The sequence below is a fragment of the Mercenaria mercenaria genome, chromosome 18 (genome assembly GCF_021730395.1).
Source record: "Mercenaria mercenaria strain notata chromosome 18, MADL_Memer_1, whole genome shotgun sequence".
Classification (NCBI taxonomy): Eukaryota; Metazoa; Mollusca; class Bivalvia; order Venerida; family Veneridae; genus Mercenaria; species Mercenaria mercenaria.
This window is the reverse complement of record NC_069378.1, coordinates 63570974-63693218: the sequence shown is the minus strand read 5'-3', so window position 1 is coordinate 63693218 and position 122245 is coordinate 63570974. Positions and strand designations below refer to the sequence as shown.

Sequence of the window (122245 nt, the reverse complement as noted above, 5' to 3'; positions counted from 1 at the left end):
AACTCATTTAAACAGAAACCCGTTTAAGTTTATCATATTTTTTATCCAAACCAAAACCTAAAACCCAAACCGGATTTTTGCAAACAAAAGCGCCCTTAGTGTTGTCCTATGACTTTTCTTTTTAACAATTCTAAACTGATAATTATCACAAGCAAACAACTGATTCATAATGAACAGTATATTAAAACAATGTCAGGTGATCATATATATTTATATCTATTGTTCATCTCTATTAGTAAAGTCGTATGCTTTACTGAAATCAGTAAAGGCTGTAAAGATTCTTCTTAGTGCTAATAAGACCATTCATATCCATCAGATTTTATTTATTTTGTTGAGATTAAAACGTCACACTGACACATTTATAGGTCAAATTGCGACTTTCCAGCTTTGATTGTGGAGGAAGACCCCCAGGTGCCTCTCCGTGTTTCATCACGAGCGGGCACCTGGGTAGAACCACCGACCTTCCGTTAGCTAGCTGGATGGCTTCATCACATAAAAAAATCAACGCCCCGAGTGAGGCTTGAACCCACACCGATGAGGCGCATGTGATTTGAAGTCATAAGGCTTTTGTTTAAAACATGACTGCCACATTTTTCGTTATGAACATGAAATATATTAATTTATTAGTAAATCCTATTTCCAATTCTTGTTTTCTCGGATATTTATCAAAAGTTTGAATATCAGTTAACATTGTAGAAAGTTTTATTGAAACCATTGTTTATATTATCTCCCTTCATATTTCTATCTGTAAAAGTTCATGTACAGTATAAAGAGCAGTGATTTTCAACTCTTGTAATTGATGCATACGTCTATTTGGACAGCTTTTCCATCAGTTCAAACATAAACCTTAAGGAACTTTGAAAGAATTTCCCATTTTTGTTTAAATGTCAAATGAAAATGATCTTTACATTGACGCATGCCCCATGACATTCTTGGTGAAATAATATTATAAAGTACGACGGGGCTAATTACATTATTATATTATTGTAATACGTTTCTTATTATATGTTACGGTTATCTAGCTTATTGCATAAACGTGTACAGTTTTAGTTTCATTTTCTGTTCTAAAAATAAAACACAGTCATTTTGTTCCGAAAGCGAAAGAGGGTTTAATAATTTTTAAAACAAATTTCACTGTGTTTTAGTTATTCAAGTTATTCAGCGATGCCGAGTAAGTCATTCATTTACTTTTCTAGCTTACTATGTGTTTTTGTTATACTATTTAATTTCTGTTTTGTTAGAAATTGAGTTTACTGTTACGATTAATCTAGACCAGGTTACAGCAGAAGATCCATGTACATCTGTTGTAACATCTTTAGTTTCCACACCTCAAAGTTTTTCGTTCAGTACAAGTAGGACAAGCATTCTTGAGAGACTGCTGTGTTTGAAAGTGAATACGAAAAAAAAGCCAAAGCAATATTTGTTACATAATTATTATAAAACTATAATGTACATGTACCAGATGATGCTGTTGTTCTCTGTATTAATCATTATATGAGCCGCGCCATGAGAAAATCAACATAGTGGGTTTGCGACCAGCATGCGCAGGCTGGTCTGGATCCATGCTGTTCGCTGACGATTTCTGTAATTTCAATAGGCTTTGAAAGCGAACAGCATGGATCCTGACCAGACTGCGCGGATGCGCAGGCTGGTCTTGATCTATGCTGGTCGCAAACCCACTATGTTGGTTTTCTCATTGCACAGCTCATATGGTTTTAAAGATGGAAAATCCGTTTGAATCCGACATACCATTGCTACAGTTTCGTTGTTCAAATTCTTAGCACACGTTTTAGGTACCCCCTGTCCAGTAAAACAATGAATAGTTTATACTTTAGTTTCTACTTTTCTTTTCCATTTTTTTATACAAAATCACCAAATTGACCATTTGCGGGCGACAATGCATTTTAGAGTTATTTTGCTACTACTGAAGAATATAATTTTCTCTTACAATTGATCATATTATGACAGCAAACTGGGAAAATAAATAAAATCAAAGTTCATCCTGACACTATTTTTCATTTCCTGTGCAAGTTTCCCCAACGTGACGGGTTAACATCCTCTCTAAACATGACAACATGACAACATTTTGTAGGGTTTTTTTTTCTGAAAGGAAGTTCTTGTTTGTTTATGACCAATCTTAATTACCACATTATTTTATAGATGATACTTTCATTTTCTATTCCAGTCCAGAAGTAATTAAAGTCTGTTCCATTCCAAAGGTTTACCCCAACTTTGGTGTCATATGACAAAACTACGACACTTACCGGCAAAGTAAACATGGTTTGATAAACTAAAAAAAAGTCACCCTCGAGAAATTTAACGATTTTTTTCTGCTTTGCCAATATCCAAATAAATGACAAATTTAGTTTTCAACGGCAGTCTCCCATTGTAATTTCTTGTCGCATGGAGTTTGCTCTCTAAATTTAAGTATAACGGGAAAATTCACGTGAATTTTCGGGAGCGACTCAAAACTCATTTGTTTACAATTCCCCACATGTAAATGCATTGAGCGAACTGAAAGTTGTTGGTTTAAAAATATGTTATTTAGATTTAACAAAAATGTAAATTGACTCACTTTTAACCTTTTAAAAGTGTAAACCTCCAAAAAAACTTCCAAGTCTTCAATACCTCTATCCAAACCAAATGAATCAGTTGTAAACAAAAAAGTCTTTTACACTCGATGAAATTCAGGGATCAATCGCACCATGGGCCCTTGAAACGATGACTTGTTCAATTTAACATCATTTCCAAAGCATGGTTTTAAAGATAACTGTATTTAGCATCCTTACTGAAGTAATTTACAGTCGCCACATATCCAATTTCTTCACAAATTTTCCCGTTTTCAAAACACAATATTCGCCATATCGAGTCCCCGGGTTTTGTAATGCTTCTTTTTTCCCAAAGAAAACTTATGACGTTATAAAATAAATGACGTAGTATTGCTGGCAAATGCAGATTTATTCGAGCGCATAGGGAAGAATTACACAGGGTAGATACACAATCAGCCGATAGAAGTAGAATCTTGCGTAAAATTACGCTAGAATTAAACTTTACTTTTGAAATATATGTTTAAAATGCTTAATTGCTTATCATTTCATCAACCTATCTGTTTTTTTTAATTATAATTTTTTCTGTTTAGGCCTATATGAAAGCATCTCTTTTAAACCTGTGACTTACTCTTGATCCCAAGGGTGCTAATTTAGATTTCTTTAAAAGCGAAATCGGATTTGCGAAACACATTCTCTTCGTTTATTAAATTATTATTACATCTTATTTTATAATTATTATGTTTAGATTTTTATTTGAATCAGAGAGAAGTCATAGAGCGTAGAATATTGTTATTTTAACCGCCGATTTCAATTATGAAATATATCCCCGAATATCATTTTATCAACTTTATTGGGCCACCGGAGCTACGATGTCCGAAACAGATCTAAACATTCAATTTCTATTTTCAGATCATTCATGAATAATTAACGGTAATGTGAGCTGAAAACTTTTTTCCGTTAAAGTTTACTTTAGTTCACATTATTCTTAAAAACTGCCCCGTCAGGGTTTTTAACAAAGGGTTTTATATTTTCTTTTTGTTCCCGTTCATTTTTTTATATATCGTACATTTCTGTCGTCGCAAGTGTTACGTCACTTCAGTTTTCTGCTGGATTTTAAACGGCACAGATTAATTATTGTCTCTGGCACAAAGTCTTGTTGATAAAGTCCCGGAGACCGATTAATAATTCTTTTTTTGTCGGCCTTGTGCTCACCGTGTATCATAAATTTGGGACGTGACGAGGCCGCGATCGAAGAAAAATAAAAGAATGTCCAAAATGATAAGCAGAAAGTGTAACATAGGCGTAGGAGAAGCGGGACCTGAAGGACACCTACAAAATGGTGACAGCAAGTATTTTGTTTGTCCCCCCCCCCCCCCCCCCTCCACCACTCCCGTCGTTCCCGCACTTTTAATTAAACAAGAGGTTTTCCCCCTGAAGTAACAGAAAAGTCCATTTGAGAGAGCATTTACATAAGAATTTTATGCAACGCAATAGTCCAAAGATTATAGCAACATACTGTTCTAATGTAATGAATTTTGAGAGAGAGGGGAATTAAAAATAACTATGCATACCAAACCTGAACCTGAAAAAAAAATAGAATGCTTTATAGCTGACGAGATTTCATATATACGCGAAACCTAAACCGAAATAAAAGCATGCACGTCGGGGGCCTAAATCGGGCTGAAGATGATTAAAAAGGACAGTTTTGGGTCATGCAAAATGTATGTCAAAAATCATACAGGCTTTTTGCGTGCAGTTCCGGGAATTAATATCTCTATGTATATGTACTTGTTATGTGTTTTATGTTATCCGTTCCTAATTTTGGGGGGAAAAGTGCACGTGTTTTTATTGCGCTTCCCCCGGTTCATTAGCAAAAGTTTCATGTTGCCGTCATTTGGGTTTTTTTTTTCAACAGAAACGATTCTGATTTTATTATAGAACGTTATCTTTAATTATTCTGTAAGTTTACCAAATGAAAATGTGCGATTCTGAGCGTGAATGAATTTCGTTTCTGTACGACGGTGACTATAGTTTTTGAAAATTTTCTTGTGGAAATATTAATATTTTGATTATGCGTTAAACTTCAAAAAGGACGACAATTGAATCACAAAAAGACTTTTCACTTTTTCTGGCGGACAAAATATTATTTGCCGCTGAACAATGTTTAATATATCCCTGTACATCTCGTAGTCTTACAAGCTCATATACTCTCCGTTTTTGAGGGCAAACATGTGCAAGATACGGATCGAAAAGGATATGATTATCCAATGTTGCTATTAAATGTTATTTAATAATAACAATACAAAACGTTAAATTGTTCCTTTGAAAAAGGGCTATTGTCCCTTCTCTTTTTTTATCCACAGTGGTGACTAAAGGATTTTACATGCAACATAATTATGGAGCTTAAAAAAAAAAAATCTTTTTAAGTTATTTTTTTTTCGCATGTTTCCCAATACTCACTGGTCAGAGTTTAAAAATTTGGTGTTTTCAGTGGAACATTTACATAAAACTGATATTTCTTTGTTAGATCTGGGTCCCAAATATAACTTAAAAATACAGAAATATTAACAAAATTATTTAGGAAAACCCAATATTTGTAATTCTAAACGGTCACGATGGTTTTTGTATGTATGAATTTATTTTAAACGCAAATATTTCGAGTTGTAGACATCTAACCCTTTTATGTTTAAAATAGTTTTTTTCTTGACCTGTTCCGTTCAAATTCAGTAATGCTAGTTTTTGAAAGGGAAATCTGACGGACTCCGAAGTTTAGTTCTCACTTTATTAATTAAATCCATAAAGATACTTCCGAGAGGTAATATCTATTTAGGTCACATCCACTGAAGGTCAAGTTATAATAATTTTTTTTCAACGACAGAAAAAAATGACATAAAGGAAAATGCCATGTGTTTTCTAAAATATCGAGACGTTCGCACGCACATTTTTTTTCTTTTTAGAATGGGCCTTGTTCTTTTGTATTTGTTTCTTTCTATTTTCTTATTTATTTATTTTTTTTCATGTTGAGGTGGCCTGAATTTCCCCAAGAATTAACATATTATGATAACAAAAACAGTCTTTTCAAATATTAACTCGGGCGTTTTAATTTTGAGTTAACCCCCAGTTTATTGCGTACGGGCGCCGCCATATTGGAAAGTCGGCGTAACGTCATATAGCATTACGGTCTATGGGAAAAAAGAAAAAACAAGATTATATCTTTAAAATACACTTTATTGAAAAATGAAAAAAAAGGTCTAGAGATATTGATGTATGGTATATAAATATGGTTTTTGGACGATTTTACCGATACTGATAATTCAGAAACGAGGTAAACGCAATAGGTGGAACAGACTTTAGTAAATGTTTTTGTTCTGAAAACGAAAGAAGAGTTAAATAAAATTGAACGTTCTTAGTGTATATCTACTATGTCCAATAAATAGTTTTTCTAGTATTTCATCATTGTGCTCTGTGCATGTCTTATTGTTATATAATATGCAGTACTGTGCTTCTATAAGCTGTATAGTGTTATCGTCAAATTTTGCACAAAAATACATAATGGCGCATTTGGCACAGACGTCAGGTGTTTACACGTGATAGAATTCTCCTAAGATATAGCCTTTTTTTTTAAACATTTGTTTGTCAGTCATTAATCAAATGTTTACATAAAGCGACTGAAAAAAAAACACTAGAAAATTAGACTAGTTCCTAGACTGATATACCTTTGTTTACATTTTCATGCGTCAATGTAGTAAACTGAGCCAGTCTTTATCCTATGTCAACTATTATGATAATTCTAACATCATTCCTCTACGACAATCTCTTAAATAGACTAGCTTTTGACTCCACGAAATGAAAGAGACCTCATAGGGCAAAACTTATTTTCATTTCATTTCATTATTAATTTACCGCTGGACTTAACGCAAATAAGGTTACAGTTTAGGATTCGTGATCTATATAGTTACCTCATTGCAGGTGATTTTCGCCTCACAGATCATTGTAAAATATTGAGGACAGTTTACAATGTTTTTGTCTATCTAGTGACATAATTATTATGAAATTTTAATGTACCAGATACCGCTACTGTTCTTTGCATCAATCATTATGTGGTTTAAAGTGGTGTAAAGTTAGGAAGTCAGTCTGCAACGGACCTACTATTGCTATTGTGTGGTTGCGATCCTGGTAAACGTTTTACCTACCACTTGTCTAGTAAGGTTTCTATACGGTGTTCCGTTTGGACAATCGTGACTTTTTATTTAATACTAAACCGCGATGCACGATGGTACGATAACAAAAACGCGATGGCGCGATGGCACGGTGATGAAACAACGATGGTACGATAATGAAAACGTGATGGCACGATAATGAAATCGCGATGGTGCGATGGTACGATGGTGAAATGCCGATGTAATATGGCGTTTTCACCATCGTATCATTGTACTATCGCGTTTTCATCATCGTACCATTGAGTTTTCACCATCGTGTCATCGTGTTTTCATCATCGTACCATCGCGTTATCACCATCGTACCATAGCATTTTCACCATCGTACCATCGCCTTCCGGTGGTCATGCGCATTGGTACAGTATATGTGTCAGTAAAATAGGCTTGATACAATCTCATTTTTACATTGCACTATGTACCTTTTATATCCTAACAAGAATAAGCTGAGTTTGAATAATACCATTTGACTATTACACCCAGCGTTTTATTTACTTCCATGCATACATAAAATACAAAGGACGTGGCCTTGAAGATTTTACAGTTTTAATGAACTGAGCACTGAACATTTTGTAAAACATTTTGCAAAACAACAGAATCTAAATGGTAAATTTCGTCTTACAAAATACATTGAGATACATTCATCTATTGTTGACAAAAATACAAGTGCACGGGGTTACGCATTTCTAACGGGAAGGCGATGGTACGATGGTGAAAACGCGATGGTACGATGGTGAAAACGCGATGGTACGATGGTGAAACCATGATGGTACGATGATGATAACGCGATGGCACGATGGTGAAAACGCGATGGTACGATGGTGAAAACGCAATGTTACGATGATGAAACCACGATGGTACGATGATGATAACGCGATGGCGCGATGGTACGATGGTGAAAACGCGATGGCACGATGGTACGATGATGAAAACGCGATGGTACGATGGTGCGATGGTGAAAACGCGATGGTACGATGATGAAAACGCGATATTACATCGACATTTCACCATCGTACCATCTCACCATCGCGTTTTCATCATCGTGCCATCGCGTTTTCACCATCGTACCATCGTTGTTTCATCATCGTGCCATCGCGCCATCGCGTTTTCGCCATCGTACCATCGTGCATCGCGGTTTAGTATTAAACAAAAATTCACGATTGTCCAAACGGAACACCGTTTTTCTATTAAGCTTATCTTTTTGTTTGTTTAATTTACAAACATCACCTAATTGCCCATTTTGAGGGCGAAAACCAAACATTTTGTGTTATTTCTGCCGCTGTGGGAACACATGTTTCCATTAAAGCCGTATTCTTGTAAATGATCAAATTATGACTGATGTTTGTTCTGTAATGCATGTAATACAAAATCCATAGTATTCATTTACAAACATCAGATGTTTATAAATGTTGAAGCCGAATAAAATTCTTGATTTTGATATGTCTTCAAGATTGCTTGACATTTCTAAATATTAGGGCATACTTATCAAAAAAATTTATTTGCGTCAAAAAGACGTTTCTCAAAAATCTTTCATTGAAACGTTAATACGCCAGAAGACCAGTTACCACCCAGTTATTTCGGAACGGCGGAGTAACCAAAAGTAAACAGGCCAGACTGCGGAATAGGAAACCTCGTGTGACATCAACACGCTAACGTTTTTCAGCCATGTCTATGACGTAAGTCTGAAATCGCTCGAGCGACATCAAAACAAACATTAAGCGGGTAAATATACGAAGTAAAAGGGAGTACTTTTATACCGACAGAGATACGCAGTAAGTGTGTAAATTTACACGCCTAGTGTGCATATTTACACGCTAAGCGTGTATTAGGGTATCGCTTGAGCGATGTAAGACTTTTGACCCAAATGGTACGTCCTACTACACATCAGCGTGATATATATTTTGCAAGAAAATGGACTCAAACGTTTTTTATTTAATAATTGATCATACTGGTCATAAATCATTTAACGGTGTCACGACCTTTACGGATATTCTTTATTCCTTATCGAGGATTGAATTTCTGTATATCCGAATAAAACCAATCCATGTATGAGTTTCATGGACGGTAGTCACACTTCGAGTAGTACAGGAAAAAATGGCATTGATACATGTATTTATTTTGAAAAGATGATAAATGTACATATTAGGAAATCTTTCTCTAACAATTTCTTGCAATGATTAATTGTGGCGTGATCAATTTTTTTTTTTTTGTGTAATATTGATAACGTGTCATGTGTTGTCTATCTGAGTCAGAAAATATTCATTAATTACTAATGGCTAATTTTGAGGGATGTATAAAATACAGGATGTGTAAAACAACGTTAACAGTTTGCGAAACAGAAATAACACACCATTGCCTATATTGAGCTCCTTACTTTTATGAACATACATTTCCTGTACGTGTATTAGTAAAACGACTACCTAAAGATACGGTAAAAAGTTTGATATAGCCTCGTATATTCGACCAGATGCTGCAAATGTATCAGTCTAGCAAAGTTTTAGATAAAATTCAAATATGGTACCTATTACATGTTGTACACTGTTCCTCAATACGATAAGCGAAATAAAAACTGTAAGGTGATAATCTAGAACAGTAGTAACGACCGTTTAATAAATATAAAATCGATTGCATTTCAATCCCTGTTGGATTATCAAATAAATAATCCTTATTGTCTTTGTAGCCCTTGTTGTACATATTTGGAGACCTGACAAGGATCATATCGGACACAGCGCTTTGGAACTGAGTGATGGTACCTACATAAGCTGGTGGCCGGAGACCGAATGTGATGCCAGCCACCCTAGAGTGAAAGCTGCTCCTAACACTTCACTCAGTCAAGATATTGAAGAAGAAGGTAACAGACATCCGATTTCCTACACTATCCAAGTTTCATGTGAGGAACTGAATGCCATTAAACGTTGGTGGGCTGGATTCAAGGGTAAGGCGGATTACCAATTTGTTTCAAACAACTGCTCTACTGTTGCTTACTATGCACAAGAAGCTGCATTTCCCTTTCTGACAGCCCTCAATGACGCAGTACCAGTTTGGGTACCACAGGCGGTAGAAATGGTAGCTCTGGACCTGGCGGCTGGGAAAAGGAGCATGGATAAAAAGAGAATCAATGAAATTAAACAGGCTGCTGAAGATGAGGTTAAACGAATAGCAGGTGCCCATGGATACGGGGCAAAGAAAGTAAACAGACTGAAGATCGGCATACAAGGAAGACGCTAACCTTTCGACAGTGCTTTAAATCTATAAAGCAAGAGGGACCTTTCTAATTTTTCAACTATATTTTGTCTTTGGGTGAAGGTATTGGATCAGATTTTGTTACCATTCTGTACATTTTATGGAATTTGATCATGCTTTATCTTTGCTTTATACACTTAAAAGCACTCCTTGTATACATTTTATACCATCTTTAGCAATTATATCATACTAGTACAAAGCAGTTGTGCTGTCCGAAGGCAGATCTTCGCAACATTGTATTTTCTTTATGAAATAAATGTGTTTTTCCTGCGCAAATGAAACTGTGTTTCTGTTGAATTACTAACTAAATTTTTCACGAAAAAAGATAACTCTTCAGTTTTTTAAGCTAACAATGTCTTTCAATTAAATTTGAGTTAGATTTGTTTTAGAAAATGCCTAGGTGTTAATTTTATACCAAATATCTAACCTTGGGGGTATATGTATACCTATATATGACCATTTCAGAGACTGACCATTTCAATCAGTGTTTTCGCAAAGTACAATTTTTGTAGCTGTCTATTTTATCATTTTTTTCCCTTTTGTGAATCAAAAGAAACATTGAATAAAATCAAACAAGTAAAATACTTTAAAACACAAAACTAGATGCCCATAAAATTTTAGCAAGTGCAATCTTCTTTATCTGGTTCTAGATCTTAGTTATATTTCTTCTATTACGTCAGAACCAGTACGATTTTCAAATGTCTATTAGGAATTGTGCATCCAAAAGTAGCATGTAAAACCGTCGTTTTTTCGCATTTGTCAAACTTGATGTTAATTAAGAAATGAGGTTCTGTTAAAACGAACGTTGACGAAATAAGAGTCATTACCGTTTCAATTAGGAAAGCACCCACCAGAATAGAAGCATGGAGATAAAAGAAAACTATTACAAAACTTCATTCAGTTGTTTGAATTGTACATGATTTACGAAATTGTCTACTGTTATTACGTAGAGAGGAATCGTATGAATTTAAATGAGTTTGACCATTCATCTGATGAGAAAAATAGTTTGACCATTCATCTGATGAGAAAAATAATCTGTATTTGATTCATTGCCATAAATACTGTGAAGTATACAGTTAAAGCCAGTTTTAATATCTTAAAACAAAACAAAACAAATCATTGCATCGTAAATAGTATGGATAATATTTCAACGCTATCCATTGAATGTTATTTGTATTGTTATTATTCTTGTTGCTGTTGTTTTTCGTTATTAGTACTCTGCTTTCAAATTACATGAGAGTGATTTTGGTACGGTAGGACTTTGATTGGTTGACTGGTTCAGTTTTTAAAACCGTATTTCGCGTACATTTTAAAACATTGTATTTTGATTATTACTGTGTTATTTTATCATTATTATCATTTTTGTCGCAAAATTTAGAAGAAATTTTCATGTTATAGGGAATCTTCAAGTTGGTACATACTGGGCGTTCATTTTTAATAAGTTACATACAACTTTATAAATAACCACTTTCTGTGGGTTGCAATTAACTGATATCTTGATGTTATTGTTTTGTATATATAAAATAGACTACCATATACATTTATGAGAAGGGTCGCACAAGGTTTTGTCGTGCATGTCATTTGAGGTCTTTGTTCTATCTTAAGGTATTAGGCCCCTAATAGTAATGTTTAAGAAATGGCATTTGCTTGGTATATTCTTACAGTTGACCGTGCTTTACATTGTGTTGCAAATTTTTAAAAACTTTTACCGTGCCGTTTTTTATAAATTTTGTATAATTAATGGTATTTCCTCAAGCTCAAGTGGGGACAAATTTCAAAGAGATGGCCTTTATCTAAAACGTTGACAGAGAATTTACCATTATTTTTTATGAAAGAAACATCAAACTATTGGTAAATATATAAAACTTAAAATAAAACTGTCAATATCATCTTTTTTAGGGTGCCTCAAGTAAATGGGTTTAATGTGACAGAATTCTAACTCCAACATTGAAAAATTAAGGTCGAATGCTGTGGGTCTGTTTTGAATTTTGCTCGCTTCATTCAAAAATAACCTTGGGGCAGAAGTAAAACCTACCTACATTTCTTCCACAATATGTAATCTAAAGATTGAAGACAAAATAAAGAACTTTTACCGTATGTAACTCAGTATTTTTAAAGATGTCTAACTCTATCCCTTCTGTTTCAGAGGTAAATTCACTTTGAACAGCAAGAAATTGCTTATCAAATGATTTTTTCCCTTTTTTATGCAATAAATCATTAACAGGTCTTGAAAGAAATGAAACCTTACTAGAAAAAAATGAAAAAAATAAGGAAAAAAAAATTTTAGTCCCAGTGGGGTTTGAACCTACGCCCTCCTGAAAATTGCAGTCAAAGTAGGTTTATGTTTGGAATTAAATACTCTTAAAAAAGAAGGTACTCTATTATGGGCCTAATACCTTAATTCCAATCATCCGGAATCCAGCATTGTTTCGTCTGCAGAAACTAGGACAAACTATCAGATTTTATCAATAGAATGCTATAGTAATCAGTTGTAGGTTGTTTATAAATATACACAGGTTACTTGGTTCAGTTTTCGGTCTATGTTTAGCCCTTTGCATTCAGATTAGAATGTTCAGGTTGCAGAAAGATATTCTTTTATCATTTTATATAGTTTCTTTATCATTTATAATTTTTGTTCTATGTAAAATGTTTAGGCCTTTGCATTCAGGGTAGAATGTTCAGGTGTCAGCAAATTATTCTTTTACCCAGTTATCATTTTACATAGTTTCTTTATCATTTATATTTTCTATGTAAAATTTATATTCTACTTGTTTATAATTCATAGTGTAAATGCACTAACTAGCATAAACCCAAGAACTTTCAGTTGTTTTACTAGTCAATATGCCTACTAGGTTTTTTTAAGTGCAGTTTACACACTGCCTAAACTGGGTCTCGGCGCAAAAATGTTTTGAATAAGAGAAGTCGAAGAAATCGAGGATATCAAAAACATGAACTGCAAGTTTCTTGTTTTGTATGATTCAGTTAATGTTTGATGTAAGTTTCACGTGACGAGCGTAAATAAAAAAAGGCCGTGCACTTTATTGCAAGATCTTTTTTCGACAGACTCAGTAAGATTACTGACTTAATGACAAACTATCTTATCCAAAACAGTTCGCCGGCATTATTTACATACTTTGTTAAATACATAATTTGTTAAAGCTTCATAGTTACATGTTGATAAATCAACTGCATTAAACGGAGTTAGCCTTATTGAATACTAATCGCTTTCGTATTTCATTATTTTATATTTCCATGCGGTACTGTTCTATGTACATAATTTTATTGGCATATGAGAACTGGTATTTAAAATCATAATCTGGAACATTTTCTGATAATAATGAAAGCATTGGAATGGATTTTTGAAAAATATTCTGTAACCTCCAATATTAACTTTGAATATCTGTTTGAGTTTTTTTTTCTTACCCAATATTTTTCATCTAAAAAGCCAGTAAAATTGTTCCAGACAGACAGATACTTTTATTTACAATCTGTGCCTACAGTAGGTATAGATGAGAACACACGATTTATTCTATAAACTTATGGATCTCTAGACCACTAATTAGCAATATATCAATTACACAAGCCCATATTTAGTAAATTTTGCCATTACGTGTAATCATTACCTCCCTTTAATTATGCACCTTATATATTTGCGGAGGCAGTTATAAATCATTTTCTGGTCACGAATGTGCTGGAAATATGTTTTCTCATTGAAAAATAGACAGATAATCTTAAACGTAGCCCTAAATAACTTTATTCGAGAAATTCAAATACATCAAAGACTAAATGACAGTAACTTTCATGCTGTTTTAATGCATTTAGGACTTTGAAGTTCATATTTTCATGTAACATCATCTAGGCAATTACATTGAATTTTGTATTGCGCTTAAATTTTGTGTAATATTTCAAATGTATTTTGATAGGGATATGTAATATAACACTTTAAAAATACCCTACCAAATATACTTATATACTAATTTTTGGATTATGTAAAAGGCAAACATAACAGCAAAAATAAAGTTTTGATGCACTGGTCCAAGTTTTAATAGAATAAATACAAATAACACATTCTGAGTAATGTCTGTGTACAAAGTGGTAAAGCATAGTTTGATAAAAAATTCAAATATTTCAGTCCCAGTTAACGAATGACATGACTTAAAATGACAATGTGCTGGTAGAAATGGCCATCCTTTTCTCGCTTCAGTAGGAAAATCAAAGTACTTTGTATTGATGAACGTTTTGTCCGAAATTGTTACATACCCATCCATATGCTCTTTACCTTCCGATTTCTCTGGATACCAGCAATACGCGCCATGTGTTGATATTGCATTATCATTTTTCATTTTCTGAAGACCGACAATGTTTTGGCAAGAAAATACACACGGCTTTAAATGGTAGTAAAATGAGGTGAAACCTTGAATGAAATACAGTAAGCATACAATGAGAACACTTGTAAATGTGCACAAATAATGTTGTACATAAGACATTTATCAAATGACAGCTTACATGTACATCTCACTCAATGCAGAAATATATATTGGAAGGTTTGTTAGAAAGAAGATCAACGTTGTCCGCTAATACCTCTGAACCAAACTGATATGATGAGTAACACTTACACGGCCACTAAACCCTAGTGCCACCACCAAAAAGTGGTGATAAGGAAAAGAGTTATCGACATTTCCGTGGTGCAGCTATCACCAAACTGTAAATGTTTACATTCTGTCTTGTATTTTTATTGATAAAATTTACTTCAAAATTCAGAGAAAGTAGTGCCGTGTTAGAATACGTTTACTACAGAATGTTTGTAATATTATAACAATATTATAAAAATTGTGGTGTCAAGAGTTTTTCTCCTGATTCGCTCAGTTGTATATTTTGATATCTGTCTGTATTCGATTTGTATTTTGATGCATAGACACACTATAAGAACATATCGCGCATACAAATGATCTAGATTTGTATGATACTTATACAGTCAAAAATAAGCAGTAATAAAATCTCACTTAAAAGAAATATGCTATTAAATTTTGAAAGTGATAACGCTACCACATTAGCGAAGGCGCTATACAGTAGCGGTGGCGCTGTGGCCATGGTATGCGTTTTCTTTTCAACTGCGGCTACCAGCTGACTTACACCTCTACCTTGTTTAAGATCTGAACAAATTGAACAGCTTGATTGTCGAGCCCGCTTGCGGAAGCGAAGACATAGTTGTCCAAATGGCTGTTTGGTGTTTGTGCGTGCGTCCATCCGGATTTATTTGTCCGGACCATAACATTGACATGCATAGAGCAATCTTCTTTATATTTGGCATGAATGTTGACCTCAGCGAAACGGAGTGTCTTGTGCAAATCCCAGGTTTCTATCTAAAAGTCAAGGTTATAGTTGAAGGTCAAAAGCCATGTCAGATCTTGTCCGGTGCATATCTTTGAATCTTGTTTATATTTGGCACGAATGTTAACCTCAGTAAGACGGAGTGTCATGCGCAAACCTAAGGTTCCTATCTCAAAGGTCAAGGTCACAGACGGAGGTCAAAGGTCATGTCAGATCTTGTCCGGCCAATAACTTTGACACGCATTTGGGATATCCTGTCTCTTTAACATGAATGATAACCTTAGTAAGACGGAGTGACATGCACAAACTCCAGGGTTCTATATCAAAGGTCAAGGTCACAGTTGGAGATCAAAGGTCATGTCAGACATGCATAGAGTACTCTTGTTTATATTGATTGAAAATAGTCGTTCAGTCATTATTCACACACATGCCTTTCTTCTAAAATAACTATGGGACATACATTAAATTTAAAAAAAGTAAATGACAATACCTGTCAACACTTTATTTCTCATGAATAAAACTACCTATTTTCAGTCAGACGTTCTAACGCTAACTGTCCGCCACAGCGCCATCCCTACTGTATAGCGCCATCACTGATGCGATAGCGCCACCACTTTTTAAGATGCTGGTGTATTTCTTTCACGGGAGATTTTATAATACTAATGTATGTCTGTGTGAGTATCATACACATTTTGACCATTTGCAAATGCGATGATATTCATAGAGTGTTCCTGTGCATCGAAATTTAGTTGGAATGCATACAGATGTCAAAATTTACAAACGTCGGAATGAGGAGAAAAGCAAAGTATCTTAACGAAATTACAGTCAACCTATAGTAAAAATGTTCATACGCGGAATTTTGAAATAAGTCATATCGACGAAAATGTAACGTAAATACAAACTTTACTCACTCAACTGTTTACATTTTTAAACCGGTGATAGCTGCATCACGAGAATATCGTTAGCTCGTTATTTTATTTATTTATTTATTATTTTTTTTTGGTGGTGGCGCTAGGGCTTAATTCAATTCAATTCATTTATTTGCATTATATGGCCTTCGGCCCAAATACAATATATACAACATGAGATAAACATAATGCATGAGGCTATGACATAAACAGCTAGACGACATAGTCAATGTTAAACCATGATGACGTATTATAGTTAACAATACATATCAAAAGTCATATTTAACTGAACATTTCTAAATATTTGTCCCCCTCTTTAAAAGAGTAGTAAAAATACATGGCAACTTTTCTAATTAAATTCACATTTTCGTCTGACATCAAAGCATAAAACTTTTCTAAGGTTGGATATTGACAATAATACATAGGTAGATATCTCGTACGAATATCAGCATATAAAGGGCATGATAACATGAAATGATATTCATCTTCCAGTACAGTTTCACAGTACAGACATTAACGATATTCTCTAGATATGTTATAATGTCTACCCTTTTCTATCATTAAACAATGTGAAGAGCTACGGAATCTTGCCATACAATTTCTAAATTTCTCAACATCTATAGCAATAATAAATTTTTCAACTCCAAAACAATATTTATAGTTACAATAGTATTGCAGTTTAATATTGTCTCTACACCTTGACTGACAGCTTTGTATGAACTGGTCTTTTAAAGTTTGAACATACTGAATTAAAAATAACCTTGGGTTTGCAACATTTTGTGTTTCCCATACATATCAAAACCAATTGATGCATAAGTTACGCTTAACACCAGTAACCAAGTTTTCATACCCTATATTGTCATAATACATAAGCATTTCATAATACAATCTTGTATATCTATCTTTGGGAAGATTAAGTAATCTTAACCAATATTTAATACATCGTTTTGAAGCATAAATGTGCATAGGATATCTCCCTGTATCCCCAAGTACAGCATCATTACATGCAGAGTTATAGACATTCAAAAATCGTTTGCAAGGATACACCTGTAGTGTTTCTATGCATTGTGGTTGTTTTAAACCCCAAAGTTCAGAACCATATAACATAATAGAATGCAATTTACGAATCAAACGCTTTAAAAACGTTTTATATGGCAAACAGGATAAATGTTGTAGAGAACTTAAAATGTACATAAGTACCTTCTTCGCTTTCACAGACAGGGCCTCTGCCATTTTATACATTGATAATCTATTTGAAAAGAATATACCGACATAAGTAAAACCATTGACAATGTCAAGCTGTTTGCCATTATATAACCATTTTTCTCTTCTCGCCACCCTTCCACCTCGTTTAAGTACAAGTACTTTTGATTTGGTGACGTTTACAATTAGTTTGCTCTTTAGACAAAACTGATATAAAACATTTAATTGTTTTTGTAAGCCAACAACAGTATCAGAAATCAAAGCAATATCATCAGCAAACATACGCCAAAAAAATTCAACAATATCTGGAAATAACTGAATCCCTCTGATGTTATTTTCACATAACATTGAATACAATTCATTTATGAACATTGCAAATAGAATGGGGCTTAGGCTACAGCCCTGACGTAAACCAACTGGACATGTAAATATGTCTGATACACCCTCATTGGTTCTTACACATGTTTTGACTGATGAATAAATGCCTTGTATTGACTTGTATAAGTAACCCTTTACACAATTTCGTTTAAATACATCATACAAAATCGACCGATCAACTGAATCAAAGGCTTTTTGAAAGTCTATGAAAGCTACATATACAGGTTTCTCTTTCATACATAATTATTTATTAACAATGGAATATAAAATAAAAGCAATATCAACTGTAGTATAGCTCGCTCTAAAACCTGCTTGGGATTCCGAGAGTTTGTTATAAGCCTCAACATAAAATGTAAGTCTTTTAGTAATTATTGATATATACACTTTACTAAAAACATCTAGTAATGCTATACCCCTGTAATTATCAGGTTTGCTATAACTGCCCTTTTTGTGTAGTGGTATAATTACTGATTTTGCTCAGTTATCTGGAAATTCACCTCCAGAAAACAATCTATTAAAAAGTTTACATATAAATGGTAACAATACATGTAAGCCGTACACTAACTGCTTGGGTACAAGACTACCTCCAGACGCTCTGTTTATATTCAACGCTTTTACACTATGTAATCTCTTCATTAGTAATCTCAGAGTTAAAAATCAGCTGTTTAATATCATCAAAATTTGTATCTATATCAAAAGTGACACATACATTGTCACATACATGGTTATTTTCTACAGTATTCGAAAATAAATTACTAAAGTTTTCATACCATTTGTCCAATGATACAATATTCTCTGATTTAGGTTTATTTAATACCCGTTTGATTTCACTCCAGTATTTCTGGAGTTATTTACAGAGGACTTGACTTTATTTAAGTATTTTCTGTTGAACAACATTCGTTTACGTCTACACACATTTTTATATCTATAAGCTTAAGTATATTAAAACATTTTTTTTTACGTTCTATGTACATAGCAATATCTCTGTGTCCTTATGTTTAGATTTTGTCCGGCCGATAGAGAGAAATAACAGAAAACCACAACGTATTTTTTTTTTTTTTTTGTGAAAAATGTAAATGTGGAAGTTTAACGTACTTATTCATATATTAAGACTTTTTTTCATGATCATATTTATACCATCCAACACAAGGCGAATATTTAAAACTTCAAACAATAAAATCATTTTACTAATCTTTGTGAAACATTTAGTTAAAGTTTGGGACAAAACATTTTTTCGGAGTTTATGCTCTTAAAGTCTTTGAAAACTATTATTATTTGGTCGCGTTTTTTCCGCCATATTTATCATAATATTTCTCTCATATAATGTAGTAGGGTAGATTATAAGGGTGCACTTATACTTCCTTGCTATTGAGCTAGCTTTTATAGCGACGTGGTAATGTGTCCGCCTTGGGTGTGAGAGGTCCCGGGTTCGATTCGTCAGGCCTAAGTATTTTCAGTCTGTTACATTGGCGCCCAACGTAAATAACTCATGAGTAGATTATGAATGGACACCTTGGAAGAGGTTCAAACTCCTGGAATTCGAGGACGAATTCTACAATGGAGGGGTGTATGTTGTAGGGGAAGAGTATAAGGGTACCCTTATACTTCATTGCTATTATAGCTTTTATAGCGACGTGGTAGAGTGTCCGCATTAGGTGTGAGAGGTCCCGGGTTCGATTCCCGGTCAGGCCTGAAGTATTTTCAGTCTGTTACATATAACAACAGCTCCCTGTTCATATTCAAATTCACATGCATCTGGTACTGTTACATGTATCCGAATGAAATAGAAATCTTCTTTGTCCGCCAAAATGACCATATTTGAAGAGAATAGTTCAGGCGTTTCGACATTTTATCTCGAGCGTACGACATCTTATCTCGTACGCACGGCATCTTATCTCGAGCGCTCGACATCTTAAAATTAATATACTGTTCTCATGTTCTGATATCATGAATTACCGTTCATATTTTTTACAAATGTTAGCACTTAAATTTTAACCTATTGATGGATGAGTGCACACGTATGCAAAATACCCTTATCATTGCAAATTAAGTTTTGTTTAGTGTGTTTATCATTATAAATTGTGTCCGTAAGTAATCATCAATCTTCGTCATATTTTACGCTGTATTTGTATTTTGAAAATATCTACATTAATAAAATTACCTACATAGTGGCACGGTGGCGTAGTGGTAAGCTTTCCTTCTTACACGCACGTTATCATGGGTTCGAATTCTGTTCAGACCATTTGTATGAAATTGATGTAATGTAATTTTATCGATACTACCTACATTGTTTACAAAAGGCACGGTGTTTTCCGGCTTCCACGCACTTTACCATATGTTCGTATTCAGTTCAGTCCATTTGTATGAAATCGATGTAATGTAATTTTATTGAAAGTGCTTTCACTGGCCGGGTTTTCGAAGAAAAAGCCGGCTTGTAGATTAAGTCTGTCCTGGCCGATTAACGGGCGGATGAATGGAAATAATGAGTCTCATGTTAACCCTATGACCATTCATTTTTCTCAACAATTACTCATCCAAACTTCATGAAACTTAACCAAAATGATTCCTTATAAGGCTAGTTGGTCCAAAGTGAGAATGAGGTCACTAGGCCAAAGGTCAAGGTCACAAGAACCTGAACATTGAAAATGGTTTCCGCTCAATATCTAGACAAGTATTTGAAATGTTGGTCTTGATGTGGATATAATCTCTATTGATTCTGAAGTCACTGGGTCAAAGGTCAAGGTCACAATGAGTCTCATGTAAACCTTTCTGTTCATTCATTTTTCTCAACAGTTACTTATCAAAACTTCAAGAAAACTGGCTATGATCCCCTATTATCCTAGTTGGTCCAAAGTGAGAATGGGGTCACTGTATCAAGGGTCAAGGTCACAGGGACCTGACATGGTTTCTGCTCAATATATGGACAAGTATTTCACATAGGACCTTGAAACCCCATAGGTATGTTGATCTTGATGTGTACATAAACTCTGTAGATTTCGGGTTCACTGGGTCAAAGGTCAAGGTCACAATGAATCTCATGGTTATTTTTTTGTGTTCATTCATTTTTCTCAACAACTACGTATCCAAACTTAAGGAAACTTGGTCAGAATGATCCTGTATTGGTCTTAATGTGTACATAACCCATATTGATTTAGGGGTCACTGAATCAAAGGTCACAACAAGTCCCATATTGACCTTTATGTTCATTCATTTTTCTCAACAGCTACCCATCCAAATGTGAAGAAACTTAGTCAGAATGATCCCCTATTACTATAGTTGGTCCAAAGTAAGAATGGGGTCACTGGGCCAAAGGTTAAGGTCACAGGGACCTAAAAATTGAAAATGGTTTCCACTCATTATCTGGACAAGTATTTCACCTAGGTATGTTTGTCTTGATGTTAACATGACCCCTATGCTTTCGGAATCACTGGGTCAAACGTCAAGGTCACAATGAGTCTCATGTTAACCTTTATGTTCATTCATTTTTCTCAACAGCTACTTATCCAAACTTCAAGAAACTTAGTCAGAATCATCCCCTTTTACCCTAGTTGGTCCAAAGTGAGAATGGGGTGACTGGGTCAAAGGTTAAGGTTACTGGCGTCACAGAAACCTGAACATTGAAAATTGTTTCCGCTCAATATCTGGACAGGTGTTTCACCTAGGACCTTGAAACCTCATAGGTATGTTTGTCTTGATGTGTACATGACCCCTTTTGATTTCTGAATCACTGGATCAAAGATCAAGGTCACAATGAGTCTCATGTTAACCTTTGTTTCATTCGTTTTTCTCAACAACTACTAACTCAAATATCAAGAAACTTGGTCAGAATAATCCCCTATTACCCTAGTTGGTCTAAAGTAAGAATAGGGTCACTGGGTCAAAGGTCAAGGTCACAGTCGTCACAGGGACCTGAACATTGAAAATGGTTTCCGCTCAATATCTGGACAAGTTTCTCACCTAGGACCTTGAAACTTCATAGGTTTTCTGGTCTTGATGTTTACATGACTCTTATTGATTTCGGGGTCAAAGATCAAGATCACAGAGATATTCATATAGAAAATGGTGTTTTTCTTACTTTGATATGTTCACACCAATTTATATCTTTAATTTCATTTTCTACTTGTCCATTTCTTGTTTTCGGTTTTTTCTTCAATAGTGTTTATTGATTTGGGGGTTATTTATTGTGTGCCTTTATTAAAACTGTAACTCACCTAATTCAGAAAACTTGGCCTAAACGCCGTCAGGCGTTAGCTAGCTGCTTGTATTTACGTTATTTTATGAAACATATTTCACATTTTGAAGTATTTATTTTACGATTTTATTTTTATCGTGTACTGACAGTTGCTTGAATTTACTGTTAAATATACGAACGCTTGATTTAAGTCGGGATTTTGAAGAACGGTTTACTTACATATACGTAGGAGAATGCTGAATACTTGTGTATTTCTTTCAAAAAAAAAGGAAGAAGTGTGGTATACGCCTTTTAAGTTTACTGATAAATGAAAGATGGTAGACAGAGATCTTGAACTCAAAACCGCAGGATTGAACGTTTAGTCTTCACAGCTTTATCTGCACATGTTACTTAAAGTGATAAAGAAAATGTGTACCTTGTATTTATATCGCTATGTAAGTGCGCCGAAAATTAATTTACGGAAATATACGGAATATTTGTGAGTTCCAGGTCAATACTTACGTATTGTCAGTATATGTATCAATTGTGCTATTGTTACTCTTATTGTTGTAGATACTGTGTATTTACCTTTACATAGAAGGTCCTATTGGAAATAAAATGAATGTGTACTATGTACTCTTACAGTCACTGACCTCTAGATTTTGGCTAAAAATGATGATTCTTAAAATTGAAAATTTGCCATATTATGAATTTTGAAAATGAGATTTTCCTTCCAAACTATCTTTTAAATGTCAAATAAATAAATAAAAACATGCCCGGGCCGCTTCAGCAATTAAGGCACTCCCGCGTTCTTGACAAATACACCGCGGAGGAATACGTACTTAACGATAGTTAAATATAAATATCTATAACTAAGGTAACCCCGTTATAGGCGCTTTTCAATTTTAAATGGAAAAATTAGTAAAAGCGATGTTAACACAATATGTCAGCAACTAAGTTGCAAAGCCTTCTTCGGGATATAGTATTAATTTCCTGGTATCTGAATTGTTTCATTTATTTTTGTTGTTGTACGATCTGGAGGTCAGTGCCTGAAATATGTCACCTTAAAATAAAGTGTTTTTTCCTCTATAATAAAGTTTTGTACTTTGTGTCGTATATTAGTTCAGAACAAGGAATATATCCTTGGCCATTGATGTTATTCTGTTCAAACAAAGTCAGTATAAATATGTCCGATTTAGAACTAACCTTCCTTCTTGCATAGATATAAACACCATTGAAAGTACACTGATTGCCTGGCCCATTAATGAAATGATACCTAGAAATATGAGGTAACTGACGGTGTTTATCACAGAAATCCTTGAGAATGTTTTCCTCCTTCCATAACAAAGAGTGTCATTGAATGCATGAATAAAAACCCCACTTATGTTTTGATACATAGAAACATGATATAACGATATTAGCTTCCAAGAAGAAGTTAAAAGTTTTCCTCATTTGACAAAAGATGAACGCCCTTGAAGATATCGCCTTACTTTTGCTAAGTATAGATAAACGGTTTACCGTCTACCCGATCCGAAGTCAAAACCGGGTTGAACAGTTTCTTAAACAAATTTAACTTTTTTGTCGGTATTCAAACCATTGAACAATGGAAAGGACAATAGAAACCCACAGTAAGTCATATTTCTTCATCTTTCTACTTTACTTTATGTTTTAACAGATAAATGTTTCCAAAGAAGTGCTTGGTGGTAATATATATATATATATATATAAGCATCGTTTATCAAAAGGATTACATATATGTTTACAGTCCGAGTTAATTTAGCCACGGTGACACGGTGAAAGTTTAAAAAGATTGACGTTCTGAAAATATCTGAAGCAAAATGTACAACTCTTGTATTGACATATTTTGGGGGGTTGGTGGGGTGGGGGGGGGGGGGGGGGGAGGGGGATTTCCCCAATTGTAGTCTATATCACAAGTCTCAACATCTCTATAAGTTCAATAGAGTAAAGTGTAAGTTTTTTCTACTATCAAAACTTTGAAGGAGCCAATACTGAACTTCTGTTTCTTTTCTTTTTTAGTAAATTCAAAATCAAAAACTAGCCAAGAGTCTTAGATACTTAAAAAACTGATTGAAATAGAATGAAATATTCTTTATTATAAGCTGGCCAAAACCCATACAAATATTGACCAGAAAAAAGCTTTTTTAAGACAAACCCTTTTTACCATCAATATTTTCCACTCTGAATGCACTAAATTCAGGTGATAATTGATGATATAATTGTAAATGAAAGGCCTCAGCAAAAATCGTTTTTCAAGTTGTAAAAACAATTAAGGTTGTAAATAATTGTGAATTTCTTACATACCTAAGTTACCCACTTACCATATTTACTACAAGAAAGAAAAAAAACTAATACTTCGTTTAAGTTAATGGAGTTCCGACCTGTAATCTAAAAAAAATAAATAATAACACGTATTCTCGATATGCTTTTCCAGCAGTTTTCGTTTTTCTTACGTCAATCAATGATCGTGTTAAGCTATAGTAACATAATATAGAGGACGGCATTGCTTACAAATACACGAGGACATTATAGACCGTCTATCTATTCTCTACCTTAAAAATGTTGAACTTACATTTGATGGCAGTAACTTTTAGTGTTACACCAGTTGCATCAATGTTAGAACTCTTAAACAGTCAGAGAAATGCTTCAAAATGTGTGAAGGATAAGAAACATTTTCAACATGATTATTTGAAATAATAACTATAACAAAAGTCTACCTATGTTGTTACACATATGTAATACCAACTTAACTCTTGTAATTTCTCATCGTTGGATCTAGTTACCACACCGTAGTAAATCTAGTTACATCGTTATAATGAACTTTTAATATACCAGAAAACTATACTGTTCTCTGCATCAATCATTATATGGTTTTTAAGTTAGGAAATCCCTCTGCAACGGACCTACTATTGCTATTGTTTTGTTGCTTTGATCCAGGTAAACGTTTTACCTACCACTTGTCTATTAAGTTTTCTATTAAGCTTATCTTTTTTGTTTGTTTGATCTTTGATTTACAACATCATGTAATTGCCCACTTTGCGGGTGAATATGAAACATTTAGTGTTATATCTGCTGCTGAGATACTCCACATATTTTATGCTTTCGTCAACGTTACAGAAAAAAAAACTTGCGTGAACTTCCCTAATGAACATCCGGTCTAGAGGTCACAGTAGTTTGCACATGTTAGGCAGAATGTAAACAAACAAAAACAGAATGCAAAATATTCACAGTTTTACCATAAAACGCCAAATGATGAATGAAATTCATCTTATATATGATTTTGAATTTGAAGTCATACATTGGTATACCTCTGTACTGTTTATTTAATTCATATTGCACATTTATGCTGCGTATACACATATTAGCGTACACGTGTAGTTAAACGACGACTGACATACATTTTCACATCAGCCAATCAGAAAATGGTTTTGTAATCTAGACCGGAACTTCATTAGGTAAGTTCAACGAAGTTTTTGTGTAACGTTGGAAAAACTATAAACAACGCGTTGTTTCTCTCAGGTGAAGAAATATTGAAGAAATGTGACCGGTACACAATGGAAGATAAATTACCACTTGTCCAATATCCATAGTACATATTTAATTAACGAACTGCGCGCTTTAGGTATGAAATGCGCGATTGAAATGGGTTAGTATATTTTCCCGTTCATGACCATGGTTCTTACAGAATACCTAGGGGTATGGTATAACATGTACAGGAGCATTTTCTTTCTGGTCTGGTGCCAGTGGGCATGACACTGTATTTGTTAATTTCGGTGTACTCCAGCGTGTGAGTGATCGATTAACTACCTCTCTTAATATAATAACTTTTTTTTTCTGAAAGCATGCATTGTTATTTTAATTCCTTCATTTAGTCACATTATGTAACGTTTACGGGAGTTCATTCATTTTCTATTCCAGTTGAGGAAGTAATAAACATTTTTGAAACAAATACTTACTAACCTTATTTGTTTTGTAGAAAAAAAGTTTTATAAATCTGAGCTATAAACCAATAAAACATATGTTTAAACGATGAACAAAGAGCCCATTTTTACATCAAATTTATTTTGGTGAGGTATGAACCCACGAATGCAATAAGAATAATTATTACTAAACCAGAGTCTTAAATACTAGACCACAGCATGATATACAAAAGCGTTTTGCAACGTAAAAATGAACTCAACCTTTTTTTTTTAATTGAACATACTGGTCATAAATCATTTAACGGTGTCACGACTTGTACGGATATTCTTTATTCCTGACCGAGGATCGAATTTCTGTATATCCGAATAAAACCCATCCAAATACGAGTTTTATGGACGGTAGTCACACTTTGAGTAGTACAGAAGAAAAATGTCATTGATACATGTATAGTTTGAAAGGATGATAAATATACGTATTAGGAAGAGCTTTTTTCTAACAATTTCTTGCAATGACTAAATGTGGCGTGTTCAAGTTTCTTTAGTGTATTATTGATAACGTGTCATGTGTTGTCTATCTGAGTCAGAAAATATTCATTACTAATTACTAATGACTAATTTGGAGCGATATATAAAAAACAGGATGTATAAAAATAACGTAAACAGTTTGTGAAACAGAAAGAACACACCATTGCCTACATTGAGCTCCTTACTTTTATGAACATACATTTCCTGTACGTGTATTAGTAAAACGTCTACCTAAATATACTGTAAAAAGTTTGATATAGCCTCGTATATTCGACCGGACGCTGCAAATGTATCAGTTTTGCAAAGTTTTAGATAAAATTCAAATAAGATACCTATTAGTTCAGACATAAACATGTTGTACCCTGTTCCTCAATTCGATATGCGAAATAGAAACAGTTAGGTGATAAACTAGAACAGTAGTAACGGCCATTTAATAAATATAAATCGAATGCATTTTAATCCCTGTTTTATTATCAGATGTATAATTATTATTGTCTTTGCAGCCGTTGTCGTACATATTTGGAGACCTGATAAGGATCATATCGGACACAGCGCTTTGGAACTGAGTGATGGTACCTACATAAGCTGGTGGCCGGAGACCGAATGTGATGCCAACCACCCTAGAGTCAAAGCTGCTCCTAACACCTCACTCAGTCAGGATATTGAAGAAGAAGGCAAAAGACATCCGATTTCATACACTATCCAAGTTTCTTGCGAGGAACTGAACGCCATTAAACGTTGGTGGGCTGGATTCAAGTGTAAGGCGGATTACCAATTTGTTTCAAACAACTGCTCTACTGTTGCTTTCTATGCACAAGAAGCTGCATTTCCCTTTCTGACAGCCCTCAATGGCGCAGTACCAGTTTGGGTACCACAAGCAGTAGAAATGGTAGCTCAGGACCTGGCAGCTGGGAAAAGGAGCATGGATAAAAAGAGAATCAATGAAATTAAGCAGGCTGCTAAAGATGAGGTTAAAAGAATAGCAGGTGCCCACGGATACGGGGCAAAGAAAGTCAATAGACTGAAGATCGGAATACAAGGAAGACGTTGACATTTCGACAGTGCAATGTATAAAGCAAGAGTTACTTTACTGATTTTTCACCTTTATTTTCTCTTTGGATCAGATTCATTTTATCATTCTGAACATTTTATAGAATTTGATAATGCTTTATCATCTTTGCTTTATACTCCTTGTATACAATACATATCATCTTTAGCAATTGTATCATATGGTACAAAGCGGTTTTGCCATCCGAAGGCAGATCTGCTCAACATTGTATTTTCTTTATGAAATAAATTTACCACAGAACTTCATTTTTAGTATTTTTCCCGCGCAAATGAAACTGTTTTCTGTTATTGAAATATACTAACTAAATTTTTCACGAAAAGGGATAACTCTTCTGTTTTTCAATCTAACAATGTCCTTCAAATGAATTTAAGTTAGATTTTTTTAGAAAATGCGTAGATGTTAACTTTATACCAAATATCTAACCTTGGGAGTATATGTATACCAGTTGTAACCAGTTCAGAGACTGACCATTTCAATCAGTGTTTTTACAGAATACTATTTTTGTAGCTGTCTTTTTTATTCTTTTATTTTCCTTTTGGGAATCAAGAGAAACATTGAAAAAAATCAAAGAAGTAAAATACTTTAAATCACAAAGCTAGGCACCCATAAAATTCAATATTGGCAGTCTCATCAAAATTTGTTTTTCTTTACATACCAACCAAGGTAATATATCATTAAAAGGAAATTTAGACCGAAATGTAGACACATGATTATGGACACATTTTGTTCCCTAAATCTTCAAAATACAATCTTACAAGTTAGGATCTTAAAGCGCCATTACCATTTTAATTAGGAATAGAATCATGGAGATAGAAGCAAGCTATTACAGGCCTTCATTCAATTGTTTTCGAAATTGTCTACTGTATTTATTTATTAGAGAGGAAGCGTATGAATTTTAATGATTTGACCATTCATCTGATGAGAAAAAAAAAACAGTATTTGATTCATTGCCATAAATACTGTGAAGCATACATCCAAAGCCAGTTTTAATATCTTAAAACAAAACAAAACAAAACAAATCATTGCATAGAAAGAAGTACGAATAATATTTCAACGTTATCCACTAAATGTTATTTATATTGTTATTATTCTTGTTGCTGTTGTTTTTCGTTATTAGTACTCTGTTGTTAAAGTGTGCGAGAATGACTTTGGTACGGTAGGACTTTGATTGGTTGACTGTTTCAGTTTTTAAAGCCGTTTTTCGCCTATATATTATTAAAGCTTAGAAATGGGATTAAAAGGATATTATTACACCAGATTTATAGAAGAGATGTTCAGATTTTGTTGATGTTATGGACTGCTGTTTGAATGATAAGATGTGATTTTAATATATAAAAATGTTGTGCTGCAAATTAAATAACTGCTTCTGCTACTATACACGGTGTTTCAGTTTTGCTTGACCAACAGGAAATTCATGTCTATTATTACACGAAACCAACCAGCTTGGCGAGATTCTCAATTTGGAAAGGAAACGGAAGTGCAGGTGCCCGAGAGCTACCGCTAAAAACCCGTATCCGGAACGGGATATACCGGATGCTAGACACGACTCTACCGATACACCGATTCATTTAAATGGGATTATCACATATTAAAAATGTCATAATCCTTATTAAATGAACAATTGTATCAAACGGACACCCGACGACCTGTATGAAAACCTGTGTCAAGCGGACACTCAGCAACCTAGGATTGTACCAGCTGTTCGAACCTGGTACTTCAGCTAGCGGGTATATGTTGGCTGGAAAACTTGACGCTCCCAAAGCTTACTTGCTGACCGATGAATGGCATGCTACTTAATAAACATAAATAACAACCGAAGACTTGATGATATTTATTTGTACCTAGGAAAACAGTATGTGGAGTAATTAACTGGCTGCAGAAATGTCTTAAATTAAAATATTTGTTGAAGCTCCGGGGAGACCCAGAATACCGTAACTAATGGAAATGGCAAACTGCGCCCTATGTTTAAACATAGTGACGTGACCCAGATGTTCGCACCAATGCGCAACTGTGGACAACAGCTCGAGTCTGGCCCGTATACCCAATCCTCCAAAACCAGTCCCGGGCGTTAACCACACCCTAGGCCTCCCCTTCATACATCAAGGTGAAGGGGGGGTTCCAACGTTACCCGAAGGTGAACCCCGTGGTAAAACTATTTACCACCACAGGTAAAACCATGAACTAAACTGTGCAGACCATAACTCTAAGCCAAACCATTTAGCATAACCATTAACTGCCAAAGCAGTACCTGTGGTATACATGCCCTGCATGTATTGAAACTATGTCAGGGTGGAAGAAAGAGCCAGGCCATTACCCCTAAAACTGCATTTTAGTCTCCCCGGGCCACCACAGATAATCCTTGACCCTTTTTAAGGATTATTCTTCCACAAACTATTTTTGCGTTTTCTATCTTTGTATGCATTTTTTTTTACTTTTAAACAAGCAGTCAGTCATGCCTAACTTTAGAATAAGGCGGAAACAGTTATCGTAGTGCTTGAAAAAACAAGCCAGAAATCCATATGGAAACAGTATAACATTATGGGCAGCCATAACCATGAACCATATAGTTCTACTTAGTTAAACGCGCATAATTACAAAAAACATATATATACATATATAACATATCAGCTAATCCAAGCTTGTCTTAAGGTTGTGATAGCGGAAACATGTTTGTATCCTCGTTAAGGAAGCTATAAATGGCCGCTTTCCAGTTATTTAACAACACTTTGTTACCTAAATCGGATAAATGTGTCCCATCTAATCTAAAAAGTGACACTTCTTTAGCTTTAATATCACTGTCATTGGATATAAATTTGGCATTGTTCTGCAGTGTGAATGACTTCATAAGAACATTCACGCGTTTTCTTTTTTTTTGTATTAATGGACCTGCGCCGATAGGGGCAAAATGCCAGTATCTGCGAGGCAACATGGCTGACCATATTACTGTAGTGTCTATATACAAAGCCTGATATCTGAGCAAAGAACACTGCATTTTTTCCGATAAAGTTTTACCACTAAGACCTTCTTCGGTTAGGTCGTTTGAGCCACAGTGGATCAATAACATATCTGCCTTGGGTGTCCTATGCCGGAGGTCATCAAGGAGTTTGTCCGTCTGATCTATGGTAAGGCCCCTTCTACCGAACCAATGAAGTGTGCATCTGTCCGAACCAAAGCCCAGATGAGTGCCAACTGTCTACCCCACCATCCAAATGTGTTTATGGTGACCTACAAAGTCTTTAGACTCATTAGAATTGAAAAAAAACACCTTTGACATGTAAATGAACAAATACTAAAATTTGAATACAATACCCCCCAGACTTATGTTGACAGCCGGATGTATTTGGTGTAGACCCCGGATTTCCATCTTCCCATGGTCATGATTTTACTGTCAGGAACCCCTTGTTGGGATAAATGAGTTGCCCGTCCAAATGCGAAAGCTTTGTGACCTGATGTGACCTTTTACGCCTGCAAAGTGCAAGGACTTTTTAAGAACTGAATTGAACTGAAACCGTGTGAGTGGCTTCAGGTTGGTATGAATGAAAAGGTGGTTAAACTCGGCCTGAGGCCTTTGTTGAAGGTATCTTTGCATGTTGCGAACTGGGCAGTAGCTGGCCGCGTGAAATGGAATGTGAAGCAAGACTGAGGTACCCTTCTGATCGGTTTTTGACCAACGAATCGTCACTTCCATAAATGTTGATTTAAAAGTGATATCTTTAAGTTGTAGGGCTGACATGGTTAGAGCTAGGACTTGTGAACTCAGAAAATCGCAAAAGACCAAAAAATGCTAGGGTGAAAGCAGCTGTAAATAAAAACTGCTCATAACTGTTAGTGCAGACATACTGCAAGCTACTTATAAGCTGTGTAAGAAGGTGTAACGAGATTGAGGCTCTGACATCAAGTAACTGACCGCCTTGAATGCGGGTTAGCCCTTCTTTGGCTTTTGTTACTAGAAAGGAGGTTGTGGGCTCGCCCATACCCTTAAGCTTATGGGTATAACCTAGACTGGCAACGTAGGTAGAAACGGTAGATGCCTTAAAACCTTGCCATGATAAGTAGGCAATATATCTTAAAAGATCAGCTGCTGGCACTGGCCATATATCTGGCAATTTATAGGTCGCCCTGAAATTTAAAAACTTATCTAAACCACAATTATAGGTACTCTTAGTGTTTATAGATGCCGATTTGTTTATCAGGCCTTCTGCAATGTAATTTAAATGTGCCAGACTTGGGGAGGGATTTTGGTGGGACACAGATTGGCCTCTGGTGCTGCTGTTCTGAACTTGCTCCACTGCGAACGAGAAAGAGAATCAGCTATTTTGTTAGATTTTGATGGAATGTATTGCGCTTTTATCGAAATGTTATGCTTCAAAGCAGTTAAAACCATATGGCGGACTAGATTCATCACTTTTTCAGACCTACATGTCTGCGTATTGATAACCTGAACAACAGCTTGATTATCGACACTGAACAAAACTCTTCTGTTTTGCAACTGAACATCCCAAGTCATAATTGCAGCCACAACAGGGAACAACTCAAGAAAAGTCATGTCCCGAGTTAAGCCGGAAACAAAGAAACTTTCTGGCCACTTTTAGGACCTCCCACGCTGTCAGTGTATATGTGTAAGCTTTCGCTCGATACAAAAATCTGTCAGAGATGACTGTAATCCTATTGTACTGGTCTAAGAATTGGATCCACAGAGAAAGATCAGCTTTCATGTTTTGCGTAACCCGTGTTTTGTGGTACGGTTTATTTAAACCGATGGTAGAATTGATAAGCCTTCTGCAGAAAGCCCTGCCAGGTGAGATCACTCTGCAGGCGAAATTTAAGAGACCAAGTAATGATTGCATTTCTCTTAGGGCAACCTTTTTCCTTTGACTAAGCTTAATAATCTCGTTTTTTAACTTAGCAAGTTTGTCTTGTTGGCAGCCTCATAATCATTTGGATAGTGTCAAACTCTACCCCGAGAAATACAAGACAGGTTGTAGGAAAAACTTTTTTTTTCTGCAGAAAGTGGTACATCAAAATGTTTGCAAATGTCTTGAAATATAGAGCGTGTGAGCCTAGGGGTTTGACCCCTGCTAAACTCCCCAAAAAGGAAATCATCAAGGTAATGTAGTATAGATTTATTCTTGGACTTTTTGTGTGCTGACCAATGCAAGAAACCTGCAAACTTCTCCCATGTTGCGCAACTAATTGAAGAGCCAAAGGGAAGCATTTTATCATAAAAATACAGAGACTGGTCTGAATCTTGGCTTTCTGGGAACTTGAAACCTAATTATTCAAAATCTGCTGGTGACACTGGAAATAATCTAAAAGCAAACTGAACATCTGTTTTGCTTAAAAGGGAACCTTGACCTAGGTTGAAGATCATTTGTGCTGCTTCATCTATGATAGAGTATGATACGGTGTATAAATTTCCATCTATAAAGTTATTAATTGACTTATTCTCTGGATATAAGAGATGATGTGTCATCCTATAATCCCCATCTTTTTTGGGACCAAACCTATTGGAGAAATTTGAAGGTAAGGAAAAGGCTTTTCCCTGAAAAGACCACCTATCCGGCCCTTATCAATTTATTTTTGAATTTTTTCGTAAACCACGACAGGGTCTTTCTTAGAACTAGCTAAATTGGGCGAATCCCTTGGCTGTCGTGGGCCTGAATAACAGAGAGGAAAGCCCTTGGTTAAGCCTTTAATTAATTCTGCTGCAGTTGACTGAGGGTAGGTGTAAAGAGCTTGGATGATGTTAACTGTATTTAGAGGAGTGTAACCCATTTTAAATAGAATTGTACGTTTAATGCTGGCTGGTTCTGCAGACAAGCTTCTTATGGCTGCCCCCGCAGGATTGGCATGTGTGGCTGAACCTGCAATTAGGGAAAAAAGGGCATTTAGAACTAGAGTTAAAATAATTGCATGTCAAATTGGACTGTCGGGATGCGGAACGAAAGCCGGCTGTGTTTGGCCTATTAACCTGTTTCAACGTATTTTGACCTTGCTTTAGTGAGACCACATTATTTGGACTGTTCACAAAAAGTAACCACAACTCCGTATTAATAACCCCCATGATGAATCTGGGTTGGCCTCTTTCAGCTGGCGGAATTGTTGGTCATATTGCCACCAGGTGTTGGAGCGAGAAGCGGCTATTCTAATGTCCCGGAAGTATTTAAGCATTTCCTGGGTACGAGAAGGGTGTCTCTCTAAGAATACGCTTAAAAAAGTGATGAAGGCGCATGACCACTGGTCGATGGGCAGCAAGCAATTTCCAATTTTGAAAAACCAACTCCCCAGGATTTCCATGCTCCGCAAATTCATTCATATCTTTTGTAGACTTCAACAAAACCGATAAATCCACGTATTTATTAGACCGGGGACGAGAGAGCCTACCGGGTCGAAGACGCTGGTTATTAAGCTAGGTGGGTCGATAATGTTGTTACATCCCGGCAAAAATAAATTAGAATAGTCAAAATTAGCAGGAGGGACATTGGGCAGCGGTGGAAAGCAAATTTATTGAATACCCTGGCAATCCGAAACGGACGGATTTGAAGTCTGTGGAGATAGTTCCTGCTGTTCCACGGCCCTCGCACGTTTTGAGCCCCTGCCCCTTGCCGACATCCTTCTCTTCGGTGGCATCCTTGTACTGTTAAAAGTTGATGTAAGACGATTCTTCGAAACCAACTAGCTTGGCGAGATTCTCAATTTGGAAAGGAAACGGAAGTGCAGGTGCCCGAGGGCTACCGCTAAAAACAACCTACCCGGAACGGGATATACCGGATGCTAGACACGACTCTACCGATACGCCGATTCATTTAAATGGGATTATCACATATTAAAATGTCATAATCCTTATTAAATGCATAAATCTGCTAAAATTGTTATTAATGACAATACCATCAAAAGGTTTCCATGTACATCAAAAGCACGAGGAAACTGTGAATCTGTCTGTGACAGGATAAAGATTAATATGTATTGCCCAGATAATGCTAAAAAACTATTTTAAGACATCAAACCGGTAATGTTTGCCGAATAATAATAACGATAATAATAATAATAATAATAATACGTGTAATAATAATAATAATGATCATAATAATGCATGTAGCAATACGTGTAATAATAATAATAATAGGTGTAATAATACGTGTAATCATAATACTTATAATGATGATAGTAGTATTAATAATGATGATGATTATAATACGTGCAATAATAATACGTGTAATAATTTGTGTAATAATAATAATAATAATATTGCGTAATTTCTTTTCCCATGTAACGTGAATTTTCCTGTTGGTAAAACAAAACTAAAACACCGTGTATAGTAGCAAAAGCAATTATTTAATTTGCAGCACAGCATTTGTATTTATACAAAATCACATTTAAAACAAACTTCTCAATATCATTCAAACAGCAGTCCATAACATCAACAAAATCAGAACATCTCTTCTATAAATCGGGTGTAATATTACCCTTTAATCCCACTTCTAAGCCTTTATACCATTACTCTTGTGCTTTAGGTTAGAATGCAAACATGTGAGAGGGTGGTGTGCAAACTATTTGCGCTGCCAACCTTTGCACGGCACGACTTCTGCGCGGCGCAACTTTTACAACATAACTATTGCGACCTTTGTGCAACCTTTGTTCTAAGTATATTTGCGCAAAGGGTTCGCGTCCGCGACCCGGTTTAGACAATGTCTAAATTGCACTTAAAAGACTGAGTTGGCATATCGACCAGTAAACAACTGAAAGATCTTGGGTTTATGCTAATAAGTGCATTTACACTATAAATTATAAACAAGTAGGTATACTTACTATATACTTAAATATAACTTTACATAGAACATATTAATGATAAAGAAATTGATAATGGGGTAAAATTAGCTTTCGGACACTTGAACATTCTACTCTGGATGCAAACCCAAAACTGAGCCAAGTAACCTGTGTATATTTATAAACAACCTACAAATGTTTACTATGGCATTCCATTCATGAAATCTGATAGTTTGTCCTAGTTTTTGCAGACCAAGCAATGCTGGATGCTGGGAATAAAAATAGAACGAAGACCTCAAATGACCTGCACGACTCAGTGTTAATGTAAGTGAAGCATGGTGTAATTTCAAAAACATTTTTCTGTCTGTTATGGACATGCGTGCCCCTGTAAAGGAAGTTCGCATTAAACAGCGAACAGAGCAATGGATCAATGATGACATTCTACAAAGTATCAATGCTAGAGACAAAGCTTTTAATTTGTACTAAAAGAATAAAACAACTGAACATTATGAAAGTTTTAAACAACATAGAAACAGTACTCAAACTCTTATTCATAATGCAAAGAAAAATTATTTCAAAGAGAGTGTAGAAGCAATAAATCAGACTCTAAATCTCTCTGGAAATGTTTAAAACAGCTTGGTTTGCCATCTTAGAAAGGTGTTAGTTCTTCTAGCATTGGTTTGAAAATTGATTGAGAAGTCAACTTTGATTTTTTAGAAGTTGCTAAAAAATTTAACTTAATTTTATTTATCTAAAGGTATTTTTCCAAATAGTGTTTCATTTTCAATTGTTTCTGAAAACAAGGCTATGAAGTATCGTAACAGACTCAGTGCTAATAAGGGAACTGGTTTAGATGGCATCCCCTGTAGGTTTTTAAGGGACAGTGCTTCAGTTATAGCCAGTCCTTTGACTCGTATTATCAGTCTTTCAGTTATCCAGGGTTCTGTTCCCGATATCTTAAGAATGCACGGGATATCTCTCTTTAAAAGAAGAACGATAAAACCGATGTTGGTAACTATCGTCCTGTACCTATTTTATGTATACTTTCCAAGATTTTTGAAAGGGTCATGTATGATCAAATGGAAGGTTACTTGAATGAGAAAAAAAATTATACAGTTTTCAGTCGGAGTTCAGACGTGGATTTTCCACTGATACCTGTCTTATTCATCTTTCATTGTTTGTCAAGTTTCAAATGGATAAAGGTAACATGATTGGAATGGTTCTGTTGGATTTACAGAAGGCGTTCGATACAGTTAATCATTGTATTTTGTTAATGAAACTGAATGCAATTGGCCTTAGTTCAGATGCTTTCTCTTGTTCCAATCATATCTTTCTGATAGACACCAGCTAGTTGCTGTTTCATGTGTCCATTCCAATCGTGCCCCTGTAACCTGCGGGGTTCCCCAATGTTCAATCCTTGGTCCCCTTTTATTTTTAATCTATGTCAATGATATGTCAGCTGTTGTCAAAAATAAGTTATTACTGTATGCTGATGACTCTGGAATTCTTGTATATGGTAAAAATATAGCTGATATTGAGTTTATTTTATCTATGGAAATGGAAAAATTAATGCTTTAAATGTTTCTTGTAATGGTACAAACATTCAAGCAACAAGTTCAGTGAAGTATCTGGGTGCTACATTAGACCAAAATCTTTCCGGTGATAAAATTGCACGTTCAGTGGTCACAAAGTCTAATACTCGGTTAAAATTCCTTCATAGAAAGAATCAGGTCTTGAATATTCATACTAAGAAGCTTTTAGTAATGTCTCTGATACAGTGCCATTTTGATTATGTATGCTCTAGTTGGTATCCAAGTTTGACCAAGTATTGGAAAAATAGGCTTCAAACTACTCAAAACAAAATGATCAGATTTGTTTTGAACATGGGTAGTAGGTCTCATGTTGGGTCAGAGCAATTAAAGTCTCTAAATTGGTTACTGTCTCAAAGAGAGTAGATCAGATAACTCTCTGTCATGTCCATAGAATTAAGTCAGGCACTGCACCGGAATATCTTAGGGAGCATTTTACATCCCATTTTCCAGCCCATGACCATTTTACCAGTTCTAGAGTATCTGCACTTCCATCATCAAATTCTTTTGATTCTAATTATTCCTTTGTTGATACTGGTCGGTTCTTTCTTTGCCAGAGAGGATGGGTAGCTTTAGTAGAAAGTCTTTTGCTTACAATGGGATTGTTTTGTGGAACGGTCTCTTTCAACATCTTAGGGATATTGAATCTTCCCATTCATTTAAGCATGCCATCAAATCCTATTTAATGCCTAACTGATTTTAATAGTCTTTCAGTGTAGTATATTAAAACTTTTTAATTGATTTAAACAGACAAGTCTTAGAAATATAAATCTTATCTCAGTCATTTATATTTTTTAATTTTTGCTGCTGTACTGATTTCATTTAAATGTAGCTATACTTATATTTTTAAAGTATAAATATTTTTATTTTCGTCAGAAGTTTTCTATTTTGGCTGACAACTTTGTGATCATTTTATTATTCATTTATCATTGCTCATGAAATATTATGTGATAAATCTTTTACTGATATATATATGTGATCTCAATTAGCTTACATAAATTATTTAGTATTTAAGATTATGTATCTTGCTTAAGTACTCAAAATATAATTGTTAAACATGACTTTCTGTGTCATGCCGCCAATAACAGGGACCACAATGGAAATAAGAAGAATCATTTCATTTTTTTTTTGTGTTATCCCTGGTATTGGTGAGTATTACATGGCTTTGCTGAGTAATATGATATAACTGTATAATGATTTGTTGGTTTGTCACTAAGTACTATTTATTATGCATTGATTTGTCATTTGTTTTATCGCTATATAGCCATATCATGTACACTTGTGCCAAATAAAACTTACTTACTTACCCTTCCCATATATGATAGTCTCTTTCGTATATACAAACTATAACAACAAGATATCAGTTAATTTCAACACAGAGACAATGGTTATTTATAAAATTGTATGTAACTTAGCAAAAATGATAGCCCAGTATATACCAACTTGAAAATACCCTATAACATGAACATTTCCTCGGACATTTTGCACTGTAATAATCATAATACAATGTTTTAAATATACGCGGAAAAACGGTTTAAAAAAACTGAACCAGTCAACCAGTTAAAGTCTTAAGAATATTTGGCTGCCGTACCAAAGTCTTCCTCATGTAATTTGAAAGCAGAGTACTAATAACGAAAAATAACAGCAACAATGATAATAAAACAATACAAACAGCATTCAATGGAAAACGTTGAAATAGTATTCAAACTATTTACAATGCAATGATTTGTTTTGTTTTAGCTGTATACTTCACAGTATGTATGACAATGAATCAAATACAGATTTTTTTGTCATCAGATGAATGGTCAAGCTCATTTAAATTCATACGCTTCCTCTCTAATAAATAAATACAGTAGACAATTTCGTAAAGCATATTGAATAAAGTTCTGTAATTGTTTTCTTCTATCTCTATGCTTCTATTCTGGTGGGCGCTTCCCGAATTGAAATGGTAATGGCTCTTTAAGATCCTAATTTGTAATTAACCTTTTCTATTACCGAAACTTCCTTCTTACTGATTGTTTCCATTTATCCATTTATCAATTTTAATCTTTTATTTTGTCAACGTACGTTTTGACACAACCCTTTTTGGATGCTATATGTATACGTATATGTGACAAAAAATTCCTTACAGACATTTGGAAATCATATTCCAAATATCGTACTAATTCAGACGTAATAGAAGAAATATAACTAAATTGGATGTATTTTGTTATAGAACCAAATAAAGATAATTGTACTTGCTAAAATTTCAGTAAAATAATAATCATTCATTTGTTTTGAAGATTTAGGGAACATAGTGTGTCCAAAATCATGTAACCACATTTCGGTCTAAATTTCCTTTTAATGATATATTATCCTGGTTGAGTTTAGCTTTGTGATTTGAATTTTTTTACTTATTTGATTTTTTTCAATGTTTCCCTTGATTCTTAAAAGAAAAATAATGATAAAATAGACAGCTACAAAAATAGTATTCTGTGAAAACACTGATTGAAATAGTCAGTCTCTGAACTGGTCATACCAGGTATACATATACCCCCAAGATTTGATATTTGGTATATAGTTAACATCTAGACATTTTCTAAATAATTTTAACTCAAATTTACTTGAAGGAAATTGTTAGCTTAAAAAACTAAAGAGTTATCTTTTTTTCGTGAAAAATTTAGTTAGTAATTCAGTAACAGAAATACAGTTTCATTAGCGCGGGAAAAACACTAGAAATGAAGTTCTGTGGTACATTCATTTCATAAAGAAAATACAAGTTGAGCAGATCTGCTTTCGGATAGCGCATCTGCTTTGTATCAGTATGATATAATTGCTAAAGGTGATATAAAATGTATACAAGGAGTGTCTTTAAGCGTATAAAGCAAATTCCATAAAATGTTCAGAATGATAAAAAAATGTGAACCAATACCTTTACCCAAAAAGAAAATATAGCTGAACAATCAGAAAAGTCCCTCTTGCTTTATAAATTGCACTGTCGCAATGTCAACGTCTTCCTTGTATGCCGATCTTCAGGCTGTTTACTTTCTTTGCCCCGTATCCGTGGGCACCTGCTATTCTTTTAATCTCAGTTTCATCGACCTGTTTAATTTCATTGATTCTCTTTTTATCCATGCTCCTTTTTCCAGCTGCCAGGTCTTGAGCTACCATTTCTATCGCCTGTGGTACCCAAACTGGCACTGCATCATTGAGGGCTGTCAGGAAGGGAAATGCCGCCTCTTGTGCGTAGTAGGCAACAGTAGAGCAGTTGTTTGAAACAAATTTGTAATCCGCATTACCATTGAAGCCAGCCCACCAAGTTGAACGTTTAATGGCGTTCAGTTCCTCACATGAAACTTGGATAGAGTAGGAAGACGGATTTCTGTTACTTTTTCTTCAATATCCTGACTGAGTGAAGTGTTAGGAGCAGCTTTGAGTCTAGGGTAGCTGGCATCACATTCGGTCTCCGGCCACCAGCTTACGTAGGTACCATCACTCAGTTCCAAAGCGCTGTGTCCGATATGGTCCTTGTATGGTCTCCAAATATGTACGACAACAGCTACAAAGAAAATTATACATTTGATAATCCAACAGGGTTTAAAATGCATTCAAGTTTATATTTAAACGTTCGTTGCTACTGGTTCTAGATAATCATCTAACAGTTTCTATTTCGCATATCGTATTGAGGAACAGTGTACATCATGTTTATGTCTGAACTAGTAGGTATCATATTTGAATTTTATCTAAATATTTGCAAAACTGATATATTTGCAAACGTTTTAACGTATCTTTAGGTAGACATTTAACTAATACATGTACAGGAAACGTATGCTCAATATATAGCCAATGGTGTGTTCTTTCTGTTTCACGAACTGTTTACATTGTTTTTATACATTCTGTATTTTATTGGGGCCACCGTGGCCAGTGGTTACGGTCGCTGACTTTAAATCACTTGCCCCTCATCGATGTGGGTTCGAGTCTCACTCGGGGCGTTGAATTCTTCATGTGAGGAAGCCATCCAGCTGGTTTACGGAAAGTCGGTGGTTCTACCCAGGTGCCCGCCCGTGATGAAATAATGCAATGAGGGGCACCTGGGGTCTTCCTCCACCATCAAAGCTGGAAAGTCGCCATATGACTTATAATTGTGTCAGTGCGACGTTAAACCCAACAAAATAAATATGTATGTTATATATCGCTCAAAATTAGTCATTAGGAATTAATAATGAATATTTTCTGACCCAGATAGACAAACCATGACACGTTATCAATAATACACTCAAAAAACTTGAACACGCCACATTTAGTCATTGCAAGAAATTGTTAGAGAAAGTTTTCCTAATATGCCTATTAATCATCTTTTCAAAATAGATACATGTACATGTATCAATGACATTTTTTCTGTACTACTCAAAGTGTGACTACGGTCCATGAAACTCATTTATGGATGAGTTTTATTCGGATAAACAGAAATTCGATCCTCGGTAAGGAATAAAGAATATCCGTTAAAGTTGTGACACCGTTGAAAGATTTATGACCATATTGTTCAATTAAAAGACAGTGTGAGTTGATTTTTACGTTGCAAAACGCTTTCGTATATCAAGTTGATGTGGCTGAAAAACGTTAGCGTGTTGATGTCACACGAGGTTTCCTGTTCCGCAGTCTGGCCTGTTTACTTTCGATTACTCCGTCGTTCCGAAATAACTGGATGGTAATTGGTTATCTGGCGTATTAACGTTTCAATAAAAGATTTTTGAGAAACGTCTTTTTTACGCGAATAAAATAAATAGAAATTTTGATAAGTATGTCCTAATATTTAGAAACGTCGAGCAATTTTAAAGAAATGTAGCATCAAGAATTTTAATCGGCTTCAACATTTATTAACATTTGATTTTCATAAATGAATGCTGAGGAATTTGTATTACATGAATTACAGAACAAACAACACGTTCACATGTAACACGCATCGAGTATCACAAAACACCATAACAGATTTAATGATAAATCTATTAAGTTGAAAACGATAAATGGATGTTGCGTTTTTACTTTTTTTGAGTGCAGTATAATATCAAATTATGTGCTACCTAAACGGCAGAGCTCCCTTGAAAACTTACCCGTGAGTGCCCTATAAAAAATATAAAAAGTGGTGTTATGGCAGTGGCTGCAACTATCTGGAATTACGGATCCGTTTAAAGAAGTTTATGTTCTATTATTAGAATTATTTGTATTAATGATAAAGTCCATAACTTCTGAATTCAATACATGATGTATAAACTTGTCATGTCTTAGACTTTCTTGAGTGTAGTATATCACGCACGTATAATTATAAGCAGCAAAATTAGAAATACGACTTACTGGACATAGTCGAGAAATGGCTAGAACAAAATTAAAGACACTTCTTTCGTATTCAAACAAAAACCGGTTCTGTTCACTACTTCCTTGATTGGAGTTGAAAAAGAAATGATAAATGTATGTTTAATGAAATATTACCCAATATAACAATTGTGGTCTAGTGTTTAAGACTCCGGTTCAGTAATTCTCATAGCTAAATGTCAATAACGAATATTATTTTGCGAACAAGGGTTGTTATCTAGACGGGCATAGCTGGTTCGCGGAAGGCATGTAGATTGATTTTCTCCCCTTGACCATAACCGTAAGATCGTTTTACGGAAAATGCCAAGTCTAGCGAATATGACGTCTGCATTGTGACTTTATCGTCTTTTTCGATAGGTTTGTATAACTGTCAGCCAACTACAATTTTTCATGCCACCCACCACACCCAGTATAATAGACCAATAATGGTCGTCTCACTATCACACTATTCCTGTTATCCCCTGGAGGGGCATAGGGCGGCCTCCGCAACAGTCCTCCATCTATCTCTATCCTGCCCGGGCTGATCTCATTGGCTCTCACCATATTATATGGCATGCACTCAACTTATCATCATCTAGAGTTCGTCTCCGGGTGGTTGTCGGTCGTCCCCTTTTCCTCTTGCCTTGCGGATTCTAGTCCATTGCTTCTTTTGTGATGTTTTAGATAGTCGTAGACCGCCATTTTCGCTGATGGTGTCAGTTATTGCAGTCTAATTGGTACGCTCCCATAGTTCTATGTTTGTGACTTTTTGCTGGCCATCTGATATGAAGAATCTGACGTAGGCATTTGTTAAGACCTGTAGATCGTGTTCTGTTTTCTTTGTCTGTTTCTATGTCTCTGGTCCATAAAGAAGGACTGATTTTACATTGGTTTTTAATATTCTAAGTTCGGTTTTAAGGCTGATGTTTCTACTCCTCCAAATAGGTCTTAGTGTTACAAAGGCGTGCCTTGCCTTCCCTAATCCCGCCTTGATATCTTCATCAGCGCCCGCGCTCTTAGGAACAATACTTCACAAGTCGGTGAAGCTACTGACGTCTTCGATGGATTTGCCATCAAGGATTATGTCAGAGTTGTTCTGTGCATTGAGTCTGAGTGAACTGATTTTGCCGGTGTTGGTTTCAAGGCCAGTTGAATTTGCTGTCTCGTGTAAAGCTACCGTTTTCTGTTTCATGTGCTGGAACTGGTGAGATAGTAGGCACACATCATCTGCAAAGTCAAGGCCTTCTAGCTTAGCAGTGAGTGTCTACTGAATACCTCTAGGTGAGGTCACCGAGGTAGTAATAATCCAGTCGATAACAGCTGAGAAAACTACAGGAGACAACAGACAAGCTTGACGCACCCCTGTATGCACACTGAAAGATGGTGAAAGTGTAGAATTGTGGATGGCCTGGCATTTGGTGTTCTTGTAGAGCCATTGCATGAGCTTCTCTATCTTGTTAGGAATGTCTCTCTGTCAACGATATCAAATGCCTTCTTAAAATCGACAAAGTTTATGTAAAGAGGTGACTGCCACTCTATTGATAATCAATAGAATAGCCATTTGGTCTGTGAATGATCGGCCACATCGGAATCCTGCTTGCTTATCTCAATAACCCACAATTGACCGACCCCTCTGGTACAGTATCAAGACGCAGAATCTAACTATACATAGAGCGCCTAATTCACCCGATTTACATTCGGAACATTTTCACGCGTTTCGGGCTTTATCGTATGTTTAACATGGGATTTTTGAACCGTCCAAAGATGCTGGAAATGTTTGTCTCATTGTTTATTTTTTAATAAAAATGTTACTGCTTTCATTGTCTACCACTTTTTTTCCACCCTTGCCTGAAAAAACGGTAATGAGTTTCTACACTGTTCAGACAATTGTGCTCTGTTGAAATTTAAACAAACACACGTTTACCTGCATAAACAGAAAGCATGATATCTTAAACGTATGTCACTATACCTGTCCAGTCCAGTACTGGACATTATGGTAAACGCTTCTTTCCTGCACAAATGACAATTTCGCAACTTCTGTCCGGTTTGTACAAATTTCTGGTCGCGATAAACCATTTGACTTGTTATTATATTACTTCGTTATTGCTGATTTTAACCTATTTGGTTATGTATCCGGTTGCACATTTTCATTTAAACGTTATAAAGAGTCATTTCATTTCCTATTCTTATTCAGGAAGTAAATAATATCGCGAGGGCTTTGTTCCGAAAACGAAAGAGGGTTGAAATATTTTTAAAACAGATTTGACTTGGTTTTCGTTATTCAAGCTCTTTCACGGTGTGAAGTAAGTCGGATTTCTATTACATTACTACTTTAATTTATATGTTAACCAATAAATCAGACTTTCTTTTCAAAGATATCGTGTGGTTCGGTATTATAATTAAAACAACGTGTCATAACGTGCCCAAAGTTTAATGCAGTAATTTTTTTTCTATTTGTTTTTCTTTTTTTTTTATTTATTTGAAGTAGACATTGTTTACAGTTCCTGTTATTCAGGGATGGGGGAATTTTCAGCAGTATTTAAATTATGTTCGCTTTCTATTAAAACATTTTATGGTGGTCATAGCTTAAGACTCATGAACATATTTTGCTTTAACTTACCTGGCTGCAGATGAACTTTTCTGCTTTTTGTGTTTGCGCCTCATAGTATTACTAGGCATTGTAACTGAAAATACAAACTTCAAGTAGGAGCTATCTGTATTAAATGTATGTGAAGTTAACTGCATCATAATACAAGGACTGAAAAAATTATCAAAATATCATTATTACTGAAAAGGAGTTATTTGAGCTGAAAAAAATGATCCCGATTGAAATATTTGGAAAAAATGGAGACAACTCAGAAAAGAAAAAAGTCGCCCCGACTTCATCTCAGTGTTATTATATTTTCTGGTCCTTCGGGATCATTGATTTCAACTCATTTAGATTTGAAGATTGAATACTGCTTAAGCCGGTGCTGGGGTGGGGGGGGCGTGGGGGCGTGGACAGTGTTGCATTTTCCATTACTGCTCATGAACAGACTCAATCAATACTATTTGTATTGTTCTCGGTGCTTCGGAGGGATCTACTTTTCAGACTATATTAGGGTAAGTATATACCAATTAATTTAAAACAAGAAGGATAACCTTTCTAGTGATTTTTTATTATCATTAACATGTACGACTACCAGCATTTGATTTTATTACAAAGGATTGATAATTTTGAATTCTGTTGTTCTTAAATATAGCAGGGGTTTTGTAATTTTTGGTATTTACCTGGTACTTTTTACTACGGTTGGTAAAGTTAGAACCTCAAATTTATTACTGAAAGTATACTGGATAGACGGATAGTCGATATCTAACTTTATAACTATATGCCAAATATTAACTGAATTATATCTGTTAGTTATGAATCACTATAGATATTTAGTAGGCAGTGGAACCAAAAATACAAACTTCAAGTAGGGACTATCTATTTTAGATACTTAACTGCATCAAAGTATAAAGCCTGAAAAATATTTATATATCATTTTCTGAAGAAAGTTATTTGAGCTGAAAAAGAAGATCCCGGCTGAAATGTACATGTAAATAATAGAGACAACACCGCTAGGACCTTATGGTAGGCTTAGGTGACTATTGACCTTGTACCTCAAGCAAACCATGCACTTTTATCCACTATGCAGAAAAAGGCATGCATAATTACTGCAAGGATTTTCAATCTGAATATAAAAAACTATGTAACTATTAAATCAGTTAATGCCCTGGGGAAAGTGTGACTTTTTCTGTGGTGATTTTTTTTGTCAACAAGCAGACGATTTTTTTTGAAAAAGTCGAAACCCACAGAATTTCACAAGTTAAATATGTTGAAAAGGCTACTGCTGGAACGAGAACAATCTCTGTTACAAATATATAGGTGTGAAAGTATGGGAAAATATCTAGAAATATCAGAAAATCAAAGAAAGCAATTTCAGGACTGTTAGATGCATGACTGTATTATCCTGCATAACATTTAACATAGATAGGTTATTTTTCCATTGCACTGATATAACAAGGATGGGATTAACAAACGGTGTTCACTCAACAATTGAAGTATATAAACAGATTGTTTCCCTTGTGTAAAGAGGGCTAAGGGTAAGCCTCTATATTTAGCGGTTGCAATTTTCTATTGTGATACATTGTTATAAGTGGACAAGCTAAGCGGAAAAGGAAGCAACCTTAACTACACATACGTTTTTAAAATTGTTGAAACTTCCATAACTCATAAACTAGAATATTGAAACAGCCGAAACATTTAGTTTATTAACCTTTTATTGATTACATTTATTTTTTCTTATCTTTGTAGCTATTGTCGTCCATGTCTGGAGACCAGATGCAAGTCATGTTGGTCACTGTGCCTTAGAATTAAGTGATGGAACCTACATAAGCTGGTGGCCTAAGTCTCAATGTGATGCTAAAAATCTAAGAGCTAGAGCATTTGCAAATACTTCGCACAGTTTTGATATTGAGCAAGAAGGAGATAGGCAGCCAAAATCTTATAGGATTCGTGTCTCGGATGGAGAACTGAATGCCATTAAGCGTTGGTGGGCAGGCTTCAAGGACAAAACAGACTACCAACTTGTCTCAAACAATTGCTCGACTGTAGCTTACTACGCCCAGGAGGCGGCTTTTCCATTTCTGGAAGTCCTAAATGATGAAGTTCCTGTTTGGGTGCCCACAGCAATAGAAATGGTTGCGGTAGACCTGGCATCCGGAAAAAGGAATTTCGATCAGAAAAGAATTAAAGAAATTAAGGAAGTGGCGCATGCTGAAGCTAAAAACGCCGTAGGGTCTTTTAAAGGGATGTTTGTGAAAGGTAAAACAACCGGAAAAGCTGGAGGAAAATGACTATTTATTCCGATGCTAGGTTAAAAGCATGGTTATATAAATGTATGTAGCTTTTAACCTTCAAAATTAAAGCATGCATGTGCTTTTTACATTTTTCGGACAATTCTGTGAGGCAATGATATTTTATATTTTGAATTAAACTCAACTGATACATTTCATTAATGAAATACTAGTAAATGCTACCAAAAGTAGTTTTCATCTTTTGAATTATTTTACTACCATTATGGTCGACATAATTATAGTGCATTGGGTTTCACATACCATAGTACCTGTTCACAGCATCTTTGCATACACACATTGTACGTTTTAACCAGCTAATTACGTTCTTGGTAAACGCATATAGCCAAAAAGCATAACCTCCTTTTATAAATCGCCTTTCAATAGTTTGTGTTTAAGGGCCCGGTCGTATTTCAAAACGGGACAATTTTTATGGGAGAAAAAAAAAAAAGGGTTTGTGAACATTTATAAATTGCTTTCATGCAAAAGTTCCCCCCGGGTTTCTCTTGAAGCTTTCCGTTTTTTTTTAAAGAAGTTAAAAAGAAAAGGGATTTTTAAACCAAATTTTTAAAACCTGTACTGGTTATCCCCTGGTTGCATATTTATTTTTGGTTCATATTTTTTTTAAAGTTAACCCAAAAGGGAATTGTTTCTTTTACTTTTTAAAATTGGGGGGAAGTAATAAATAAACTTTTGGGGGTTTTGGTTCCAAAAACCCAAAACAGATTTAAAATTTAATTTTAGAAAAGTTTTGACTTTGTTTTCGTTATTAAAAACCACTTCACGATGTCAAAGTACGTAAAATTTCCCTTAATTTATTTTTGGACTTTTTTTTTTCAAAAAGGTGTTTTTGGAAAGTAGTTATTTATAGGGGGTTTGCGAGCCCGATTTTGACCCAAATTTAAATTTGTAACCCCTTGCCCAAAACCCGCCCAATGCTGCCAATTTCAAAAAATTTTAAAATACAAATTTTTTAAAAAATTTTTTTTAAAACCCTATATTTAAAATATAAATTTAAAACACTTCTGTCAAATTTTTGCCAAAACCCCTGCCAAGTCCAACAATGTGGCAGTCGCGGGCCAACTTGACAAATTTTGGGAAAAAAACTTTGGCAAACAAAATTCAACCAATCAAAACCCTCCCCATTTTTCGGGCCTGTGGCAGCAAATGTGAAAATTGTTTTCCCAACCCTTGGAAAAATTTTGGGGGAGATTATTTTTATTGATAAAATTTTTAAAGGAATTTGTTTTTTATTTTCAATTGTAAGTATATTTTAAAGGGGAAACCCCTTGTAATTAAAATTTAAATTAAAAAACTTTTAACCCAAAAGGTCTTTTTTCCTTCAAAAGATACGGGGTTTATCCGATATGTAGAATCTAATGAAAAACCCCCATAAAAAGCATAAATGTTATTCGGGAGATGCTAAACCCTCTAAGGATGAATATAAAACATTGTTCCTTGTTTTAAAAAAACTTTAATTTTTTTTCTTATACATAGTTTATTAACTTATCAGTGTCAAAAGTCCTCAGCTGCCCAGCGTTTTTTTTTACTTTTAAAATTTATCAAAAAATAAAACTTTCATTGGGGGCTATAATTCCGCCACCTAAATATAAAATGTGTTTATTGGGCTTTTAGTGGGTTTTTTCCGGGTTTCACCTAAGAGCTCTTCCCCTTTAAAAAACTTAATTTTTTATTTTAAATTCCCGGGTTTTTTTTCTGTTTTATAAAACACCCCCCCCCCCCCCCCCCCCCCCCCCCCCCCCCCCCCCCCCCCCACTAAAAAAGCATATCTAGTACATCTTTTTTAAATATTTTTGGGTTTGTGTTTAAAAAATCTTTTTTTTTTCGAAATTCCGGGGCTTATTTAAAAATATTTTTAAAATTGTTCAGATCGGCCAAAATTTTTTTTGTTGAATTTTTCCGGCCCGCGGGGGTTTCAAAATACTTTTTTTTGAAAGTAATCAAAAGAGGGTTTAAAATTTAGAAAATTCAAAGGAAAAACACTTATTTTCTCATTCCCTTTTCCCCTTTTTTTCTTTTTTCCTGTCTTTTTTTTTAAAGGGTTTAAAAATTTATTTCAGTTTAAATTTTTTTTAAACCCTCGTTTTGTTGAGCAACTTCAAAAAGCAGAAAAAATTGTCAACAACACCTTTTTTTTTTTAAGCAAAATTGGGGTGTTTCTTTTTTTAAAGGGAAAACATTTTTTACTATTGAAATTTTTCTTGGGTATTAGTGGAAAATTTTTTCGACTTTAAAGCGGTTTTTGGGCTTTAGTTTAGCAGAAATTTTCTTGGGTTTTAGCAGTAAAATTTGGATTCCCCTTGTTTAGCTGAAAATTTCAAACTACAGAGTCCAAATCATTTATTTTTTTTTTTAATTTTATCTTTAAATTTTGTTTATTAAATTTTTTAATATCTTCTTGTAAAAAAACCTTTAAGTTTTTTTAAACTCTTTTTTTTATTTTATTGGATTTGGCTTTCAACATTTTTAAATTTGGTCTACAATTTGTTTTTTCCCAAATTTTCTATCTGATTTTTAAACGGTTAATTGCCCCAGTTTTTGCAGAAATTTTAAAACTCTCCTTTTTTTTAACTGATTTTTCAAATAAAAAGTCCAGTTCTTTTTTATTTTCTTAAAACCTTTGCATTAAGCTGGGGCATTTTTTCTTGTAATTTTTTTGTAATATTACTTAAGCCCGGCATTTTTTAATTTTATGCGGTTGTCAAAATACTAACCCAAAATTTCGAATTTTTTTTTTTAAAGTCTCTATTTTGAATTAATTTTTTTTTTTAAAAGTCATCAATGCTGGGGTCATGATCATCACCTTTTTGTGAAAGCTGCCTTTTCCAATCAGATTTATATTCTGCATTTTTTTTTTGGGAAAATTAATTTAAAAAAATCTTTATGCTTATTTTCAGTTTTTGTTTTTTTGTTTTTTTATTTCTTTTTCTGATTTTAACTGATAATATTTTGTAACTTTTTTTCAGCTTCAAAAATCTTGTTTTTAGTTTTTCTTTGTTTTTTTCATACTACCCTTTTAATTCTTGAATTTGGGTGAAAAAATTTGTTTAAATTAACTCGAAATATTTCCCTTTTTATTTATCATCGGTCAAATCAGAATTTTTTTTCAATTTCTTTAATAGAACAACCATGCTTTCTTTTTCTTTTTAAATTTTTACCTTTTTAATTCAACTATTTTTTAATTTTTTTTCTTTTTAAAATCTTTTTTTTAATTCTTAAATTATTCTTTACTTCTGCTTTTGTGTTTTTTTAACTTTTAATATCTTCAAGATTATTGTCATTTTTTACCCTTTAAAATTTTTTTTAAAAACATAAATGGGTTTTAAAACTACATCGGTGGATTTTTTGGGAAATTTCCTAGGTTAATTTTTTTTAATTACCTCCCATTTCTAATGCTTTTTGTTCATTGTGTTATCAAATTCCCCTTTTTTTGTGAAGATATGTTCCCTGTCCTTTTTAAGTTTTGTATTGTTTTCAGTCAAAACACTTAAATCAATATCAAATTTAACTTTATTTTCCTTTCCGTTTCACTTTTTTGTTTTGTATCATTTAAAAAAAACCCATCATATATTTTCCAGTAAAGTTTTTTTTTTAAAAAAATTCCTTGGTTTTGTCCAAAATATAAGAAATCATTTTTTGATTTGTTTGGGATTTTGCAAAAAAATTTTCACCCATCTATTTTTTTTGTTCTTTTCAAAAACATATCATTTTCTCGTTTACCTGGCTTTCAAAAAAAATATAATTTGAAACAGGGTTTAATTTTGAATATCTTTTGGTGTTTTTTAGTTTTGACTTTACTTAAATAATTTAAACAACAGTTTTTGTGACGTCCTTGAATAAAGTATTTTTTATTTCATTTTGAATTTTTTTTTCTTCACATAAAAAAACATAAAAAATTACTTTCTTTTTTTTTTTTTCTGATTCAAGTTTTTTTTAAAGGGTTAATTTTGGGGGGTTAAAAATCGTGGGAAAATTCAAGTATTTCATTTGGGGTCTTTCTTTAATTTTTTTTGCAATTTGAATTAAGTGGGTTTAATTTTTAAAACCTGTTTTTTAGGGTTGTTCTAGGTTTTTAGCCTACAAGTATAAAATTTTTCATAATATAGAAGAGGTTTTCGAAAGGGTTTTGATTAATTTTATTGTTTTTTTCCCGAAAAAAAGATCCACATATTAACATTCTAAAACATGGGGAAACGGGATAAAAGGATTTTAAAAATTGGGTTTTAAAATTATTGGAAATTTTTCACTTTTTTTTATCATTAAAATTTTGGGAAATTTTCCTTTTTATAATTAAAAAACTAAAGTTTTTTAAAATTTAAAAATTAAATATCTTTTCATTTTTTTACATTATTTTTTTTTTTTTTCAAATTTTTTATATAAATGAATCAAAACTTAATGAAAAAGATTTAAAAAGAAAAAATTTTGTCGGGCAAAATTTAGAGATCTTTTTGAGAAGAAAAAAATGGGGGGAAAAAAATAAGAAAAAACTACAAAACGGGATTTTTTTACTGAAAATTTAAAAAAACCCAAATTTCTGAAAAAAAAATAGAAAATCAAAAAGAAAAATTATCAAGTAAATTAAAAAAATTACCCGGAAAAAAAGGAGCAATTTTGCTTTATAGGTGATGAAATGAAAGAAATTTTCAAACATATCAAAAGGGTTTTCCGCAGCTATTTCAAGAATTTACCCCCATTATTCCATCAAAAAACCGGGTCCCCTTTACTTTAATTGATTGGGGGATGAAACCCGTCGGAAAGGGGTTTCCCCAAGTTTAACTTTAAAAAATTTTAAAAAAATTTTGGAAGAGAAAAGATGGAAATTTCCCGAAAAAATTTTGATGTTCATCTGGAAAAAAAACAGAAGAAAGGGGGGAAAACCCCAAAAAAAAATTAAATTTAAGTTGATTTTAAAAAAGGAATTAATTTTTAAAACTTTTAGATGAAGAATTTTTAACACACCCCCAAGAAGTGTTTAAATTTTTTCACCCGTTTTAAAACTGGAAAAAACTGATAAAAAAAATTTATTTGGGAAGAATTAGTAAATTTTCAAAAAAAGTTTTGGGGGATTTTTAAAAAAAAAATAACATCAAAAATACAGAATTTTAAAAAAAAGGAAAAAAAAATTAACCCGAAGATGAAAAAAAGAAAATAAAATTTCAATTCCCAAATTTAAATAAAAAAGACAATATAGTAATTACTTAGGTGTAATTAAAGGGTATTCGTTAAAAAGGTAAAATTTTTTTTTTAAGGGGGGAAAAAAGGGAAAAAGGGTATCCAATCCCAAAAAAAGTTTCACCAAATGGACAATATGGTTTAAATTTTAAATTTTTTAACTTTTAAAAAAATTTATGGTTTAAAAAAAAATTGGTTGGGTAAGGATAGAATTTAAATGGAAAAGAAGTCCTTAACCCTAAAGTAGATGATGTTTGATTGATTTGATTTAATTTAAAAAAAAATTTAAAATAAAAAAATATTCAATTCATTCAAGAAAATATTCAAAGAAAAAATAACGGGAAAAAACGGTTTTCCCATCAAAAAAAGATCATGAAATTTAAAAAAAAAAATTAGAGGACAAGGTTATGACGCTTGTCCATGTAAACCCGAAGAATTGGGGTTTAATTTAGTTGGGGGTTAATTTGTGGTTCAATTGATGCTGGAAATAATTTTGAAAAAACCCAAAAAAAAAAGGAAAAAGGGATTAGAATAATTGATGAACTATTAAAAATTTTAATTCACCTTTTTTCCCGAAAAACTGAAATGTTATATAAAAATTATTTTTTTTGAATTTTTAAAATTTTTTTTTATATTTTAAATTTGGAACAAAAATTTGTTTTAAGTTCTGAAACAGTTAAAAAATAAATTTAAAAAAAAAAAACCCCATGATTTTACAATTAGATTTAGTCGTTCTTTAAATTTTAGATTTTAAAAATTTTAAAAATTTTGTTGTTGGTTTGGGGTTTTTTTAAAACTATGACTTACTCTTGGCATAATTTTTGTGTGAATATGACAATAAAAGATTTTGTTACCAAAAAATGGTAAAGAAAAGGAAAAATATTAAATTTTCCAAAAGGTTCTTTCATTTTCCAAAAATTAATAATTATATTAGGGAAAAAAAATTTAATAAGTAATGATGATTTTGAATTTAATAAATCAGAAATTGCTCCAATAAGTTTGGAATTTGATTTAAGTAGTTTTAAGATTTTGATTTCAATTACAGATAAATTTTAAGTTGGATTTGGAAATATCAAATTTTCATACATTGCTTGGATTTGAGAAAAAAAAATTAGACAAAAACTGAATGGGGAACTAAACACCGGAATATAACTAACTCTGTTGATACAATTTACATCATTGTGATCTTATTGATAATTCACTTGTTGATGGTAATTTCAGTGATATTATCTATGCTTTAAGTACTGCAGATTTAACCTAAGAGCTTATCCATTTACAAAAGACCACAAAGAGTTGGATATTCTGAAATTAATAAATATATTATAAATTCAATTAGAATATATATTACAGATTGTATTTGGTAGAATAATTAATTTTAATGAGGGTTGAAACAAGTTTTACACTAATTTTAAAAGAATTAATTAAAACTAAAGTTTTAAAACTTTAATTATGAAATTATAAATTTTTAGTTTTATATAATGTACAAGAAAGTTTATGACAAAAATAAGGAATATTCATTTATGTTGATGCTCACACAGGAAAAGAAATCATACATGGAACAGGTATCTTTGACACTTTAACGAAATTGTTTTCAAGCGGAGTTGCATCTTCAATTGGCACAGCTGGAAAAAAAGCTTTGGAAACAGCAGGAAAAGCAGCACTTGAAAGTGGAACAAAAAAGGTTGGAACAGAAGTTGGAAATTTAGCTGCTGATAAAATTGTTGAAAAACTTAAAAAGAAACCTGCTCCAGCAGTTGGTAATTTAATTGCCAAGGAATTACAAGAAAAGAATAACAGTAAAAATAATAATAAAAATAATAAAAATAATAATGATAAAGAGGAGAATATTCATATAAGATTAAATAGATTATTGTCAGGATCTGGAACTTCAGCTCGACAAAAACGTATTAAACAGATTAATTTATAAAACTAAATTTTTTAAACTTTAATAAAAAAATAAATAAAAATAGAATAAAAACTAAAATAAAAAATAAAATAATATATAATATATACATGTTTAGAACAAAACAATATTGCAAAAAGATATAAATTTAAAACTCCTATTCAATTAGATACAGCTTTAATATCTGTCCTGGGAAATAATGTTAAGCAACAAAAAAAACGGTATCACTTTACAATTAATGATGAAGTATTTTTTGATTGGTTTAATGGTTATTTTAAAGTAAGTTTTAAAATAAATAAGCTTGCTGATGGTAATAATTATGTGATGATAAAATTGCTCTAATTAATAATGCGCTTCATTAATTGATCAGTTAGTGGTTAAAACAAATGGAAAAATTGTTTATGATTGTAAATAATTTATACAAGTAATAAATGTAAAAAAATTTAGTTGAATTTTTCTGAGGATTATGCAAAATCAACTGGAACAAATGAATATATTTATTAGATACTACTGATACTGTGTACTGCCAATAATTGGGTTTTTAAAAATTAGAAAAGAATTACTCCAAGGTGGTTAAAGAAGTAAATGCTAAAATTCCATTAAATAATTTTATTCTTTTTTTACAGGGTTGAAAACTAATATTTTCCCTCCAAGTCAAATTCAAATAACACTGCAGCGGGACAGTATGATGAATTAATTTTTAGAGCTGATGCTGGCTGCTGCTGGTAGAGTAATTGTAACAAAATTAATTCTAGGGGTTCCACGTTTGGTTTTTAATGAATTTTGGGTTTGAACTAATTGTACTGAAAGATTTAAAAAAGCAAGATGGTATACCTTAGGGAAATGAGGGACGCAATCAACTGTTTACACGACAGACGGACATAACTTTTAGAAAAAACAGTGGTGTAATAAAACACAACATGTATTTGTTTTTTTTACAACGACCTAAAAAAAGTAATGCACAAAAACAGAATCACTTTTATTAGATACATTTAAAGATGATGCAGCAGCTGATAATACTTGTATTTTGAGCTCTTGTCGTCTTGAAGTTGGTTAAGGGGGTTTTTTTTATCCAGAAATAGAATACACAAGTATATCAAGAATATATGATGATGAAATTTTAAATTTATTATTTATAAACAAAATAACAAAACTACTGGAAGTCTCTTAAATAGATTAAATTTTTCAAAGTTTGTTTGGATTTGTTCATTTTAACTTGGAATAAAAAAAGGGGAAGCAATAACAGAAGATCCTAAGCGATAACATTACAGCTAAATTAAATGCTCGGCCGGCAGCACATGTCCGTGTTTACGCAATTGTATTATATGAGGAAACAGTTGAAATAAATACTATTGGAAATGAACTTATTATTGTTTAAATTAAAACTTGTTATTGTTTAATAAAAATAAATATAAATTAAAATAAATAAAAATTTATAATGTCATCAAATATATTGAATATAAAATTAACCTTACAGATGGACAAAAAAAAAAATTTAGCCCGAGCCTACAACAACAAAATTCACATACTTTTAGATTAAAACATGAACAATTACATGGAAACTTCCCCTTTACTATTAACAAAACACAAATTAATCAAATTAAAAAAGCTGTTGCAAATAATAAGGGATTAAAAATTACAAATTTCAAAAAGCCAAATGCCCAGTCAAGGCCCAAAATGGTGGATTTTTAGGAGCTTTGGCTGGTTTTTTAGGAAAAACAATTTTCCAAGGGGCAGCAAAAATAGCTCCAAAAATATTAGCCCTCTAGGATTGGAGCCTTTCTGGACTGGCCAGTACTGGTGTTAGTAAAATATTTGGGAAAATGGTATGTTTCAGTAGCAAATGATAAGAGAAATATGATATCACCATATCTTACACCTAATCAAAAAAAGCAAACTAGTAGGATCTGGAGTGATTTAAATTAACACAAAAACCAAAACAAGACGGTGGGTTTTTAGGTATGTTGGTGCTAGTTAGGAATACTTTGATTACATCTTTGTTAAGTGGAAAAGGACTCAGATTGTTTCACAACGGAGACCTTACGGGACGAATTCCTCTATAGTAAAAAAAAAATAAATTTTAGTAAAAAGAAAATAAAATTTAATAAAAAGAAAAAAAATTTATAAACAAACCTATTTCTAACTTTGAAATAGAACAATGGGTTAAAAATTAAAAATTAAAAACTTTGGGGGTGTGTTTAGTAAAAATAATTTCCCAAAAATTAAAAGAAAAGGCGAGTGTGGAATTATAAATGGGAGACTTTGGTCCTGGAACACATTGGGTTTGTTACTTTAATACTTTGTATTTCGCCCCTTTTGGGAAACTTCCTCCACCAAAAGAAGTAATTAAGTATATACCAAATGTAAAATACAACAATGTTCATATAAAGGGACAAAACAAGTATGCTTTGTGGATATTATTGTTTATTTTTCATTAAAATGTTACAAGAAAAAAGTACATTGTATGATTTATTGTTTTAAAATACTAAAAATTCATAATCAAGAGTAAATGAACAAAACTATTTTAAATTTTTTTACTAATAGGACATTTATTTAACTATTAAACGGTTTTATTTAACTGGAATAATTATAAAGGGGGAATATTCAATAATATAAATGAGAAAGTAAAATAAAATAGAAAGGACAATTAATAAGAAAACCTCCATTGTTTTTAACATGTTATACCAAGATACTGATGGTGGATTTTTCAATGGAAAACTGTAAATGCTAGTCCGGGTTTGGGTTCAAAAGGGTTTAAATAATGTAACCAATTAATTTTAATTGCATTTTAATTATTCTTGTTGATGCAATTAAATTAGATAAAGGAGAAGTAAATTACAAATAAAAAATAAAGAAAATGTAATTCTTCAAAGTTACAAGGGAAAAAAATAACGGAAAAAATGAATCATTTCTATTTAATTATGCAAATGAATTTAAATAAATGATGTTATTTATTTAATTCTTTAAACGTTAAAAATATTCAGTTAACAATTTATGGTTCTATAATTTAAAAAACTTTAATAAAAATTTTAAATTTAAAAACTTTAATTAATTTAAGAATAAGCTAATGTATCAATACCATTATAAAGAATATACTTTTATCATCATAACATGTAAAGATGTTTTATTTATAAACATAACTGGAAAGATTGTGTTTATTAGAACGAATAACTTTAAAGGTGTGATTACTTTGGGTTGAATTAAACAAAGTATCTTTGAAATTTTTTATGAACTATTGTTTTCTTAACAACAAGTTTTTTAATTCTTTACATTTTTTAACATTAACTTCGTTTTCTAATAAATATAAATACATTTTACTTCTTATCCGACAAATTCAACAATTACTACCCAGCAGCTTCATCTTTAAATTTTCCAATTACTTTTTTATTATTATCAAAATAAAATTTGAATTACTTTTCATAATCACTATTATCAAATAAATCTTTGTCCTTAAAAAAGTCTTATATGCATCTTTAGTTTTTATTTCTAACATTAATGAATCAGTGTCAGGGGAATAGTAATTTTCAATTATCCTGTACTTTCTTAATGTAATTATAATGAAAATCATACATTAATATTTTGATAAATCTAGAATGCACATTCACATAAAAAGGTTGTTTAATAACAAACTTTCTTTTTTCTATAAATACCAAAAAGGTTAGAGTTAAACATCGTTGAACTAACAAATGAAGGTTTGGCTATGTATTTTAATAAAATATTTTCATCATGTGTTAATTATATTAACCCTCTTGCGTAAATTCTCCATCGTCTTACCGAATACAGAATTGTTCATTAACTTAAAAAAGTCCTTTTCAAATGAATTTTTTGCTTTAGATCTTTTTTGAGTATTAAAATCAATATACTTTTTTAACCAAGGACTTTCATAAAAAAGTTAATTTTTATGTATTTTTGTTTTTTACCCTAATTGTTTAAATAGTTCAAGATTTTTATAATGAAACTACAAAAATTTTGTTTTTTCATTAAAGTTGGAATTAATTTTTTACATTACTTTTTCCTATTTCAATTCTGTTTTAATATTTTACTATATCAGAAAGCCATTGATTGGTATAATAATTTTTTTCAGGAGCTAAAGGATAATCATTGTGGGTTTTATGTAATTCTTTGGATATTCAAGATCACATTCAACTAAAGTTAGTTTTACCTTTGCAATTAATTTTTTTAAATTGTTTTTCGGATATAAATTTAAAGTTCCAGAGGGTAAAGGGTTGACACATGGGCCCAACCGTAAAGGTTTTGGCGTCGAGGTACATAATGTATTTGCTTTCTTTTTTTGAATTATAATCTTTCATATATTTATTGTTTGCTTTACTGTACTGTTTGAAATATAACTTTTTCCCTCCTCTCAGTCCCTTTTCAATAAAAAAGATACAATCAATATAGATATTAAATCTAACTTAATTCCAGTTTTTTTAACATTGCATCCCAAGTTTAAACCAGGACTACTAAAATAAATGACAAGGATCTAATTTGTAGTACTCCAAAATAGTTTTCTAAAATTTTAAAATTACATCAGCTAAAGTAATACGTCAGTTTTTAAATATAGATCATGATATTCTCCCATTGTTTTTATTTTAAATTTTTCCAGATATTTTTAGCATGTTCATATTCGTTGTCAGATATATGTGTTTCATTTAAAATTGAAAATAAAAATCTTCTTTAGAAGGTTAATTCGGTTTCTTTAAATTTTTTAAATGAATCCATGTAATCATATGGATAAACCCCTTTTGTCTTTAATAATTCTATATTTTTATCAAATTCTTGAGATAAGTTTTTAAATTCTGGAATATTTTTACTAATTTATCCAATGATTGAGACTTTAAATTGGAATGAATCAATAAAGACCAAGTCAGAACCATTAAATGCCATATATCTTTCCTATTGTTAGGAATAACATTAATTTCTTTTTTAATTTCCCTATTGTTGCATAATAAAAGGGACCGTCATAACCTCTTAAATTATGAAAAATAACAGGAATTTTATGTGTTAGTTTAAATTATATTACATTTGAGTGAGCCCCTTCCTCTGAATTTTTCCCGTTATATGACAGTGATCACGTACTTTGATTGAATCTTCTATATATTCTTTTTTACAAATATGGGCAAAACTTTGTTTTTTAAAATTCGGGGTTTAATCATTTTTAGACTTCTTAGTTCTTTGTTGAAAAGGTTCTTTAAATATTTCTTTACAATATTCCTCTTCCTCAAGCATTTTTTCAATAAATTATAAACTGCATTAGGACCTCTATAAATCTGGGTTGGTTTAGTATATTTATCGTCATAAAAAAAAACAATTTATAGCCGTAACCACAATCTATATGATTTTTTATATGGTTCAGTAAATGAAGATTTTGTTGATGGTAAAGCAGTTAAAACTTTTTAGTTATTGATTCAAAATCAGCATAAATTTTCAAAAGGTACTGCTAAACCTTTATGATAATTTTTTAAATTGTACTTTATTCCTCTTTTGGCATTTTTAAAGCCTTGGATACCTTTAATAGCTAAACAATTTGGAATATGTTCATTTAATATTCTTTCTTGTGAAAAATTCTGTAGACATGATTTACAAAAATGTTTTTTTCTTTATGTTTTGTTTTGTTAAACATTAATCTATTAAAGTCTTTTATCCAAACATAAGTTGGGCTACAGTTTTTGGGGGTTTACAGTCATCATCAGTTATTTTATCATTTTTTATCATTTATTTTATCATTAGTAATTAGCAACATGTCACAGTGTTCTTCGTATTGATATTTTGATATGTACAATGGATAAATTACTATTTTCTTATAACCAAATATATTAAATGATATTTCATTTAAAACTTCCATTTTTGGGTATTTGATTTAAAGTAACAGGAAATTTAATTTTCCCGTATAATCAAGATTTGTTTATATGTTTTTTTTTATTTTGAAATATTGGAGGAAATTTTTTTCAACAGGAAATTTGGGAAGCTAAATGACACCATCTAAAACATTCATTATCATCATTCTTTATATTTATTAATCCTTTCATTGAATTTTGTAATGGTTTTGGTAATTCTAAAAAAACTTGAAGCAGCCAAAGGACTATACTTATATCTGTTTTTTTAATGAGCATCAAAATGTCTCTATTCTCCAGCCACTTCCTTCAGAAATCCCCAAATTTCCAATTCTATTTTTTATTTCATCAAAAGCTTGATGTAAAGTTTTTTTTATTTCGTTTTGTGTTAATAATTTCTAAAGCCTTTGATTGAAAATAAGCTGATTTATTTTTTGTATCAGTTTTATCCATTTTTGCAAAAGTTATTTTTAAAACAAACGTTTTTTTTATACCTTTAAGTTTTAAGTTCAGATTTAAGTATTTCATAAGAGTCGTTTATAGTTAAAAATAATTGATTCTTTGGATCTTTCTATATGTAATTTTAATTTCAAATTTCTTATAATATTGTTTTGTGGATCTCTCAATTTCCATCTATATATTTTATTTAGAAAAAATCTTCAAGCAAAAAAAGGATTAAAAAATAATAAATAAATAAGTTTTAAATTATCTTTAAGAAGAAATAAAATATTTAATTTATATCTTTTTCCATTAACTTTTGATATTCACAAATTTTTCTCGGTTTGTCCCCTTTAAAAAACACATTTTTATTAACCAGCATTAAAACCAAATTCTTTAGATGCTTTGTAAGTGCTTTTATTGTTTTTTCTTCATTAGTATCACAGTCGGTTCAATTCTTTTTTAGGATTTTTCGATAATTATTTGGTCTGGGACAATCACATATCTTTCATCATTTTCTTCTTCAGTTAATAGACAAAACCCCAGTCCCCTTCAAATAAATTATTCTTTAAAAGATAAGGAAACTATAAAAATTTTGTAATTTATCAATAACATGATTTTATATTTATCGCTAACTATTTGATCAAGTTTTGATTTAATAACATATCTTCTTTTTAAAAACTTTCTTATATGAATTTTTGTTGGATTCATTATTTCTCTAAAGTGCTAGATAATTTTGACATAATCATTCTATCTACCTTTCTATTAACCATCTATAATAATATACTTTAGAAAAAAATCTCTAAAAACACACGTAAAATTAATACAGCTCTTCTTTTTTTTTACTTTTATATCCTTAAGTTTTAAATTCCTTATATACGTTCAAAAAGGAAATTTAATATTTTTTTTCTTTCTGCATTTCTAATAGTATTGTAAAAATATCCCGAATAAAATTGTTTCTCTTCTTCTTTATTTACTTTTCAATCGTGCTTTTGTTATTAGTTGTTTTTTTAGGGTGATGTGGGTTTTAAAATAAATTTCTTGTCGGCAAATTTTAGTCTGTTAGTAAATATGGTAATTATGATGGGAACAGCGCCAGCAACTGCTATAAATATAGGAATAGCTGGAAAAAAGTGCTAATGCAGCCCGAACAAACCCAAAGACACCTGCTGTAATATATAATCCGGTACTTACTCTCCCACAAAATTTATAAAATTTTTCTGTAAACCGCAGCTAGTTTTGTTAAGTGAATAATTAATTGATCTATTGTTTCTATTCCATTATTATTAGAAATAAGATTTTTTTACTCATTTTTATAATTAAACTTTTTATTTTCTAAATTAAATTTGTTCAAGATCGCTAAAAGGTACCCAAAATATTAAATTTTTTATTGTAACCTTTCCTTTTTACTAAAGCTTGTTTTTTCTTATAGTCTCGTCTAATAACTTTTTCTATTCTAAAAACTTTTGTGTAGTAGGTAAAAATTCTTGTTCATAAAATTAACCTTGAATTATTTCATTTTTAAATCTTTAATAGTGTATGTTCTGGGATTTGTATTATTAATTCCATAAATTATAAATATTTCCTCTGTCCGTTTGGTGTATATCCTTTTTCAAAATGTCTTTTAAGTTTGCTTAAACGAACTCGATCACCAATTTAATTTTGTTTTTTTCTTTGGTATCTTTAAATCACCATAAATTAAAGTAAACAGTACCTTTATTTAAGTTTTTACTAGCTTCGGTTGGTGTCATTTTTATACTAGAAGTTTTGTTTTGTTATATTTTCAACCATATCCTGCAAATTATCTAAATAAGTTTTAAGTATTATTTGCTGTAAAAAATTTCCAAATTATTCTTTTTAAACTTCTATTTTAAATCTTTCTATTACTACAGCCTTTCCTTCATTAAATGTATGGTACATATTAATCTTATTTTTTTTAAAAATGATTCAAACTTTTATTATAAAATTTTTTCCTTCATCTACCCCTAAATTTACCGGTAACCGTCCTTCTAATATTATTTTTTCAAATGCTTCAGTAACAGATTCTCCAGTTTTATTCTTTAATGGAATAACCAAGCATATTTACTAAATATATCAATAACGGTTAACAAGTACTTTACTCCTTTATTGTATTTGAAAAAGCTTGCATGTTTAACTAAATCAGATGACCAAGTATCATCATGTCATTAACTATCACTCTTCGTTTCCTAAATTTTCTTTTAATCGGTTTGTGTAATTCTTTGTAATTCATCGCTCCATGTGATTCCCGGGGGTATACTCTACCCCTTTTCCGTTTTTTGATTTTTGTCCAAGACCAAGTGGTATTTGTTTTGATAGTGGTTTTACAACTAAATGTTTTGAATCTTTTCTCCAATTGTTTTTTTATTTAGTTTTATTTAAATTGGAAAGCATTTGCTATCACATTGTACTCTTTTTTACACCACTGTCATAACCAAAAATCATGGTCCATACTACTGCATCCAGTTCATTTACAGGGGGTCCATTATCTAGGGGGTTTCTGGCCCACAATAATTATATCCTAGAAGTGTTAAACCTTTCTTTGGTAATAAAGGTAACATTGGGTTTGTGAATATCTAAATTACCCCCTGTACTTTTAACAAACTTTGATTTCATTTTTCCCCAAAAGAACAAGTAGCCTTTATCATTTTTCTCCCGTTTTTGTTATAACATAAAGAGGATTTATATTATCAGTTAATCTTCTTTCTTTCAAACAATATATTTTATTTTGTAAACTCATTATATCAATGTATTTAAAATTATTTAAAGACTAAAATGTTGTTATTAATTCAAATAAGTTTTAAAAAAGTTACATTTTATCAATAAAAAATAAACTGCCAAAGTTTGCCAAAAGTTTGCCAAGTTGGCAGACATTGTACATTGCTGCCACTTGGCAGGGAAAAAAGGCAGGCTTTTGATTGGTTGAATTTGTGTTTGCCAACGTTCTGCCAAAAGTTTGTCAAGTTGGCGCGGGCTGCCACATTGTTGCCACTTGGCAGGATTTTGGCAAAAATTTGACCCGAAGTGTTTAATCATATTTTACTATAGGTTTTTAAAAATAATTTGTTAAAATTTGTTTTAAATTTGTTGAAATTGGTCAGCATTGGGTCGGGGTTTTGGTCAAGGGTTAAAATTAAGTTGGGTCAAAATCGGGCTCGCTACCCCATATATATAACTACTTTGGTATTAAAGGTAAAATATTGTCTCAAAACCTGCCAAAAGTCTCATAGGGTCAATAATAATTTCATTTTGTATTTGATAAGAAGCTGGCATTTATGGTTTTGTTTCTCAAAAGTATACTGTTTTGAGTTACCTTAGCCGTAAAAATAAGGTTCCTTGAGTAACCAAGCATAAGGTGACTTTTTTACGTTTTCTGCACTTTATTAATCATGATTGTTCAAAATCACATAATTGAGAACAAGCAGAAAAGGTTATCTATAAAGGTTTCGGCATTAGGACTATACATTTCGATACATATTTTTAAATATCCTTGGGCAGTTTATTTTCTATTTAGTACTGATGAATTTTTTAGATAAAGCAGTGTTTTGAAATTTTGATATTCTACTTTCAAACTTTCAGTGATCACGTTTGGCAATGTTTTAAATATACATGTCTGCATGGTAATTCCTGTTTGTCGGACTAACAAAACCATTATAAAGCTTCTCTCAAACGAGTTACACGTTCGGTAGATATACAACATAGACAATAGAAATTTATGGTAAACAGGGCAACATATTCTTTTAAAATATTATTATAAACTCGCAAGTATTTCCTACTTAATTTCATTTTGATGACAAATTTATGTAAAGAAGAACGCCAAAATGTCCACAACAAACAATGAAACGGATGTATGATTCTATTAGGTAAAAAGGGGGAAAAATTATTTTCTATCAGATTGTGTTATATGGTATCTTTAAACAATTATTTTATCTACTGATAATAAATGCTATAAGAAATAGATAACGTGTCTTGTCTCTTGTTGCTGATTTTAAAATGAAGATAACATCTAACTTAAATATTATGATAAACATAAATACTTCTAACACAAACTAAACAATATATTCAAAAGTATGCCTAGGCTGTATTCAATCTATCCATGTAAAAATTCAAAAGTTTTCAAAGAATCAGATTTAAGATTTACCTTATGAGATTGTCCATTCAAGGTCTAATATTAAAGATGTTCACTAAACTTACTAGTTCGGAAGAAAATTTAATGTTTTTGAAATTTTAGCAACAAACCAATCAAGAAAAACAAAGATTATTAAAGTTGCTGTGGTCGGGAATGAACCGATAACTGGTACTAATTCAGAGACTTAAACTAGACCATGGAGAATAATGGCTCATATTTATGCAAATAGAAGACATGTTGGTCACTGTGCCTTGGAATTAAGTAGTGGTACCTACATCTGCTGGTGGCCTGAAAAAACATGTGATGCTAGAAATCCAAGATCTAAAGCAATTACAAAAACTTCGCTCAATGATGATATTATTGCAGAAGGTAGAAGACAGCAGAACATTTACAGATTGCATGCCTCGGATGAGAACTGAATGCCGTTATGCATTGATGGGCAGGCTTCAAGGATAAGGCACCCTACCAAATTGTCTGCAACAACTGCTCGACTGTAGTTTACTACACAGTAGAGAAGCCTTTCCATTTCTGAATGTTCTTAACGATCAAGTTGATGTGTGGGTAGACTAGCCACTAGACTGATAATTAAGATATTTCTATGATTTTTTTTCTTTTTTATGTACATAGAGACAAAAGCCAGTCTATTCTAGAGATTTTCTAAGAGGACTGATGTTAAAATTATCTATGATTTTGGACATAGGATATAGACTGGCTCAGTTCACTACATAAAATCAAAAAAATGTAAAAAAAAAATATATCATAGTCTAGGAGCTAGTCTAATGTTTGGGTACCAAGAGCAATAGAAATGGTTGTTACAGACCTGGAATCTGGAAAAAATCTTTTCTAAAAGCAACGAATTAAAGAAATTAAAGAAACGGTGCATGCTGAGGCTACAAAAAATGCAGGTCGTTTTGAAGGGATGTTTGGTAAAAGCAGTACAATTGGTAAAGTTTGAGCTAAATGACTTATAAAAAAGAGCTGTACTTAAATATTAATAATATATATGTAACTTCTGTATATAAATAAAATAAATGTGGATTTTGAGAAACAATATTGTGTTTTTAAACAGTAAATAAGCGTATAGAAGCTGCATGTATTACTAAAATACAAGTTATGCTGCCACACTTGATGAAAATGTATTTGGACAACAGAAGAATTTTATTGTCTATGTAACGCGCTGATTATACTATTTCATCATAGTATCTATTACAGTTTATTATGCTAATGTTCAACAACACTGAGACTGAAATACTGCGAGATACATATACTGGTATACTATTGACCAATTACACAAAAAAGAATCAACTTTCATTAGACAGTCACTTTGGGTTTATACATTACGAGCGCTGTTTTATCAGCTTTCAAATGCATTTGCAAGTGCTCGCAAAGAAATCAACTTGAAGGTGAATTAATACTCCACGGGATTCGAAAACTTCGGTCTTTTTCGTTGTTTTTAAAGAGAAATCCAATCGTAATACCGACCCATCGAGACGGGCTGGAATAATGGTTGTTTTTCATTAGATAGTCGGATATTCTTTCTTTTTCTATTACAGTCAAGCGTTATTTTTGTTCGAACTTGAAAGAAGGGTTTAATGAATAGGAAACAAATGAAACATTCTTTGAAATAATAACTGAATTTGTTTCTGCTTATAATTAGTCGATCTAAAATTACTGTTGATGTTGTGCCATGATTTTTTCCAAATTTCGATCAAGAAAATGTTGATTATTATTATTATTATTTATACCAGATTTATATAGCGCCCTTTTCATGACCAATTTCACGTTCAAAGGCGCTTTACATAGTTCAAATGCAGGCACACAGGGCGCATAATTCATCCTCTACTAGTACAGACACAGAACGATCTGACCAGAGGGACAGAGTGAGACAAAGCCCCCACGACAGAGAGATCAGAAATCAGATACAGGCTTGTCCGGTTAACTTAGCCTAGCTCGTTGCGAATAGACAGCCTGGTTCTTTAACGTGCCTCGTGTATAGCACTTATACACGCAAGGATTGCCTGGGTTCCTGACCATTACTTACTTTTTGAGCATTAAGCTAATGACCATAAGATCTTTTCGGGCAGGCCTTGTATTTTTCATGGAGCCAGTATATTTGTTTTTACTTAGTATGAAATTAAGATTTTTTTTCCAAAAGAAATTGAAGGTCAGAATATCTATAGAGCAAACTGAAGACATTTTCTTTTTTCGCAAAAATACTTGCTTGTTATGATTTCCTTTTTAGAAGATACTCATTAAGTATTCCGCTCACGTATACGCATATACGCACAATATTTGTGCTGCTACTTTGTCCTACTTTATACCCTAATTTATTGTGTACAATTTGGCATTGGATGTCCCAGGGCTTGAACCAGGATTTTGGTTTGGATTTTTAGTTCTAGGGTCTAGGGGTACGCCCCTCGGTAATTTTGTTGCAAGTGTGTCTCAGACAGTGCAATGTGATGTTTATCTGCCACAATGTCATCTTTTATATTATAATTATATTTGTTGCTTCCAACATTTAGTCAAAATTTTTGATACTTCAATGTCTGAAGGATATTTTTCCCTCTTGTTTATCTCAACAGAATCTGTATTTTTACTGCTTAGCCCGTACAATCAATAAAAAAACAAGCGGCACCTGGATAGATTTTTTAAATACCATATTGTTACTTAAATTATCATATTATTTGCTTTTAAACAGTTTTACAAAACATGATTCAGCAATAGTACACATTCAACAGATCTTGAAAGAATGGTTTTTTGATTAGGAAACAAATGAAACATTCTTGTACTTTATTTGAAATAGTGACTGAATTTGTTTCTGCTTATAATTAGTCGATCTTAAATTACTGTTGATTTTGTGCCATGATTTTCTTCTTCAAAACTTACTGTTTGCTAATATCTTGAAGGTTACCTTAAGTACATTTCTGAAATTTGAGAAACATTTGCATATTTTAATTACGTATACTTGGAATCTTGTAATGTATTTTACACGTGTTACGATCACAATCCTTTTAAATTTAAAAAATAACAAAAGCGCATAAACGTATTGATCTTTTAACATGTCAAGTAAATTTCATTCTTACACAGAAACAAATCATACCTTAGTTCAAAATATCATTTTATTTTGTAAAAGGTAGAAAGAAATGTAAGCTATTCTTGCATAAAACCTTTGTTTTTTGCCGATTTTGGGCATGCACAAACAGGGAAAAAACGTGTACAAACAAGGAGATTCTCGTGAGCACGCGCTGTTGGTGAACGTTTTGAATATGCAGTTGTGGGTCCAACGTAAGCAAATTATGGATCCCGAATCAATTTTGGCCGAAGTCGAAAGGTCCGAGATTTATGAAATCTTTTCATCTGCATATTTATTAAAAATATCATTTTTCAACCTAACTTTACTTTAACTTGTAATAAGCGCTACCTCTCTTGATACGCGACTGAATTGACGTTCCTTATTATTGTATTATTACGCGTATTAGACTCAAAGTAAGTTTACACGCCGCGATTTAATCCCTGAAAATGATAGGCAAACAACAATTTACAAAAATACAATTTCGTTTTCCAAATTAATTTGAGTCGAGAAAGTTGACATGCTAACTTTAAATCTTACACTAAAACTTTTAAAAAATGTTTGTGTCTACTTTACACATCTATGCAGTCTACTGATACAGTGATGGTGTGTAATGTAAAGCATAAACATGACGAAGCGTAAAGTTTGAAGGATTTTTCCACAGTTAATGAACATTTGATGAACAGAAGGTATTTATTATATATTTTTCAATTTATTTGTAGATCTCACCAACCATGTTTGAGTTTATAAATCCAATCTAAGTTGATTTTATCGATGTTGGAAAAATTCAAATTTTTGTGTTAATCAAACTTTGATCGCGATGGGGTGGGGTGCAAAGCAAAATTTTCTAGTTATAGGCCTAGAGATTTCATTCTTAACGACATGAAGAATATAGGTATTGATACCAGTTTCTATTAAACGATAATATTTACATTTAAAAAGCGTAAGGGGCAGACTATTAATTTAAACCAATCAGAATTGTGTTCTGTCGGCACCTCACCTGCAAATTGTGTAAAGACAGGATGCCGTGTAGGGTTATGTCCTTTTCTCATAATTCCGAGCCTCTAAAGCTAAAGTTCCTACCGATATATCGGAAAAAGGGGAAGTCATGCTTATTTTACATATATTTAATATTAAAGAAATTACCACAGCAAGAATGTCCGTTCGACATGTATAAAATACGCACAGTTTCTGTATGCCCTGGAAATGCATAAATAAAACATGTGTCCATAACAACCTGAAACGGCCGGCTTCGATCGGCTAATGTCAGCTGGATAGTCTTGTTTTTTCGATATTTCCAGCACTTAAGTTGTGTTTTATGCAAGAATAGCGATAACGCACGTTTGTTTCGTGAAACAACATCTGCAGAATCCCTCGGGCTATGTTGGTGCACTCGCCCTACGGGCTCGTGCACCAACCAATCCCTTGGAATTCTGCAGATGTTGTTACACAAATAAACGTGCGTTATCGCTATTCTTGCATAAAACACAACTTAAGTGCTGGAAATATCGAAAAAACAAGACTATCCAGCTGACATTAGAGCATGTTATTTTGAAAATTAAGAGTCGGTAATTTGAGATCAAATAAGATAAGTTTCGTTCACTTTACGCTTCAGGTTACTATGATCGTGAAAATGTTCATATACTCAGAACTTGATGCAGAAAGTATCTCTTATATTGAAAAAAAAAAGTGAAATTCCTCTTTCTGAATGTTTCATATTAACGGGGATAAATCACATGAATTCATGTAAGGATAATTCTTTTGGTGCCACTTTCAAAGGTGCAATTTGAAACAAATGATTTAGATTATCCACGTTTATCATAAAGATACGAGCAAGTTGATTAAATAAATGCAATTTATTTGTGTATCAATTCGTATATTGCGATTTTCTGAAAATGTTTAAGATATTAAAATTATATGATTTCACACTGTAATTTGACCTTAACGTTTGCATATTATCCAGGAAAGCGTTTTCTAAAAGTGTTTAAATATCATAAGGACCATTTAATATTAAAGACATGGACGAAAAACTAAGCGTTGCGAGAGATGTTTTAAGTGTAAACCATTTTACAAATGGAAATCATAGGACTCTTCTTGCATTATACAATAAGTAAATATTTGTTTTTATGCATGCGTTAGTTATTAACTTTGCGGAGAGAAATTTTATTTACACTGTCTTGTGCAAATCCATACAAATACTGCTTTTGGGTTTATTTCTATTGCATCTGCCCTTGTTCTTTTGTTTGTATGAAATATCAATAGTCCAGTGACAATTGTTCATACATAAGTGCTGGAGGTAAAACGGGGAGTACTAAAAGTACCTTTCCAGTTCAAGTACCCATTATTTCTCTTGAAAATTCCAATCTTAAAGGGAATTCCTATAGTTTTTTATGCGCATCTTTCTGCGCAGCCGACACTTTCTATGGAAAACTGAAATGAAGTCAACATTTTGTTGAAACATGTTACAGACAATCTTAAATATGAGGAATTTTGAATGAAATAAGATTTTTGATAAATTATATCAGTAATCAAATGTTGATACTAGTTTATGTTGTATTGACAAGTATCATGCCTGACAGGTATCTTGCTATTTTTGTGGTTGTGTTTTCACATCGCACTTTAGTACAAAGACAGTGTTGTTCATATAATGTAAGATAATTGACTTAGTACTGATAAGACAATATCACCTTTCAGATTATTTAGTATTCAATTATAGAAAGAATTAAGAATTTCTAAAACTTTTTTTTAACTTTTAGCAGACATACATGTAATCAATTTGGCCAGGTTCGCGCCATTTCCGTCCGAATAGGTGTTGTATTCTAGCGGTCTTAACATAAAATTTAGCCTGGTGACCCATACATTTTTAGCCATTTTTATGCTCCCAATACAATTATCTATACACAAGAAGAAAAAGAAAAAATTCTATGAAAGAGCTTTTTTCAAAATTTAAAAATAATATTCTTCACTATGGGTATTTTTCATTGAAAAAAGTTCACAAAAGTAAATATGAAACAATATTTTTTTTTCATTTGTACCCATTATTGTAAAGATAGAGTATTACAAATATGATTATGATATCAAATAAGTATATAATAAAATCTGTAAAAAGAAAAAAACCGTATTGTGCTGCCTGGATGTATATTTTGGTTGGTATTTATAAAAAAAGCAGAACATTATGAAAATGTTGAAAAATCGCTGGCAGTTTCAGCAACAGTGGGTGTGTTCAAAACAATTTTTCACAAAAACAAGCCTGGTGACCTATTGTTTTTATTTGTTCATTGTTTTCAGCACAAATTTTCCTATCGTATATGTGAATTTAAAAAATTCTATGTAAGGAAAAAACTATAGGAATTCTCTTTAAAGTAAGCATCCAAGGAATTGCAAGCATTTGTGTATTTTTTTACGATATTAAAATGGGCAAAAAGCAATTGCATTCTAATTCCATTTTGTTGTTTTGTTACTTTGTAATCGATTATTTTTCATGGAGTACCGTCGGTATTCCAATACGTCAAAAATCCCCAGATGTAAACAATCGACAATGGCGTCCGCAAGCAGTATTTACGAAACTTCGGTAATATAATTTGACCGTAACTTGTATGTTATGGTTTACAAAGTATTAATTAGAATCGTAATCGTTTCTATCCCTGTTTTTCATCCAGAAAGATAGGAATATACCAATTTTTAGAGAATGCTACACATACAAACTGAAACGGAGTAGAGGAAAAGAAAGCACGATGTTAGTGAGAACGGGCACGGAGACAGGAAGGAAAGATTAGGACTATTTCTATTTGTGACCAGCGTTGACTTATATTTGATTTGGTAGTGAACAGCCTTATATCAGTGTCTGCCCTAAACCTGTTGAGACAAACCCGTGAGCTAGTGAAATGGATTACACCTGATCGTAAGTTCTGGTTAATTTGCCCATTTGTCACATTCAGCCCATGTAGGGCTTTGTACACTGGTTCCATGTGCACCGCCCTATGAAAACACCTGTGGGTGTCTAAATTTTATTTCGGTGCTTGTAACATGTTTAAATATTGAGTTCTGCTCAACCCGGGGCTAGAGGGCGTGGACGGTAGCTTGCATTTCCTCTACCGTCCATGGACAGGCTCAATCAAACCGAGCCTGCAACATTTTCATTTATGTCGGGTTGTGCGACCTGTGGTTTTCCACTTTTTCTATTCGATTTTTCTGCGTTAATATGTTTTGCATTGTTTATTTATGTATGTGTTTATTTCAATATACATGTAAACATCCATACAGAAACTGCTGTTGGGGATCTGTTGGAGAAAGTTGCTTTCTTTCTATTCCATATGTTCTTGTTCTTTTGTATTAAATATTTGAGATGATGACACAATGTTAACGTTTCACTGTTCATGACATAAAGGGCATAGATCAAAACAGTGATTATAAATTAAAAACCTTTCAAACTCAGTTAACCATTGTTTTAACGGTTATCTAGCCAGTTGATTATTGATCTTAAAACGTTATCTGTAGCCGTTTTATTTACAATTCCAAATCAGGAAGTAATTTGTTGTTCCGAAAGCGAAAGCGGGTTGAATAATTTCTTAAACAGATTTGACTTTGTTGTCATAATTCAAGCAATTTAACGATGCCTAGTAAGTCATATTTCTATTGTGTTTATACTTATTATGAGCCACGCCATGAGAAAATCAACATAGTGGGTTTGCGACCAGCATGGATCCAGACCAGCCTGCGCATCCGCGCAGTCTGGTCAGGATCCATGCTGTTCGCTAACGGTTTCTCTAATTGCAGTAGGCTTTAAAAGCGAACAGCATGGATCCTGACCAGACTGCGCGGATGCGCAGGCTGGTCTGGATCCATGCTGTTCGCAAACCCACTATGTTGATTTTCTCATGGCGCGGCTCTTATATGTTTTAATGGATAAGTTACTGTGTTTTGGTGGTATGGTATTATAAGTAGCACAGCAACGATTATCGAAAGGATTACTGGTATGTTTACATTTCCAGCTAACCTAACCATGGTTACATTTAAGTCGCAAGCACATTTTTTATTGCGTTACCCAGCCCAACGTGATTCTTTTGTTGTAGGATGTGTTTATAGCTCATTATATATAAAATAGATACAAACAGGTAGGAGAGACTTTGTAAAGAGGCGGTAATATTTGGACTATATTTTTTTTCAGATAACATGTACAACTACTTATAAACTTAAGCCATATTTATACACAGCACTGCTGAGTGCTTTTGGCAATTCTGTCGTATATTTATTTGACAACTTTTGCAATAATTGTTAAATATCATATAATATTTTGTAACATTTTACCACAGGGATTTAAAGCCATAAAATTATAAACATAACAAAAAAAACTGAAAATAAATCAGATAGTTGGATATTAGGTAGCAACATTTATAAATACTTGAAATATTATTTAAAAATAACTTTACTATATTTCTGATATAAATCAGTACATACATTCTGTTGTTGCAATTCTCGATAGATAATACAAATACATTTGTTTTAATATTAGAATTGGTAAGCGCAGAGATAAACAAACACACGACTACACATACGCTTTTAATGTCAGTATAATATTTCGCCGACTTAAATATAGAATAAGACAAATTATTTATTTTATTTACCTTTTACTTTACTTATACTTCGCCTTATCTTTATAGCTATTGTCGTCCATGTCTGGAGACCAGATGCAAGCCATGTTGGTCACTGCGCCTTAGATTTAGGTGATGGAACCTACATAAGCTGGTGGCCTGAGTCTCAATGTGATGCTAAAAATCCAAGAGCTAGAGCCGTTGCAAATACTTCGCACAGCATCGACATTGAGGGAGAAGGAGGTAGACAGCCAAACTCCTACAGAATTCATGTCTCGGATGGAGAACTGAATGCAATTAAACGTTGGTGGAGAGGCTTCAAGGACAAGGCAGACTACCAAATTGTCTCAAACAATTGCTCGACAGTAGCTTACTACGCCCAAGAGGCTGCCTTTCCATTTCTTGAAGTCCTCAATGACGAAGTCGATGTTTGGGTACCAAAAGCAATAGAAATGGTTGCTGAAGACCTGGCATCTGGAAAAAGGACTTTCGATCAGAAAAGAATTAAAGAAATTAAGGAAGCGGCGCATGCTGAAGCTAAAAGAGTCGCAGGTCGTTTTAAAGGGATGTTTGTGAAAAGCAGCACAACCGGAATAGCCGGAAGAAAATGACGTTGTTTATTTCGAGGCTATGTTAAAAGCATGTTTATGTAATTTTTTGTAACTTTAAACATTCAAAATTGTAGTATGCATGTATGATTTTAAATGTTTCGAACAATTCTTTGATACCTTGATATTTAATGTTTTGAACAGTAAATCAGCTCGTACATTTCATTACTGAAAAAATTGTACATGCTGCCAAAAGCCGTTTTTACACTTTGAATTATTTAACAATCATTTTGGTCAAGTAATGTACATTGAGTTTCACTTACAATGTTACTTCTTCATAGTATCTTTACATTTTATACCTTTTAATCAGAAAATTACGTTCCTGGTAATGACATATAGCTAAAAGGCTAATCATACTGAAGAATTGGGCAAAAATCGATTCTATTAATCTTTCCTTGTTTATTGAGATCAACGCTATAACTTGTTGTCTCCCTTCGACCGTCTAGCTAAATATCGATCACGGACACGTGAATATAAAGAAATAATACAAAAATCACCAATTTTTAAACGTCTAGGGAAGCAAGAAGACATTAAAATAATTTCAAAATAGAAACATATATAAAAAATTTATTGTCTGTAGAATACTTCAATAGGATAATAAATATTCTCAAATCATGAATAAAGTGGCTACAGGGGAAAGAATAAGATAGGTATCACAGGTTTTTGCTTATTTATTCGGTAACTATATGCCGTAAACAGAGACTGATAGTGATGTTTTTTAATCGCCAAGGGAAGCATTAATTCTTCATTTTAGAAATATAATTTTTATATCTTTGTAAAGAGAAAAGAATGACGAACACTTCAATAGGATAATAAATATTGTGTGTTCATTCTAATTAAAACAATATTTGTTCAAACTGTTTTTCCTTCTTTGTTTCTATTGGAAAATATCAACCAGATAAAAATCGATATCGCACAGCCAGGTGATTTCAAGGGGGATAACTTTACCGATAAGACGGCAAATTTTACCTAATTGTTGATCATGTGATAAAAACATATAGCATAATCCTATTAATGCCGTTTCTTTTATTATATTCCTCCCTTTAAATCGCCTGTCAATAGTTTGTGCTATATGACCATGCGATAATAATTATGGCAGATAGAAATGTGAAAATTTATGTCTGATATCATGGTAAGGACCTCGAATGAAACTGGCGGGTCGTTAATAAGTGTATACTTTCCGACCTAAAAAGTAACAAACCATGACCGAGGTTAGCTTCTTTAACAATTCACTGGTTTGAAAGGTTCAAAGACAAACTGAATTTTCAATTAATTTGGTGTATGTTCACATGTGTCTTTCAATACTTATGACATACCCGTAGGTATAAGTATGTGTATACGCATGTGTGTATATATCATAGCATCGCAATAGTAAATGTTTTCTAGCAAATGCACATCCTTGGTGGTCTAGTGCTTTCGGTTTCATTATCTAGGCTGACGATATTGTGATGTGAAAATATTTGCTATGTTTCTGTGTTGGTATGGCTTTAACATTTACATGTGTATATATACTGGAGTACTGGATTTATGCCTTCTATACTTTCGAGATATATGTTATCTAAATATAAGTCCAACTAAATGTGTGTCATTTTGTATTACTGTACATATACTTGTATATAATTTGTTGTACTCTCCATTATTTGGGGAATAAAAAAGATATCTAAATAATCTTCAAGATGAATGATATCATACAATATATTCTCTCATTCTGCTGAAGGGAATGCACGTCTATTAAGTTGCACTTCTGTTAATCTTGCACTTATTATAAAAGAAGTAAACTTAATAGAAGCCCACCCTCGTAGCTCTATAGGGAGAGTAGCAGATATAAGGCTCGAGGGCCCGCGAGTTCGATTCCCGGGCGAGACGGATGTTCTCCGTGACCACATGATGAAATACATTGTGTCTGAAATTATTCGTCCTCCACCTCTGTTTCATGTGGAGAGTTACTTGCGAAAAACAGGATTGTACCAGTACAGAATCCAGGAACACTGGTTAGGTTAACTGCCCGCCGTTACATAACTGAAATACTCATGAAAAACAGCGCTAAACTCAAAACAAACAAACAAACAAACTTAATGGAGTTTCGTCACTTGTCTCTTACCGTTTTGGGTCCGAAACCCAAAACCTTGCTTGGGGTGCCGCGCCACGATAAAAACTACATAGTAGCTTTACGACAATCATGGATCCACACCAGCCTGCACAATCGGCGCAGTCTGGTCAGGATCCATGCTGTTCGCTAACAGTTTCTCTAATTCCAATAGGCTTTGAAAGCGAACAGCATGGATCCTGACCAGACTGCGTGGATGCGCAGGCTGGTCTGGATCCATGTTGGTCGCAAAGCCACTATGTTGGTTTTCACGTGGCACGGCTCATTTGTACAAGTTTACTAGCTTACTCTGGTTTTCTTTAAAGTGAAGAACTTTTAAGATTATGCAGGTGTAAAATTTTGTTTTATTCAGTATACATAGTGTGTTTATTAAATCAAGTATACTGACAAATATTGAAATGTGCCTGGATTCTTATCGCTAGAGCAGGCACAATTTTATGTCAAGTTCTGAATTTTGAAAAGAATTTTTCTTTGGCTGACGTAGTGATTCGGGTACCTTCATATTGTGTCATTTGACAGCAACACAGAATTTTTTTTAAATTCTGAAAGATGGTGAACATTTGACATATGGCAATCTTAGAACCTTATTCTTGGATTTTTAAAGCCACATGTTAATGACGTATTACTAAGACGTTGCTGCTTACATTCTCTGATATATGATGGTTCTACCTCAGCTGAACCAAATATAGGGACCGGTATCCCAGACCTGCAGTTTAAGCGCCTTGGTAGGTGGCGCTGATGAATCATCCACAAGTTGCTATGTGAACGATTCAGTAGGAGAGAGGTTAAAGGTTTCTCTGTATTTCGGACTTTAAGAAAAATGTGTTTAAATACAATTTTACATTAGTTGAGTTGTAAATACTTATTATACTTTTATATTATGAAATATAGATGTATAAAATTTACTGTCCATTCTTGTAGTTCAGTCTGCCGTTTGGTTCCCAACGATTTGTATCAAAATATATTGTTTATTTTTGTTATTTTTCCTGATTGTCCATAAGGGAAATGAAATTTTTGTCGTTTGAATTTGTGAATTAGACAACAATTTATTTGCCTTTGTTCAAAAAGCTCCGATAGGTCCCGTGTTACACATTAGCACGGGATTTTGTGCTTGATCGAACAGCGTGTTATATTCATTCAGCCGTGAGAACAGCGACTAAATCGACATTTATTTTAATTTATATTTTTTTAACTACAAATGTATATACAAAATGTACAATATAAGAAAAAAATAGGATAGCAGACAAAAAGCAAACTGAATGGAATGTATCATTCTACAATCGAAGAAGTATATTTGATGTATAATTTTCTCAAGGATCGTAACACAATTTATACATTGTATCCTTTGTATGCATGAATATAATTATTGTAAAAGACGGACTGTCGTTGGGTTCCCAACGTCGTGTACAAAACAAATAGTGTGTTTGTGTTATTATTCCTGATAAAGTTATCGCGGACGTTGTTCATATGGGAATCAAGCATTCCGTTAGCTGTTTACAAGCTATTTATGTTAAAACTGACAGTCCAAAGTGCACGAGTTTTAACTGATTCTTTATTATATTAATTATCCTATAGCGTCTATAGCCAACTTCACATTTCATACTGAAATGTTGAATACGTTTATTATATTCACAAATGTCGACTTTATAGACAACATAGATATTTCCGTTGTTTAGAAATTGCTCTTCCTTCTTATTAACCATTTTGGAGTTAATTTTGTTTCTTGTTTACGAGCGTTTTGGATGTACAAGTGGCTCTGCTATATATTATATACTGTATACAAATATATTAGTTATGGCTAATATAACCCAATTAATTGCAAGTTGTGGCGGTTTAGCAACACATCCCAATGAATTGTATTAGATCATTAGCCAAATAAACATCTTTACCCTACCTTCATGCAAAATAAAGGCAAAAATCAAGGGGTCAGATAAATTTTGCTTTATATGGTCAGTGACTAAATAAAGCTTGGCGGACTACTTTTTGGATTTTTTTTTTAAACGACGCCATCTTGTTTTTGAGAGTAACTGCTAAAAGACATATTTATGCAATTTTTTTCATAAACGCGCTTTTATTAGGTATGTGAGACCATCACAAATGTATAGTGTATGCATACCGTACTTGCAATTACTACAAAAAGTTTTTATAACGGAAACGCTCGGAGAAACGGAAAGTGACTCATGTATAGCGTTTGTTCAGAATTTTAGCTTTCTACACGTCAATCTAGGAATATATTGCATCTGTAATGGAGTGTTATTGAATAAAATCATCGAGGAAACGGTTTGCCTATTTGTTTTGTCAAGCAGCGATATGGCGTGTATATAAGTCTCGTCAATCGTTTTCTTGGTGAGGATGGGCAATCCGACATTCAACTGAACTTCGGACAAAACTTCACTTGGCAGCAAATTAAAATTATTCTTTAATGTTCAGCAGAACAGAGAAGTCAGACACAAAGCAGAACAAGGTTAGCCTTTGTTTTTCGGCTCTTATTTTATTATATTTTTATTTTGAAGACCTGTTTGTGTAATGGTGGGGCGTATTAATTTCCGTGCAAGACAGACTCCAATCTAGTTGGTGGTAAATTTTTAATTTTAATTAAAGAATGATTTTAGATCAGAAGGTAGGATAAATAGAACATTAGGTTACTGTCTTATAAATTTAAATTTATTAAGTTCGTCTACGAAAAAATAAAAGTCTCGGCAGAGCCTCGACTTTTATATTTTCTCCGACTCACTTAATAAATTTAAATTTATAAGACAGTAATCTAATATTCTCTATTTAAGCAGATAGAGGAGGTAAATAAAAAAAATCATACACATTGGTATCATATAAGGTTTATGGTTCAATTAATTTATTAAGTTCATGCCTTCAAATGTGTTTTGCACCTGGAAATTGTTTTGAGCTACTGTTTAGGCCTAAAAAAAAAATATGTTTGTTTCCTGTAACCCGACCGACCGTAAGTTTTTACCGCCGACCGCAATTTTTTTATGGGCTAAAATTCGAGATTCTGATCATATCGTTATTGATTATAGGGATAATTTAGTTGCACCCGACCTCGTCGCGCATAGTCACGAACGGTTCTGGTTCTGTCGACATGAAACAACATCGCGAAAAGCCTGTTTGTCGGTAGACTCGAGGTTCCGGGTTTTCACCCGCGAAAATCGAGAAGTTTTCTTTGATGCATATCGAGTTCAAAAGTTCTGCCCCTAGTCAATCAAAATCTCAGTGAATTTCAATACTGTTCGCCGCCACAAACGGAAGTATGGCAGTAGGCGGAGCGTCATATACTAATTAGCTACTGACAGATGTCAATCACGCCACGCGCCGACTGACACGTGGTTATCTCGCGGTTTGTATTTAGTACTTCATTATGAAAGGTGTTTATTGATCAAGGTGTAAACGTTAATTGATAAACAATTCGTAGAAGAGCAGTCTATTATCATGTTTGTACCACTTGTTCAGGGGTCACGCTGTCGGTTGCACTTGAGCCATTTGCGACAAAAGATTAATTGTGGCCCCGAAAATCTCTAATTGGCAAAAACGGCCCGAAGCTATGTCTGTCTGCAAAACTATGAACTTTGCCTGTTACACAATGTTTACTGAACGAAAGGAATCGGCAGGTCCACTATCAAAAGTTGGGTAGACCGATGGTCAACCAATTTTCAGTCACGGTCTGCAAATAAAATAAAACCCTTAAAAGTGGAAAAATAGGGGTGATGGGGGGTGGGGGATCGTACCCATATCGGCGAATTCACAAAACGAAAGTTGATTTTGCCTTAGTACGGCATTCTACAGTTATAAGCATTGGCGAGTTAAAGTCAGGATAGCACGAATGGACTACTCCACAGATCGGGTGAGTGGTTTTTACGTGGTAACTTTACCAAATTGAGTAATTACATCAGGCAAAATTACCTGGATTGACTGGAATTTACCCGCGAATCGTAAAAATATCAAAACGTCATGCTGGTAATTTTCCATTCCACAAGCACGTGCGCCCTATCGTAATACTTAATTTACATCGCAGTTACTTTTGACACAAAAAAACGCTCGTAGTGCATTCATTTTTTGATATATTCGCTTCAGATATTCAACACCGCTTGAGAACTAATACAGTTTGAATTCTATAACAATTTTAATAAGATATCGACCGGAATGTAGGCAAAATTCTTTTAAAACAATCAAATTTTTATATAATGTTTCGTAAAATTTCAAACAGCGCGATCTTGATTATTTATTTCCTTTTTAAAGTAAATAAACGGTACATACTATGGTAATAAAATTCAGACTTTTGACCAGAAAGTACAAAAAACACAATTAAAAAATCTTAAATAATGAAAAAGCGGCAGCAATTTAAATACATGGAGTAAAACGATTTTTTGGCAAACAGATTTCTGTTAACATGGCAGAATAGGTTACGTGACCTCATGAACGTAAATAGAAATGTGGTTTTAAAATGAGGCAGTATGATGTCGTTGCGATTTTTAATAAGTTTTAAATGAGTCTTCGTACATATATTTTTTGACACAACACTTTGTTAGATATTCTTCTCAAACAATAATGTAAATTTCTTGAGGGCAAATAGGTCAGTATCGTTCACGATCTGACACATTTACATGTTAGTTTATTCGGGATATTGCACATTCGCTTTTTAAAAAATTAAAGAAAAAACTTTTTTACTGATTTCTTCTCAACAATTAAAGGAATCGAGAAAGTACGATCAGACAGTGATGTGTCACATGGCGCGAAAACATGACGTAATGCAATGACAATCTCGTGGAAACTATACCGCTTTGATCTCCACTGCAGATGCTACAATAACCGACACACTTCTTTTAGCTCTTTGAGGGGGTGTTAATTGATGATGAAAACGAGGCCAATACTTAGTTTATCATCAGAATGATTACCGATAATTGTTGATGTTTTTTTTTTCACTTTCAACACTGGTGCGATGTGTCCATATTTTGGGACACTTTTCAAAATAATTATTTTCGGATATACAGATTGCTACAGTCTTCCATTTTTAATTATTTAGAAATAAGTCCGTTTCTTTGAGTCATATGAGTTATGACGTCTACAGCATCACAATTTATGAGATAGAATTGGAGGTCCATAAGTCTGAGCAGGTCTACTAGATTTTAGCAGTTGGTGAACCTTCTGGCAACTGCTGAAGAAAGTTAAGGTTGGGCCTGATTAGGCATGTTAATTGGCGATAATAAGGTTACTAAACACTGAAATGTTCTGACATCTACTAAAAAAAAAGTTAAAAAAAAAAAAAATCCCTACCTACCGACCCCCATTTTTTTCAGCATGTTACAGGAAACAAACATATTTTTTTTTATGCCTAATAATAGAAAATATAAATTACATAGTAATTTAGGTGCTTCTTATAAGAACACCTGAAAATGACGTGAATCCCTTATAAAGGTCTTGATTATCATGTTCATATGTCTCTACCCAAACTCGATCCCCTTCTTGAAGGTGTTCCACCATCATATTTCCTCCCGTAGAATCATGTCCTACATCATATCTCTCAGCAACTGCATCCACGCGGTATGATCCATTAATCAAGATTGCGATTGCTGCCGGAAGGCTTTCGTCAAAAGGCTCGACATTAATGTAGAAAAGATACAGTCCAGAGCGCGGACATGTAAAAACTCCTGTAGATGTGTCATATGCATTTCCGGCGTTATAGTAAACGTTATCATAAACAATAGTCGACCCTGTTGGAAGGTCGATTGCATGTTCTTTTAGTACGGCTGTGAATCCAATAACATCAGAATTTAATGTCCGTATGTCTGTAAAAAAATACTTATTTCTTCATATCCATGGTCATGCATATAACAGAGATAATTAATGTAAATGTCATACATCGTTTTGATACATTAAGGTATGCATTTATACATATCAGTAAAATTATTGCATAAGATTAAACTGTTTCTCAAGCACAAAAGAATTTTTAATTATCAGGTTCTGACACGATTACGTAAACAATGAGACGACTATCGCGTCCTCTTTCTCGCTGGCTTCTAAATAAGGTAGACATGCTTTTTATAGTCTCACAAAAACCTATTTCAGTCTATAAAGAAATAAGGAAATAAGGAAATATTTAAGATTTGTCTTTCTTTAATATAAACACAATATAAATGGGCTGCGAATGTCTTTTTTTTGTGTAAGTTCATGATACATTCAAAATTATTTAGATAATAATAAGTTTTCACGATCACGTCTCGTGGCACCTGTGTTCGTATATGGGTGAAAATTGCATCACAATTTGTTATTTGCAATAAAAAAATGATAATATACAACTCTAATACTATAAAATATCATTACCTTAAATAGATGAAGAAAATTAATAAAACAATAGATATAATAAAATAGTCTTAAGATAGATATTCTCGGAAACATCAACAAAAACCAGTACGCATACAGATATTTCAACACATTTCTTCTTTTACATAAATCTACGCCATACCGAAATCCGAATGTAATAGCTTCTTATCGAAGGAGGAACGCACTGACCAGTCCACGCCAATTGATGACGACGACGATGAGACCTCAATCGCTGGCTACAGCTAGTATAGGGCTACAGACTTTAAATTATGCAGGAGCATCATTTTGACATACTTAAGTCTACTGTTAATCAGTTTTATGTATTGCTATATGGTGTAAATATACATGATTTGGGAGATTAATTATGATAAGCCGTAACTGGTTTTTATTAAATTCATTAAAAATGTTGTTTAGTTTTGCTTTTATAATAGAATGTAACCAATATTACCGTGACCTGTCTCCGTCTGATCTTGCTGTGTAAGCAACTTGTCAGCGTTTAGTACAGTTAGGTCTGCTATTTTCTTTTCATTTGCAAGTACAGTTTGAGTAAGTGCAGACACCTGCTCTTTTAATAGCTTTATATCACCTTCAGTAGGGTTTGTAGTTATCTGTAAAATAATGCGTTTAAAACATAAGCCATGCTAGAACACTTGATTATAATTTGAAAATATAATGCAGAAGTATCTTTCACAATATGGCATGGTCAAACAAAGAAAAAACATAGAATGTGTTTGTTCAAATTGCACTCTAAATATCAAATATGATTGTCTTAATGATTTTTTTGCTATTCAACAATATTATTAAGCTTACGTTTGCTTTTGGTCTTAATACTAGAGAAACAGGGATTTCAAGAAGTGTACGTGTACGAGTTCGTGTAGAAATAAGGAAACACGCCCCTTTTTGGCAAGAACTGTGTCCACAAGTGTATCGTACTAATATATCGTTGCCGTGGTTGTAATTAATGGTATTGTAATGTGAGGTACCCTTGTGTTTTTTGCTCTTTCACTAATTGTATGGTTCAGCAATTTATCGTTGGATCTGTTATAATAACAATTTGCATAAATCTCCCCATTGTCAATGCTTATGAACAATTTAGAGGCCTTTCTTACCATAAAACTATACGGGAACCTGATTATTACATACTTCCACCGGACATTTCCGGGTCGTGGAAACTGATGAAAATGCTGCATATACAAACTCAAATACACTGGGCAGCATTCAGGCTCGATGTTGATTAACTGGATAAGCTAGACACTACCTGGAAACTTATCCTTCAGTGACGAGAACTCATTTTATTTACGTTGCAAGTAACTTTCTGTAACTTTCAGCTAGAAATGTGATTGTTGACTTGTGACGTCATTTTGTCCGTGAAAACTATTTATTGCGTGAATGTACTCATAGACATATAATACCGTCCAGTACCGTCAAGGTCAAATTGCACTAATTTATAAAAGTTCTTTTTTTTTGGCTTTGTATTCTTGCATGTAATTTGATTTTTGTGCTGTTATTTAAAATCCGCTAAAGAATTTCATTTTATGCGGCGGATGAATACTTTTGATTAGAAAATCCGAAAGCTTTTTCATTGGATGAGAATGGCGTTTTCCCGAATCAAGGGATTTGATTGGATGGAGCTACCAGAGTACCGCTATTCAGTCTGGATCTAAAGTATCACGGAGCGGGAGAATTTAAAAGGGAACGCGCACGCTGTTCTGCAGCTTTTCATTCTATCTTTTTGGCCAGGACGTCACAAATAATTATTTACGTAAACTTTTGGCGTAATCGCATTAGATCTAGCATTTAATTAGTAACTTACTAACATTATCACTAGGACCAGGAGGAACTGACGAGCAGCAATGTAAATATGACATTTTGATTTAGATTTTAAAGGAACAACTAATTAGAAAGCTACACAGGCTAACATTAACACTTTGATATTTTATTACTTAATTCTAGCATAAATCTAGTAAATAAATATATAAAACATATTTATTCGACATTAATCATTTTAATAATAAATAACTCGTTCAATGAAATTCCGTCTTTACTGATTTGAATTTGTCCCATCTGTCAAGTCCACTCACAGGTAGACCAAGGTTCTTAGATTTTCCAGCAAGGTCAGCGCCCCTTTATTCCCAACATATAGATCTGAGTGGTTACGCGTTACAGTATTTCTATATATAATCGCATTTTGGTCACGCCCGCGTTTACAGAAAGTTCATAAAATTATAAATGAAAAAGACACGGGTAGATTACTAGAAACTTTGCAATCATAGGTAAAAATATTTTCACATTTCCCGGAATGGGTACATAGATCGGATTGATTTATCATATACAAAGAAATGACACGCATGCATATTGTATTATTCAAGAAGCACCAGTATATTATAGTACACTCATTTAATTAACATTTGTATTTTTCTCCGATCATGCTGAAAATTGTTTCTCAAACAAAGCAGACTTTCTTATAACATAATTCCCAAACATGAGTATGTGCGTAAAAAGACTGCATTACATTATGTCAAAACATAGTGGGTTTAATGGGGGAAAACAATATTATTCAACTTTGGCGACCTCGTCCCTTTTTTTTAAAGGTCCACAAAATACCTATGAACGCAACTAATGACTTCAATTTAAGAAAGCAAAACTATAGACTCTGAGATTGATTCTCCGAAAATGTTTATTCTCATATGTGATATAAAATGTCAGCTACCATGCGAGAGACAAACTTCTTTATTTTATATCTTAACTGGTAGAGTTATGCTAAGGGCTAAGAGGGGGTGGACGGTAGCATTCATTCCTACTAAACTGCATGAACAGGCTAAGTCAAACCGAGCCTGCAACGTTTTCATTTTTGTCGTGTTGGGCGAGCTGTGGGTTTCCATTCCTTCTACCTGTTTTCTGAAGTAAACATTGCTCCTTTAAATTTTGATACATTTATGGGCACCGGTATCTATTATATCTATCTGTTAATAAACTGAATACAAAAACATGATGGCGTGTTTCAGTTTTATCCCAAAAAAAAAACAACCCTTCAGTATTGCCTTTATTACTTTATTTGAGTGGAAATTGAGTGGAAATATGCCATGTAAATAATATCTATCATTGTTTTCAAGATATTTGCAAAATGTCAAGAGATGCGTTAGAAAACTGTATAAGTATATAAGGTATGCATACCTCCTCTCCATAACTTGTAACATTTTTACCTATCGGCAAAAGGTACACTCCCGAAAAACAGAAAATACTTAAAGTAAAGAAGCTTATTTCCATTGTACAATCAATTGTTGCTAACTATGTTTCTTTAACAAAAGAGTGTCTGGAGATAATAACATCTCAAAATTCGCATTCTTTATATACGTGCGCGAAATGATATCTTCAAAAGAGCTTCTCAGCCAACGTTGCTTGACTGGTTAGATATTTAAACCATAAAAGAGCTATTTAATCTCCGAACATACAGCAAATACTATCTTAAAACGTTTAAATATTTCTGTTGTCTGTCTAAATTTATTTAGAATATCAAATTATTCACTTGTCACGTAACCAGGTTTAACAAAAAAAAGATGTAATAGAAACTCTTCCTGTTCTTACTCATGGAAACAAAGATAATTTAAAGAATGTATGTCAGCGACGGGATTTATTAAGCACCAAGATTTTTTCTGAACAAAAGTGACATTTAAAAAGCACTGAGGAAAAGAAGTGAGAGCAAAACTAAATGATGTCGTTGCTTTGCCATATTTGAACGGAACGTCTAGCATTTAACCGTATTCCATATTAGCAAAATCTATCTATTTCATTGTTTTCTTGCCAATTGTGTTCGCTCGTTTTATAAAAAAAATTAATCCGCATTTTTGTGGCTCTATAAATAGTGTGATTGTAAACTGAATAAAGTGATCTCATTGTATTACGTAACGTAGTACTATAACTTCATTTATACCTCCATTGATTCAAAGTATCGAAGAAATACTTTTTAACAGGACGAATTCCATATAATTCGGTGTACCACCAAAATATTTCATTTTGTTATGCAAGACAACTACTATTCTATGACATATAATATAATGTTATTAATAAAATTATTTTGAGATAGTATGGGACTTTTCTTTTGACATAGTAAACAGTATATTTTACTTAAACCCTTGAATGACATTGTAGTTATTTCATTAACTGCGTAAATGTAATGCGTGCAGCATCGTACAGAGATAATATCTAAAAGTATACTCCACTGATCGTTCACTAAAATATTTCATCACTATATATTGATTTGATAAAGAACATCATCATCACATATATTTAGCTTCACTAAATATGTAAACTAAATTTGCATACAGAACAGTCATCACGATTATATATCATACTCATAATTATGTAGTACGTTACTATCAGCACTTTCGGATTTTTTGGTGGATTACTATTATATCTACATTTTTATTGAAATATATTTTGCAAAGAATTTCCGATTATTTATAATCTATGTAAATATGCATCTAAGTGTGAAAAATGGAAACGATGTTTTCACTGCTTTTAAGCAGTGATTAAGTCAGTTTTATTTAATTAATGGAAATATTTAAGTTTTTCAGTGATTCAGAAGAGAATAAAATAAAGCCCTTTAAAACTGGTCTCTTCAAGACGAAACTTTACTTTATGGACCATCAAAATCTTTATCTTTTTATGATCAGTTGTTTCATTTTACAAAACAGATATATTATAAAGCATTCTAAAGATCTCCAGAATGGCAGTAGGCATTTGTTTTAAGATGTCTTTAAAATGTGGATTCTATGGCAAAGGGTTTCCTTATACTGTCCTTATGCTATTATCATGAGTTGACTGATCATTGTTTCAGCTGTCGTTTTCTTAATAAGAATCTTTTTCAGATTTTTAGTTTAGTAATAAAAGGGTGAGGGATTGTAGAAAACTGAAACTTGGGCGTCTAATTCGTTTCATGAGCTTGTGCCGCTATATATCACACATATTACAACAGCTGCTGTACACAAGAGACAATCGCATGCATGACTATATGATATTGTATTATTGTTGCAACAACAAAGATTAAAAGGTTATAAAAAGGAGTTGTGACAATGCTATGCCTGCTTTTCACGGTATGATAATGTCCATTGTGTATGAAATACATAGATGTGTTGAAAGAACGCACAGAGGCCTTCTCATGAACTGGAGGCCAAAGGATTCATCTCAAGCTATGAATACATACCTAAATAGAAATTACATATCAAGTTATTTCCCGTTTTGATATCTCTTTTTTCGCATTGTTTATATGTATTAAAAGGTGTATACTTTTGAAGTTATTGATCTGGGAATAGGTAAAACTGTCAATCAACGACGGCGGTTCGAATAGCAAACGTTTTAACGTTGCATTATTACGCACGTTTTTCATAGGTAACGTCCGCTTCATTCGACGTCTTGATGTAGCCCCCGCCTTAACGCGACGTCATCCGTGTCAACTCATTAAAAATCATAAACAATCGAGTCATATGGATTAATCATACGCATGCAGATGTAATGCAAATATTGTCAGGTAAATCAGCTTGTACAACAAAACGGCGCGTTGAAATTTGAGAAATTCTATAAGTAACACTAATGTTGTATATCGCTGTATCTATTGCATAATTCAATATTTTTTACATTAAAATGTATTATATTTTTCCATAATACTTTATTTATGCTGAGGTATACTTCAGTTAGAATGTTCTAGATTTCAATCAATATTTACAAAATGGATGTAAAAACGATAAAAGTACAAGATTGCTTACAGAGCTCATAAGACAAGATTTGATTAATAGAAACAATTGTCCACATGCCGGGATAAATCGGATCTGAGGTTATTATCTATGTTAAATCAAATGTAAAATATTTTAGAGACAAACATGTCTTACACAATATGTAATCTAAAATGTTTATAAGTTTAGAGACAACCAAGTCTGATACAGAAACTGGCCTGAAATAAATTTTAAAGTTGATCGACAACCAACTCTCATACGATCACGATCGCTAATCTAAAATGCATAAAAACACAACCTGTTCTTATAGAATAGCTACTTTTAACCTTCTAAAGGCTTAGGGACAACCAAATCTCATAAAATATAAATGTTCTAAAATGTAAAATAGTTAAAGACAATAACGTTTTATAAATTATCTGATCATAATAACATTATAAAAGTTTAGAGACATCCACTTCTTATAGGATTAAAACAAAACTGGAGAGACAATTAAGTCTCATACAAAAGCTAATCGAAAATGTATTAAAGTTTAGAGACAGTCAAGTCTTAATCAATAGCTGATATAAAATGTATAAAAATTAGACACAATCAAAGCTGATCTACATGTACAAACGTTTACAGAATCAAGGGACAACCGTTTCTTACAGAATATCCTATCTTAAATGTATAAAAATGCAGACAATCATGAAAATAACCGATTTAAAATGTATACAAGTACAGACACAACTAATTCTTAGACAATAGCTGATCTAAAACGTATAAAAGTCAAAGACAATAGATTTGTACTCAATAACTAATCTAAAATATACAACATAGACAACCAAGATTTACACAATATGTGATCTTAAATGTGAAGAACTTTGGAAACAGCCATGTCATACAAAACAACAGATCAAAAATGTATATAGGTTTTGAGACATCCAAGTCTTGTTTAATAGCTGATCTAAATGCACACAAGTTTTAGGACTTTAGAGACACTCTGTTCTTAGTAAACAGCTGATCTAAAATGTATAAAAAGGTAGAGACAGCTTAGTCTTATAAATTAATGATCTAAAATGTTTTGAAGTTTACAGACAACCTAGTCTCATACAACATGTGCCATAAAAGGTATGAAAGATATTCAGGTCTCATTTACTATGAAACCTAAAAAAATTTAAAGTTTAGCGATAAGCAAGTCTTATACAATGATAGCTTATCGTAATAAATGTACTAAAAGTTTAGAGACTTTACAGATAATCCATTATTTTCATAATCTCTAAATAATAAATAGAAAGTCGATAGACAGCAGGTTTAAGTGCTTTCTATAAGAACACCTGAAAATGTTGTAAATCCTTCAAACAGGTTTTGATTATCATTCAGATATGTCTCTACCCAAACTCGATCCCCTTCTTGAATGTTCTCAGCCAACACATTACTGCCTGTAGAATCGTTGTTCTTATCATATCTCTCAGCAACTGCAGCTACGCGGTATGATCCATTTACCAAAATTGCTACAGACGCTGGAATGGTTTCATCGACTGGTTCAACATTTATGTAGAACAGATATAAGCCAGAATGCGGGGCAGTGAAAATCCCTGTAGACGCATCATATCCATTTCCAGCGTTATAAAACACTTCATCATAAATAACTGTCGATCTTAAAGGGAGATCAAATATGTGGTTTTGAAGAGCGACTGTAAACCCCACAACGATAGAATTAGGTACTTCTGTATCTGTAAAAAAGAAGATGCGTGTTTTGATTATGATCATAAATATTTCAATGGGGAAAACCTTTTACTGAATGGCACTTCTTTATCATTTCATTTTACTGCTGTTCGTGCTAGAATACTAAGCAAGCTTTTGCATAAAAGGCAATGAAGACTTCGGCATATTTTACACATACTTTCTTTTTAACTGTTCTCTATCTTTTAAATGCATTAAAATGCGCAGCCAATATATTACATGTCACTATGTGTAGTGAACATATATCATTAAGTCCTTACAACACCAGACAGATAAGCGAGATGATAAAGGCCACACTGTGTAACTTATGGTATTTATTAAGAAATGAATAAGAAACTGGATTGTGTTTGTAGTATAAAATGAAAAGAGGGAAGTAAATAAAACAAATAAAGAATAAATCGTTCTCAAAATTAAATGCATGGAAAACAATCAAGCACAATAAGAGCAAACGCGGTTAGATTGGATCTGTCCATGAGAGCTAATGAATGTGCAACTCCTTTGAATATTATATACTAGTATCAAATACATTGAACCATTCCCAAACAACTAAACAGTATATTCATTGCTATGAAACGGCAAATTATGTCTACTGTTGTGATATTTAATAATTATAATGTTTTGTTCAGCGTTGTTATATTTTCGAAGCATTTAAGGCAGCCAAGCAAAATAATATTGCTTTAATGACGTACAGATCTTTGGATTTAAAGCAGTGCACCAATAATCGAAATCGAAATTTTCCGTTCGATAAGGGGTAAAACTCACTCTGACTAATAACGTCCGACTGGTCCAAGTACGCGAGCAACCTGTCTTGTTTCTTTTCAATATCGTTAACTATCTGACTAAGGGCAGCTACTTGATCTTTCAGTGTCTTCATTTCATCTTTTGTAGTGTTAGTTGAGTTCTTAAATACAAAATATAGTATTAACTTTAGCAAAAATGTACATGAGAATTCCACGTTTAGAAACTCACTTTATTCATAGTGAATAGGCAAATATTAAACAAAACGAACTTTAACAATAATCGTTGGGTTTGTTGTCAGTAATTTAGACATTACAAAAGTACCATTAAAACACACATTTTATCAAAGCTCTCAACATTTTCGATACAAATAACAGTGAAAAGGAAAAAAAGCATCGTAGAGTTTGAAATGCATATATTTACACATGTGTAATAAGCTGTATTCGCAAAATTTGTCCGTGTTATAGTCTAAAATGTATCAGATAAAGATACTTCAAAGACTTTCGTTTCTCTATGATCATTTCGAGTTGAAAGTAGTGTATGATCTATATCTTACATAACGAAACAATAATCATACTGTAAATGATAAAAATGCTGCAAATTAAACTTTAGATTTGGCTGTATTTACAATGAGTCAGGTTTCGGTAATGTGTGCGAACATAATTTTAAACATTCGTAAGTTTATATCCGAATTATCTCTTAACAGTACAATCAGTTACGGCTCGCGAATTCTAAACAAAGTGAATATGGTTGTCAATCTAACTGCAAAATAAACGTGTCGCGGAAATGATCAAATCTGCAGTATTGTGCGTTTTATTCGAACTGACGGGGCGGAGTAATGCAAATAGCGGTAATCTCAAAAACGCTACACTGGTTACAACCACTGAATAAGACATCAGGTTGCCGAATATACTACATATCCTGCACAATAATGCAGTGGACCGTCGCGAAACCCCGCCCGCTAGGTTGATTTAAACGCATAATATATGAAAGATGTATACTAACCTCTTGTCCATTACTCAGTGGGATAGCATCTATTGGAAAAGAATATACTTTTGAAGAACAAAAGACTGTTAAAATAAGAACAACATATTCCATTTTAACAAAGAATGGAAGTTAAAAGATTTTGCACCGGGTTGTTTTGAGATTTTTACTGATAACAGTTGTTTTATATGCACTTTACCGTTATCTATAAAAAAATATAATTAATTACCAACCTTTAAAACTCTCCCTCTCTCTCTAATGTTTTAAACTACATACAAAATTATTCCAACAGGAAGTAGCTGGTTTGGTTGTCACGCGCACAATGAATGATATATAATTTACAATATGAAGCTTTTAAATGTTTAGTTTGGAAATGCTGAAATTCTATTTCCTTGTTGAAACTAAGTTACAATGTATAGTATTATACAAACTTCAAGGAAGAGACAAACGTACGCGGAACTCTTCCTGTTCAAACACTATGCAACAAAAATAACCGAAGGAATGTCAGTGGACTGTCAGAATCATTTACCATTAGTACGATTGCAAGCTTAGGCAGATATAAGTATTGCGTCATTAAACCAATGCGCAAGGTGTTTTTGTCGATAAATATCAAACAAAAACTATACATTTACATGGCAACGAACGAATATTTTCTGATGTCCAGATACATAATTAAAACGTTTCTGAATGACGTGTCCTTACAATTTAAAACTAATTATCTTTTAGGTGATACCCTTGTTGTGAGATGCCATGGGTAAATCGGTAACAATGTTGTAAATTCTGTTTCAGAACATAAAAATACTCACTATCAAATTGTAAATATGACCGTAGGCAGAAAGTTGTAGTTGTAGTCGTAGGCTGTAGAAGTTATTCACCAATAGTTGTTTCCCTTACACCTTTTAATTCATCTAATATACTGATTTTTCCCACACGAGATTATTAACCAGTCACATTCGATCGATTGATATCCGCCATATTTTGAAAAGTAAATAAGCCGATTTTGTGCTGAAAACTATAATCATCCATTTTTATAGTTAATCCCCCGCAAACAGTGGTGGGGGTTATAGGAATGGTATCCGTCCGTCCGTCCTTCCGTCTGTCCGTCTGTAACATTTCGTGTCCGCTCTGTATCTCCTAAACATTTGTTGGCTCAAGGTTAAGGTCACAAGTCAAGGTCAAAGGTTTGAGCCTTCCATTTCGTGTTCGCTCTTTATCTCCTTAACACCTTAGAGGATAATCATGAAACTTGGGTCAAATGATCACCTCGTCAAGACAATGTGCAGAACTCATAAGTCAGCCATTTCGGCTCAAGGCCAGGGTCACAACTCAAGGTCAAGCCTTTGAGCCTCCCATTTCGTGTCCACCTGTAACTCCTAAACCCCCTGGAGAATAATCATGAAACAGGGATCAAATGATCATCTCATCAAGACGATGTGCAGAATTTATGAGTTAGCCATGTTGGCTCAAGTTCAAGGTCACAACTCAAGGTCAAAGGTTTGAGCTTTTAATTTTGTGTCCGCTCTATATCTCCTAAACCCATTGAAGGACAATCATGAAACTTGGGTCAAATGATCACCTCACCAAGACAATATGCAGAACTTATGAATCAGCAATGTTGGCTTAAGGACAAGGTGACAAGTCAAGGTCAAAGATTCGAGCCTTCCATTTTTTGTCCGCTCTGTATCTCTTAAACCCCGTGAAGGACTTTCATGAAACTTGGCACAAATGATCACTTCATCAAGACGATGTGCAAAACGCATGAGTCAGCCATGTTGGTTTAAGATCAAGGTCACAACACAGGGTCAAATGTTTGAGCCTTCCATTTTGTGTCCGCTCTGTATATCCTAAACCCCTTGAAGGATTTTCATGAAACTTATGTCGATTAATCACCTCATCAAAACGATGTGCAGACCTTATGAGTCAGTCTTGTTGGCCAAGGTCAAGGTCACAACTCAAAGTCAAAGGTTTGAGCCTTCTATTTTATGTCTGTTCTGTATCTTCTCAACCCTTGAAGGATTTTAATATGACTTGGCTGTGATATTCCATTTATCAAGACAATGTGCAGAATTTTAAAAATTCACCCCAGCCAGCTTAATGTCAAGGTCACAACTCGATTGATTAATGGTTCCACCAAAAACCGTAAACTCTTTAACTGTCCATAACAATGGTGGGGGATTTAGCTGTCTTTCAGACTGCCTTGTTGTGTATAAACATATCTACAGGTAATTATGTTTATTTGAATCTCAAATAAGTACTGTTTGTCATGCATTGCTTTTGCCATTAATGTGTATTGTTAAATCCCTATTTTGACATTGTATTAATATCGTGTTGTTAGTTTGAAACTGCTGTCCTGAATCAAAATAAATTTTCGAAAACATTCATTTTGTTTCGCCTAAAACATGAATACCATAGCTAAAAAAAGACAAAGTGTTCAAACCACATATCCTCCTAAACATTCGGCAAAACCATTTAACAGTTTCACAGAACTGTTCCTAAGGAGATTCTACCCTGTCAGTATTAGATCATTCCTATTCTTTAAAAAATCAAATAACTCCGACTGGACAAAAATATGTGCCGCTGGTTTATAAGCATTTTGTGGGAACTCTAAAAAAAAAAGTCTTCATGTCAGAAACAACCGGCACGAGCTTTAAATAATTTACACCAAATGTTGTTGGTTAACATAAAATTGTTCAATGTATAGTTAGAAAAACTCGACAACAATTCTGGCCAAAACGAGACGACTTGACAAAAATTTATAGTCTGAAACAGATTTAGTCGGAGCCATTATAGTCAGACACAAGTCTAGTTAGCTATAAGTCCTAGTGGATAACAAGTATGGAAACGTATATGGTACACCCCGGAGCATGTGTTTATGTTGGAGTACTTATGTCCACGTAGTGTGAAATAACACGGTATGTCGTGATTTATTAAGATGTATTGTCTACATAATTAATACAGCTTTACCAGTAAATTTTATCCGACATATGTACATAAAGTACGGAAGCTTAGAAGGGCCTTCAGTTGTGAGAAAATGTTTTCACAAGTGCCGAAAAGTAAGGCGAGATCCCTAAAACTTTAAGGTTTTTTCGCGTTGAAATTTCCGCATTGGTTCGAACTTTTCAAACAACTTGATTTGAATCTTCGTACAAAGACAGAAAGATTTTATTTTTCGTATTATTATTGTCGAGAAATTGTACCTAATTACATCGCGGAAAAATCTTTGCGCGGTATTGATAAGATATTTGCCTTTCTCGCCAAAAATACTCGCACTGAAGTGATTTATTTCTAACATCTCGACTTCAGCTTATTGCAATGAAAAACACTTTTAACATTTCGTACATTTCTTATCGACATGGTTTCCTATTCATCTTTCAAAATAAGTCACACGTTCCATATTGAGTGTCTCTATACCTTAACATTACATTTGTTTTTTATCCTTCCCACAGATGTATGGATAAATTGCATTGTCCGCCCGTCCGTCGTCCGTGTTTCAGTCCGATTGGAGCCTTATCAGAGACATGTCACTGTTTGGAGTATTTAAAATAAAATATGGTAGAAATGTTAATTGCTAGAAGGAAATGCCACCTTGCAAGTTTCAGTCAGATTGTCTGTGAAAGACAATGTTTATCGCCCTTAGTACATCCATATATAGTACAAATTTAGTGTTTTTATTCCAATTTCCGTCCGTCCAAAGCCATACCTAAAATATGGTTCAGACTATTTTTATGAAACATGGTAGCAATGTAAACTGAGGTAAGGAAATGCGATCATGCAAGTTTCAGTCAGATGAAACGAGTTAATGCCCCTTGTACTTATATACATATATTACTTATGTAGAGTTTTATTGTCTTCTATCCACCTGGAACCATACTAAAAACATGTAAGGGTTTTCAATAAAACGTGGTAAATATTTTGACTGCCACTGGTAAATGCGGCACTGCACCAGAATAGTGCCCTTAGTACTTGTATAATGTTTACTATATATGACATTTCTTTGCAAATGGGATGTTGCAACCAAGTTTTGTACATATCAAACTTTCTTGACTGAGGTACGCGTTCTGATCACTGGGGTCAATGACAATGTCACCGTTACTAAATGTAGAAAACTTGTTTTCTCACAAAAAAATGAGATAAGCAGACCAAATCTGCTAGCTGTGTAACCTTAAAAAAGAGCAACGTATATTTGAGTGGAATTTGGTATCTTGGGTCAAGGTCACTGTTACTAAACTATAGGCAAAGGATTCAGTCAAAAATTGGAAGCATGGAAATCTACACTGTAAAGCCCGAATTCTCGATTTTCATTAAACCAATCCTGAAAAATCTTTGAACTGATTATTATAATTAACATATTATAAAACAAGAGCAGTCACAGGAGACAACGCTCTTGCTAATTCGATGCTGGATAGTGACATTGAGCACATTTGAGGAAACTGGAGCTGTCACTGGAGTGTCTAATGACTCTAATCCGGATGAAGCTTAAGCTTGTGTCAAATGTATTTAGTAATAATAGATATAGAGCTATGTATCATAACATTAGATAAGTATAAAAGGGACATAATTCTTGGAATATTTCTGCAAGAGTAATGCCCCATGTTTCATATCATGTGACTAATAATGTGGAATACTACTGTAAGTTTGAATCACAACTTAACCTGAAATTCTAAGTAAAAAGGGGCATAACTCATAATATACTGGTTGTAAATGCTATTGACTTATGACATATGATGTAGGTGATGATGTGGAACAACCATTTTAAGTTTGAATCAATCCATTTAGTAACAATAGAGATATGATGAAAAAGCTTTAAAATTAAACTAAAGTTTTAAACAAAAAGGGGGCATAATTTATGAAATACTGGTGTAATGGTTATGGCCCTTATGTCATATGATGTTGGTGATAATGTGAATCAACTATTTTAAGTTTGAATCAAATACGTTTGGTACTAACAGAGATAGAATGACAGTGCATCAAAACTTTAACCTGAAATTTTAAGTTTAAAGGTAGATCATTCATAAATCATTGGCGCAAGTGTTATGGCCGTTGTGTTAAATGATGTGGATAATGATGTGGAACAATTGTTGTAGTGTTTTTAATCAAACTCTTGCTATAATAACAAAGATACGATGGAAATGCATCAAAATCAACCTAAAATCCTTAGTAAAAAGCGGACATGTTTCACGAAAAATTTGTGCCAGAGTTATTGACCTTGTGTCATATGATGTGGGTGAGTATGAAATGGGTGATGATGTGGAACAATTGTTTTAAGTTTGAATCAGATCGTTTTTATTACAATTTAGACAGAAAGTGCACAAAAAACTTTAAACTGAAATTCTGAGTAAAAAGGGGGGTAATTCATGAACTATTTGTGCGAGAGATATGCCCTTTGTGCCATATGATGTGGGTGATGATGAGAAATAACTATTTTATGGTTGAAGAATTCCATCAAGTAATTACAGAGATAAAAAAAAGTACATTAAAGCTTTAACCAAGGTGTGTTTGCGGAAGGGCCGGATCGAGTAAGATAGATAAAACTTATACAAATAAGGAAGCCGACGTAGATGCAGACAAATGAATGATTGTAAGAACCCTATCTATTCTCTGAAACTAATTGATGTAGTACACTTTGTTGAGAGGCAGCTAAAACATACATTCTGAGGAAACAGTCTTATGCACGTGGTCATGTACCGTATAACGTCTTCGCAGTTACTTTCAAAGAAGTATTTGAGATGCCACTTTCAAAAATAATGTCGACAAAATACGCGAAATGCAAAAAGATTTTTTTTCGGCATCGTGAAATATTTAAGACGTCATCACCAAAACATATCTAGCCATCTCATAAAAAATATTCCAACATGTGTATTCAGAGCTAATTGTCGATATAACAATATACGAAATGACAAAAGATCTTTTCTTTGCAACTAAATTTAAATCGTGTTGATGGAAAAATATACTACAGTGCGAGCATTTTAATGCGAGAAAACCATAAAGTTTTAGACATTTCGTCTTAGTTTTCTGTACTTGTGAAAACATTTACTCACAACTGAAGGCCCTTCTAAGCTTCCGTACATAAAGTAATCTTTTCGACATAAGTGATTTAGACTAGTACTGTGCCATGGTTTGTGACTTCAATGACTGAACTTTTTTTAACGTGTAATGTATTTTTAATTAATATAAATCTATGTTTTAGGTAATAAAAATTGAAAAGATTTTTTGAGGCAAAATTGTATGTCACCCCACTTCCTCCCCCCTGTATACTCGTATATTGTACGAGTATTAGTGCACTAACTTTCATATGAACAGGGATCATTTAAAGACCAAGAATTCAGTCAAATCCAAACCTCGTCGGACTGATGGCCTGACCGACGGACGCGCCCGACCGAGGTTGCTTATTCATCGGACCGCAGTAACTGACTAAAAATCGGAGAACATGCCCTGAAAAATTGTTCAAAAAGTTGTCAGATTTGCATGTGTTTTAGTTCCGTTATACTTTACTTTCACTTTAATCATTTTTACTAAATCTAGACATAACAGTGCTTAATTAGGCAATGCGTGTCCTATTTGGTCGCAGTCTGGAAATTTATTCCCTTACCTACAGTGGTATATTTCTGCCACGAGATGGCTCACAATCTGGAATTATAGACGGAAGTTCAGACCACCGGATGGTTCCCGTATTTTTACGATAATTAGTGGCAATCATTACCCAAAAGCCAAAATAAATACAGTTACAAGTTGCCCATGTTTCTTTTGTCTGAAATTTCATGTCCGTTGGAAGTTGGTCGGGATGTCCAGCTGAAGCCTGTGAGGTTTCACGATGACTGAGACTGATGCATCTATTAAGTTTGAATGTTCTACAGGAGACCTTTTCAAATTATTCTCAAGTTACTGCATCATGTATGGAAATGATTTTCAATTTTCATACCTCAAAAGCCTTGACCTTTGACCTACTGACACTAAAAACAAGTTATTGGAATACTGCACGGTAATACATAGTCCCGACAGATTTACGGCAGTCAGTGATCCCTACGATTTGATCAACAACAATTGTTAGACTGACTCACTGCAGTATACATTAAACAGCCTGGTAACATTGCCCGATCGGGCTTAGAGGCCCAATCAAAGGTTTTATTTCCCAATCGGGCTAAAATTAATGAAAAGAAATTATTGTTTTAGTTAATAATTTGGAAACAATTTTATGAATTACTTCTAAAGTCCTGGAAAACGTTACATGCAACATTAAAATATGTTAGAAGCTAACATCAGCAAACTGCAATGAGCCATTTTTTGCGCCAGAATTCACTTTACATGTATATATCTTGTGAATGAAACAAAGCCTCTTGAGCAAAAATGTGAATTTTGTATTTTGATAAATAGTAGGTGTTTCTAACATGCAAATAGCTGAAGAAATGTAGGAATTTTAAACAAATTCAATGAATATTTTTAAAATATGTGACACATCTGAATTTAGTTTATTAAATTGAAGCCCACTCAATAATTAATACTACTAGTAGACATAAGTTTTAACATCATGGCAAGTTCTTTTATACATGTCGTTTTTACGGAAGCTTAGAAGGACCTTCAGTTGTGAGAAAATGTTTTCACAAGTGCCGAAAATTAAGGCGAGATCCCTAAAACTTTAAGGTTTTTTCGCGTTGAAATTTCCGCATTGGTTCGAACTTTTCGAACAACTTGATTTGAATCTTCGTACAAAGACAGAAAGATTTTATTTTTCGTATTATTATTGTCGAGAAGTTGTACTTAATTACATCGCGGAAAAATCTTTGCGCGATAATGATAAGATATTTGTCTTTCTCGCCAAAAATACTCGCATTGAAGTAATTTATTTCTAACATCTCGACTTCAGCTTATTGCAATGAAAAACACTTTTAACATTTCGTACATTTCTTATCGACGTGGTTTCCTATTCATCTTTCAAAATAAGTCACACGTTCCATATTGAGTGTCTCTATACCTTAACGTTACATTTGCTTTTTATCCTTCCCACAGGGGTATGGATAAACTGCGTTGTCCGTCCGTCCGTCGTCCGTGTTTCAGTCCGGTTGGAGTCTTATCAGAGACATGTCACTGTTTGGAGTATTTAAAATAAAATATGGTAGAAATGTTAATTCCTAGAAGGAAATGCCACCTTGCAAGTTTCAGTCAGATTGTCTGTGAAAGACAATGTTTATCGCCCTTAATACATCTATATATAGTAAAAACTTAGTGTTTTTATTCCAATTTCCGTCCGTCCAAAGCCATACCTAAAATATGGTTTAGACTATTTTTATGAAACTTGGTAGCAATGTAAACTGAGGTAAGGAAATGCGATATGCAAGTTTCAGTCAAATGAAACGAGTTAATGCCCCTTGTACTTATATACATATATTACTTATGTAGAGTTTTATTGTCTTTCTATCCACCTGGAACCATATCTAAAACATTGTAAGGGGTATTTCAATAAAACGTGGTAATAATTTTGACTGCCACTGGTAAATGCGGCACTGCACCAGAATAGTGCCCATAGTACTTGTATAATGTTTACTATATATGACATTTCTTCATCAAACTTTCTTGACTGAGGTACGCGTTCTGATCACTGGGGTCAATGACAATGTCACCGTTACTAAATATAGAAAACTTATTTTCTCACAAAAATTAGATAAGCAGACCAAATCTGCTAGCTGTGTTGCCTTAAAAAAAGAGCAACGTATATTTGAGTGGAATTTGGTACCTTGGGTCAAGGTCGCTGTTACTAAATTATAGGCAAAGGATTCAGTCAAAAATCGGAAGCATGGAAATCTACACTGTAAAGCCCGAATTCTCGATTTTCATTAAACCAATCCTGAAAAATCTTTGACCTGATTATTATAATTAACATATTATAAAACAAGAGCAGTCACAGGAGACAGCGCTCTTGCTAATTTCGATGCTGGATAGTGACTTGGAGCACATTTGAGGAAGCTGGAGCTGTCACTGGAGTGTTTAATGACTCTAATCACGATGAAGCTTAAGCTTGTGTCAAATGTATTTAGTAATAATAGATATAGAGATAGAGTATCAAAACATTAGATAAGTATAAAAGGGACATAATTCTTGGAATATTTCTGCAAGAGTAATGCCCTCTGTTTCATATCATGTGACTAATAATGTGGAATAACTACTTTAAGTTTGAATCACTGAGATAGAGCAAAAGTGCATCACAACTTTAACCTGAAATTCTAAGTAAAAAGGGGGCATAACTCATAATATACCGGAGTAAATGCTATTAACCTTATGACATATGATGTAGGTGATGATGTGGAACAACCATTTTAAGTTTGAATCAAATCCATTTAGTGACAAAAGAGTTACGATGAAAAAGCTTTAAAATTAAACTAAAGTTCTAAACAAAAAGGGGGCATAATTTACTAAATATTGGTGTAATGGTTATGGCCCTTATGTCATATGATGTTGGTGATGATGTGAATCAACTATTTTAAGTTTGAATCAAATACGTTTGGTACTAACAGAGATAGAATGACAGTGCATCAAACCTGAAATTTTAAGTATAAAGGTAGATCATTCATAAATCATTGGCGCACGTGTTATGGCCGTTGTGTTAAATTATGTGGATAATGATGTGGAACAATTGTTGTTAGTGTTTTTAATCAAACTCTTTCTATAATAACAAAGATACGATGGAAATGCATCAAAATCAACCTAAAATCCTTAGTAAAAAGCGGGCATGTTTCACGAACAATTTGTGCCAGAGTTATTGACCTTGTGTCATATGATGTGGGTGAGTATGAAATGGGTGATGATGAGGAACAATTGTTTTAAGTTTGAATCAGATCGTTTTTAATATAATTTAGATAGAAAGTGCACAAAAAACTTTAAACTGAAAATCTGAGTAAAAAGGGGGGTAATTCATGAACTATTGGTGCGAGAGATATGACCTTTGTGCCATATGATGTGGGTGATGATGAGAAATAACTATTTTATGGTTGAAGTATTCCATCAAGTAATTACAGAGATTAAAAAGAAAGTACATTAAAACTTTAACCAAGGTGTGTTTGCGGAAGGGCCGGATCGAGTAAGATAGATAAAACTTATACAAATAAGGAAGCCGACGTAGATGCAGACAAATGGATGATTGTAAGAACCTTATCTATTCTCTGAAACTAACTGATGAGGTACACTTTGTTCAGAGGCAGCTAAAACATACATTCTGAGAAAACAGTCTTATGCACGTGGTCATGTAACCGTATAACGTCTTCGCAGTTACTTTCAAAGAAGTATTTGAGATGCCACTTCCAAAAATAATGTCGACAAAAATACGCGAAATGCAAAAAGTTTTATTTCGGAATCGTGAAATATTTAAGACGTCATCACCAAAACATATCTAACCATCTCATAAAAATTATTCCAACATGTTTATTCAGAGCTAATTGTCGATATAAAACAATACGAAATTACAAAAGATTTTTTCTTTGCAACTACATTTAAATCGTGTTGATGGAAAAATATACTACAGTGCGAGCATTTTAATGCGAGAAAACCATAAAGTTTTAGGCATCTCGTCTTAGTTTTCTGTACTTGTGAAAACATTTTCTCACAACTGAAGGCCCTTCTAAGCTTCCGTACGTTTTAGTTTTAGACGACAAGATGAGTTCTTTTTTTACGTCATGACCATATTTTCACAACTTGTAGTCTTATTTTTTTGACGAGTTGCTGAGTTATATGTCGTCATGTCTTCCTACAGAATCCCGACTAAACCATATAAACATCTCACCAGGATGTACGATATACGTTTCCATACAACAAGTCTACTCAGTAACAAATGTAGTCGGCAATAGGTATAGTAGGAAATAAATCTAGTTGGAAACAAGTCATGTCGCAAACGAATCTGGAAATTTAGTCAGAAATAAGACTAGTCGGTAACAAGTTTAGTCAGAAACAGGTCTAGTCAATGGAAATTTTAATCAGAAACAGGTCTAGTCAGTGGAAAGTTTAATCAGAAACAAGTCTAGTCAGGGGAAAGTTTAATCAGAAACAAGTCTAGTCAGTGGAAAGTTTAATCAGAAACAAGTCTAGTCGGAAACATGTCTACTGGTGTAGTAGGACAAACGTGTATTCGGTCACTAGTCTATTTGGAAACATGTGTAACTGGAAATTAGACATCTTGTTGTAAAGGTATTTGCTCATCAGAAGTATTTATAGAAAAGGTAAAAATCTAATGAAGAAGTGTACTTGACCAGCTGTATTATTTATCTTTATTTCAATAAAACGTACAAACTCATGTTAACATCTCTAGCTGACAAAAATGTCAATATTCAAAATGTAAGGAATAGAATTAGAGTTAATAAACTATTTTGTCAAAGTGTATTTTAAGGTTATTGCGGGTAATTTTGCCATCACACAAAACATACGACTTCAAAGTAAAACGCTCACTCACTTCATACAATATAAAAGTTTCTTGATAAACAAGATGTCACGAACATGCATGAAACTTCCACTCCTGATGCACTGAGTAAACACATGTACACACTAAAACACTTTAACACAGATATCACTTACACTCCTTCCAACAATTAGAGATGTAGAGTTCTGTGCCATTAAACACTTTAGGCTATAAAACATATGCACGTATCAGTATTAATATTAACATGTACACTATAAATAAGTTCACAGATTCACATTTACCACTGATATCACGAGCACCATCCAACTATTAGTAATACAAAGTTCTACTTCATTCACATTTCAAATTGTTTTGTTTATTTTCCTAAGTTTTGATCATTTAACTTCCATGCCACAAGAATTTCAGTAGTTAAATTGACATTACTGCAGTAAACCCCTTGGAATCGTACAGAAAAAGTTCCGCTTTTAGAGATTTCTAGTTTAATTAGGTCATTTCGGATTACGAGAACATGTCATAGGACAGTCACTTTTTGAGGTTTCTATTGAAAGGGGCTTCAATTTATTGGATGAATCAACCCTAATGTCATCCCAGAATAAGAATGAAGAGTGTTTCTGGCAATAAATAGACCTGATTTAGATTTCGAACTTCTTAAAGTATAGTTATTCGTTATAATTATTGTTAACAGCTAGTGACTCAATTAGTTATATACGAGTACAGTGTTTAGTTATAGATAACTCACAAAGTATGTTTACTATACTGAATAGCTGCTCATATAGTTTGGCCCATGGTTTAACTATTTAAATGATATATGAATTAGGCTTAAACTCGGCATTTCAAATCCCAACGGACTAAACTTTAAAAAAAAAAAAAAAAAAAAAAAAAACGGAAATTCGACTTAAAAATATATTTGGAGAGGGCATTAGCGCTAGATATCTTGGCATTGTTTGAAAAATACTATATACATGTAACTTTACGTTCATTTACATCTGCAAATATACTATATATATATATTGAAAGACTGGAGCTATATTGCTATTTCGAACGCAATTTGGTGAACTTTGTATAGTTGTGTTTTGTTTGCAAGGCTTGGCCACGTCTTAATAAAAACATAAAGTTTAACTTTGACACATCGTGAAATAAATGCATTGGTATTAGCCATACGGGACTTCAACTTTATCTTCGGCACAACTAAATGCGCTGTATGTCGACATTAAATTAAACAGAGTGAAAACACATCCAAAATATACTAAATCTTTTACAAATAGTATAATGCACAATATATAAGTCTTTTCTAGACCTTTGATGTTTTGTTTTTCGGTTTGACAATGAGTAGATGAAGAGACTGAACTGGAATGATCAATTTCAAGAAGCCTGTAACAGTAAATAATGTTCAGTCATTTGATTTTCTGTATGTAATAAATAATATAATGAGTAATTTTTTAGAACGTTTAACATATGCCACCTTCATTGAAACGTTGATGGTCCATTTTGCTGTAATGTACGACCACAGCCCTTCTTACGAAGACATGGTGCTCCAATTTCTTAATGCCATATACCTATTTTAACCCCTTGAAATAACACTTGACAAATCAAATTTCATTTAGGATCAAACTGTCCTTTTCCGGGGTGAAATCAGATTCCTCTTTTAAGGAAATATAAGAATAATTGTTTGTATGTTCACCAATCAGTCTCTTAAAGAAATTAAATTTAGAACAAACAGACATTGTAACAAATGATATCATCATAAACATTAGATTGAATATCAAATGTAGACCAAACGCAGCAATGATAAAGTGAACATTTGTTTCATCGTTCTGGTCCCAGTCCGGGTTTAGAAGCCGACCTGAAATTGAAGAAGATTCAAATATAAGAAAATGACATTTCTCATGTTGGTCTATTTAGTAGTACGAGTAGATATTAGATATGAACTATTTTCGAGTGATCTACATGCTTAAATTTGATTTTAGTGTTCTGTCCTAATAGAGATTGTTATTAATGAACGTCATGCCTTTTCAGTTGTTTCATTTACAAATATACCATACAATAATTCCTATTCTAACACGGCCAGCAATAACCTATATACATGTAGAACAAAATCTATCTCGGGTTATTCTGCGATAAACCACTCGCGTGCAATGACGTCATCCGATCCAGGTGCGTAGCACGGTCGTAAAAAGTAGTTACCATTTTTTTCTAACACTGTTGATACTAATATGTCGTGTTAGAATCGAAATAATAAGTTTCCGAGTGTGATTTATCGTAGAATAACCAGAGTTTTTCGTTCTTATGCGAAACAATATATCACTCAGGCCTACGGTCTTCGTGATATATCCTTACGCATAAGTACACAAACTCGGGTTATTCTACGATAAACCACATTTGGGAACTTAGTATTTCTTAAATAAAGCCAAAGAGGTAACAGTTTATGACAAGTAAACTTTAGCGGAGTATTAACGTTATTTATGACAACGACACTTAAACATTGCTGTTGTGAAAAGGGTATTTTTTCACTATGAAAAAAACTGATCAAAACATTCAGAAGCAGATGAATATGAGTATATTCAAATTGTCTTTTTTCCTGTTAAAAGAATTATGATATTGTGTCTAAAACCCTTTTCAATTTCCACTCAATTGTTTAATTGCAAAGGAAATTAAACTAGTGGGTATCTCTGCTGGGAAGTATTGGCCTAACGCAAGAGTTATCTCTCTTTGCGGTCACAGCTTTAAATTCATTGTTATAAAACTTGAGCTATTTACATAAACACATCTTGCATAAACCGTCCTTTCACATTTATTTGGAGGACTTAGAAATCAATTTCTAGACTCTCTATGGATGTGTTTGTAGTGCTCTGTGCTTCCAGGAAATCTACCCTTATCTTTTATCCTTTATTTAGTGTCTTTATATCTTTAATAATTTTAGGTTCTACCTCTATCTTGTATGTAAATTTGAATATATATGATACAGTGGTACAGGATCTGCTTGACTGACGCGCTGGTCAAGCAGCAATATTTAATTATGCATTTATCAATCCATATTACCTACTCCGTACATCTGTTATTCTGTTATACCTACAACTACATTAATCAATTAGTATTACTAACATTATTTGTTATAAATCTTCAATACATACATTGTACATATATTAATTATCTACAGTGCTTACTCACCATGATAGCAACTCCTAAACGCTACGAAACTTTTTAATTTTTCTATTGACCAATTTATCAAGCATCTATGTATGCAAACGAGTCATAACAAAGCAAACCAATTTACCTGGAAATGGTGTTGGTAGGAAGAGCACGTGTGCCATGTAAATATACCAAGTGCCAAGCGTTAGGGCACACAAGCAGCGCAGGAGCTGTGGAAGAATTTGTTCCCTTTGATAAAACTCGGCTAGAACTGCCAAACCTACTAAAGCTGTTAGCGGTATTCCTAGCCTAAAATATAAAGAAATCCATTAAGGTTTAGCCTGCTGGCGGCAAGTGATTCTGCCTTAAAGTTTGCGACCAGTGCAGACTAAGATCAGCCTGCACACCCGTGCAGTCTGATCATGGTCTGCAGTGTTCGCCATTCAGTCAGTATCGTTTTGGTAAGCACCCCTTTTAACAGTTAATGGTACTGTCCAAACTGAAAGATGGACAGCTTCATTATTGAAATTAGCAGGGTAAGGGTAAAAGAATAATGTCATCTACACTAATCAATTATATTACATAATTATCCGGTCAATAGTTTGTAATACTGACCAGTCTATAGCTCGTAACAGGTTACTGGGCTGAAGTCAAAAAAATTTGAGAAGGAAACATTACTAAATCATTCTTTATGTCATATGATAGAGGCCTAAAAGTTAATTCTAAAATGTATAAGCCCGTTGTCCTCGGGCAATAGTTGTTAAAATAACTATTGGCCGGCAAGCCAGTCAATAACTGTATTCTATTAGAGGGGAAGAACGCAACCCAGCAAAACAGAGTATGTTCATAAGAGGTAACAGTCAGTGATTTACGACTGTCGTTTAAGGGTTAGAGGTAACAGTCAGTGATATACGACTGTCGTTCAAGGGTTAGAGGTAACAGTCAGTGATATACGACGGTCGTTCAAGGGTTAGAGGTAACAGTCAGTGATATACGACGGTCGTTCAAGAGTGTGTGACAATGATGCCGTATATATAAAGAACTAGTTATCTCTTTGGTTCCTGATGTATCAAATTCAGATTATGCATTATTATAAAATTACAATTGTTGTTGCCATGGAGACATCACGTCGTATATACATCAAACGTTTCCATGTTGAAAAAAATAGATATTTAAAGATTGTAATTGAGCCACACCTTGAGAAAACCATCATAGTGCACTTGCGACCAGCATGGATCCAGACCAGCCTGCGCATCCGCGCAGTCTTGTCAGGATCCATGCTGTTCGCTTTCAAAGCCTATTGCAATTAGAGAAACCGTAAGCGAACAGCATGGATCCTGACCAGACTGCGCAGATGCGCAGGCCAGTCTGGATCCATGCTGGTCGCATATGCACTATGTTGGTTTTCTCATGGCGCGGCTCATACTATTTTTACGTTGGAAAAAATGTAGCAAGCCAATTATTAATGAATCGGTGTCCTTTGCAAAATGGGGTCAAAGTCGAATTAAATTACTTATTCATAAAAATGCAATTTCCGTCTATTAAAGGCGGTCTTTATTCAAGTGGATGCCAGTTTGGCTACAACGCCTGATATTAGCTGAAATATTTATCCAAGTTTTAAGTAAAGGTATATATTTCTAACTGAACATTTTCTTCCATATTTTTTTGCACGAACGGCCTTGATAATGCCCCAAGCAATGAGAACAGGAACCACATTTGGTCTCAGTATTAGCAACGTTTGGTCGCAATGAAATGTAATTAATTTTCAAATACGGGTATGGGTGGTTAAAAGTGTTTTTATTACGGAATAAATACTATTCTAGTTTTACGAACTATTCAAAATGACAATTCGACGGACAATAATCATAGTTCTGCCTCTAATTTTCTCTCTAATATTTTGTCTAATTACAGTAGAAGTTAGTGAGATGAGTACATACCTGTGCAGCTCGTTTTCTAACGGAGGTTTATGCATGTTAGGATCGCTGTGGAAGAAGAATTCTAGACTGAACCTGAAAAGATAATTGAGCCGTGCCATGAGAAAATCAACATGGTGGGTTTGCGTCCAGCATGGATCCAGACCAGCCTGCGCATCCGCGCAGTCTGGTCAGGATCCATGCTGTTCGCTTTCAAAGCCTATTGCAATTAGAGAACCTGTTAGCGAACAGCATGGATCCTGACCAGACTGCGCGGATGCGCAGGCTGGTCTGGATCCATGCTGGTCGCAAGCCCACTATGTTGATTTTCTCATGGCACGGCTCATATTATAGAACATATCGAAGAATCTGATATATTTGTATCAGTAATAGGTAGATCCGTCCGAAGCATAGAGTGCAATTAAGCAAAATGACAGAATACCTTGGCACTTTGATTTAGTCAGTTCATCACAGGGCCCCTTCACGCCACCGCCATAAGCGGAGCACTGTTTTTACAATGACAAAAAAATGAACTCAATAATCGTAAAAGACCAGAAATAATAAAATCATTGCGACTAGTTACGGGGCAACTTTTTATGGTCAAATACGGCACTAAAGACCTGTTATTGTGAATACTATTTAATCAAATAGGAATTTCCTGTTCTGTTGAAGCAAAAATCGCAAAAAAAGCAAACAAGTCAGAATTCAAAATTCAACATTGAAACGTACATCATAAGTATTCGTGCGCAAAGGAAGCTTGAGATTAAGTGTCATGGCATCAAGTATCATACTCGTACCAATGACACTGTGAAACATAAGGCTAACTATGGAAACTTATTATTTCACTGAGTTGTGTGTTTATTTTTTTTTTTACAGCATCTTTCGATATTTCGAATAAAGTCAATTACTCACCGAAACGTTTAAAAAAATGTTTCATTACTACTGTAAAATAAAACAAGCGAATGTTGATAGCAATTATATGTATCTGTAGTTTAAAGATGGTAATCGTCTGACAAACTGGTTTATTTCGAAGGCGACTTTTTAACTAAATAGGTGAGTAACTTACCAAAAGAACGACAAACAAAACGTGAAATATTTCATGCCTTTGATGGTGGGCAGTTTATAGTATTCCATCAGATCTGATACCCCGTGCAATACAAATAACGTATGTATGACGATGTGCTGCAGGCCAACAATGTGTATAAAATGTCCTTCCTCGTTGATAAACGTGAAACGCTCATTGAGGAGATCTGTCACCAATCCTGTATGGAAATTGTACCAAAATTACTAACCGCCTTTGACAAAAAAAAATCTTTGAACCTTTAGCCTGCTGGCGTCAAGTAATTCTGCCTTTACGGGCAGTGTAGACAAAGATCAGCCTGCACGTTAGTCAGTAAATTCAGTGAATACCCCTTCGTATTATAAATGGTATATTGCCCATATTGAATGATGGACTAGTCCATTTTAGAAATTTAGCAGGCTAAATGTTAAAAATTGTAATAAAGTTTACCGATCTATTTATTGCGCGGCTAACGTAAAATCATATCAGTGGTTCAGGGATTCTCAAACATGTTCTCGGTATGTGCAAATTTATTAATTACCAGCATACCACAAATGATTATCGACTTTCAGATTTAAAACTCATAGAGGCTACTGTCATTGTCACAGGGGAAGCAGATACTATTTATGAGATGCAAAATGATATGAGCCGCGCCATGAGAAAACCAACATAGTGCGTTTGGGACCAGCACGCATCCGCGCAGTCTGATCAGGATCCATGATGTTCGCTTTCAAAGCCTATTGCAATCATTAGCGAACAGCATGGATCCTGACCAGACTGCGCGGATGCGCAGGCTAGTCTGGACCCATGCTGGTCGAAAACGCACTATGTTGGTTTTCTCATGGCGCGACTCATATCTATAATAAACTTTAATAATAAATTTATAATAAATAGATGTTGCTAAAAACATACCTACGAAGGGACAAAACGTCTTGAAAAACAGCGTCTCGAAGGGAACGTGTCTTCCTTTTATGGTCACGTGATAGGAAAGATACGATCTATATTGTTCGCCAGTTTGTGTCGTCTGTTGAATATAGAAAAGAAACTGTCAGTTCTTTCAATTTAGGATATGAAATCTCCTGTAAGCTTGTATCTAGTCTATCAACTCAATCTGCCAACCAATTCATTGATGAAATAATCGATACACAAATCGATTAACCAATCAATAAATCTTAATGTGAATAAGTCAAATGATGAATTAGAAATATCATCAAATGATGCATTCAACTCTGCAGTTACGATTTCGGTAAAATAAAGCATATAGCCTGAAAATCAATGTCCAATCCGTCTCTGTATTGCTCAGCTTGGAGGTTATTCAACATTAAACAGCAAAATTGGTATGTGGAATATTCCGATGAAGGCGTTAGACGAAATGTTGACGTTGTAACATCTTACAGACAATTTGTTTGTTTTGGGTTTAACGTCGTTTATCAACATTATTTTATTTGTGTAACGGCGGGCAGTTAATCTAACCAGTGTCCCTTGATTCTGTACCAGTACGAACCTCTTTTCTGCAAGTACCTGCCAACTTCCCCATTGACACAATGACTTTTATCAAATCGTCACGGAGATCATACGCCCCACCGGGCTCACGACCCCGCAATCATAACCTGTTTGAGTTTACACATATTCCATTTTTGAATGTCCGTGTACGTTATTTTTTGTGTTGTTTTTATTGTTGTGGTTGTTGTTGCTGCTGCCGCCGCTTTTTTCTTTTTGTGTTTTATTTATTTTTATTTTTATTTCAGAAGGCGTTTGAAACAAGATGTAAATAATTGTGTGTATATTTCTTAAGGTGTTTCCATCTCTAAATAAATATATCAGTATCATTATCATTATTATTATTATTAATCTCTAAATAAATATATCATTATTATTATTATTATTATAAAAAGTGGTTATAGGTTAACTGTCCTTCGTCATATTGAAAAACGACGCTATACCAAACAATATCGGTATTGGACAAATGTACATGTGCCCTTGTTTTGACGGAGTATCTAGGAAACACGTGTCGATTTACCTAATTAAATACCAAAACAAGTTTGCCAAGTTCTCAATTGTCCCAGTATTTAATAATTGTCTATAATTTCAAATGAAACTTGACATCAGAACAAGGAAAATATTGATTAAATGAACACAACACATTAATGATTGATTTACCTTTCCGATAATTACAGATAACGTTAGAAACTGAAGCCGTCCTGTTCAAGAACAACTGTCAAGCGTTGAAGCTAAATGAATCTTTCATTCTTTTGAATACCGATAAAATCACATCAGGTGGTTATATTTACTTCGTTGCAAATGTATTGATTAATTGATTGGAAAACGTTTTCATAATAAACCACTACCAGATTATTGGTAATTACAGATACCGCCGCTGAATATAAAACTGCACTTTTAAGAGTATGTCATGATAATAAAATTTATTACAGATACATCTTCTGAAAAATGTCAAATGTAATGTGGCAATTTAATACTGATTGGTACCTTATTAGCAGTTCATTACTTAAAGCTAAACTCGTTATAATCTTACAACCCAGGAGGTCAAGGTCGAACGGTTAAGGTCAAAGGGACTTCAAATAGCTTTAAATAACTTGCCACTCATTGACGTGGTTCGAAACCCTTGAAAGAAAATTTCTTTCATGTCAGAAAGCCATTTATCTGGATTATTCCACTGAGCTGTCTCTCCATGCCTGACAAAATCTTCTAAGGAATTCCTTCTTAATCGCCTCTTTTTGATGTGCCATAACCAAAAAGCTACTTACCTGCATAAGTAACGCAAACGATATCGTTGCGTTTCTATGAATTATGTATTTATAATCTGCAATTTGAATCTGTAGTACAGCTTCCCTGATGAATGATTTTAGTGAACGGTTTTACAGAAAGAAATAAAAGCTAAACATATTCAATCTCACCTGTAGGTACCTTCGAAATATGTGGAATGTCCACCATAAACCAACACAGAGAAATAGAACCCCCTCGAAGGTATGTGCGGCAAAGTCACCCATGATGAATTACCCGAACACTGAAATGGATACAAATTGATCGGATTTCCAAATTTCGAAGATAAGATACTATAACAAATGAATAGGAATACTGAAACAGACAAAATAGAACTCTGAATAATGCATGTTAGTACATGTCATCGATTGGCACTCCATCGTCCATTGGTGCTGCAGGTATTATCCCGTAACCCCTAATAGGTTATTTTCTTCTTATTGCTTTTCTGCAATTTCTGTTTCTGCCTTTCATTTCAATAAAATCTGTAAAGCAAGAGTGTGACCAAGCAAAACGATAGAAGACTCAACTTGGCTTATACTCTTTGTAACAGGTAATCAAATTATGCAATTCCCGTCATCCCCCATCCCCTCCTTAAGCGGAGCTGTCTTACAAACATAAGGTTAGCGTAGAGCTTGGCTGTGCCTTCTTGCCATTGTGGCATGCTTAAGGTTACAATTGCTGGAATGCGTTAGTTACAGGGCCAGTATGAGACTAGGTTTGCCGCTGTGGCTAGAAGGCACATACCAGTCGTCTATGGATCCTGTATATACCCCGTCTTAATTTCTATCAGGATATTTTCATTTTTCTGCAAATTTATAAGTATCGCTTCTTTTTCTTTTCCATCCACAATACCATCAATATTTAAGAACATAACTAAGACAGCTTAATTTAGTACCCTTTCACCTGCCATAAATGACGTTGCTATATGATGTTTACGTCAGAACACACGTGAGTTCAGGTACCCTCGGCCAATATGATGATGGCCCATGAGGCAACCTGCGCAATTATTTATTTATCAACAGCGCCGGTAACTGTCGTTTTAAACGATCTTTTTTACTTTGTATAGTAAACCGTATGATAATACATGACTAGATTATAAGACAACAAGGATTCCAAAGATAGGGACTCACTTAATCGACAACTTTCAACGATTTGCTTCGCAACTGGCAATTTCGAAAAATATCACAGAAAGTCGAAAAAAAATATTGTGAATTAAAGTTAAAATTACGCAGTCTTCATGCATGTTTAATACTTACTTAACATTACCAGTTCTATAAGCCGGTATGGTCAATGAATGAACGGTCTACTGACTATAGAATTGATTATATTCTTGATTCTTATGATAAATATTTAACTTTGTTAATACATCGTGTACGTAACTGACAATATCACTTTCACGGAGTGTCTGCTGGTGAAGTAAATATTTACTCTTAAATGAAAGCAATCCTAAAATCCACATTCTTTTTCCGCTACCGCAATTTTCACTCTAACAAACTTCTTTTGACAAAACTGATTTAGTTTATGTAACGCAGAACTTTTATCATTGGCATTAATTTGTCACCGTTTCTGGACTACGTACATGTAGATCTAATACTGGATCTTATGTTCGATTTTTGATCCTATATTGATCGCTTTGTCTATGGACCCAAATATCTGATTTCCTCTAATTAATGTCAAGTTAAGACAAAAATCGAGCTAGTACCTTTATGAATAGTTATTTGAGCCGCGCCATGAGAAAACCAACATAGTGGCTTTGCGACCCGCAGTCTGGTCAGGACCCATGCTGTTCGCTAACAGTTTCTCTAACTGCAATAGGCTTTGAAGGCGACCAGCACGGATCCTGACCAGACTGCGCAGATGCGCAGGCTGGTCAGGATCCATGCTGGTCGCAAAGCCACTATGTTGGTTTTTCTCATGGCGCGACTCATTTTGTGTGATATCGAATCTTTATGATGTTGTTATTTCGTCCTGCTAAGTCGCCAGTGCGGCAACTCGGCGAATTTTGTTTTGTCGAGCTTTGTATTTCGGGTTGATGAGGAAAGCAAATCTAGAAGAAATAAAGACATAAAAATACGACAGGGCGACCAGTTGAGGGCGTCATAACAACAGTTTCATACATTTCAATACGGCCTCGGTAGCCTAGTAGTACAGCGCCTGCTTCGAGTGCGGGAGGTCGTGGGTTCGATCCATGGCCGTGTCATACCAAAGACGTAAAAATGGTACTAGTAGCTTCCTAGGATAGTACTAGGACAGGTTAGCCCGGTGTCAGTATAATGTGACTGGGTGGTGTATCATTAACTATTCGCATTTCGAATATATGCGTGCGTACATGTGTGTGCGTGCGTGTAAAAAGATAAGATTTTGATTAACAACAATTTTGTTCATGATTATATCCCAGTATGTGATAATATATACATACACATTTATGTATTTGATTTACCCTTTTATACGGCCTAATGCATTTATATAATACGTGTTAACAAAATGGCTCATTTAAAAAATTTCAAAAATTAGGATCTAATAGTAATACTCTTGCTTGTCACCTAATCTTGTCGACTAATGAATGATAATAACCATTATTTGCCAATTACTGCACCACTTATTTAACTTACCGCGCGCTATAAAGGTATCAAGTTTCTGTGTCAGTACTCAAAGTTTAAAGAAATTCTGACCTTAGGAAAAATTTTGCCCAATATACATATAGAAAACTGTCCCATTAACCCTTACAGTATAATAATAACCATTCATTTGCCAATTACAGACCACGTAGTTAACTCTCAGGGCGCTGTTTTCCCTTGATTTAATGAAATCTTATGAAATTACACATAAATGTTTTTATTATTTGGATAAAAGTCGTCTTCGAAATTATTGAAATGCCGGACTCGAGAGCGGCTCAAAAAGCTTGAAGCTTCCATCACAATTTAGTATAAGCGAGACTAAACTAAACTAACTGAAACCTCAAGCACTGCAATGGAGTTCTATAGCTCGCGATACTAAGGTGGCAGGGGAGCGGTTTCGTAGTTTGGCCCCTGTCGATTTTCTGTATAAACAGGACAGGGTAGATATAAAGGCATATCTATCTTACTTGTTATTTATCATTATTAATTCTTTAATATATCTGGGGAATGAGGAACGGTTAATGATTCTACATGGCGGGTGTTTTAAAATTCCTAGCTCCGTACTTCCGGTTGAGGCTAAAACATAAACATCAGAACAAAACGTCGGCCAGACGCTCGGCTGTTATCCATCCACTTTTTTTCAAGTGAAAATTAGGGAAATAAAGTGGTGGTTGGGAGACACATTCCACACCACCTGGGTATGCATCTATGTTCGCACTATACATAAATGCTACGAAATTGGATTTAAAAATACAAAATGGATGAATGGCAGAGTTCAAAGTGAGGCCCCGGTTAGGCTAATTTTGGTCTATAAAATTTGGTGATTTGGCCAATTTTCACTACATCTGGCACGGAAAGCGACAGGTGCATAGGACCGGAGAGTTGTCTTTATGTAGTCTATAGTATCTGCAATAGTCCATAGTAGTTTCAAAGAGAAATAAGCAAAAACGAGATTTCTATGGATATTTCAACACTGGTACCCACACGTCAATGTGGAATTCGCAAATCTGCACTCCCCTGCCACCTTAAGGAAAATAGACAAATTTTCAAACCACTTAAATATTGACTTTTTGCATGTATTTAAATCCATTACGGAATGAACTGTAACCTATAGTGTTTTTTATTCATTCCTGAGTACTAAATTCGGCCTAGCGAGTCCCAAAATGGCAGTAGGTGGCCATATAATAATGAAGCTAAGGACCCCCCAGCCACTAGGATTCGTATCATAAAACGGCCAAAAGAAGAAATTAGTGCCTAAATAATGACTATTCATGCCATTTTGTTTAAAAGCAACACATGTGTCTATATCTAGCAATGCCATTAAGCTATATAGTGGCTGTGGTGGCCCCAAAGGATGGATGGGTGGCCTTTAAAGGGTGTCCCGATAGGATAAGTACGGTAATCTGCATTTGTATACCAAAATTATGTTAAAAGTACATGTTTTAACATTTGAAAGGCTTTAAAATGTAAATATCATGTGAAATTAACTTTAAAGGCAGTAAATAGTTTTTCGGGGTTACTTTGATTCAGAATGCAAATTTTGGCTGATTTTGCGTGGAGGGGTGGGCACTTTTGTTGGCTTATTCACCGGCTATCTTGCAAGGTACGGCAACACTTTTGTTCAGTTGATATCACTATAAGTGTCTTAGGATTCAGGACAGGTTACATTTTATTTTATTTAAACATCTTAAAAACTTAAGGTGGCAGGGGAGCGGTTTCGTAGTTTGGCCCCTGTCGATTTTCTGTATAAACAGGACAGGGTAGATATAAAGGCATATCTATCTTACTGGTTATTTATCATTATTAATTCTTTAATATATCTGGGGAATGAGGAACGGTTAATGATTCTACATGGCGGGTGTTTTAAAATTCCTAGCTCCGTACTTCCGGTTGAGGCTAAAACATAAACATCAGAACAAAACGTCGGCCAGACGCTCGGCTGTTATCCATCCACTTTTTTTCAAGTGAAAATTAGGGAAATAAAGTGGTGGTTGGGAGACACATTCCACACCACCTGGGTATGCATCTATGTTCGCACTATACATAAATGCTACGAAATTGGATTTAAAAATACAAAATGGATGAATGGCAGAGTTCAAAGTGAGGCCCGGTTAGGCTAATTTTGGTCTATAAAATTTGGGTGATTTGGCCAATTTTCACTACATCTGGCACGGAAAGCGACAGGTGCATAGGACCGGAGAGTTGTCTTTATGTAGTCTATAGTATCTGCAATAGTCCATAGTAGTTTCAAAGAGAAATAAGCAAAAACGAGATTTCTATGGATATTTCAACACTGGTACCCACACGTCAATGTGGAATTCGCAAATCTGCACTCCCCTGCCACCTAACACTATTCAAAGGGGCTTTACTATGAGTAACGTAATTCGGTCAAACCATGGTGTTCGAAAGAAGTCCGGAGTAAATAGCTCACATGCGCATTCTCGTGTCGGACGTTGCTCTAATCACACTTTTTCACTGCATTCTGCATGAAATGAGACGGTGTTCATGCTTATATTCCGATCGGAACAAAAGAAGTGGTTTAATGTATAAACGGGAGCCAAAAATGCTTCAGAGGTTTTTTTAAAGATTATTAGATAAAAGACTACAATTTTATTTTAATGGAACTGATGTAAACTAATTTAAAAGAACTGTTACTTCAGACTTTTGCAATATAACTTAAAAAAAATATCATTTTTGCACAAATAAAGTTAAACTTTGCAACCTTTGACAAGATAATATGTATGAGAAATTAAGAAAATAAAATAATGTCAATCAATATACCGGTAAATCATTTTCTATGCCGGAAAGCCAAGATATCTAGAACTTTATTCAAACCGTTACAAATCCTATATATTTATCGACACCAAACCGATACATTACTCCAACCCTAGAACAGACCCCACGGTAACTAAATCATTCTGTACTACAATGTCTATAATGTCAACATAAAATGGCTGATCATACCGGTTTTATATATAAAAAAAAGATTCATTAATTGAAATTTTCCAACTGATTTTTTTAATTAAAAAAAAAACGATTTAACGAAATAAGCCAGACAACAGATTTAACCGATAAAATGAAAACTTTACCTCCCTATCCTCCGTTGTTTTATTTATACGGTTTCCAAGTGAAATATGATAAAAGAACACATTAAACACTGCCGCTCCTAATATGACACTGACTATTTATTAACATTCTTTTCGTTCCACTTATACTTACTGATTTTTACGCGCGTTGAAAAGTTTGCAATTTTACAACTATTTAATTGGCCTGAGACACACTTTCGTGTCAGGTTCAAAATTATTGAATTGCAATGTAGACAACACGACAAAGCGATTTGATCTGTCAATACTGCTGTATGAATTACAAATCGACAGCACGAGAACACGACAAAAGTAATACGTGTCGACATAACGATCTTTTCTGTCGTGCTTTTGCCCTCTTTTTCGTAGCATCCTTGTCCGAAGCGACAACACGATCACACGACAAAATAGCATTCTGGGGTGCTTGTCGTTCTGTCTTACTTGCGGGGGCACACCATTCGACAACAGAGGTCACGGCAAAATAATTTGGTTCTTTTCAAGTGATGTGGTGTTCCACAGTTTCCAATATATTATTTTTTTATCTTTTACAAAAAATATTTTAGAATATAGCATTTGCACTGTATTATTTCAAGTAAAGATTTATTTATTTATAACACTGAATCATATAGTACATATTATTTTAACGCAATTAATTTCCGTAACCAGTCCTCCACCTCTGATTCATGTGGGGAAGTTGGTAGTTACTTGCGGAGAACAGGTCTGTACTGGTACAGAATCCAGGAACACTGGTTAGGTTAACTGCCCGCCGTAACATGACTGAAATACTGTTGAAAAACGGCGTTAAACCCAAAACAAACAAATTTCCGTAACCAAAAGGTGAAACAGTTACAAAATGTTACGTCGTGTCCACGTGTTGTCACTTGGTGGTCCCAACAGCACGAAAACACGACAGAATGCTATTTTCAGTGTCCTTATGTCGCCGCGTGGGCGGAAAATGTTATTTCGTCGCATTTTTTGTCATGTAATGATTGTATTCTCCGTTTCCTGGCAGGGGTGCCGTAATAACAACACGACAAAATGGTAAATTATGCTGTCATGCTGTCGTGCTGGCTGGACCATCAAAACGACAGAACGAGATGGCAACAAAGAGTCACCAAAGTAACAGTTATTATATCTTTGCTCGATTGTGGTGAAAAGTTTTAAACTGGGATAATGAATTTAATTAAACTTCTAAATTCTAAATGCGTGTGTCATGCAAACAAAATATAAAGTGGTTGACTATACCGATTCAATATGCATAATGAATTTCAACTTAGCACTGCTTTTAAATTTTGAAACTGAATGAATTAAAAAGAAATGTGATGAAATATGTCATAATTATATTTACCCGCGATAATCCAATATAAGCACTCTATACTCCCTTGTTTCCAAGTGACATGCGGTTAAGGAACTATTGCGTTCCCAATTCGCCTTGTTTCGAGTCGTTAATTTTAAAATGCTGTACTTCTGAAGAGCGTTTAGAACTAATAGTAACTAGTACATTTGACTTATGCTATATTGAACCGATCAATATCGGGAACGAAACGAGTTTTTAATATCTTAAATATATAATTTCAGTTTTTATCATCAAAATCTACAAAGAGAGATCGTCAGTCACAGAATAGAGATTTAATCAAAGTTGAAGGTTCGAACTATTCCTATGGCGTTCTTTTCTTTTTTTAAGTATTTATCTGCAAATATATAATAATCTGACAATGCCGATGGAAAAGCTACTGAGGACTTAAGCACTCAAGTTAATGACAGTACATATTTTTCAGACGCAGAAAGAGCTATTGAACCGTTCGTCTGGGGCGTTTGTTAGGTCAGTTGCATATATAGGACCTATGTAGGTATAGGTCTATGGCCCCCTATGAATAAGTTCGAGTCACATAGTTGGACTAAATGTAATAAAGAAATTATATAGATATCAAATTACATAACATAGCAAAAGGATAAAAGCAGGTACACATATGAAGTGCAAAGAGGTATCGAAGGCTGGTACCTAAGATATTTTGCAAATCTGACCAAAATGTGAGAAATATGAAGTCTAATGTAATCGGGATGACATACTAAAAAGATTAAAAGGTACAACATCAAGTTGAATATTTTGATAAATAAATAACGCTAATATATGCGTGAGTCACCGTATTTCAATAGCGACAGCGATGTTCACAAAATATTTTGTTAATTACCACAAGTGCATTAAATGGACATTCTAAAACTTCTCTTTAATTTCTAAACTTGATATATTTTATTTGTTTATTTGCCATCTACTCAGTTAATCATTGGTTTCAATGCAAAGGGGTGAATTTCAAATTCTGTGTATCCTTTAAACATAAAACTAACTACATAATTTTAATGAATACATACTTCAGTGAATTATCTGAAAGGAAAATATTGCATGTCTTAATCCTTGAATTTTAAGAACGTTTTTGAAATACATACAAGTCAGTGTCTTAATAAAAACGATGTAATTAACATAATAAAACACAAAATAGGTAAAATGGCAAGGTTTCGTGTATAACAAGCACATAACTTTATCAATTTGAGTTTATATATTATTCCTTTTTCTGTTTTCAAGATATACCATTTAGGCGGTTTTACCATTTTATCTTTAACATTTTCAGTGAATACATATTTATATTATTCAGTTCAGTTTCCATTAGTATGATCGGTAAACGCAAGCTTTCGCTTCCGGTACCAGCATCTGTCACTGAAAAAAAATCAATACAATCTTCAAAGTCTGTTAGGCAGATGAAATTTGGTCTTCACCAAATATCATTTATACGGTATTTGTTTTCAGCTGTGCGAACGTGTTCCACGTAAATCATTAGTGTATTCACCATGCCGAATACTAATGCATAGCCCATTGAAATATATATATATATAAATATATAAAGAATACATCAGAATAGATCATACCTTGTTTGCATGTTTATTGATATGACTTGCATACGTTCTGTCTTAGCCAACAAGCGCTTCAATTAGATGGCACAGTTTTAAGTTAAGGAATAAGGTTAGTAATTTGGTTCAAAATGTGATTCCGCGATGTATTCGGAAGAAGTTTAGAGTAAATAGATCCTAATTTGTGAATCGAGTGTTTTTATCATACTTTTTCATTGCTAGAGTACATTCTCCGCGAAATGAGACGGCTTTCGTGTTAATACTAGATCGAAACGGACAGTAGGGGTGTATTGTGCGGACAAGAGGAAATGTGTGCCATTTGTAGGGTACTAGGCCACCACTGACTGGCAATAAACTAGGAACTATTCAACCTCCTATATTCTTTTCATGTTTTGTTTAAATTATGATAGAACTTTCAAAAGTCCGAAAAATAAGTGTAGGAAAAACTGAAGTTCTATAACGACAACGTAAATTCGACATAAAGATGTCGTGTTTTATATGAAACAAAGAAAAATTTGAATTAGCGACCTTGAACCTTTAACATATATACATCCATATCCAGAAACTGTCTATATTTTAATGTGAAGATATGACTCGTTACGCAGTAACGGCCTGTAACTGAACATTTATCTGTTTCTAGGTCCTGTCCTACGAAACCTCATGTCAAGTTCTCCCTTACATGCGGACTTGAACATATCACTTTTAAAGGATGTTCTTAATTAAACATACATAATTTTGTTTTCCCCGGTTTAACTAATAATCACAGAAACGGAGGCCAAGTGGTTCGAAATCTTTGACATTTTCCACTCAGCAAATGATAAGGTATGAGATTCCAAAAATGTACGGGCCAGTATTTCCGGAAACAACCAGTCATTGTCAAAACCAGCAACCATGTAAGACATTGCTATATAACATGAGTTCGACTTATAAGCGAGATCTAATTGTTCAGTTTTAATATAATATTTCTTTAATTTAATAAAAATATTGAAGACGCTAAATTAATAAATAGATTTACCTGACAAATTGAAACTATATTCCGATATTATTTCCTTAATTTAATAAAAAAAATATTGAAGACTCTAAATTAATAAATAGATTTACCTGACAAATTGAAACAAGATCAAGATATTATTTCCTTAATTTAATCAAAAAAGTATTGAAGACTCTGAATTAATAAATAGATTTACCTGACAAACTGAAACAAAATCCCGATATCCTACGTTGATGTTTCAAAATACCACGCAATAATCTATCGCCCTTGAATTTGCACTGCGTTTCCTAGGTTCTCATTCAATATTGACCATTATAATGTTAATTCAGCCTGCTTTGATGTCAAAAAGTAGAACTCTGCTTTTATTATAACAAATATTCAATTTACCATTACCCAATTGACTGTGTTATTTACTTAAATCGTCTTATGGTCAAAACTTGATTTTTATATCTCTAAGACGAAAAGTAAAATCAAAGTTGAGAAAAAAAATAGGCAATTAAATGGGTACTTAATGAGCGTGTTTACCTAAAACGGTCGTTAACATAGATAATGGTTTAAAAGAAATTACCCGTTTTCAAATGACATTTGTTCAAGTTGGGACTAAGCAAACAATGTATTATGAAAATACGGCTTTTGTGACAGTGACACTTGTCTGTCGGTTTTTTTTTTGTCGTCTTGGCGCGTGTCGTGTCAACACGCCAGAACGAAGTGGCAGAAGTCAGCCACCATACTGTTCATAAATATAATTCAATTTAAAGGTAATATAACTCAAAGACACACCAGTCTGAGCCTATGTTACATGTTTTTTTTTTTCTATTCAGAGAAATGACGGTAAAGTTATAAAGAGAATATAGACTGGTTTGATTCGCGATAATTAAGATGAAGA

General features: G+C 33.5%; 6 protein-coding genes and 1 long non-coding RNA gene across 9 annotated transcripts; 3 read left to right on the top strand and 4 right to left on the bottom strand.

The window, feature by feature from the left end:
• Positions 1-23478: 23478 nt before the first annotated feature.
• On the top strand, positions 23479-28551 carry LOC128550771 (uncharacterized). Its single transcript, XM_053530521.1, has 2 exons — positions 23479-23625; positions 26964-28551. Exons 1-2 carry the CDS (start codon positions 23601-23603, stop codon positions 27509-27511), a joined length of 573 nt encoding a protein of 190 aa, XP_053386496.1. The 5' UTR covers positions 23479-23600; the 3' UTR covers positions 27512-28551.
• A 2366-nt stretch (positions 28552-30917) lies between these two features.
• On the bottom strand, positions 30918-31826 carry LOC123562280 (uncharacterized). The gene is made up of 2 exons (XM_053529901.1): positions 31278-31826; positions 30918-31240 (listed from the first exon to the last, which is right to left on the bottom strand). The coding sequence occupies exons 1-2, from the start codon at positions 31501-31503 to the stop codon at positions 30918-30920; spliced, it is 549 nt and encodes a 182-aa protein (XP_053385876.1). The 5' UTR covers positions 31504-31826.
• A 12562-nt stretch (positions 31827-44388) lies between these two features.
• LOC128550666 (uncharacterized) lies at positions 44389-47283 on the top strand. Its single transcript, XR_008368371.1, has 2 exons — positions 44389-44516; positions 46550-47283. It is a non-coding gene; the product is annotated as an uncharacterized LOC128550666 (long non-coding RNA).
• A 24855-nt stretch (positions 47284-72138) lies between these two features.
• LOC123538672 (uncharacterized) lies at positions 72139-74734 on the top strand. The gene is made up of 2 exons (XM_053530447.1): positions 72139-72292; positions 73334-74734. Exons 1-2 carry the CDS (start codon positions 72286-72288, stop codon positions 73873-73875), a joined length of 549 nt encoding a protein of 182 aa, XP_053386422.1. The 5' UTR covers positions 72139-72285; the 3' UTR covers positions 73876-74734.
• A 6560-nt stretch (positions 74735-81294) lies between these two features.
• LOC128550769 (complement C1q and tumor necrosis factor-related protein 9A-like) lies at positions 81295-85703 on the bottom strand. Its single transcript, XM_053530516.1, has 3 exons — positions 85484-85703; positions 82758-82917; positions 81295-81774 (listed from the first exon to the last, which is right to left on the bottom strand). The coding sequence occupies exons 1-3, from the start codon at positions 85574-85576 to the stop codon at positions 81353-81355; spliced, it is 675 nt and encodes a 224-aa protein (XP_053386491.1). The 5' UTR covers positions 85577-85703; the 3' UTR covers positions 81295-81352.
• A 1859-nt stretch (positions 85704-87562) lies between these two features.
• LOC123539278 (adiponectin-like) lies at positions 87563-91641 on the bottom strand. Its single transcript, XM_045323847.2, has 3 exons — positions 91504-91641; positions 90523-90661; positions 87563-89750 (listed from the first exon to the last, which is right to left on the bottom strand). The coding sequence occupies exons 1-3, from the start codon at positions 91594-91596 to the stop codon at positions 89329-89331; spliced, it is 654 nt and encodes a 217-aa protein (XP_045179782.2). The 5' UTR covers positions 91597-91641; the 3' UTR covers positions 87563-89328.
• An 11078-nt stretch (positions 91642-102719) lies between these two features.
• On the bottom strand, positions 102720-121690 carry LOC123539048 (transmembrane protein 45B-like). 3 transcript variants are annotated; one of them, XM_045323521.2, is made up of 7 exons: positions 121556-121690; positions 111898-112007; positions 109895-110006; positions 108989-109184; positions 107947-108018; positions 106155-106318; positions 102720-104723 (listed from the first exon to the last, which is right to left on the bottom strand). In XM_045323521.2, exons 2-7 carry the CDS (start codon positions 111988-111990, stop codon positions 104470-104472), a joined length of 891 nt encoding a protein of 296 aa, XP_045179456.2. In that variant the 5' UTR covers positions 111991-112007; positions 121556-121690; the 3' UTR covers positions 102720-104469. The 3 variants fall into 3 exon arrangements, with proteins under 3 accessions (XP_045179456.2, XP_045179457.2, XP_045179455.2); XM_045323522.2 differs by lacking the exon at positions 121556-121690 and adding an exon at positions 118813-118897; XM_045323520.2 differs by lacking the exon at positions 121556-121690 and adding an exon at positions 117471-117628.
• Between the last annotated feature and the right edge of the window lie 555 nt (positions 121691-122245).

Bases quoted from the DNA above. Each gene is read 5' to 3' on its own strand.
- LOC128550771 (XM_053530521.1), top strand. From the start codon at position 23,601: ATGGAAAGGACAATAGAAACCCACA. The intron at 23,626-26,963 runs GTAAGTCATATT...TTGTCTTTGCAG, and splicing joins AAGGACAATAGAAACCCACA to CCGTTGTCGTACATATTTGG.
- LOC123562280 (XM_053529901.1), bottom strand. From the start codon at position 31,503: ATGGGCGAGCCCACAACCTCCTTTCTAGTAACAAAAGCCAAAGAAGGG. The intron at 31,241-31,277 runs GTCCTAGCTCTA...TACAACTTAAAG, and splicing joins GCGATTTTCTGAGTTCACAA to ATATCACTTTTAAATCAACA.
- LOC128550769 (XM_053530516.1), bottom strand. From the start codon at position 85,576: ATGGAAATAAGCTTCTTTACTTTAAGTATTTTCTGTTTTTCGGGAGTG. The intron at 82,918-85,483 runs GTATGCATACCT...ATTATTTTACAG, and splicing joins TTACAAGTTATGGAGAGGAG to ATAACTACAAACCCTACTGA. The intron at 81,775-82,757 runs GTAATATTGGTT...ATTTTTTTACAG, and splicing joins TCAGACGGAGACAGGTCACG to ACATACGGACATTAAATTCT.
- LOC123539278 (XM_045323847.2), bottom strand. From the start codon at position 91,596: ATGGAATATGTTGTTCTTATTTTAACAGTCTTTTGTTCTTCAAAAGTA. The intron at 90,662-91,503 runs GTTAGTATACAT...TTTGTATTTAAG, and splicing joins CACTGAGTAATGGACAAGAG to AACTCAACTAACACTACAAA. The intron at 89,751-90,522 runs GTGAGTTTTACC...TCTTTTTTACAG, and splicing joins GTCGGACGTTATTAGTCAGA to ATACAGAAGTACCTAATTCT.
- LOC123539048 (XM_045323521.2), bottom strand. From the start codon at position 111,990: ATGGGTGACTTTGCCGCACATACCTTCGAGGGGGTTCTATTTCTCTGT. The intron at 110,007-111,897 runs GTGAGATTGAAT...TATATTCAACAG, and splicing joins TATTTCGAAGGTACCTACAG to ACGACACAAACTGGCGAACA. The intron at 106,319-107,946 runs GTATGTACTCAT...TTTATATTTTAG, and splicing joins TTAGAAAACGAGCTGCACAG to GCTAGGAATACCGCTAACAG.